General features: G+C 43.1%; 1 protein-coding gene across 12 annotated transcripts; it reads left to right on the top strand.

The window, feature by feature from the left end:
• Nucleotides 1-395: 395 nt before the first annotated feature.
• Nucleotides 396-87548, top strand: LOC140716774 (ATP-sensitive inward rectifier potassium channel 1-like). 12 transcript variants are annotated; one of them, XM_073029638.1, is made up of 7 exons: nt 400-476; nt 16042-16189; nt 64733-64853; nt 68261-68390; nt 73008-73092; nt 76458-76507; nt 85201-87548. In XM_073029638.1, exons 6-7 carry the CDS (start codon nt 76459-76461, stop codon nt 86322-86324), a joined length of 1173 nt encoding a protein of 390 aa, XP_072885739.1. In that variant the 5' UTR covers nt 400-476; nt 16042-16189; nt 64733-64853; nt 68261-68390; nt 73008-73092; nt 76458; the 3' UTR covers nt 86325-87548. The 12 variants fall into 12 exon arrangements, with proteins under 12 accessions (XP_072885737.1, XP_072885746.1, XP_072885745.1 ...); XM_073029636.1 differs by lacking the exon at nt 16042-16189 and having other exon boundaries at nt 396-476; XM_073029643.1 differs by lacking the exons at nt 16042-16189; nt 64733-64853 and adding an exon at nt 64470-64690 and having other exon boundaries at nt 427-476.
• The last annotated feature ends 56631 nt before the right edge of the window (nt 87549-144179 follow it).

The following is a 144179-nucleotide window of genomic DNA, read 5'->3' on the forward strand; positions in this document are numbered from 1 at the left end:
TTCACATCCTTCAAAATGCAAATATCATCATTATGAGATTGATTTGGTTGTTTCCACCTCCCAGTTCCGCACGTTCTGGTTGCAAGTAGAGCAATTGAATTAAATTAAGTTCCATTAACCTTCACCCCTGAGGGGGCTAACAACCATTCCAAGCATGATTCAGGAACAAATGTGTGGAATAAACTTCATTTTCATAACAGGTACTGTTTATAATGTACTACAATGGCTTGATAAGGAGATACTTGCTAACTAAAATGATTAATAATATGCTAATGTACAAATTCTTGTTTTGCATTGAATAGCATTATTTTTCAATGCAAAGTTGAATTTGAAATTAGCCAGTCAGGGCAAACCCTAGTTATATATAAAGGTGAAGAATGAGATTAATTCTGGGTATTCCCAGCAGGTCAGCACTGAAGGTATTTGGCTGGAGAATTGGTACTGAAGGGGTGCGATTACATTACTTCCATTTTCAGGTAAGAAGATTTTACCAAGGAGGATGGATTTCTGTTAAGGATTTAACTAAACTCAAGTGTTGGATTGATTTTTTTAAAGAGAGGATCAAAGCTTATAAAATCAACATGGATAAGGACATTTGTTTGCAACTTATGCACATACTTATCACAAATGAGTAGGATTCAGCAAAGGAAAATGTTCCCTAGAAATCTGATGGCACAGTGGCACATTCTCCCTCCTACAATACTATTTCAATGAAAACTAACACTTCAGGAAAATTTAGGGATATTCTATGAATTACACCAAGTCACATTTTTTGTCCTAGCTGCTACGCTTATGCGGGAGGATCTGGACAGGCAGAGTGTCAGCCAACTGTGCTTGTGAGGCCTGGCATCCTTCCAGAATGGATCCCAGCCAGTGGACTCCAGTGCTGGGAGCCACATCAAATGAGTCCCCTCTCAGTGAAGCAATTTCCTTCCACCCCCGGGACAGTGAGCTCGCTATGCTTACCACCCCATTCTCTGTGTCGATCCTTCGACTTTTCTGTTGAGCATGAGCTGAGAGGCCGTCCGCTCAGCTGCTAACCTGAAAAATAAGTCTGCCAAAACTGTGGGCAAGGAGTGCCCAGTCACATCCACCAGCTTGAACTGGCTGTTGGGATTTCTTGGGACAGGATTGGGGCATCTCTCACTGCCACTGAGTCATACAGCATCGAAGTAGGCCCATCAGCCCACTGTGCCCATACTACCTACACAAAGAGCATTTACCATTCTGAGTATTGACTGTGCACAGGCTGGAATGAGTCAGCGCTGAGTCTGGTTGTTCTTTACCTCAGTCGCCGTCCGCACGACAGATCTTGTAGAGCACCAGGTGTATGTGCTACTCACCCTAATTCCTGTTCTGCTGCACTTGGTGAAACTATGATCAAGCTTGGAAGTTCATGGGAGGTGCTCTTCTAGAACAGGCTTAATCTGACATGTGATTGCCACTCAGGGAGCGAGACACATTTGGGCATTCTCCAGTCCCAACCACGTACCCGACAGCTGACCTTTCAGAGATGACTCACCTGCTCGACATGTTGAGTCTATGTTTGAGCAGCCTGAGATCTTCTGACCACGGTCACAGGGCTGAACTGCAATTCATCTTTGTATCAGGTGAACCTCCCTGCTGGGAAACACAACATTAGAATGCTGATAGGTAAAGCCTCCAGGTGTGTTTGGCACTTACAAGGGGGCTGCATTGAACTCTTTGCCTCTTTGCATGGGGAATACAAATCAAATGTCGTAGCTGGGTCCCCTGCTTCCAGTTATTTTCCCTCGTTTATTGACAATGAGCTCCTTTGCATGGGTGTGGACAGCTCAGTCTCAGGGCTTGTTGCTGGAGAACAGACTCTAAGTGAGATGTCAGCACCACAGGAGTGGCACCCTGTATTGGCCGGTATACGTACCAACACCCAGCCTGGACAATACCATTGTGTGTTAATGAGCAATGTAACTCAGTGGGGAGGACCTGACCCCATTTCTTGGGCTGGTGTTGACATGTGAATCACGAAAGAAAGAGCCTAGGTTTCCTTATTACCTTTCATGACATCAGCATTATTCAAAATGACCATATGCATAGGGGCCGAATTAGGACACTTGGCCCATCAAGTCACTGCAAGGAGGATACCGTTGTGTATTTAATATTTGAGTAATCTTATATATATTGTTTGAATAAATGGTCTTGTTCATTACAGGTTATGAATTATAACCTGTAATTCATTACAGATTATATATAAAAATACGTGAATTGCATACATTATTAATGTGAGTGTGTCAGGGAACAGAAGTGAGTGTAGTTGTTATTACTAAGGAGAAGGTACTTTGGAAATTGAAAGGTCTGAAGGAAGATAAATTGTCTGGACCAGGTGGGCTACACACCAGGGTTCTGAAAGAGGCGGCTGAAGAGATTGTGGAGGCATTGGTCATGATCTTAAAAGAATCACTAGCTTCTGGAATGGTTCTGGAGGACTGGAAATTGCAAATGTCACTCCACTCCTTAAGAAGGAAGGAAAAAAAAAGAAGGAAGGGAAGCAGAGAAAGGAAGTTAGCCTGACTTCAGTGGTTGGGAAGATGTTGGAATCCATTATTAAAGGGCATGTGGAGGCACATGATAAAGTAGGCCAAAGTCAGCATGGTTTCTGTAATGGGAAATCTTGCCTGACAGATCTGTTGGAATTCTGTGAGGAAATAACAGGCAAGGTAGACAAAGGAGAGTCAGTAGATGTTGTTGACTTGGATTTTCAGAAGGCCTTTGACAAGGCACTGCACATGAGGCTGCTTAGCAAGATTCTGCCGCAGTTGGTGTTGGGACTGCTTTTTTTCATGTTATTTGTCAATGATTTAGATGACGGAATTGATAGCTTTGTGACCAAGTTTTCCAGATGATAAGAAGATAAGTGGAGGGGCAAGTAGTGTTGAGGAAGTAGGGAGTTCTGCACCCCTTATGGATGTGCGGGCATTGGAGAGAGCCCAGAGGCGGTTCATGAGACTGATTCCATGAATTAAAGGGTTAATGTATGAGGTGTGTTTAAAGGCTCTGGGCCTGGAGTTGCTGGAGTTTAAAAGAATAAGGGGTCTCGGTGAAGCCTATCAAGTTGATAGGTTGAGTGGGCAAAGAGAGGATGTTTCCTGTGGTTTCCTAGGACTAGAGGCCTCAGCCTCAGAATAGAAGGATGTCCCTTTAGAACAGAGACGAGAAGAATTTTTTTTGAGCCAGAGGGTGGTGAATCTGTGGAATTCATTGCCACAGACGGCTGTGGAGGCCAAATCATTTGATATATTCAAAGTGGGGTTTGATAGGTTCCTGATTAGTCAGGGTTTCAAAGATTGTGGGGGGAAGACAGAGGGATGGGGTTGAAAGGGATAATAAATCAGCCATGATTTAATTGCAGAGCAGATTTGTGGGCCACACGTACCTCTAAAAAGAAAGCATATCCTTGCCTGTAAAAACTTAGCAAAACATCACTTAAAAGATACCGTAAAGATGTGGAAGAAGGTCTTGTGGTCAGATGAGACTAAAGTGGAACATTTTGGCCTCAACACTAAGCAGTCTGTGTGGTGTAAATCTGATACTGCTCACCAGCCAGGTAACACCATCCCTACTGTATAGGTAGCATCATGCTATGGGGATGCTTTTCAGCTGCAGGGACTGGAAATCTGGTCAGGGTTGATGGGAAGATGAATGCTGCTAAATACAGAGAGATCCTGGATAAAAACCTGCTAGCCTCTGCCAGAAAGCTTAAACTGGAGAGGAGATTTGCAAAGATTTGGAATGACATTGTAAAAACCTAGGCAAACTTCTTTAGATGTGTGGTGGAGAGTATACTGACTGGCTGCACTACAGCCTGGTATGGAAATACCAATGCCTTTGAAGGGAAAATCCTACAAGAAGTAGTGGATATGGACCAGGCAATCACAGGTAAAGCTCTCCCTACCATTGAGCACATCTACACAAAGCGTTGTTGCAGGAAAGCAGCATCCATCATCAAGGACCGTCATCACCCAGAACATGCTTTTTTCTTGCTGCTGCCATCAGGAAGAAGGTACGGGAGCCTCAGGACTCCCGCCACCAGTTTCAGGCACAGTTGTTACCCCTCAACCATCAGGCTCTTGAACCAAAGGGGATAACTTCACTCAACTTCACTCGCCCCATCACTGAAATGTTCCCCCCACCTATGGTCTCACATTAAAGGACTTTTCATCTCATGTTCTCAATATTTATTGCTTATTTATTATTAATATTTCTTTCTTTTAATTATTATTAATTATTGTTTATTTCTTTTTGTATTTCCACAGTCTGTTGTCTTTTGCACACTGGTTGAGCACCCATGCTGGTGCGGCCTTTCATTGATTCCATTATGGTTACTATTCTATTATGGATTTATTGAGTATGCCTGCAAGAAAATAAATGTCAGGGATGTATATGGTGACATATATGTACATTGATAATAAATTTACTTTGAACTTATTAATTATCAGTCCATGTTTGAACTATCAAGGTCTTGTGGAATGCAAAAGGATTGCTTTACTTTTTGAGGAGCTGTGGAAGGAATTGTTGCTGTGAGGCTTTCAGCGAAGAGCCTCACTTCTGGGGAAGCAGCTGAAGATGGTCGGGACTGGGACTCAGAACTGAGGGTTGCCTGCTGTGATGTCCTGTTGTTGGGATGATTCATCTCGAGAAACAGCAACTGCCTTACTTTTCAGGACTGAAAAGAAAGAGGGCAGACAGGGAATAAAAGAATAGACGAGAGGGAGTATTACAAGCTGGTGGATGATAGGTGAATCCAGGTGAGGGGGGAGGGAAGGTAGGTGGGGGGATGGGAAAAACAGGAGAAGTCGCTAGGTGAAAGGCAAAAGAGGCAAAGATCTAAACATAATGGAATCTGACAGCAGACCATGGAATGAAGGGAAGGAGATGGGGAACAAGAGGGAGGAAAGTGTGGGTGATGGGCAGGTGTGACGGCTGGGAGAGAAAAGCAAAAGGGAGAAGGAGTCAGAGAAATAAGGGAAAGCAAAAAGGGTGGGGTCGAGCAGTGTGGCTACCAGAAGCTAGAAAAAATAATGTTCGAGGGATATATGCGGGTAGATTGAATGATAGAAGATAAACCCAGCAATGGAGTTTAATGTATCATACATTTAGGTAAGAAGAATCAAAAGATGGATTGTAATCTAAATGGAAAGAGAATAGAAATGTTCAGAGAGGTCTAACATTTTCCTTTATGTGAGATGGAACTCCAGCCACTAAGGTGTTATTCCTTTAATTCAGATTGGCTTCAGTTTACCAGGATACCTTGAAGCCACACTGGGTCATATGTTGCTTTAATGACCAGAGTGGTTACTCTCAGCTCAGCTTGCCTCTGGAATTTGGTCCAAGTTGCAGCTTCTCAGGATCAACTTTCAATGAAATCTCTTTCTTTCTTTAATCTATTTCTTAAAGCCTAGCTCTTTTTCTGAGTGTTGGCCAGCACCCCTAATATCTCCGTTTATGGATTAGTATCGATTTTTGTTACTGACAGTCTATCAAATCACCTTGAGATATTTAGCTGCATAAAGATGCTAAGAAGACTGAAGTTAGCTTTTTCTGCATTGCCAATATAAGGGATATGGGCTTTCTATGTTCTACTCAATTCTGATAAGAAATTGAGCACCTTTCACCTTGGCTTCAAGGTTGTTTAACACCCAGTGAAAGATTTTATGAATATAGCCTCATATAACTATTCAAATATTTCCATTTCTCCACCTGCTTATATTGCGCACGTAGGCTGAGGGTATGGCAACTGCTTAGCCCATGACCACCAGAAACTGCAGAGAGGTCTGTGCAGTTAATAAAGACATTTTAATGCGATTGAACAATCTATCACTGCTTAAAACTGGCAGAAATAATGCCTATTGTGACCGCATTTCTCCTCAGACTCCTCGAAGGAAACGTGATTGCTGGTTCGGGCTACAAGCGCGTTCAAGTAAAAAAGAGGGGTTCAACTCTTAGTGCCGACTATATTGCTGGCAAACGTACGGTCTCCAGTAAATAAAATTGATGATCTCAGAGCTAGGGTGCTGTATCAGAGGGACGTTAGAACAGCGTGCGACCTCTGCTTCACAGAATCCTGGTTAACCCCTTCCATACCAGAAGCAGCAATTCAGATTGGTGGGTTCACTATACACTGGCAGGACAGGACTGTCGAGCTTCTCAAAGCAGAGGTGGAGGTACACATCTCATGATCCTCTTGGTGCACAAATGTGTTAGCGATGTCCCTATTCCGCTCACCAGACCTGGAACATCTCATAATGAAGTGTCAGCTATTTTACCTGCGGCAGGAGATCTCAGTGATTATTTAGGTAGCGGTGTACATTCCACCTCAGGCCAATGTCAAACAGGCTCTAGATTATCTGAACAATGGAATCAACATGCACGAAACAGCACATCCTGACGCCTTCCCCATCATTTTGGGGAATTTTAACCAGGCCAGCCTGAAAAAGTCACTAAATAATTACCATTTACAAATCACTTGCAGTACCAGAGGAAACAACACACTGGATCACAGTTACACCAAGATCAAGAGTACTAACTGTGCTATTCCACGCCCACACTTTGGAAAATCAGATCACTCGGCTGTATTTCTACTCCCTGAGTATAGACAGGGACTGGAGACTACAGCACCAGCAGTGAGGACCAAGAAATGTATGGACAAGGGAAGCACAGGAGCACTTACAGGACTGCTTTGAATCGGTGGACTGGGCTGTATTCAGGGATTTATCTTCGAATCTGGATGAATATGCCACGGTTGGTACCAACTCATTAAAACCTGTGTGGATGAGTGTGTGCCTACAAAGACTTACTGCACATTCCCAAACCAGAAGCCGTGGATGAACCAGGAGGTACATTGCCTGCTGAAAGCTAGGTCTGTGACATACAAGTCTGGTGACCCAGGTCTGTACAAGAAAATCAGGTATGACTTGCAGAAGGTTATTTCAAGAGCTAAGGAACAATTCCAAGCAAGGTTGGAGGTGACATCTGATACATGTCAACTCTGGCAGCGTTTGCAGGACATTACTTCCTACAAAGTGAAACCCAGTTGCATTAATGGCAGCGATGCTTCACTACCAGATGAATTCAACACCTTCTATGCCCACTTTGAAATGGAGAATATAGCTACAGCTGTGAAGATCCCTGCTGCACCCAGTGAACCTGCAATCTCTCTCCCGGAGGCCAATATGAGGCAGTCTTTCAGCAGGGTGAACCCTCACAAGGTGGCAGGGCTGATGGAGTACCTGGTAAGACTCTGAAAACTTGTGCCAACCAACTGGCAGGAGTGTTCAAGGACATTTTGTAATGACGCAGATAAGTCGGAGCACAATTGCAGAGACAATGACTTCAGACTTTACTTCAACAGTCAGAAGTGCTCAGTACAACTATCTTGCCACACTCACTTATTCAGATTCAAACTATAATACACAGGCAAAGAGTTCACAGAGGATATAACGAAAAGGCTTCAGATAAGCTGTCTCACAAGATCCAAGGCTTTAGGAGAAAATTGGAAAAGTCAATCCACAAAGCAAAAGGGGACTTTCCAAAGGCTAGATCCCATGTAAGCTTTTTCTCAGTGCCAACACAGAGAATGATAACTCTAGCTGTTGATTCTTACAAACAGAGTGAGTATCAATACTGCGCAACTGGTAGATGCAGCCACCAGCCTTAAACACCTCTCAGTCAGTCTCAAGTGTGTCTCATAATCCAATTGAGATCCCTCCCAGTGATTAGGGGTGAGGATCTCCACCCAGACAGATGACATCATCGCTCTTGGAGGAGTCAGCATCGCCTGCTGGGCGCTTCAGGTGTTGCACATTTTCGACCTCTCACCACTGTGGTCGGAAGTTCCCACCTGCTTCAAAGCTTCAATACCAGTGTCCAAAAAGAGTAGTGTGAGCTGCCTCAATGACTATTGCCCGGTAGCACTCACACCTACAGTGATGAAATGCTTTGAGAGGTTGCTCATGGCGAGACTGAACTCCTGCCTCAGCAAAGATCTGGACCCACTGAAATTTGTCGATCGCCACAATAGGTCTATGGCAGATACGATCTCAATGGCTCTTCACACAGCCTTAGATCACCTGGACATACAAACACCTATGTCAGGATGCCGTTTGCTGGTTATAGCTCAGATTTAACAACATTATTCCTACATCTTGACTGATAAGTGACAGAACCTGGGCCTTCGTACCTCCCACTGCAAATGGAACCTCGGGTTCCTAACTGGAAGACCACAATCTGTACGGATTGGTAATAATTGATCGTGTGGACAGTCAGAAGCTATTTCCCAGGGCTGAAATGGCTAACACAAGAGGGCACAGTTTTAAGGTGCTTGGAAGTAGGTACAGATGGCCATCTTTGACTCACATAAGCTGTTATTTGAGCCTCCTTATGGGTTTGTAGATGGTATTAATCTGATATTTCTTCAGGATCCTGGCAATCCTTCCAGAAACTGTGGAAATATAGGGAAGACAGGAGGTAGCTACAAGTTCCTCCTCGTTGTTAGGTTTCCTGGTTTTTCCATTGATTTTCTTCACCTTGTACCAATTCTGTAGGAAAGCTGTGCGTAATCATTTTATCTCCTTGGGGAGACACTCCAGGTCTGAAATAGTTTTTGCACAGTTAATCAATGTAGAAAGAACCACTCTACATTGGGAGGCATGATAGTGACTGTTATTGTTGAGGTACAAGTCCATATGAGTGGGTCCCCGATAGATGCCATGTTCAAGGCTACCATCCGGTTTCCATCATATTAGAATGTCCAGGAATGGGAGGCAACCATTTTTCTCCATCTTCACAGTAAATTGAATGTTTGGATGTATGTTGTTAGGATGTTCGTGGAACTGTTGGGAGTGCCTGGAGTCCACGAGGCCACATTATGACGGTGCCATCGATGTATCTGAAGAAGCACTTGGGACATAAGATAGACCTCAGTATGTGCGGTTGGGAGACTGTAGGTCTGACACAGTGGTCAGCAGCACAGGAGCGCCACAGGGAACCGTACTCTCTCCGGTCCTGTTCACCCTGTACACATCTGACTTCCAATATAACTCGGAGTCCTGCCATGTGCAGAAGTTCGCTGATGACACGGCCATAGTGGGGTGTGTCAGGAATGGACAGGAGGAGGAGTATAGGAAACTGATACAGGACTTTGTGATATGGTGCAACTCAAACTACCTGCGTCTCAATGTCACCAAGACCAAGGAGATGGTGGTGGACTTTAGGAGATCTAGGCCTCATATGGAGCCAGTGATCATTAATGGAGAATGTGTGGAGCAGGTTAAGACCTACAAGTATCTGGGAGTACAGTTGGACGAGAAGCTAGACTGGACTGCCAACACAGATGCCTTGTGCAGGAAGGCACAGAGTCGACTGTACTTCCTTAGAAGGTTAGCGTCATTCAATGTCTGCAGTGAGATGCTGAAGATGTTCTATAGGTCAGTTGTTGAGAGCGCCCTCTTCTTTGTGGTGGCGTGTTGGGGAGGAAGCATTAAGAAGAAGGACGCCTCACGTCTTAATAAGCTGATAAGGAAGGCGGGCTCTGTCGTGGGCAAAGTACTGGAGAGTTTAACATCGGTAGCTGAGCGAAGGGCGCTGAGTAGGCTACGGTCAATTATGGAAAACCCTGAACATCCTCTACATAGCACCATCCAGAGACAGAGAAGCAGTTTCAGCGACAGGTTACTGTCGATGCAATGCTCTTCAGACAGGATGAAGAGGTCAATACTCCCCAATGCCATTAGGCTTTACAATTCAACTGCCAGGACTTAAGAACTTTTTTTAAAGCTATTATTAATGCTTTTTGAGTTAGTGATTTAGATGCATATCATATTATTACTGAGTTAAGTATTGTATGTAATGAGTTTTTGCTACAACAAGTGTATGGGACATTGGAAAAAAATGTTGAATTTCCCCATGGGGATGAATAAAGTATCTATCTATCTATCTATCTATCTATCTATAAGGGAGATGAGCTCAGTGCCCTCTTCTCAAAGTCCTCCATGTAGAAATTAGTAATAGCCGGCAACAAGGGTGATCCCATGGCCACCAAGCCCGTTTGTTCATAGTAGTTCCCATTCAAGAGGAAGTATGTTGATGTAAGGGTATGTTCAAAAAGGACAATGGAACCCTTATCAAACATTGACCGCAGGAGGACCAAGCTGTCCTTAATGGGAACCCTCATGAACAGGGACACCATGTCGAAAATTACCAGTTCTCAATCACTACACTGGCTTCCTGTCCATCAGAGGATTGACTTTAAAATAATACTACTGGTTTATAAAGCACTGAATGGTCTCGGGCCAAAATACATCTCCGATCTCTTGCTGCATTATGAACCTTCCTGAGCTCTCAGGTTGTCTGGGGCAGTTCTGCTTACCGTCCCCAGGGTCAAAGCTAAACATGGTGAAGCAGCTTTTAGTTCCTATGCTCTATATATCTGGAATAGCCTTCCAGAGGATCTGAAGTCTGCTCCAACTTTAAGCTCTTTTAAATCAAGGCTTAAAACTTTTCTTTTCGCTGTAGCTTTTAATTAGGATCTCCTACACTGTAACTTCTATTTCTTTATTTTTATGTGTGATTTTATTCCCTTTATATTGTCTGAAATTTGATGTATGATTTTTATATCTTGTTTTATATAGAGCATTTTGAACTTCCTTGTATTTGAAAAGTGCTATACAAATAAACTTGCCTTGCCTTGTTTCTGTGCTATAGTGTTCTTTGACTATAATTCTGAGAGCATTTTATCCTGTTTCTCGGATGGAATTTAATGCAGTAATCTACCATCCACTGTCATTAAACTAACTGGCTTGTAGTTACCTAGCTTATTGCTGCTGCCCTCCGGTCTTCTGGCACTTCATCAATTGCCAGTGAAGATTTAAAAACCTCTGATAGAACCCCAGCTGTCTTCCCTTGCTTCTCATGTCAGCCTGAGATGCATTTCCGCCCTGACAATTTATCCACTTTTACGTCTGTTTTCTCCATTTCAATAGCAATTTGTTGTAGAATTCAGCCATCACCCTTCATCTGTTCTTGTCCATAATGAATGCATGGACACCTACATCATCTGCCTTCATGCACATTTTGGTTCTTAATTGTCAAGGTCTAATTTCTTTCCTGATTATTTTATTCCATTACTATACTTATAAAAGGCTTTAAAATATTTATTCATCTTGTTTGTCAATGATATTTGTGTTTCCTCATGACCCTCTGAATTACCCACTGCACATTCCATTGTCCTGGAGGACCTATCGTACTTTCAGATCTGTATCAGCCATAAGCTAATTTTACTTTCCTTTATCCAACTCTTAATAGTCTTTGAAAACCTTGGACTGATTCATCCTAAGAAGAATGCATTATCCTGGAGCCATCACTATCTCACTTTTGAATGACTCTCACTGGTCACCTGTAGATTTACCTGTAAGGTGTTGCTGCCACGACACAGTTGCCAGCTCCTGTCTTATCATTTTGTAACAGATATGCACTATTTGGAACTTAATTTCTGGTTTGTATTTATCTTCTTCCCAATGTCCTTAAAACTTACCGTGTTATAATCATCTCTGCAATGCTCTCCCACTGAAATTCCTTCCACTCCTATGTTCCAAGAAATGATGTCCTGTATTCTCCCTCCATCAGGACTATCTGTGTAATGATGCAAAATAACTTCCTTGGCATATTTTAAAATGTCCCTCCCTTCTAAGCCTTCCAAATTATCCCTGTTAATGTTGGGAAGTTTACATCCTCTTCCAATTAGTACTCCTTTATTCTTCCACCTCGCTTTAATTTACCTACATATCTGCTGCCCTATCTGCTACTGACTAGGTGTAGGCCCACAGCAAAGTGATTGCCGCTTGTCATTTCCAGTTTTCATCCTCATTCGAAGAACCTTCCAAGGTATCCTCCCTCATTACTGCAGTGAAGGACTCCTCATTATTTTTGCAATGCCCCCTCAATTTTTACAGATACCCCACCAACACTGAAGAGTTTTACTCTGGAATGATGAGTTGCTAGTCAACCACATCTCTATGATGGCACCAGTATCATCTTCCCATGTCTTAACATTCTCCATTCATCTGTTTTACTTGTCAGACTTCTTGCCAGAAAATAATGCAGTACATCGTTGTATTCCTCCCAAGTGCTTTATCCTGTCAATGCTCCTTCTACAGGTTTTCCGTCATCCTGACATTGAAGACTGGAACAAAATGTTCACAAGGAAATCATAAATTAAGCATAAATTGTACTCAATTTTTACTAGAAAGAACACAATTAGGGAAAAAAAACAAATATGAAGCCCATTTTAGTGTAATGTGATCAAAGTGACCATAGTGTTCTATACTGAGGTAGTGATTAGGGTTGTGCTGGTTGGTTGAAGAATTAACTCGTTAAAGGGAAGCAGCTGTCCTTGAAGCTAGTGATGTGGGACTTCAAGCAGATGTACCTCCTGCTCAATGGTAGCTGTGAGAAGAAAGCATGGCCCAGATGGTGGAGACCTTTGATGATAGACGTTGCCTTCTTGAGGTAACATCTCATGAAGATACTGCAGATGGTGGGGAGTGATGTGTCCATGATTTTTTGGACAAAGTCGACTGTATTTTCTGCAACCTCTTACATTCCTGTGTATTTGAATTTCCATACCAGACCATGATGCAACTGATCAGGATACTTTCAACAATACATCTGTAGAAGTTTGTTAGGGTATTTTTTTTTCATTCCAAATATCCTTAACCTCTTAAGAAAGTACAGTACAGAGACTGGCATGCCTTCCTAGCGCTTGCATCCATGTGCTCGGCTCAGAACAGATCATCTGATGTTTTAACGCCCAGGATTGTAAAGCTGCTGTCTCTTTCCACCAATGATTCCCCCAATGTAAACTTGCATGCATTTGCCCTCCTTCCCTTTTCTAAAGTCAACAATCGGTTCTTTGGTTTTATTGATAATTTTCTTATCTTGGGTACAGCTTCTCCAGTAGCACACATTCAAAGATTCAAAATGCATTTATTATTGAAGTATGTATACAGTATGCGACCCTGAGATTCGTCTTCCCACAGGCAGGCATGAAACAAAGAAACACCATGGAACCCACTCAAAGAAAACATCAAATATACAAAAAAAGAACATATTGGGCAAACAGCAAAAAATGAGCAAATAACACACAGAATGTTAAGCATCAAACCGCAGAGTCCTTGAAGCAGTCTAGGAATGTTCAGTTTAGTTCAGTTCAATGTAGCCCCATCAGATTTGGAGTTATTGGAAGAACCTGGATGCTACATAACCCTTACTGCTCTCAGACAAGTTCAACAGAATCAATAATCAGGTTTCAATAATTTCAGCAGATAAAAGTGATGCTTAGTTTTGAATATTTTATTTGTTTTTTATTGATTTGAATTTTTGGGTTGTACAGAATTGGGGCTGAGGAGGTAGACAATTTATCAACGGTAATACAGTACTATAAACTTTTTATAATCCTCTGTCATAATGCAGAGTATTTGTACTGTACATAATCTCACCCACAATAAATCATGGAGCTGAATTGGTCAGGATTCAGCTTTGTGTCTCCTACCCATCTTCACCCCGTACTTTCCTAGACTAGATACAGTGGGTGACCACATTGGCTCCCCACTCTTGCTGTGTGTATGTGCAGCCATGACTCATTCTCAGGTGAGGAGCATTGAGCTACTTTGCCAGAACACTTGGCAAACTTTGACAGAAGCGTGGCTTAGTGCCCAGCCCATTAAAATGTAAGAAGACTTGGAACAGTTTATTAACATTGCCTGATATTCAAGAGTTGTAAGACTGTTAAATTTGCTTTAAAAATTGAAATAAGTATTAAAATAAATATCATTCCAGAGTGGATGAACTCACATTTCTTTACAGCGAACTCCCTCTCACAGTGTGTACTCAATGCATGGCCTATCAAAACAGTAAAACCAACATAGAAATTAAAGATTTAATTCAAAATATTAAAACGTCCAACCATCTTTCTCCATCCTGCTCTCCAGGTGGAGAACCTGCATTGAAGAGAAGGCGCTGTGGATGAAGGACCTAGATTCCTAGCATGGCCACTGTAGGCTTAGAGAGAGAGAACTGGGCTCTTAGTACAATGCAGAGGATTCCCAGAACACAGGGAGTTCACTGGTGGTCTCCATGGGAAATCCATTACAGCAGATCGATAGGCACACTGGCCTTAAGTGTGCCTGCAGAATCTTGGGTCTACCTTCTCTGAGAGAAGGTGAACAGCAGCAGCTCCCTACAGAGTCCAGCAACCCAGCCGGCTGGCAGCCAAGTCACATTCATCAGAAAGAAATGCTGAATGATGCAAGTGTGATCTACTGGTCTCTCTGTTTAAAGGTTTGTCCAATGGGTGATGTGTTAATGAAGTCTCATTATTGACAATATATGTTCTCATCAGATTAAGAACATGATGGAGCAGTTGGTATACAAGTTGATACAGTGTGTAGTGGGTTTGTAGGGTGGACAGGGAGATGATGAGGTAAAATTGAAGTCAGTGAGATAAGTTGAGTGTAACATTGAGGCAAAATTGAAAAGGGTGATGAATACAGGACTGAAGATCTTACATTTGAATGCACGCAGTACATGGAATAAGATGGATGATCTTATACAGCAGTTGGAGATTGGCTGGTATGACATGGAAATCAATGAGACATGGCTGAAAGAAGATCATAGTTGGAAGCTTTAGACCATAAGATAGAGGAACAGAATTAGGCCACTTGGCCCATCGAGTCTGCTCTGCCATTTCATCATGGCTGATCCAATTTTCCTCCCAGCCCCAATCTCCTGCCTTCTCCTGTATCCCTTCATGCCCTGACCAATCAAGAATCTATCAACCTCTGCCTTAAATATACATAAAGGCTTGTCCTTAACAGCTTAACATCCAAGAATACACCTTGTATTGAAAGGACAGGCAGATAGGCAGAGGGGGCAGAAGATGCAGAGGGGATAGGGTGGCTCTGTTGGGAAAAAATGAAATCAAATTTTAAGAAAGAGTTGACATAGGATCAGAAGATGTAGAATCCCTGTGGGTGGAGTTAAGAAACTCCAAGGGTAACAAGATCCTGATGGGAGGTATACACAGGCCCCTGAACAGTAGCCAGGATGTGGGATACAAATTTCAACAGGAAATAGAAAAGGGCAATATTATGATAGCCATCGAGAATTTCAATATGCAGGTAGATTGGGAAATTTAGCTTGGTGCTGGATCCCAAGAGAGGGAATTTGTAGAATGCCTACAAGATGGCTTTTTGAGACAGGTTGTAGTTGAGCCCACTAGGGGAAAGCAATTTTGGTTTGTGTGTTGTGTAATGAACCAGATTTGATAGGGAGCTTAAAATTAAAAATAAACCTTGCAAGTCAGCAATATGATAGAATTCACTCTGCAGTTTGAGAGGGAGAAGATAAAGACAGATGTACTTGTTGTGCCTATACAACTATATCAATGAAAATAAAAGCACGCAAGCAGGAGATGATTTAACTGGTGTATTCACATTGCAGGGAGAGAGCACAGATCAATGCACATGCGTAGACAGCAGAACTATGCACATTGGTAAATTATCAGTCCATACTTAGTTCTAAGAGGAGTCCTTGCTCTAAAAGAAATAGATCCATACATTACACTTCCTTCCTCTTTAGATTAATGTAACATAAAACTGTATATGTAACAAAACATTCAATTTCCCTTTAATAAACCATATTCAAGGAAACATGCTTTCACAATAACAGTCCATAACTAACTTCACTCTACTAAAGATCTAGTATTTTGGGTGGCACTCTGTTTCTTTCAGGATAGCACCTTTGGAGCTGTTGAGTGGCATCAGGTTTGGCAGATGTCAAAGAGCGTTCTTTGGTGCAGGGGTCATGTTGTTGATCATCACTGAGAGGTAGGTCCAGTGGCTGTAGTATGTGTCCATCTCGTTGGATTCAGTCAATGCAGGTGCATTCTTCAGCTGAACATCCAGTACTTGGCAACTGGTTGAATTGTTTATTCTGCACTTTCCTCCGTAGATCTGGTTTCAGGAGGTCCATGCGAGATCTCAGATTCCTGTTCGTGAACAACATTGCAGATGTTTGATTTGTCATCGCATGAACAGAGTTCCGATACAGAAAAAGGGAATTGTCCTCCTTGTCCATTGCTTTAATGGACATCTTGAAGGTTTGGATAAATCTTTCAGCTAACCAATTTGTTGCTGGGTGGTGAGGAGCTGACTTGAAATGCCTGATGCCATTCTTTTCATGAACAGTTGGAATTCATCTGATGTGTACTGTGGTCCATTGTCACTCACAATTTGTTCTGGGAAGCCATTTCTGGTGAAGGTAGTCCTCAGAGTGGAGACAGTCTTTGCTGAGGTGGTTGACTTAATTGGTAGAACCTCCGGCCACTACGAATGAACATCCATTGTAAGGAGTCTATAAATGTCCCAGCAAAGTCAATATATACTCTTTGCCATGGTGAGCAGTGGGTGTAACGGTGCCCTTGGGGATGCATTTTGAACTTTTTGACATCACAAACAGCTTTTGGTCAAGTTTTCAATCTGTTTATCTATTCCCGGCCATCACATGTAGCTCCGGGTGAGACTCTTCATCTTGACTGTACCCGGGTGTCCTTTGTGCAGATTCTCTAACACTCTGGTGCACAGTTTAGAGGGAACCACAACACGAGATCCACACATCAGCGTTCTTTGACATACCGACAGTCGGTCTCATCTCGCTGAGAGCTCTGAAAACATGGGGTTACCATGAGCTGGGCATCCTTGCATGGTGATTTCACAGACTTTTGACAATGTTGGGTCATTCCTTGCTTCTCTTTGTATTTCAGAATTTGTTACTGGCAACTGGTCCACCAATGTGGTGTGGAACACTTCTGCTGAGTCATAGAATGAAGATTATTTTTCAGTTGCCAACAGTGGAAGATGTGACAAGCCATCAGCATTGCTGTGCTGTTTAATACTCTTGAACTCTATGTCTTAAGAGTGGGCTCCTAGAAAAAGCGTCCAATGTTGGAACCAGATAGCAGTCATCACTGGGATTTCCTTCCTGGGATTGAAAATAGACACAAGGGGCTGGTGATCTGTCGCTAGCATAAACTTTTATCCATAGAGGTAATGGTAGAACTTCTTTATTCCCCATGCTAGATTAAGGGCCTTTTGGTTGATCTGTATATAGTTGTGTTGTGCTCATCAGTGATCTTGAAGCAAACGCAAGCAGGCTTTCTGATCCATCTTTCATAACGTGCTGCAAAACAGCTCCAACGCCATAAGGAGATGCATTGCATGCCAATCTGATGGACAGGGATGGCTCATAATGGTTGAGCAGTTTATTGGATGTTATTCGTCTCTTTGTTTCTTTGAATGCTCTTTCACATCTTTCTCCCGTCTGCAACAAAGCATTCAATGGGTGCAGCACTGCAGCAATGTTTGGGAGAAACCGGTGTAGTGATTTACAAGGCCCAAATATGACCCAAACTGTGACACATTTTCCTGTTTGGGTCCCTGTAGCATTGCTTCAGTCTTCTCATGTGATTTATGTGAGCCAAGCTTGTCAATAACTTGTTCACAACATGAGGTTACATTCTTGAAAAACTCACATTTCTCTCTTACTCACTCAGCCTGGTAAGCACTTTACCAAGTTTCGAAGATGCTTTTCATCACTTTTGCCAGTCATGATGATGTCATCAAAGTAACATTGTGTTCCTGGGATATCCTGGAGCACTTGGTCCATTGCTCTTTGCCAAATTGCTGGAGCTGATGTGATGCCAAAGGTGAGATGATTATACTGGAACGGTCCCTTGTGAGTGTTGATTGTGAGGAACTTCCTGCTTGACTCCTCCATCTCCATTTGCAGATAGGCTTCTGACAAGTTAGTCTTTCAAAACCTCTCCCCGCCTGGAAAGATGCAGAAGTGTCTTCTATTCATGGCAGGGGATACTGCACAGTACACAACACCCGGCTGATGCTCACCTTGAAACCCCCACATATGCAAATAGCTCCAGTCTTCCCTTCTTGATCATCGGGACAATAGGTGTGGCCCAACCTTGCAGTGAATTCCAGACACCTCCAAGTTCTGAAGTCCAGCATCCACCTAAGGACATAGTGCGTAAGGTATTGGACACGCTTTACGAAATCTTGGTGTTGCTGTTTCATCCAGTTGATTTCTGGCCTTCACACCTCTGAGCTTACCAATCCCCTTCTCAAACACCTCCTTATTAGTATTAAGCAACTGTGCCAGTCTCTGGTTACTGCTACCATTTGGGCTGCCGTTGCCTGTTGATTTCACACTGTGAGCTTTGATTGTGTGCCAGTCTAGTTGGATTTTTCTCAACCATTCATGTACGAAAAGCGTTGGCCCTCCACTTCTCTATACGTATAGCTCTAACTGCTTCACTTGGCCTCAATATAGCACATTCACTTTCAGTTTGCCTTTGGGAGAAACTTTCTCACCTGTGCTCATCACTGAGGTCTTTTCTAATAGTAGCTTAGAAAAAATTCTGTTATAGTCAGCCTCTGAAATCATAGAGGAAGCTGACCCTGTATCCAGCTTCATTTTCAGTTTTACACCAGATACGTCTGTTGTGATCCATATGATTTTGTGATCTGCTTTAGTAATGCTTCGCAGTTCTAGGCATGACAGCTCACCTTTGTCAGACTCTGTGTTGTCTGATCCTGTTTCACATTCGGTAACTTAGTGCATTTTGTCTTTGATACTTCTCACTCTGTGTGGTTGTTCCTCTTTGGTTGTGCTTTTTGTCTGACTTGTGCACTCTCTGTGTGGCATTCTTTGTGACACTTTGCAAACTTTTTCTTTGAACCAACAGTCACTTACATCATCGGAGGATTTGCCACATCGATAACATTTTTGGCTTTTTGCACCATTCAGGGACATTTTGTATTCTAAACTCTTTTTCTGTAGTTCTGACGCATTATTGGCTACAGTCTCTAATGATAGAGACTGTTCAATGCCCGATTTAAGGCTTGGTCTCTTTTTGACAGTAACCTCTTTTGAGTGCGTTGACTATGCATGCTACATACAAGCCTGTCCCTTAATGCACCAGAAAGTCTATCTCTAAAGTCACAGCATTGGGAAAGTTTGCACAGTTCTGCAACATTTTCAGCAAAACTTTCATCCTTTGTTTGGTTCCTTTTGTTAAATCTAAAGCTCTCAGCTATTGCCAGCTGTTTAGGCCTCAAGTGATTTTGTAAAGTTGTAACAATTTCAATGAATGTCTTGCTTGCCGGCTTTTCAGGAGTTGCTAAGTTGTGCAAAAGCCTGGACGTTTTAGCACCTATTAAGCTGAGAAATGTGGATACTTTCTTCTCCTCATCTACATCGTTCGCATTACAATACAGTTCAACCTTCTTGATATATAATTCCCAGTCCTCATTAGCACTATCAAATTTCCTGACTTAGGCCATCGTCACGTTATTTTCACTTTAACTTTGCTGGTTGCGCATCCTTCACTGCGTACTATGCAGTTACTCACGCGTCCTTTGAGAGTGGCTGTGACTACTTTCTCTGTACTGATGAACTCTTTCCTCTCGCTGTCTCCCCATAACTGTTGGTGCAGCTGGTGATATTCGCCAACTTTCAATTTTGTACTCGTCACCAATTTGTTGTGTCTGTACACCTGCATATCAATTAAAATAAAAGCACTGCACATGGGAGATGGCTTTAACTGGTGTATTCACATTGCAGGGAGAAAGGGAGCAATGCTCATGCATAGACAACAGATCAGTGCACATAGGTAAGTTATCAGCCCATATGTAGACATTGCTCATAAAGAAATAGATCCATACATTGCAATACGAGTATTACAGTGGAATTACAGAGGCATGAGAGGTGCCAATTTGGTAAGCGCAGTTATATCCCAAAGATAAAGTATTCTAAAGGGAGGATGAGGCAAACACGGGTGACAAGGGAATAAAAGTCAGCATAAAATCAAAAGAGAGAGGATATAATACAGCAATAATTAGTGGGAAGATAGAGAATTGGGAAGCTTTTAAAAACTAACAGAAGGTAACAAAAACCATTAGGAGTAAAAAGATGGAATATGAAAGGTAAGGTAGCCAAAAAATATCAAAGAAGATACCAATTATTTTTCAGATATTCAGTATAAAGAGGATTCCTTTACCTTAAGCTCCTTCATAAAATCTAGTTGTTGACAACAGCTCATCCACCTTGCATTAATTAGTCCAAGCTCTGCCAAGAGTTCTGCTGTACTCTGACTAAGACATTCTTTTATGCTTTCATGAAAGCAACTTCTCCTTCTGTTAGTTTTTGACACCATCTCCCAATACGCCCTCTAAATGATGCTTCTTCAGCTTAGTCAAGAGTGCAAGTCTCCTGTTTAACAGAGACGCAGACAAACATGGTGCATGCAATAGTCCAGTTACATAGAAAGAAAACACAGAAACATAGAAAACCTACAGCACAATACAGGTCCTTCAGCCCACAATGCTGTGCCGAACATGTACCTACCTTAGAAATTACTTCAGGTTACCCATAGCCCTCTATTTCTCTAAGCTCCATGTACCTATCCAGGGGTCTCTTAAATGACCCTATTGTATCTGCCTCCACCACCGTTGCCAGCAGCCCATTCCGTGCACTCGCCACTCTCTGCAGAAAACACTTACCCCAACATCTCCTCTGTACTTCCAAAAGTTCCAGCACATCCTTTTTCTTAATGTCTACATGCTCAAGCTTTTCAGTCTGCTGTAAGTCATCCCTACAATCGCCAAGATCCTTTTCCGTTGTGAATACTGAAGCAAAGTATTCATTAAGTACCTCCGCTACCTCCTCCGGTTCCATACACACTTTTCCACTGTCACACTTGACAAGTCCTATTCTCTCATGTCTTATTCTCTTGCTTTTCACATACGTAGAATACCTTGGGGTTTTCCTAATCCTGCTCGCCAAGGCCTTCTCATGGCCCCTTCTGGCTCTACTAATTTCATTCTTAAGCTCCTTCCTGCTCGCCTTATAATCTTATAGATCTCTATCATTACCAAGTTTTTTTGAATCTTTTGTAAGCTTTTCTTTTCTTCTTGACTAGATTTACAACAGCTTTTGTACACCATGGTTCTTGTACCCAACCATCCTTTCCCTGTCTCATTGGAACATCCCTGTGCAGAACACCACACAAATATCCCCTGAACATTTGCCACATTTCTGCCATATATTTCCCTGAGAACAATTTATGCATCTGTTCCCAATTTTTGCTTCCATGTTCCTGCCTGATAGCTTCATATTTCTCCTTACTCCAATTAAACGCTTTCCTATCTTGTCTGCTCCTATCCCTCTCCAATGCTATGACAAAGGAGATAGAACTGTGATCACTGTCTCCAAAATGCATTCCCACTGAGAGACCTGACACCTGACCGGGTTGATTTCTCAACACCCGATCAATTACAGCCTCTCCTCTTGTAGGCTTATCTACATACTGTGTCAAGAAACCTTCCTGAACACACCTAACAAACTTCACCCCATCTTAACCCCTCATTCTAGGGAGATGTCAATCGATAGTTGGGAAATTAAAATCCCCCATCATGACAACCCTGTTATTACTGCACCGTTCCAGAATCTGTTTCTCTATCTGCTCCTCGATCTCCCTATTACTATTGAGTGGGTGGTCTATGAAAACACCGAATAGAGTCATTGACCTCTTCCTGTTTCTAACTTCCACCCACAGAGACTCAGTAGACAATCTCTCCATGACTTAATCCTTTTCTGCAGTCGTGACATTATCTCTGATCAGCAGTGCCACACCCCCACCTCTTTTGCCTCCCTCCCTGTCCTTTCTGAAACATCTAAAGTCTGGCACTTGAAGTAACCATTCCTGCCCCTGAGCCATCCAAGTCTCCGTAAAGGCCACAACATCATAGCTCCATGTACTGATCCACACTCTAAGCTCATCCACTTTGTTCATAATAATCCTTGCATTAAAATAGACACCTCTCAAACCATTAGTCTGAGTGCATCCCTTCCCTATCACCTGCCTATCCTCCCTCTCATACTGCCTACAAGCTTTCTGTCTTCCTCCGTCTCTTCAATTCTTCCCACCCCCCAGCAATTCTAGTTTAAATTCTCCCCAATAGCTTTTGCAAACCTCCCTGTCAGGATATTGGTCCCCCTCGGATTCAAGTGCAACCCGTCCTTTTTGTACAGGTCACACCTGCCCTAAGAGGTCCCAATGATCCAGAAATCTGAGTCCCTGCCCCCTGCTCCAATCCCTCAGCCACACATTTATCCTCCAACTCACTCTATTCCTATACTCACTGTCACGTGGCACAGGCAGTAATCCCAACATTACTACTGGTCAGTATTACTGTTCCTTGCCACTGTGACTTGTTCTATCATGTTTTCTCATAGGTTCACCGGGCAACCAGAAGCAGGGGAGGGATAAATTCTTATCATGGACTGAGAGGCAGGATGAGAATGTTAACTTAGGCTGGATATCAGAGACTAAGACGAGAATGAAGGATATAAGAGACTGCAGGTGCTAGAGCCAAACAGAAAATTGTGGGAAAACTCAAAATGGGATGGCCAATATTTCAAGTTGAGATCCTGCATCAGGACTGGGAGTGTGGAGACAACATACAGTACTGTGCAAAAGTATTAGGCACATGTTAAAAAAATCTGTAAAGCAAAGATGCTTTCAAAAATAATGAAAAGTTACTAAATATCAAAAATTTTACTATATAGAACAGTGAACAGTAAAAAAAAAGTAAATCAAATCAATATTTGGTGTGATCACACCTTGCCTTTAAAATTGCATTAATTCTCTTAGACACATTGTCGTGCAGTTTTAGAAGAAAATAAAACTGGTATGCTGTTCCAAGCATCTTAGTGAACTTGCCACAGTTCTTCTGCAGACTTTGGCCATCTCTCCAGGTAACCTCAGACAGCATCCAAAATGTAGAGAAAAGGGCTCTGTGGAGGCCATACCATCTGTTGCAGAACTCCCTGCTCTTTTCACATCATTCTTTGACCTTGGCCATGTGTGTTGGGGTTATCGTTTTGTTGCAGAATGAAGTTGGGATTGATCAGACACATCCACCTTGGTATTGTGTGATGAATGAGAATCTGCTTTACTTCTCAACATTGAGGATTCCATTAATTCTGAACAGATCACCAACTCCATTTGTAGAAATGTAGCCTCAAACCTGTAGGGAACCTCTGCCGTGCTTCACTGTTGGCTGCAGACACTCACCCTTGTGGCACTCTCCAGCTCTTCTATAGCCAAACTGCCTCCTGTTTGAGACAAAAATTTTAAATTTTGACTCATCAGTCCAGAGTACTTGCTGCCTTTGTTCAGCACCCCAGTCCTTGTGTTTTTGTGCGTAGGTGAGTCCCTTGGTTTTGTTTCAACTTCGAAGGAATTTTTTTTGGCAGTAACTCTTCCATGTAGATCACTTCTAACAAGACTTCTCTGGACTGTAAAAGGGTGTACTTGGGTTCCAGTGGTTTCTGTGAGGTGAAGGTGATAGCAGTGCTAGACTTCTTCCAATTTAGAAGGGACATCAGTGTGATGCATCTCTCATCTGATGTACTCAGTTTCTGTGGCCGACCATAGTGTTTCTGGTCCTCAGCCTTTCCCATTTCTTTGTGCTTCTTCAGTTCTTCAGAAGAGCTTGGACAGCACATCTTGAAACTCCTGTCTGTCATAAAAATTTCTGCTTGGGAAAGATTTTGCTAATGCAGAATAACCACCTTGTGTCTTGTTGCTTTGCTCACTTTTGCCATGGTGATGACTTAAAGTTAAACTATCACATCTGCCACACCCTCACCTTTTAGTTTGATTGTCCTTTGCCGACTTTGATTCCTTCCACACCTGTTTCTGTTTCAGTTAATCGGTTTCGTTCATCAGCTTATTATGTTATTTATCATTCATTGTTATCTTTGTTCAATTATGCACTGAGCTGTGTACCCCCAAGGTGATCCAGTTTATATTTGAAAAGTTGTTTATTACTTAATACGTTACTTTCTTTAACAAAATATACATTTTTCTCTGTAATATTTAATTTTTTTGGGAAATGAATCTTTGGAAATCTAGAATTTGTTATTTTCTACTGACACACTAATGCAGAATAAATATTTAAAACAAAAGTTATACTAAAAAAAACTAGGGTGCCTAAGACTTTTGCACAGTACTGTAGCTGGTAAAAAGAGGAGAGTATTCTCATTAACTGAGGAAAGCATCAATAAAGTGTCAATAAATACCTCAGAATTGGGGTGAGGCAGGGAGAAGGTTCTAAGTACTTTCAGGAACAACAGAAGCCCAAAGTATTTCTGCACTCAGGTGTTGACTGCTAGCAGTGTGAAAAGACTTGATCAATCGGCTTTCACAACAGGTACAATGTGTCCCCGCAAAAGCTAGACGCTCTTTGCTCAGCACGTCCTGCCCTTCTTCCAGCCATTATACAGCTATGGTGTCTAGCTGCCCTCAGTTCAGCCTACACAGACTAGCACTCTTGAAAATTTGGAACAGGAGGAGGTTGAACAGCTCTTTCAACAATGCCATTCATTTACTTTGCTAGCAATGCCACATTATTATAACTGGTCCCTAATCACCGCTGAAACTGAGGAAGAAGTTAAAGGTCAACCACATTGGTCTGCAGTCACGCGAAGGACAGATCAGGTAAAGACAGTAGATTTTCCCCCATTAAGGGCACTAGCAAATAGAAGAGTCTGTACAACAAAATGTAGGTAGGTTCATGATTACCAAAACTGAAATGAGCATATTTTTAGAATTTTCCATTACTATTTCTAATAGCTTTGTCCACCCATTTTAGGATTATTTGTAGTTTTGGATATACAATTCACTATTTCTTCATTTTTCTCCTTTATATGGAAAATGTGACTTAGCACAACCAAATTTGGAAAACCATAAGATATTGGAGCAGAATTAGGCCATTTGGCCTGTTGAGTCTGCTCCACCGTTTCATCATGGCTGATTTATTATCCTTCTCAACCCCATTCTCCTGTATTCTCCCCTTAACCTTTGACACCCTGACTAAACAAGAACATATCAACCTCTGCTTTAAATATACCCAATGACTTGGCCTCCACAGCTGTCTCTGGCAATGTTTTCCACAGATTCACTGCCATCTGATTGTAGAAATTCCTCCTCATCTCTGTCCTAAATGGATGTCCCTCTATTCGGAGATTATGCCCTCTGGTCCTAGACTCACCCACTATAGGAAACATCCTCTCCACATCCACTTTATCTTGGTCTTTCAATATTTGATAGGTTTCAATGAGATCCACTTTCATACTTCTAAAACTTCAACAAGTACAAGCTCAAAGCCTTCCTCATACATAAATCCTTTCACTCCCAGAATCATTCTTGTGAACCTCCTCTGGACCCTCTCCAATGCCAGCACATCTTTTCTTAGATAAGGGGCGCAAAACTGCTCACAATACTTCAGGAGAGGTCTGATGAATGCCTTATAGACCCTCAGCATCACTTTTATATTCTAGCCCTCTCGATATGAATGCTGACATTCCATTTGCCTTCCTCACCACTGACTCAACCTGCAAATTAAACTAGGGAATCCAGCAAAAGACTCCCAAGTCCCTTTGCACCTTTGATTTATGAATTTGCTCCCTGATTAGAAAGTAGTCAATGCCTTTATCCCTTCTACCAAAGTGCATGACCATATAATTTCCTACTTTATATTTCATCTGCTCATTCTTCTAATCTGCCTAAGTCCTTCCTCAGACTCCCTGTTTCCTCAACATTACCTGCCCCTTCCCCCCATATGTCTTTGTATTGTCTGCAAACTTGGCAATAAAGCCATCAAGTCCATCATCCAAATCATTGACGTTTAACATAAAAAGAAGCAGTCCTAACAATGACCTCTGCAGAACACCATTATTCACTGGCAGCCAACCAGAAAAGGTCCCTTTTATACCCACTCTGTGCCACCTGCCGGTCAGCCAATCTTCTGTCCAGGTTGATATCTTTCCTGTAATACCATGGGCTCTTATCCTGTTTAGCAGCTTCATGTGTGGCACCTAGTCATAGGCCTTTTGAAAATCCAAATAAACAACATCCACTGACTCTCCTTTGTCAATACTGCCTGTTACTTCCTCAAAGAATTGCACCAGATTTGCCAGGCAAAATTCCTTCTTAAAGAAACCATGCTGATTTGGCCTATTTTATCATGTCCCTCTAAGTACTCCAAAACCTCAGCCTTAATAATGGGCTCTAGCATCTTCCCAACCACTGAGGTCAGACTAAATAGGCATCCGTTAGTCTCGAGAGACCATGGATTTGCGCCTTGGAAGGTTTCCAGAGTGCTGGCCTAGGCAGGGTTGTATGGGAGACTGACAGTTGCCCATGCTGCAAGTCTCCCCTCTCCACGCCACCGATGTTGTCCAAGGGAAGGGCAAGGGCCGATACAGCTTGGCACCGGTGTCATCGCAGAGCAGTGTGTGGTTAAGTACTTTGCTCAAGGACACAAACACGCTGTCTTAGCTGAGGCTCAAACTAGTGACCTTCAGATCACTAGACCAATGCATTAACCACTTGGCCACACGCCAACACTAACTGGTTTATAATTTCCTTTCTTCTGCCTCACTCCCTTTTTATTGAGTGGAGTGACATTTGGAATTTTCCAGAGCTCCAGAACCATTCCAGAATCTAGTGATTCTTGAAAGATCATTACTAAAGCTTCCACAATCTCTTCAGCTACCTCTTTCAGAACCCCGGGGGTATAGTCCATCTGGTCCAGGTGACTTATCAACCTCCAGACATTCTTTTCTCCATACTGTCTTCCAGATCAAACCCATGGCACATGATTTTTTTTTCAATCCAGTCATTGTAATTCTTGTTTGTAAACACTTGAGGACCTTCATCAAATTCATATATCTCTGGAAGTCTTTTTAAAGATCATTCATGGAATCCTTGTGTTACCATTTTCAACACTTACTCAAAATTATCAATGAGATTAGTCAGGCTTGGCCTGCCCTTCATAAATCCACACTGCCTCTCCCTCATCAGAGAATATCTCGTCCATTTCTTCAGCAACTCTGGCTCAGATGACGGATCTGTCTAATTTCTCTCAGTTTTGTCTGCCTTGCTCATCTGAAGAATGGACTGACATTGTCCATTAATAATGGAAAACTGCAATGAGCTGCAATTTACTCTTTCAAAGGAAACTTGAGAGCTTTGGAAAGTTACAATAAATATACCAACAATTCTCCACTGCCATTTCCTTTAATGGTTCCTTTATTCTGTATGTTACTTTTTTTTCCTCTTTCAATATTTTTATTAATGTATACAAGAATATATAACAAATACAGAGTGTATATATATATAAAAAATTACTAACAGAATACAGACAATAGAAAAATTGAACTGTATAGGACTGAGTAACATATGTGTATATAGTACTCCGGTAATGATTACTAATACTGCAAATTTATAAAGACTATACATTAGGAATTTTATATATATATATATATATATCTAAAAAAAATCTAGCCCCTACCAAGAAAGCCAATGGGTAAGAACAAGGAAAAAAATATTTTTTAAAAAAGTGTCGCTAAATTGTTAACAAAGAATAACATAATTAATAACATCTACATAGAAAATAAACCTTTCACTAGTTAGAGTAGTAGTTCATAAAAGGACCCCATGTCGTATAAAAGTACTGTACTGAATTAGAAATAGAACACCGAATCTTCTCCAAACTAAGATGAGTCGTAATGTCTTCGAACCACTGCATATGAGTAGGGGAGGCTGCTTCTTTCCATTTAAGCAAAATCCGTCTTCTCGCCATAAGTGAGATAAAAGCTAGAACATACAAGTCTGAGGGAGTTAAAGTTATATCTTGAGTTCCAAGAATACCAAAGAGAGCAGTAAGAGGATTAGGTTCAAAGTTAGTGTTAAAAACTTGAAAAAAAGTAGAAAATACATCTTTCCAAAATGTTTCTAAGCTGGGACATAACCAAAACATATGAATTAATGAAGCATGGCTGAATTACATTTGTCACAAGTTGGAGAGATATCAGAATAAAAACGGGATAATTTCTCTTTAGACAAATAGGCTCTATGTACCACTTTAAATTGTACCAAAGAATGACGAGCGCAAAAAGATGACTTATTCACTAATTTCAAAATGGCATTCCAATCTTCATCAGAGATTTGCATATTCAGATCATGCTCCCAAGCTTGCCTAATATTATGTAAAGAAAGCTGCTTAAACATAAGCAGTTTATTATATATATTAGAGATTGATCCATTAAAAAAAAGGTTTCAAATTCAAAATATCATCTAAGAGACTCTTATCTGAACTTGAAGGAAAGGTAGCCAATTGAGAATGCAGAAAATCTCTAATTTGAAGGTAACCATAAAAATAAGTTTGGGGTAAACCAAATTTGATGAACAACTGCTCAAATGACGTTAAGTTCCCATCAACAAATAAATCCAAAAATTGTCGAATACCCAATCTATTCCATTCTATAAAAACTTTATCAGTAGCAGAGGGTAGAAAAAAAGTAATTACAAAGAATGGGACTAGAAAGGGAAAAATGAGACAAACCAAAAAACTTCCTAAATTACGAACAGATTCTCAAAGTATGTTTAAGAACTGGGTTATCAGTAATTTTACTGAAGGGTAAAGGAAGAGAAGATCCAAGAAGAGAAATAATTGAGGCATTTTTAACCGATTGAGCTTCTAGTAAAGTCCATGGTAGACAGTCGTCCCTCTTGATATAATATGACCAGAATGTGATATTCCTTATATTAGTTGCTCAGTAATAGAATCTGAAATTAGGTAAAGCTAGACTACCATCTTTATTTTTCCTTTGAAGAAAGACTTTGTTCAGCCGGGGTTGTTTATTATTCCATATGTAAGAAGAGAGAATTGAGTCCAAAGAGTAAAAAAAAAACTCTTCAAAATAAAAATAGGCAATGCTTGGAAAAGATATAAGAATTTAGGTAACACATTTATTTTAATAGAATTAATACGGCCTAACAAGGATAAAGAAAGAGGAGACCATTTACTAAATAGCCTTTTAAGGTAACTCAGTAGTGGAATAAAATTAGCTTTATACAAATGTTTAAAATTTTTAGTAATAGTTATTCCAAGATAAGTAAACTGATTAGTCATAATTTTAAATGGAAGACTGGTGTTTATTGGTATCAGGTTGTTTAAAGGAAATAATTCGCTTTTATATAAATTCACCTTATAACCTGAGAATCGACTAAATTGAGAGAATAAAGAAAGAGTGGAAGCTAAGGAGTCATTCACATTGGAAATAAAAAGTAAAATATCGTCTGCGTATAAAGAAATTTTATGAACAGTATTACCTCGGGTGATACCTGTAATATCCTTGGAATTACGGAGTGCTATGACCAGAGGTTCTATAGCCAAAGCAAACAACAGAGGACTAAGGGGACAGCCTTGTCTAGTACCTCGATATAGGTTAAATGGTTTAGAGAGTTGAGAATTAGTAAGAACCTGAGCTGTAGGTGAGAGTTTAACCCAACGAATAAAATTCTGAAAATTTTGAAATTCTTAGTTTTAATGTAAAAGGTCTCAATACTCATTTGAAATGTAATAAGATCTTTGCCTATATAAAAAAACTTAAAGCTCGAATTTTCTTCCTCCAAGAGACTCATCTTCAACATGAAGACACTTTATGTTTCTTTACTAAATGGAAGGGAATGCAATTTCATTCCTCATTTCAAGTCAAATCACGAGGGGTCTCTATTTTTATAGATGATAAGATCCCTTTTGCTGTACATGACGTAATTTCTGATAAAAATGGTCGCTCAGGAAGTCTAGAGAATAAACCAATTGTATTTGCCAATTTATATGCCCCTAATATAGACGATCCTATTTTTTTCAACATTTTATCTCCCTTCTTCCTGATTTAAATCGTTATTCCTTAATTATGGGGGGAGATTTTAACTTTTGTTTAGATTCATTATTAGACCATTCTCACCATAAAAACTCTGCTCTTAATAAATCAGTTTCGCTTTTTTAATTCTTTTTTGAAAGAGTGTAATATTGTGGATGTTTGGCATTTTCTTTACCCACAGAGAAAGGAATACTCGTTCTTCTTGCATGTCCATCATACTTACTCTGGAATTGATTACTTTTTTATTGATAGACACATGATGTCTTCAGTTAAATCCTGTGAATATAAAGAGATCGCATTGTCTGATCATGCTCCTGTTCTTCTTGTGTTAGCTTTACCTGTTAGATCTACAATAAATAGAACCTGGCGCTTTAACCCAACCTTATTATCAGATAAAGATTTTTTAGACTTTTTGGAGAAGCAAATTAATTATTTTTATTTCAGGAGAATATCCAGGAAGAGACTTCTATCTTGATTGTTTGGGAGGCCTTCAAAGCCTATATTCGAGGACAAATTATCTCTTATTCCTCTAGTGTTAAGAAAAAAAGCTGATGGAGAAAGAGATGCATTAGCACAGAAATTGAAAGCTTTGGATTTAAAGTATGCTACCTCCCATGACCCACATATATGTTGAAACTAAGGCTAAATATGACTGTCTTTTGACATATCCAGTTGAAAAAATCCTGCTAAGTAATAAAAGTCAATTTTATATAAATGGAGACAGATCAAGTAAATTATTAGCCAATCAATTAAAGTCTTCAATAGTTATCAGGCAAATTACAGAGATTGTTAAGATTGATGGCTTCAAGACTTTGGATCTCTCTGAAATTAATGATACTTTTAGAGAATTTTATTCAAGGCTTTATAGTTCTGATTCCTTTCTGGATGACACAGAAATGCACAGTTTCTTTAGTAAAATTGATATTCTAGTTCTTTCTAATCCTACCTTGTCCCAACTTGATCAACCCATTTCATGTGCCGAAATTGCCGAAGCTATTGCGGCTCTTCACTCTGGTAAAACTCCAGGACCAGACGGTTTTCCTTGTGAATTTTATAAAACCTTTTCTAAACTACTTATACCTCAATTATCCGCTGTTTTTTCTGAATCTTTTAAATTAGGTAAACTTCCGCAATCCTTTTATCAAGCAACTATTTCGCTTATTTTGAAGAAAGATAAAAATCCTGCTGAATGTTCCTCCTATAGACCAATCTCCTTACTTAATGTAGATACTAAAATTCTGTCTAAAATTTTAGCCCACAGGCTTGAAAATATTTTACCGTTCATTATACGAGAGGATCAGACTGGATTTATTAAAAACCACTATTCATATTTGAACATTCAGTTTTTATTAAATGTGATGTATTCCCCCTCTAACAAGGTTTCAGAATGTATATTATCTTTAGACGCAGAGAAAGCCTTCGATAGAATGGAATGGAATTATCTATTCAAGACTTCAGAAAAATTTAAATGTTACTTTTTTTCATTATGATAAATTAAATTTGTTCCCTTTTTTTGATTTATATTTTGGTTCTCTTTGGGAGGTAATGTTAAGGGGAGGTGAAGAGTTAGAAATAGAGAAAAGGCAGACAGAAAGTCTGGATTGATTTCTTTTGCTGAGGTGAAGCTTCCTGATAAAGTTAGTTTAGGGTACATTAGTTATAATGTATGAGCTTATATTTCACTCTTCGTGAGGGATCCAGACTTGGGGACAGGGGTAATGTTTGAGAGCGACCACTGTTCTGGTTTGTCGCCTTTCAAAGTGCCATATTACATATGTCCAGCAAGATGTCATCCAGGTCACAGTTCTTCAGGACATCTGATGGTATCCCATCTGGTCCAGCGCTCCTGCCCTGTTTGAGTGCATATTTGGCCGCCTTCAGTTCCTCAATAGTAAATGGGCCGTCATAGAAGCCTACTTGCGTTAGTATCGTGGATATGTCCTCTTCTTCCTCCGTGATCGTTGGAGGGCTTCCCAGCAGGTTCTTGAAGTGGGTAAACCATGTTTGGACATGGTCCTCCGGACATTATCCTTATCCCCAAGTCTGGATCCCTCACGAAGACAGATAACTTCCACGGTATCAGCTTGACCTGCATCTTAGCAAAGCTATACAATCGGATGATCTTGAACAGGATTCATACTGCCATTGACCCTAAACTAAGATTCAATCAGAATGGTTTTCAGCAGAAGCGCACAACAGTAATACAAATACTTGCTCTCCGTAGAATCATCGAGGAAGTCAAGCAGAACAACCTCCCAGCCGTGCTTACTTTCATCGATTTTTGCAAAGATTTTGACTCCATTCACCGAGGTAAAATGTTGAAGATCCTGAAAGCTTACGGAGTTCCAGACCATCTACTGAGAGCAACAGAGTCCAGCTATACCAAGACCATGGTGAAAGTTATATCACCAGATGGAGAAACAGCAGCGTTCGAGCTCCTAGCTGGTGTGCTGCAAGGAGACACCCTGGTACCCTACACCTTTATAATCGTCCTTGATTACGCTCTACGTCAAGCTACCAAAGATCATGACAAGCTTGGTTTTACCATAAAACCAGGACAAACCAAAAGGGTCAGACCAGTTATGCTCACAGATCTCGATTTTGCAGATGACATAGTCCTGCTCTCTGACCAGATGGAGGAAGCACAGCAGCTACTGACAAAAGTGGAAATTGAGTGCAATAAAGTTGGACTTCACCTAAATGCTAAAAAGACAGATTACATGGCATTCAACTGCAACGAAGGTACTCTCAAGACCATAAAGAATGATATCATTAAGAAAGTCTTAGACTTCAAGTACCTTGGGTCAAGAGTGATGAGTTCAGAGAAGGACTTAAAGATACAGAAGGCGCTGGCGTGGAGGGCTATGACCGACATGAAGGAAATCTGGAGGTTGAACCTGACCAGAGGGCTCAAAAAGAGGATCTTCATAGCAGTCATAGAGTCCATTCTCATGTACGGATGTGAGGCGTGGACACTCACCAGGACCATGAGAAACACTAGATGGTTGCTATACATGAATGCTCCAGATGGCTCTTGACGTGAGTTGGCAACAGCACGTGACGGAAGTTGAGCTCTATGACAACCTACTGATGCTCACCACTAAAATCCAGGCAAGAAGACTGCAACTAGCAGGGCACTGTCTACGCCACCCTGAGCTACTTGCCAGCCTAGTCATCACATGGGAGCCCAAGCATGGGAGGGTGAACCCTGGGCGCCCTCCCAAGACTATGGTCAACACACTCCTAGAAGACAGCAGTGCGGCTAATGTAGATGAACTGAACACACTGATGAGGGAGAGAGAGGAGTGGAGAGTCCGTCATCGTGCCCGACGCCGGCCCCCTAGGCCTGAGTCGACGTAGTAGTAGTAGTTATATTTCACCTCTGCTTAGATGTTATGAATATCAGAAATTTGGGCATGTTGTGTCAGTATGTCGGGGGGAACTAAGGTGTAATAGGTGTGGTAGGGAGCATAAATATGAAGATTGTGAAGGTGTAAAGTTAAATTGTTGCAATTGTTGAAGAGAACATAGTGCAGCTTATAGAGGATGCGAAGTGCTTAAGAAAGCAGCTGCAGTTCAACAGATTAAAGTACAGTTGGGTGTATCTTATGCAGAGGCTGTGCAAAAAGTTAAACAGAATGTTGATAAAGTATTACCAGTCAGCGAACAGACTGTGAAATCAGTGGATATATGTCAGCATCACTGTTCTCTTAGTAAAGATACTTGTGGATAAAATGAAGTTTGTGATGTTTATAAAAGATGTGGTGAATTGTACTGCTCAGACATCTAGTTGTACTGAGAAAATTAAAGTTATTGTGAAAGCTGCAGAGAAGTATCTTGGTATAACTAGTGTTATGTGGTAAGCTGTAAATGAAGCTCTGATGGATGGGGTATCTTGTATCCCAGTCTACTTGTGAAAGTACATAATGGGTACTGTATAAGAATATTGCAGTGGAATGTGAGAAGCCTGATTTCTAATGGTCAAGATGTTAAGAAGTTTATTTCTGATTTGTCAAATCATCCCAATGTTACATGTATTCAGGAAACCCAGCTGTTAGCACATTTAAATTTTTTTTGCATGATTATGTTGTTATTAGGTGTGATAGGTTATTTGGTAAAGGGGGTGGTGTTACCAGTTTTATAAGGAAAGGGGTAGGTTATAGAGCTGTGAATGTGAATGAAACATATGAGGCACTTGTGAGAGTGTTTGATTCAACAGGTAGGGGTATTAAAGTGGTTAATTTTTACAGTCCTTGTGGAAAACTTTCTATTGATTTTTTTTGATAGCACATGTAGCTCTAGCTCACTAAGAGTTTTATGGTGCGGGGGTTTTAATGCACGTAGTTCTCTGCGGGGTCGTTCGTGAACTGATGGTAATGGTTTGATTGTGGAAGAATTTTTAGATATTTCTCTTCATGTGTGACTTAATGATGAGAGGGGTACGAGATTTAATGTTCATAATAGTTCTGAAATGGCTAAGATTTAACTTTAGTTTCGAACATACTGGTTGGAGTGGGTATGTGGAGTGTTATAAGTGATGAAACATTGGGGAGTGATTATTTTCCTCTATTTATAAGCTTTGTTTGCATTTATATAGGGGACAGGAGGCTACTTCTAAAAGGTGAAAGTTTGGTAAAGCAAATTGGGAGAAGTTTAAGGTTTTATGTGATGAATGTCTGTCTGGGCTGAATGTTGAGGATTTCTGCAATGAAAGGTTATGTCACATTATTCATTAAACTGCATTGGAAGTGATTCTTATTAAAAGGGACATTAATAAGAGAAAAGCTGTACTATGGTGGACTGAGGTGTGTGCAGAGGCAATTGGGGAGAGAAATGAGGCGTTTAGGAAAGTTAAGAAGTATCACAGTCCAAGTGAACTTATTAAGTATAAAAGGGCATAGGCCATGGTCAGAAAGTGCTGATGATTGCGACAAAGCTGTACTGGAGGTCATAGTGTTATAATATTGGAAAGGATATTAAACTTGCAGATGTTTGAGAAGATGGGGTGGGGAATTCATAGGGATAATAATATTCCAATATTGATTGCGGGAGGTAAAACTATTGCTACTGAAATAGAGAAGGTTGAGTTACTGGCTCGATCATTTACTGCAATTCATAATCAAGATAATGTAAGTGAAGATTAAACAATGGAGGGTTTGAAGTGAATACCCTGATGGGTTGGAAGTCAGCTGTAGCAGTGATGGTATCACTGATGTAGAGTTTTCTTTGTGTGAATTTAAAGAGGTTATTATTAATGCAGGCCAGACATCTCCAGGAAAGGATGATATATGTTATTGTATGATTAGACATATGATTGACAACTATCTTGAGATAATATTAAAAAATTTTAATTATATTTGGAGGTTAGGCCATCTTGCTTCCTCATGGAAAATCACCGAAGTAGTGCCTATTTTAAAACCTGGAAACCCCTCGTATCCTTCTAGATATAGACCAACATCATTAATGTCTTCTTTATGTAAACTTATGGTAATAGAGTGTTTGAATTAGATTTTGGAAAAGAGAGGTGATAAAGCATTTTATCAGAGTGGATTTTGGAAGGGTTGAACGATATTGGATTCAGTTTTATGATTGAAAGATATTAGGAAAGCACAGGTAAATAAAGAGGTTGTAATAGCGTATTTTTTGATATAGAAAAAGCATATGATATGTTATGAAGGGAAGGACTTTTGATTAAACTATGGAAATTAGGAGTGAGGGGAAGATCGTACACTTTTTTTGTTTTTTTTATTTGGATGGTCTATGCAAGTAAGGGTGGGCAAGATGTATTCGGATTTTTATGAGACAGAGAATGGGACCCCACAAGGCAGTATTTGTATCTCTTTATTATTTAATATTATGGCTAATGATTTTTTTTCTGAGATAGGTACTGGGGTGGGTAAATTACTATATGCAGATGAAGGAGCTTTTGGATCAGAGGTAGAAATTTCTATTACACTGTATATAGGACACAATTAGCAATAAATGTTGAACAAAAGGCAAATAGATGAGGATTTAAGCTTTCAGTAGCTAAAATACAAGTTATGTGATTTACAAATAGGATTAATAAACCTGCACTTGATTTGAAATTCTATGGACAAACTCTTGAAGTGTTGGTAAGATTTCTAGGTATGTGGATGGATAATAAGCTGTGATGGAAGTACCATATCAGTAAAATAATTGATAAATATAATGGAGCATTAAATATTCTCAATTATTTTACTTTTGTGGGCATTCTCGGGGTACTGCACGAAAATCTCTCTTGACCATTTATATTTGTTTAATTAGATCTGTTCTTGATTATGGCTGTGTGGCTTATGGATCAGCTTCATCTTCAACTTTAAAGTGTTTGGATGTGATACAAGCTCAGGCTTTGAGATTGTGTTGTGGTGCATTAAGGTTGGCTTTACTGGTTGAAATGGGAAATCACCTTTACAGTTGTGGAGGTTGAAGTTGATATTAACATACTGGAATAATTTGAGGGGGCAAAGAAATTATCATCCTGTTTAAGGTGTGTTGGAACACCATTGGGAACATGACAAAAAGAAGTCTAAAGCTTTGGGTAGCTGGGTTCTTATCATGCTGGGAATATGGGTTTGTCGGATCATGCAGTATGTCCCACTGTAGGTTTCTCAGTAACCCCACCTAGTTTTTTCCAATGACTTCAGTTGATTTTAGGTTACATGATTTAATAAAGTCTAAGGATTCTGTTATGCCCAAGAGTCTGTTGGTTCATCAATATATGTAGTAATGAAAATTATTATGGTACGTTAACCAGTTTTACAAATCAGAAGATAATTTAACTGGGAATGTTGGTGTGGCTGTTTTGTGCCTGAATTACAGGTAACAATAAAGTATCAGTATATGCAGCAGAATTGGTTGCCGTGATTTTTAGGCTGAGAGTGGGTGGAGGAAATTTGTCCATGTAAAGTTGTAATTTGTTCAGATTCCTTTTGAGTTTAAAATAGGTCATTCTAGCAGTAGGTAGATTTACTGTTTGAAGCTTATTAAACATTATTTTGTATACAAAGTATCGGTTTACATGTTTTCTTCTTATGGGTCCCTGCATAAGAGGTGTTGAGGCGCTGAGAAAGCTGTTAGAAGTTCAACAGTGGATATAGACCTTCCACTTAACAAATCAGAAGCTAAGTTCTTTAGTATGGTTAAGAATGAGGGGCTTATGGAAAGACCTGTGGGATAATGGGCATAAGGGGTGACACCTTTACAGAATACATAAAACTGTTGGATTGATGTGAGAAGGGGATAAAACAAGAAGGGAAGGAATTATATTGACACGACTTAGAGTTGGGCATACTATGCTTAATTATTCCTTATACGGCATCTTGTTGGAAAACATCATTCACGGATGTGTAGATTTTGTCATCATTATGAAACACTTGAACACATTCTTTTACAATGTGAAGCAGGTGAGGTTGGAAGAAAGCAAATGCAGGCTGCACTACTATCTTTGGGGGTTGACAGTTTTCAATTAAAAATTTTACGAAGTTATGGAAGTGATTTTAATTTAATTCACAATATTGTCTTTCATTATTTAAAATCTATAGGGCTTTTTGGGGTAATTTAGTTGATAAAGAACTAGTTGGGATTTTATTTCCCAACTCTCTACACCACACTCCAGTCCAGTTGGTGGTGGTAATGTACCTTTAAGTTGGATCTTTTAATGTACCATTAAAAGTTAGAGGAACAAGAGGTTCAGTTGTGACAGAAGTGGCGGTTTGGCATAATCTGACTGGGTTGGGATGGCAGGTAGTCATGGTGGAATGGATGTAAAGGACTATGAGGAGTGGAATAAAGTGCAGACAGGGAAAATAAAATGAGAAATAAATGAGAAAATTATAAATGTAGAGAACAACCTTCAACTTGAAGGAAGGTGATAAGAGGAGTTTTTTCGTAATGTTTAAGTTTAAACAAGGGTGTGACTTAAATGTATTGAGTCCAATAGTACTGACTAGCAATCTAAACAACATCATCGGATTTAAAATGGCCTGATGATGCCCCGTGACTACTTCTCGGCAGCAAAATATAAAACAAAAAGAGGCAAGTGGAGATGGGAGTGAGGAAAGTCCCAATAGTTGACTGATTTTAAGTGCCAGGCCAAATTGGGAAGGTTGGGTACAGGCCGAATTGTGGCAGCGGGATCCAGGCCCCAGAGCGGTCTGGAACGACCCAATGTTGGGACAATTTAAGTGCTGGGCCAGATTGAAAAGATTAGGGTGTTGGTGTAACAAGGGCTGATTCTGCCTGGTTCTGCTTGCTGTTCTGAAACTTCTACTCAGCTCTGTGCTGAACTGAGGCTGTGGCCTGCTCCAGCTGTAGTGATGTCTGGCTTTGTGTCTTTCGTGAGACTTCAATTCTGAATGTTATTTGCTTACTTTTATTGTTTGCACGTTTTCCCTCTCTGTATTTTCCCTCTCTGTGTTTGACTTTTTTTTAATGGTTTCATTTGGTGTTTCTTTGTTTTGTGACTGCCTGTAAAGAGGCAAATCTCAAGGTTGTATGATGTATACATACTTTGACAATAAATGTACTTTGAACTTTTAACTTTGAGAAACAAGTATGGCAAAGACTGTGCGTGATGGATCACTGTTGGTTGTTTGTAAAAATTTGGAACAGATGGACAAAGCAATGAAGGTACTAATTGGCAAAAAAAGGTGATAGAAAAGAGAATGTCAGGGGAAAAATAGTGTTAAAAGGGTGATAATGGGAAGACCAATTGGAGAAAACTTAGGCTATGTCCACACTACACCGGATAAATCCGTAACTGAAGCTTTCTCTCTTCGTTTTTACCCTCCGTGCACAGTAAAGTAGTGTTTTCATCCCACAAATCCAGAGCTTTTCAGAAACGCTCTCCAGGGTGTGTAATTTTGAAAACACCGCTTGGGCAGATCAGTGTGGACGGGGTAACTGGAGAAATCTGAAAACACTGTCAGACGGCAGCGCGCCATTTCATTGTTTTCTTGAACGCAACCTAACAATTTCAGAACAGACAGCAACGAGACTGAAGCCAGAAGAGTTAGAAATGTACTCACCAAATACTTTGATCCATAACTTACTGAATAAATAAGTATACTCACTTTGCCCTGTTTTCTGTCCTTGCTTGTATGAAGGTGGTTTACCTATTTATGCAAGTACTTCTCTGACAATAGATGTGTAACAGCCTAATGTAACATCGTATGGAAATACAAGATAATACTGATGCAGACATGTTTTATACATTTAACAAGGTGCTTTATTAATGCAACAGAGTTAGTCAGTTTTTCAATGCTCGTCGTCAGCCAGGTCATACTGTCCGTGAACTCCCTGTCGGTTGCCTCCATACGCTCCAGTATTCGTTTTTTTTTACTTTTTAGTCCTCCTGCACGAGAGCCAACAGCTGCCCGTCGTTTAAATTTTTCTAGTCTGTAACTGAACGAACATGCACCGTCTTTCACAGCGAGATTCGACACCAAACATGTCGCTTGTTTTCGGTAGATGTGTCCTGCGCGTGTGCAGTAGGAGGAGATTCGCCAAAATATCCATTTCAATGTGGACAGAGATATTTTTAAAACCGCCTAGTGTGGACACCTATCGTTTTTACGCAAAACCGGCGTTTTCAAAATTATCCGGTCTAGTGTGGACGTAGCCTTAGAGGAGCTAAAGAAAAATATTTAAGGAGGATTGGTGACCGAAATAAAAAGATTGAAAGCAGTGAGGAATGGAGAAGTTTGACAGCACATTTATTATGTTAATATTTCAGGGTTCAATCTTACCAGAAAAAATAGCAATTGGATTCATGAACCTTAGTGTCAGAGCCTATGTTCCACCACCACTTAGGTGGTATAAATGTCAGAAATACGGGCTTGTAGCGGAGGTGTGTAAAGGAAGGCAGAAGTACAGTGGATGTGGAGGAGAACATCTGTATGAACAGTGTAGGTATGATGAATCAGTAAACTGTTGGGGCCCAGACAGTAACGTAAGGGGGATGTGAAATTTTTTTTAAAAGCAATGGAAATCCAACAAATGAGGGAACAGCATAATGTGACAGATATGGAGGCAGTTAGGATAGTAAACAATGAGAGAAGAGTTAAGGAAGGAAATGATTCACGTGCAAATGCAAGACAAGGTCAGTCAGAAAATTCAACATCATTGATTAATACAGATAAATTACTTTTATTCATGGCAAATGTTATTAATTGTTCCAGGCAGGCAAAAACTAAAATGGAAAAGTTATAAATGATAGTGAAGGCAGCAGTGAGGTTTTAGTATACGAGAGAGCTATCATGTGAGAAGGTGCAGGAAAAATGAATTGGAATGATCCAAGTCTTGAGGTTTATTTACAAGGTAACATACTAATCCTGTTAATTATTCAGTGGAATGCCAGAAGTTTAATAGCTAATAGACAGGAATTTATGAGTTATGTGAGGGATTTTGCTGAGAAATCAGATGTGACATGTGTACAAGAAACATGACTTAATCCAACACTAGATTTTGTAATGCATCACTGGGAGGGGTAGCACCTCTGGTGGTGGGCTTGTTGTGCTCTGCCCAGGGCGGCTGATCCACTTTTGGTTGCCACTTACCACCTGGGTCTCACTTGTGGCTCCAAGTAACTGATTGCATGCAACAGTGGCCACACCCAGGTACACCGCTTTGACAGGTGGGCTAAATCAGGTGAGGGTAGCCAGGACCCTCTAGCCCTAGTGAGACGGGGATATACCTACTCCAGCATATAAAGCCAGTTCTAGTGGACTGGGTGGATGAGATCAACTACAAGATCTAACAGCCAAGAAGGCGGTGCTGCAACGCTTCATGGAGATCGAAGGGCCTGACAAGGCACAGAAGGCATCATGGCTATCCACTACAGCCAAGGGAGCATCCAGTCAGGACGATTTTTCATACCACTGGCCCAAGATTTTTGAGGCTGAGAGAGTGAAACTGCCCCAGTGAAGTGGCTTTTTCACTATAAAACTCCTTCCGCACAGGTTATGCCATCGTCGAAAATGATGGACAACCAACACTAGATTTTGTAATTAATGGTTATGATAGTGCACAAAATAGGAGAGGGGGTGGGTGTGCAACTTTTGTTAAAAGGGGTTTACAATATAGAGAACAAAAGAAAGAAGAACTGGAGCACCTAGTAACCAAAGAATGGACAAAGGAAGGTACAGTTAAAATCATTAATATCTCTAATCCTTGTTTAAAAATAGAAATAGGTTTACTGGAGCAAATTGGTACCCAGAGAAATGCAGTTTGGTGTGGGGGTTTTAATGCACACAGCACATTGTGGAGGAGCATGATGACATTAATGAAGCAGTGATAGAGGAACTCGTGGAAAAGGAAAATCTGGTGTGTACAGTATAAATGTTGGAAGTGAGACAAGAGTAAATTTTAACGCTTGTTCTGAATCAGCTATTGATTTAACATTAGTTATGGACCTTTAGCAGGAAAGTGTTGATGGGAGGTTTTGAAGGAAACTGCAATAGGTAGTGATCATTATGTAGACAAGGAACAGAAATAGTGATAGATCAGGAAGTATACTGGAACACCAGCTATGTGAAAAGGAGGAAAGTTTAAAGAAATAAGTGATTAGCAATGACAGAATATTGAAGTCAATCAGGATGTGGATCTTTTATGTGACAAGATTGTAGAACGGATAATGACAACGGCAACAATAAGTATACCAAGGAAATGGAATAGGGCCTAAAAGAAAATGGTACCATTGTGGGGAAGCAATAAGACATTGTAATAGAGCATTTAGAAAGTTAAAGGGGATACACAAAGACCTGGGTTACAAGGAAACATTATGAGAGAACTTGGAAACATTAGAAACAGATGGAAATTTTGAGGGTGCATTAAATGTGACGTTCACCATGACAGTTCTTGGGAAAAGTAAAGAAAACATCCCCTGAGAAGGATCAGGTAAGTTTTGTTATCTAATTTGAGTGAGGAAGTCATTTTAACGTTATTTAACAAGTTCTGGGGAAAAGGAAAAGTACGTAAAGCATGGAAAGAAGCAATCACAGTTCTGATATGTAAACCAGGCAAAAATCCTAATAATCCAGCAAATTATAGACCTCACATTTATGTAAAACCACCGAAAATTGATTAATAAGAGATTGACATTTTACATTGAAACAAAATGGGGTATTTTGAAATATCAGAGTGGGTTTAGGAGAGGAAGGGGACAGTTTTATGTCCAGAACATGGGGTGAGGAGGGCTCAATTGGACAGAGAAAGCAGTCTTTTCTGATGTAGAGAAAGCATATGATATGATGTGGAAAGAATGTTTGGTCATCAAATTGTATAAATTGGGAATTAGAGATTGAATGTTAAACTGGATAAAAGATGTTTTAATTGGTAGATCTATCATGGTGCAAGTAAGGAAATCTATGTCAAACAGATTGTGGAAAATGGAACCCTGCAGGGAAGTGTTGTTAGTCCATTATTATTTGCTATAATGATAAATGATATATTTTCTAAATATAATGAAAAGTAAGAAAGTGATACAAACTTGAGAAAATCTACAGATGTTGGAAATCCAAAGCAACACATGCAAAATGCTGGAGGAACTCAGCAGGCCCATCAGCATCTATGGAAAAGGGTAAAAAGTTGAAATTTTGGGCCGAGACCCTTCAGCAGGACTGGAAAGACAGAAGTCAGAGTAATGAGGTGGGGGGGGGGAGGGGAGGACAAAGTGATAGGTGAAACTAGGAGGGGTGAGGTAAAGAGCTGGGGAGTTGATCAGTGAAAGAAGTAAAGATAAAGGGGGAAATTTGACAGGAGAGGGGAGAAGACCATTCCCATGTCAGTCCATGGCCTCCTCCACTGCTATGATGAGGCCACACTCAGGGTGAAGGAGCAACACCTTGTATACTGTCTGGGTAACCTCCAACCTGATGGCATGAACATCGATTTCTCAAACTTCCAGTAATGCCTCCATTTCCTTCACCATTTCCACTCCCATTTCCCTCTCTTATTTTATCTCTTTACTTGCCCATCATCTCCCTCTGGTGCTCCTCCCCCTTCCCTTTCTTCCATGGTCTTCAGTCCTCTCCTATCAGATTCCCCCTTCTCCAGACCTTTATCTCTTTCACCAATCAACTTACCAGCTCTCTACTTCACCCCTTCCCCTCTCCCTGTTTCACCTATCACCTACCACCTTGTACTTCTTTCTCCCCTCCCCCCACCTTCTTACTATGACTTATAATCTTTTTTTCCAGTCCTAATGAAGGGTCTCGGCATGAAGCATTGACTGTTTACTCTTTTCCATAGATGCTGTCTGGCCTGCTGAGTTCCTCCAGCATTTTTGTGTGTGTTGCCAAGGAAGTGCTAAGTGTTCTGAAGTGTTTAACAGGAAAGGAATTGAGAGTTGATCAGAAATCCTTACAGCAATATATAAGATTAATAAGATCAATACTTGACTATGGAAGTATACTATATGGATCAGTATCACACAGTATGCTCAAGAAACTGGATACAATTCAAAGTCAAGCACTAAGGTTAATCAGTGGGACAGTAAGGGTAATACCAGTGGTGGCAATGCAGGTGGAGTTGGGAGAGACACCTCTGGAACTGAGAAGGACACAGCTTGTGTTAACATACTGGGTAAACCTCCAAGAGCATGGAGAAGATCATCCAATGAAACAGCTTTTAGATCCACGCTGGGAAAAGGAAAGAAAGAAAATCAGAAGTTTTCATGGACTATGGAAGGAAAAGCGGAAATGACAGGAATTAGTGAGTGCTACAGTGCCTTTTCCTGGGCCACCTCCATGACTGTGTGATGCACCAGAGATGGATCTTCAATTATTCAAAAGGAGGCAGAAAAATAGAGAAATGATTTTAAATCAAGATATAGTTGAATCTTGGGTAAATAATAATAATTATGGATATTTACAAATATACACAGATGGTTCAAAAATGGTAGTAGGAGATGAGGGGTAGGATTGGTAGCGCCTGGTTTTAACATGAACAAGCAGGTGAGGATAAATGATGATTTCTCAGTGTATACAGGGGAAATCTCAGCTGGATATTAGCTTTGCAGTGGGTGGAGAAAGTGAGACCGATGCGAGTTGTAATATTGTCTGATTCAGGCACAACAATCAGGAATCTAAAAAATTTGCATTCAGAGGCAAGACCAGACATTACGTGTGAGATAAAACAAACCTTATTTAGACTTAAAATGATGTGACTCTGGATGCGTTTTCTGTGGATTTCAGCACATGTTGGTATTTGTGGGAATGAGCAAGTTAGCAAAGGCGGCAACTAGATGAGTAGAAGTGGGCATTCAAATAAATTACAGTAAAGGAGAAATGAAAAACATTATTAAAATAAAATCAAAAAGCATGTGGGGAGTACAGTGGGGTGAAGGGAGAACAGGAAGACATCTTTGATATTTAGAAAGAAGTGGGATGGTCGAGGAATGCAGGAGGGAGGAGGTGATAATATTTGAGATTGAGGTTTGGACACACAGGGTTAAATAGTACATTGTTTTTAATGAAGAAATGCAATAATGGGAGGTGTGAGTGTTGTAATCAACAAGAAACTGTCGAGCATATACTAGTGAGGAGTCCCAAGATATAATCGAGAGAGGGGATGGTTGATTTTAAAGTTATCACGGAATAAAATGCAATTTAACATTAACAATATTTTGCAGAAAGGATCACAGGATTATTACTTTAAATGAATAGTGCAGTTCCTTAAGAATACAGGTCTTTTTCATACAAATATAAATATATAGGATTTAGATATCTTGACCCACGCTCCAGTTCAGAAGGTGGCGGTAGCGTGCCTTAAAACTGTTTTGCCAACCACCATAAAACCTCAGAAGAAGAGGTTCAGTTGTTGTTCAGACCAAACATCAGAATGGGGAAGGAATGTGATCTAAGTGACTTTGACCGTGGAATGATTGTTGGTGCCAGACAGGGTGGTTTGAGTATCTCAGAAACTGCTGGTCTCCTTGGATTTTCATGTACAATATTCTCTCGAGTTTACAGAGAATGGCACGAGGAACAAAAAAATACATCCAGTGAGCGGCTGTTATGTGAGTGAGAATGCCATGTCAATGAGAGAGATCAGAGGAGGATGGCCAGACTTGTTCAAGCTGGCAGTAAATCAGATGACTACACATTACAACAGTGGTGTGCAGAAGAACATGTTGAACCCTAAAGCAGATGGGTTACAGCAGCAGAAGACCATGAACATATGTTCAGTTCCGCCTGTACCTAATAAAGTGGCCACCGAGTGTACGCAGATTTGTATCTACCTTTTTATGCAATCTTAGCAATCCATTGCAAGTTTTATTTCACTTTTATGCTCCTTTATCCACCTTTAATTACTTTTTCACATCCCTTTATTGATTGTTGTAACTGATCAGTTCACTGGATTTCACTTCTTTGTTTTTGGCTTGAAATCCACCTCGTAATTTGTGATGCCTTTGCCTTTGGGCTTATGAAGCAACAGGGCAACACTTGGAGGTCTGTGAACACATCAACCAATCACCAGTACAGGAGTCTCGATAAGTTATCAAGGCATGAACAGTCTTTCATTACTTACTTTTTGAAAACTGACCATAAATTCAAAAATCTACATTTTTTTCTGCTTGGAATAAATCCTGTTCCACCCCTCTAATTTATGTATCCTTCTATTGATAACCTCATTGCACAGGCCCAGGTCATAACCAAAAATGTCCTTGAAATGAAGAGGTTGTCAGAAATGCCAGTGATCTTTAAACTGGGTCTAACGAACACTTTATAGAACATAGCGCAGCAGAGGAGCTGTCAGAATTTTGTAATTTGAACAATTCACCTCCATCTGCAGTTTCCCCATCACTTTCACAACCACATTAAAACATTCAGAGACATTACCTGAATGCTGATTCTAAATTTAATAGAATAATAACAAGCATAGAATTGGACCTGAGGTTTACCATTCTACCACGTGCAATAAAAAGTACTCTGGAGTTTGTGCCAGATCTATAGTCAAAGTCAAAGTGGTGTTTAATGTCACACGCACAAGTACACGCAATGAAAAACTTACTTGCAGCAGCATCACAGGCACATAATAGCAGATAAACAGCATTCTGAAGAAAAACATAAATTAAACACAATTACTTTTACAAAAAGAACATTATTAAAACCAAAAATAAACAGCCTATTTTAATGCAAAGTGATCAAAATGCTCAGTGTTGTTAAAACTTTAGTAATTAGGGCTGTGTCTAATTCAGCCTAAAACTAATTGTTTATTTTCAATTGAACAGGCAAAAGGGACACTGTCCTTAAATGTAAAGCCGTGGGAGCTGGTGGTTAGAAGCACTGTGGATGTAGGGGCAGCAGAACTGGAGCACGGTATATGAGGCGATGATCACTCCAGGTCAGACCAGTAGGCTTTGGGGTGGTTTCAGATGGGTCATTGCTCCCAGTGTCTTTTCATTACTTAAATCTGTTTTTAGTCACACATTGCAGGGCCTGATTTAATCTTAACCCCCAGGGCACTAAACAATGATGGTTGCTCTGGAAATCCATGCAATATGTTGGAGCTGACACTTCCTCCCTTATAACAGGGCTCTCTGTATTCTGTGCTTCTTAAACCGTGGCATGTGCCCAGGATTAGAAACAACGTAACAGATTAAACACACAGCTTCCATCCAGCAAAGCACCTTGCACACTGGCAATGCCCAGGGACAGGGTCAGCCCCACAGACGGGACTAACTACAATAGGTAGGAATGAACTCTTTCACTTTCTCTGTGTTCCTTTCCGTAGTTTCCTCTCGCTGTTGCTTACCTATCCTGAATAAGAAATCTTGGAGACAGGAGTGGGGGTGCGGGGGCAGGGAGGAAAAGAGAGAGACACACACATGCCATCAGTTGGTTCTGCAAATCAAATAGTGGATAGCTCGGAGTCAGTGTGTAATTGCTCGCCTGTGAAGAGCTTGTCACTTTTATGGTAGAATTTGTTAGTCAGTGTGGTTCTCTTACTCGTGTGTGCTCAGGTGCAAAAGTGTCAGAGCCTCACTATTTTCAGACCAGATTCCCTTTGTGTTATACTTTAGGATTTTGGCTAGGGGTGTAGTGGTTGGGCCTGGGGGCACCTGGCATTTCAAGTGAGGCAGGGAGGTTCCTCCTAATGTATCCACCTAACACCATATAACCATATAACAATTACAGCACGGAAACAGGCCATCTCGGCCCTTCTAATCCGTGCCGCACACTTACTCTCACCTAATCCCACCGACCTGCACTCAGCCCATAACCCTCCATTCCTTTCCTGTCCATATACCTATCCAATTTTTTTTAAATGACAAGATCAAACCTGCCTCTAACACTTCTACTGGAAGCTCGTTCCACACAGCTACCACTCTCTGAGTAAAGAAGTTCCCCCTCGTGTTAACCCTAAACTTTTGCCCCCTAACTCTCAACTCATGTCCTCTTGTTTGAATCTCCCCTACTCTCAATGGAAAAAGCCTATCCACGTCAACTCTATCTATCCCCCTCATAATTTTAAATACCTCTATCAAGTCCCCCCTCAACCTTCCACGCTCCAAAGAATAAAGACCTAACTTGTTCAACCTTTCTCTGTAACTTAGGTGCTGAAACCCAGGAAACATTCTAGTAAATCTTCTCTGTACTCTCCCTATTTTGTTGATATCTTTCCTATAATTCGGTGACCAGAACTGTACACAATACTCCAAATTCGGCCTCACCAATGCTTTGTACAATTTCAACATTACATCCCAACTCCTATACTCAATGCTCTGATTTATAAAGGCCAGCAAACCAAAAGCTTTCTTCACCACCCGGAGCAACAAATCCTCTAAATGCTAGTCACAGCAATCTCGAATGGTCAAACAGCGCCATGCTGGATGCAGAGAATGGTTCATTTCCTTCCATAGCAGAAGGACAAAGGTGCAGGCAGGGCCATTTCGCCCATCAAGCCTGCTCCACCATTCATTGTGATCATGGCTGATCTTGGACCTCAGCACCATTTTCCTGCACTATCCCATATCACATAATTTTATGAATATCAAGAAAGTGATCGACCTCAGGTTCGAATGAACATAGTGACTGAGCTTCCACTGTCCCTGGGATCAAGGATTCCAAAGACTCAGCACCTCCCTGTGAAAACAGTTCTCATTTCAGTCCTAAAAGGCTGGCCCCTTACTCTGGTCCTGGACTTCTCATCAGAGAAACATCTTCACTGAATCCAGCCTGTTGAACACTGTCAGTTTGAGTGCAATCTCCTCTCGTTGTTTCCAAACTACAGTAAATACCAATGTAGTCTACTCAACCTCTCCTCAGATGCCAGCAACCAGTCTTATGAATCTTTGCTGCACTCCCCCTGTAGCATTTTCGTCTTTTCTTGTGGAAGGAGGAGAAAGTGTGCACAATACCCCTAGGTATTCTTTGTTTTCTGTCCAGTGAACACCACCCATCTGACTAGAGTCTTCCTGTAGTATTTGTGAAGAGCAGCCAATAGGCCTGAGCCAGAGCTACTTGTATCTGTGGCAGAAAAGGCCCCAGCCAGGGAGTGCGTGTGTGCTAGAGCAATGCACCCAACCACCTCAACCCAAAAGCCCGTGAGGATTCAGCTCCTGCAGGGAGGTGGGGGTGTTGGTAAATGTTAGCTACATCAGGACAATGTAAATGGAAGATGTGTGAGACTGGTTTAAGATGGCACTGGTGGACCTCTGCGACTCCAGGCTGGTGCCTAACGAAACAAGGATAGCAACTAAATACTTTGTTAACCACACTTGCTCTGGCAAACGATCATCGTAGGCAATAGTCTGTAACTTCCCTTTGGACTTGGAGGCAATTCGATGTGGCAGAACCGAGGCAAGGTGAGGCGGCCGATTGGTCACCGATTGTGTAGAAGAGAATGAAAGATCGGGCACAGGGTCCAGGCGTCAGGCATCAGAGCATATCGACGGAACTTAACACTATGTTCGGACAGAGATTTACAGGCCAAATCGAGGCGGCGAAGTCCAGTGTATCTAAGTAGCAGAACCCATTGTTCAGACGGAGATTTTAGCGCCGGGCCAGATTGAAGAGGTCAAGGTGGTGAGGAGCGAGCCACTTCAGATCGCTGCATGAAGCGGCAGAACCTGATGTTCAGGTGGAGAGTTAAGCGCCGGGCCAGATTGAAACGGTCATGGTGTTGGGTACCGAGGCAAGGTTCGGGCCGATTAAGATCGGTGCTCCACGACGTTTACTCGGCTTTGGCTGAACGATGGGTCTCGGCCTCGGACTTCGGTTCAGAAACACTATTTGCTTGTGGTTACTGTTTGCATGGTGCTTTTTTCCCATTGCACATTGGGTGTTCGAAAGCCTTTCTATGGGGTATTTTATTCTATAGTGGGCATGATGTGGTCTTTATTCTCTGCACATCGGGAGTCAGACAGTCGTTTTTATATATCTGGGGTTTTATTTTTGGGTTTCTTTGTTTCGTCGCTGCCTGCTAGGAGACTAATCTTAAGGTTATATAATTTATACATACTTTGATAATAAATGTACTAATCTGCTGAACATGTGGGGGAAGGTTTTCCTTTGGCAGAAGACTGCTGCCCTCGGCTTCACTCTGTGTTCCAGCGTGTCCACTCTCACACCTCAGCACGGTATCGGGACTGCACAAGCACAAAACTGTGCAGGGGCAATGCCAGCACAATACAGGGGTGCCCCAGTAGAGTATAGCGACTCTCAGCACAGGCAGGTAACTACACTCACATGATGGCTTTGGCAGTCAGTGAGGATCAGCCTCCATTTGTTCTCTATCATCAGTATGGTTACAACCACTTAGGTATCTTTGGCAAGCATTCAGGGCAATTGATAATTTAAACAGATAAAAAACATATATTATTTTTCTTTATATTTAACAAAGCCTTACAACACAACCATGCACTAACTGCCAATTTGTGGATTGTAATCGGAGGCGGTGTCTTTGCATCTGTAACCCAATCTAGTCTCTGTGCTGGACTGGGTCCTCCTTGCTGTCCTGATCTTCAGATTTACTGGACATTGTGTAGTTTGTTAGCATTTTGACACATTCTCTGCTTTGCCATTTAGTAATGCTTAATAGCCACAGAACTGAAGTCCTCCACCAACACTCACAGTCCAAAGCTGTCCCACGTTAATAATGTTCAAGTCTAGATCCTGGAAATGGTGAGCAAACTCGCTTCACATGAGTCTATCTCAGTGAAAGCAGACATCAGTGATCAGAATCAGAATCAGAGTCAGGTTTATTATCACGTGAAATTTGTTAACTTAGCAGCAGCAGGTCAATGCAATGCATAATCTAGCAGAGAGAGAAAAAAAGTAATAAATAAAATAAAACATAATAATAAATAAACAAGTAAATGAATTTTGAATATTGAATAGATTATTAAGAGATGCGCAAAACAGAAATACTGTATATTAAAAAAGTGAGGTAGTGTCCAAAGCTTCAATGTCCATTTAGGAATTGGATGGCAGAGGGGAAGAAGCTGTTCCTGAATCACTGAGTGTGTGCCTTCAGGCTTCTGTATCTCCTACCTGATGGTAACAGTGAGAAGAGGGCATGCCCAGGGTGCTGGATGTCTTTAATAATGGACGCTGCCTTTCTGAGACACCGTTCCTTAAAGATGTCCTGGGTACTTTGTAGGCTAGTGCCCAAGATGGAGCTGACTAGATTTACAACCTTCTGCAGCTTCTTTCAGTCCTGTGCAGTAGCCCCTCCATACCAGACAGTGATGCAGCCTGTCAGAATGCTCTCCACGGTACAACTATAGAAGTTTTTGAGTGTATTTGTTGACATGACGAATCGTTTCAAACTCCTAATAAAGTATAGCTGCTGCCTTGCCTTCTTTATGACTACATCAATATGTTGACACTAGGTTAGATCCTCAGAGATCTTGACACCCAGGAACTTGAAGCTGCTCACTCTCTTCACTTCTGATCCTGTTATAGTCCGGTCTGTAGCCGGCATTCCGGGTCTTGATCTGGTCTGCGGACTCCGGACTCCAGGTCTTGTAGCCGTCCCTCCTTTTGCCCTTAAGCTCAAATAGGATCATCTTGGCTTAAGGAGGTGCACCTGAGACCTATCGGCTGACAGGTAAGGGGCTCTGGGACTGATTGGGGTTGGGGTGTGGGTGCTGTTTGCCTGGCTAGGAGTACCCACTGTTAATCATCTAGTTCTGTAAGTCTGTTCTTGTAGTCACCCTGGACCGAGCTCCCTTGCCTCTGTTGGATAAGCAGGCTGGACTGCTGTTGCCTGGTGGGGGGGACTCTGACCCTTTTCTACCCCTCTCTTCTGATGGGTTGTGCCCTGTGACCTGCCCAGGCCCCTGTGTTCCTGTCTGGGAGGCTGGGCCCTGCCCAGAAGTAATGTGGCCTGCCCAGGGGTCTATCCTTGCAGCATTCCTTGTCCCATAGACCCATCCTTTAGCCTAGCCAGGGTCCGGCCTTCGCCAAGAACTCTCTGCACCCCTGGATCACCATTGCATGCCACGGTCTCCCCATCTTGTTCTATCCTTTAGTTGTTCCTGTCCTGCCCCTGGTACTTCAGTGCCTGTGTCCTGCATTTGGGTCCAGTCTCCATGTCCCCTTGTGACAGTTCCCTCTATGAGGTTTGGTATGTGTTCCTTTGTCTTACCCTTTCTGAAGTCCACAATCAGCTCTTTTGTCTTACTGACGTTGAGTGCCAGGTTGTTGCTGTGGCACCACTCCACTAGTTGGCATATCTCACTCCTGTATGCCCTCTTGTCACCACCTGAGATTCTACCAACAATGGTTGTCTTGTCAGCAAATTTATAGATGGTATTTGAGCTCTGCCTAGCCACACAGTAATGGGTATACAGAGAGTAGAGCAGTGGGCTAAGCACACACCCCTGAGGTGCACCAGTGTTGATCATCAGCGAAGAGGTTATGTTATCACCAATCTGCACAGTAATGAAGTTCACCATCCCCTTAAAAGCAACAGCTCAGATTTTGTTTAGCTGTGGAATAGGGTGCTTGAAGATCAAGGCCTCAAACCTGTACAAACCTTATAGTTTGGCAAAGGGAGGCAGCCTCTATCCTTCTACCTGTGCCTGACACCTTGATGACCTAAAGCAGTTATCCTGAAGCATTGGAATAATAACACCAACGCTGTTGCTGTAAATTCCTGGAAATATGTTAAATCTGACATGGGATGATGTGAACGTAGGAATAGAGGAAAAGATGAATCCCAAGCCAACATGAAAAGATGCAACATCCATACTGACCCCTTGGAATTTCTGGTCCATGAGCCCTCAATGAGGAGAGGGGCTTTAGGAATCTTATTGATAACCTTAAATCCTTGCATTGGGAGCACACAGAACCCAGGTGTAAATGCCAGAAAAAGAGCATGAGCTCATAAACTATCCACCTACCCATCTGTGGGGCAGGAGATGCCTGATGGTCTACGCTTCCTGCTTTGGCCTCGGCAGTCATCTCAACACCCATAGAACAGGAGTGGAAGCAAAGTATCCTTGATCCTGTGGGACTGCCGAAGATAAAGGTAATAATACCAACAGTCAGAAAATGTCCATCTTGGCAAATGCTGCATTGTTGTGATGTAGATTTTGGTGCGAATGTAGTTTTTGTAGGTAGTAGGGTTGCAGATGACACCAAAATTGGTGATATGGTGGACAATGAAAAAATTTGTATAAGGTTACAACAGGATGTAGATCAACCAAGAAAGAGGGCCAAAGAAAGATAGATGGAATTTAATTCGTTGCATTTTGGTAAGTTAAGTAAATTTGGTAAGCAGGACTTGCAGATTAAGTGGTAGGGGATGTCATATTACAAATGTACAAGTTATTGATGAAACCACATTTAGAATATAGTGTGCAGTTCTGGTTGCCCAGCTATAGGAAAGATATGATTAAGCTAGCAAAAGGGTGCAGAAAAGATTCTCAAAGATGTTAACAAGGCTGGAGGGCTTGAGCTATAAGAAGATGCTGACATTGTTTTCCTCGAAGTGAAGGAGGCTGAGTGGTGACCTTATAGAGGCTTATAAACTCATGAGAGGCATAGATAAAGTAATTGGTCGGTCTATGTACATCAGTTGGCAGGGGTATTTGCAAACACTTTTAAGAGATCCCTATTTCAGGCTTTGGTTCCCTCCTGCTTTAAGAAGATCCAAGCATCTCATCACAGTACCCAAGTAAAACAGGATAACATGCCTTAATGACTGCCTCCCAGTGGCTTTAACATATACCATCATGAAGTGCTTTGAGAAGCTGGCCATGGCACACCAGCTCCAGCTTTCCAGACAACTGTCTGTGGCTGGCACCATCTCCCTGGCTCTACACTCGTCACTGGAGCATCTGGCCAGTGAAGAACCCATGTTAGACAATTGTCTATGGACTACAGTTCTGCCTTCAATATTGTTATTTCAAGCAAGCTCATTACCAAACTCCAGAAACTGGGAGCTAATGCTTCTTTCTGCAGCTAGATTCTTGACTTCCTGACCAACGGACCACAATCAATAAGGATAGGCGGCAGCACCTCTACCACAATTATTCCAAGCACTGGTACTCCACAAGGTTGCATCCTACTCCCTGGATGTCCAGATTCTGCTTGAACTCTGCCTACAAGTTTTCAGATGATACCATTGTAGTGAACCACAGCACAAAGAACGAGTCAGAGTACAGGAAGGAGATGGGGAGCTAAGTAACATGGTGTCATGACAACAACCTTTCTCTCACGTCAACAAAAGACTTGGCCATTGACTTAAGCAAAGAGGTCGGTGCACATGCCCCTGTCTACATCAATGCCACTGAGATTGAGGTGTTGAGAGCTTCAAGTTCCTAATCGGTGCTGGTCCAATCATGTTTATATCATGGCCAAGAAAGCTCACCAATACCTCTACTTCCTCAGAAGGTTGAAGAAATTCAGCATGTCCCCATAGACTCTTACCAATTTTTATTGATGCACCACAGAAAGCAACTATCCAGGTACATAATGGCTTGTTATGGGAACTGCAGAGTTGTTCAGTATCCTGTGCTGTCCTGTGTTGTTCAGTGCATCACAGGAACGAGCCTTCCCTCTATGGACTCTGTCTATATTCTGTGTTGCCTCTGTAGGTCTATGCAAATATAAACAGCAGAGGCATTTTATGTTTAAGAAAAACCGTAGCAATTCATTTATTGTACTTCAAACACTGAACACAAAGCACGGTTTTTAAAAAAAACACTTTACATAATTATGTTGTCACATCAGACCAGCCTCTTAAAGTGAACTCAAACAATGTTGGTGGTTGTGAGTTATGTATATTTCCACCAATTTCATTACCCTACACAGGACCTTGCAACCCCCCCACCCCCAAGAATTCACTAAAACCAATATTATGAGCTTATCCGGAGCCTGGATAAGCTGCCCGGCTCGGGTCCTGTGTTCCATGGGTGGAGGAACAGCAGGTGCCTCTGGCTCATCCAGAGGTGTGTTGACACACTCATGGTCACGTCGTGATGCCAGGGTAGTGGAATGCCCCAAATCTCGGTGGGCTGGCTTAAAGTGATCTGCCAAAATACATTCAGGTTTATCCTCTCATCTATGATAAAAGTATTTTCTCTCTGTTCCAAAATGCAGAACAGGCCATCGTAAAGGGGTCTAAGGGGATGTTGGTGTGCATCATGGCAGACAAAGGCAAAGGTTGAATTTAGACAACAAGAACCCAAGAGTGTTGTATACCATTATGGGAGGTAGGAATTGGTGAAAGGAATTGAATTTGCTGAGAGGGTGGAATGCTGTTGAGAGGCCAACCTGGTGGGTTGTGGTGTCAGGAATAAAATCACCTGGCATTTGTAATGGCTGCCTGTATACCAACTCAGCCATGGACAACTGCAGGTCCTCTTGGAGCTGCTCTGAGCCCCAGCAGGACCCATGGGAGGTGATCATGCCAACACTCATCCATCAGGGAAGCCCTCAGAGCAGCCTTTAAGGAGTGGTGAAACCGCTCGCATAGGCCACTGGACTGTGGGTGATGTAGCCTAACGCCGAGGTTCTGGGCCATCACAGTAGGCCATTGGACTGTGGGTGATATAGCCTAACACTGAGGTTCTGGGCCATCGGAGTAGGCCATTGGACTGTGGGTGATTCGCTGTGGTGTGATGTAGCCTAACGCTGAGGTTCTGGGCCATCGCAGTAGGCCATTGGACTGTGGGTGATTCGCTGTGGTGTGATACAGCCTAACGCTGAGGTTCTGGGCCATCGCAGTAGGCCATTGGACTGTGGATGATTCGCTGTGGTGTGATACAGCCTAACGCTGAGGTTCTGGGCCATCGCAGTAGGCCATTGGACTGTGGGTGATACGCCGTGGTGTGATACAGCCTAACGCTGAGGTTCTGGGCCATCGCAGTAGGCCATTGGACTGTGGGTGATTTGCTGTGGTGTGATACAGCCTAACGCTGAGGTTCTGAACCATCGCAGTAGGCCATTGGACTGTGGGTGATTCGCTGTGGTGTGATGTAGCCTAACGCTGAGGTTCTGGGCCATCGCAGTAGGCCATTGGACTGTGGGTGATTCGCTGTGGTGTGATACAACCTAACGCTGAGGTTCTGGGCCATCACAGTAGGCCATTGGACTGTGGGTGATTCGCTGTGGTGTGATGTAGCCTAACGCCGAGGTTCTGGGCCATCGCAGTAGGCCATTGGACTGTGGGTGATTCGCTGTGGTGTGATACAACCTAACGCTGAGGTTCTGGGCCATCGCAGTAGGCCATTGGACTGTGGGTGATACGCCGTTGTGTGATATAGCCTAACGCCGAGGTTCTGGGCCATCGCAGTAGACCATTGGACTGTGGGTGATACGCTGTTGTGTGATACAGCCTAACGCTGAGGTTCTGAACCATCGCAGTAGACCATTGGACTGTGGGTGATTCGCTGTGGTGTGATGTAGCCTAACGCTGAGGTTCTGGGCCATCGCAGTAGGCCATTGGACTGTGGGTGATATGCCGTGGTGTGATGTAGCCTAACGCTGAGGTTCTGGGCCATCGCAGTAGGCCATTGGACTGTGGGTGATATGCCGTGGTGTGATGTAGCCTAACGCTGAGGTTCTGGGCCATCGCAGTAGGCCATTGGACTGTGGGTGATTCGCTGTGGTGTGATACAGCCTAACGCTGAGGTTCTGGGCCATCGCAGTAGGCCATTGGACTGTGGGTGATTCGCTGTGGTGTGATGTAGCCTAACACTGAGGTTCTGGGCCATCGCAGTAGGCCATTGGACTGTGGGTGATTCGCTGTGGTGTGATGTAGCCTAACGCTGAGGTTCTGGGCCATCGCAGCCCAAAGGTCTGATGTGAATATGGTCAGAGGAAACATCAGATAGGGTGCCAAACCAAGCAACCCAGGTACTGATGAACACCCGAGCCACGTCTGCGGTCGTCGTCGATGCTAGAGGGATGACCTTTGGTCACCTGGTGGTACAGTCCACCATGGTAAGGAGATGCGAGAAACTGCGGGAGAGGGGAAGAGACTCCCTCTTCCACAAGGTCCACATTGACATGGTCAAACTGTTGCTCAGGGACCTCAAAAGGTACCAGTGGCACTTGAACATGACGGTTAATTTTTACCTACTGGCACTCCACACAGACTGCAGTCCAATCACACACGCCCTCTCTCAGGCTGTGCCACACAAACCTTAGTGCAACCAGTTTCTGTGAGGCCTTCCGGCCCGGATGAGAGAGACCATGAATGCAGTCAAGAACAGTCCACCTCCAGTGTGTGGGCACTCTGGAGAGAGAGAGCGACCTGTTGGGATACTGCATAGGAGGGAAACCCCAGCTTCCCTGAAATTAATATCAGCCAAACACGGGCCCATGAACTGCTGTTCGGTAAGCCTGGACCTCTGGGTCAGTAACTTGGTTGGCTGTCATGATGGCATCGTCACCTCCAACCCCTATGTGTAGAGCCTCAAAGAGGCGATCAGCCATGTCATTATTTTTCCCCTTGATATGTTGTATAACAGTTACGAACTCTGATATGTAGGCCAGTTGGCATTGTTGCCATGCAGACCAAGGGTCTGATATTTTGCCCGTTGCGTGCATGAGGTCAACGAATGCTGTGAAATGGCAACCATCGAGAAAAAAACAAAAATGGTGGATAACATGGTACTTGTAATGGCTGCCCATATAGCAACTCAGCCGTGAATGACTACAGGTCCTCTTTTGGAGCTGCTCTGAGCCCCAGCAGGACCCATGGGAGGTGATCATGCCAACACTCATCCATCAGGGAAGCCCTCAGAGCAGCCTTTAAGGAGCGGTGAAACCGCTTCCATAGGCCATTGAACTACAGGTGATACGCCGTGGTGTGATGTAGCCTGATGCTGAGGTTTTGGGCCATCGCAGACACCAAGAAGCTCACGATCAAAAATGCAGTACTTCCTTTCGGAGAGGGGGGGAGGGCGGAGCTGTCAGCCAAAGTAGGTTCATGCACAGCACCCACAGCGTAGTCTGAAGTGTCAATAGTAATGGTTATATGTGCATTGGATGCACCAGTAGGGTCGCATTGGAAAAACCTTGTTTGCATCATCAAGTTCCCTGGTCATGTCCACTTCGCATCCAGCACATAATTCTCTGAAACTTCCATTGTCTCCAACAGGATCCCACCATCAAGCACATCTTCCCTACACCACCCCCCCCCCCTAATTTTCTGTTTCCTGCAGGGATCGCTCCATATGCGACTGACTCTCTGGTCCATTTGTCCCTCACCACCGATCTCCCTCCTGGTACTTATCCTTGCAAATGGAACAAGTGCTACACCTGCCCCTACACCTCCTCCCTCACTACCATTCAGGGCCTCAAACAGTCCTTCCAGGTGAGGTGATACTTCACCTGTGAGTCTGTTGGGGTCATATGCTATGTCTGGTGCTCCCAAAGTGGCCTCCTGTCTACCAGTGAGACCCGATGTAGATTGGGAGACCGCTTTGCCGAGCATTTATGCTCCATCTAACTGGAAAAAGTGGGATCACCCAGTGGCCACCTATTTTAATTCTACTTCCCATTCCCATCTGACATGTCAGTCCATGGCCGCCTCTACTGCTGTGATGAAGCCACACTCAGGTTGGAGGAGCAACACCTTATATTTCATCTGGGTAGCCTCCAACCTGATGATATGAACATTGATTTCTCAAACTTCCAGTAATGTTCCCCCTTCACCATTTCCCATCCCCATTTCCCTCTCTCACCTTGTCTCCTTTCCTGCCCATCACCTCCCTCTGGTGCTCCTCCCCCTTCCTTTTCTTCCAAGGCCTTCTGTCCTCTCCTATCAGATTCCCCCTTCTCCTTTATCTCTTTCACCAATCAACTTCCCAGCTTTTAACTTCAACCCTCCCCCCTTCTATTTTCGCCTAACCTATCACCTGCTACCTTGTATTTCTTCCTCGCCCCTCTCCTTTTTACCCTGACTTCTCATCTTTTTTCTCCAGTCCTGATGAAGGGTCTCAGCCTGAAATGTCGATTGTTTACTCTGGCCTGCTGCGTTCCTCCTGCATTTTACGTATGTTGCTCTGTGGTTGCCAGCTTTTCTGGATCCAGTGTACACACGCGGGCATGGACTGGTGTGCCAGTTGTAGAAATGTGATGCTTGACCCCATGTTTTGTGACTGTTGTGCAGAATGTGGGCTTGGTGAGGTTTGGGAATTCACCCAGCAGTCGAGTAAACTCACACGTGGTGGTGCATGCGCTTGACGAGTCGATGTGGGGAATTTACTGGGGGGGTGGGCAGGGTAATGACCCAAAGTCCTCGACATCCACAAGCCAGTAGTTCTTAAAATCGACTGATAGCCGTTGAACACGAAGGAAATTTGCATTGAGCAGAGGTCTAGCCACTTTAACCAGGTTGAAGCCCCCCCCACCCCCACGTAATGTCGTCCAACAACAAAGCAGAGCATCACCCATCGTGTCCTATAAGTCAGAATCATGCTGCCTTTGCTGGCCTCCAGTGAGGTTTCATTGTGCTTTGCCTTCTCATCAATGGGTGATGCTGGCAGCACACTCACCTGAGCACCCTTGTTACACAGGAAGTGTCACCCTGAAAGGGTGTTTCAGAACAGTAGACAACCCTGGAAGCTGGAACCCATGGTGTTCACAGACTTCTGATGTCCTGATATGCTGGCAATGTCGAAGCTGCAATGGAGGTGGCATTTCTTAGCGTTCATACCAAAGCGAGCATGGTAAAAACATAGACCCAGCGCCATCTGTTTCGCAGATGCGGGCATACCTCCTCTTTTCCCTACCTCAGTAAGCCCAGTCGGTGGCTGGGACTTACGTATATTTCCACCAATTATATTGCCCTACACTTCAATAAAGCTGCCAGCATAATCCACCCAACAAAGATACAAAAGCCTGAATTCACGTACTACCAGGCTTAAGGATAGCTTCCATCCTGCTGTTATCAGACCCTTGAATGGACCTCTTGTAAGATAAGATGGACTCTTGACCTCACAATCTACCTCATTATGATCTTTCACTTTATCAATTACCTGTACTCCCCTTTTTTGGTAGCTTTTATACTTTTTTCTGTATTATTATTGTTGTACCTTATTCCAGTTCAATCCACTATGTAATGATTTGAGCTGTGTGAACAATATGCAAGGCAAGTTTTTCACTGCATCTTGGTACAATAATAATACCAATATTTCAATACCAATAACCATACCAAAGTAGGGAGGATCAAAGACTGAAGGGTATAAGTTAAGGAAAGAATTACAAGGGTCCTGAGGGGCAGGTTTTTCCACACAGAAAGTGGTGGGCAAGTGGAATGAGGTTCTAGAGGAAGTACTAGGAACAGGTACTATTACAATGTTTAAAAGTTATTTAGACAGCGACATGGACAGGAAGGATTGAGAGGGACAGGGGCCAAATGAAGGGAAATGTGACTACTTCAGATTGGCAACTTAACTGGCATCGATGAGTTGGGCTGACAGGCCTGTTTCTGTGCTGTATAATGCCATCAGACTTTTACAATGATATAAAAAGAAGACGATAAAGCTGTAGCACAAAGACTTGGCTATTTATGGAAAGGTATCTTTATCACTGAAGATTGTTTGGAGAAGGTTGACAAAAATGATCTTGGATAGAGAGCAATTGTTTTATGATAAAAGGTAGAAGCAGTTGATTCTGTACTATTGAAGAATGATTGAGGATGTTTCCAATAGTGGGAGAGTCTAGGATCAGAAGGCACAGCATCAGAATAGAAGGACGTTCCTTTAGGACAGAGATGAGGAGTGATTTCTTTAACCAGACAATGGTGAATCTGCAGAATTCATTGCCACGGATGGCCATGAAGGCCATGTCATTGAGTTTATTTAAAGCGGAGGTTGATGGGTTCTTGATTAGTAGGGAGATCCAAGGTTACGTGAAGAAGGCAGGAGAATGATGTTGAGAGGGAAATAAATCAGCCATGATCAAATGGCAGAGCAGACTATTTGAGCCCAATTTCCTAATTCTGCTCTTATGTCTTATGGTCTTTATCAAGGCTGAGGTTAGTTAGTGAATGAAGAAAAATTCAAGGAAGAAAGTTGGGTCAGATATGAAATATGAACAAGCTTGAAGGGCTGAATGGCCTACTCCTCCTCCTTTCTCATATGGTCTCATGAAACAATAGAAGCATGGAAGTTGGTGACCAGTGGTGTGCCTCAGGGATCTGTTCTGGGACCCCTCCTCTTCATGATTTTTATAAATGACCTGGATGAGGAAGTGGAGGGATGGGTTAGTAAATTTGCTGATGACACAAAGGCTGGAGGTGTTGTGGAAAGTGTGGAGGGCTGTCAGAGGTTACAGCGGGACATTGATAGGATGCAAAACTACGCTGAGAAGTGGCAGATGGAGTTTAACCCAGATAAGTGTGAAGTGGTTCATTTTGGTAGGTCAAATATGATGGCAGAATATAGTTTTAATGGTAAGACTCTTGGCAGTGTGGAGGATCAGAGGGATCTTTGGGTCCGAGTCCATAGGACACTCAAAGCTGCTGCGCAGGTTGACTCTGTGGTTAAGAAAGCAAATGGTGCATTGGTCTTCATCAATTGTGGGATTGAGTTTAGGAGCTGAGAGGTAATGCTGCAGCTATATAGGACCCTGGTCAGACCCCACTTGGAGTACTGTGCTCAGTTCTGGTCACCTCACTACAGGAAGGATGTGGAAGCCATAGAAAGGGTGCAGAAGAGATTTACAAGGATGTTGCCTGGATTGGGGAGCATGTCTTATGAGAATAGGTTGAGTGAACTCGGCCTTTTTTCCTTGGAGTGACGGAGGATGAGAGGTGACCTGATAGAGGTATACAAGATAATGAGAGGCATTGATCATGTGGATAGTCGGAGGCTTTTCCCAGGGTGAAATGGCTAGTACGAGAGGGCATAGTTTTAAGGTGCTTGGAAGTAGGTACAGAGGAGATGTCAGGGGTAAGTTTTTTACACAGAGAGAGGTGAGTGCGTGGAATGGGCTGGTGGTGATGGTGGTGGAGGTGGAAACGATAGCATCTTTTAAGAGACTCCTGGACAGGTACATGGAGGTCAGAAAAATAGAGGGCTATGGATAAGCCTAGGTAATTTCTAAGGTAAGGACATGTTCAGCACAGCTTTGTGGGCCGAAGGGCCTGTATTGTGCTGTAGGTTTTCTATGTCTATGTTCTAATAACTGATGTTACCTGCTCACAATACAGGTTTGACTGCCTGACTCTGTATTAAAATATTCGTTTTTCTTATATTGTTACTTCATCTTGACAGTTAAGGGGAGGATGGAGTCATCAACTGCCTCTGACCTAACTGTAGACTGTCGTCATTGAATAAAGTTCACAATTCCTTCTGAACTGGATCATTCACAGCTGTGTGATTAACCTGCATCCAACTTCCTATGTTTCACAGACACAGACTCATACTGCTTAGAGACAGACCCTCCACACTAAATGAATAGAATTGGAATTGAATTAAATTAAATTGGTTTATTATTGTTACGTACATGCACCGGGGTACGATGAAAAGTTGTTTTGCATACTGGTTATGCAGGTTAAGTCATTGCATAGTGCTTTGAGGGAGTATAAGGTAACACAATACCAGAATGAAACTTGCACAGAAAATACTAATCTCCGAAATGTCTCCCTGCACAAACTATCTGACAATACTATCTTTTCATCTTTTTTGTACACAACATTCAGTGTGTGTTGAAAACATAACAACTTTCTGTGATGTCTTTTGGGAATATTATTCACTGGCTTGAAAGCAATTGTTTGCAATGGACAGTAATTTGTTTCAGTTTTCTTCATAAATGGTCCATGAATATATGGCAGTGGAATATAAGCCAATCATTTTTACCCTAACACCCCCCCCCCAAAGTACTGTCATACTTGCCAGCACCCCTCTTAGGCACAATATACTTTCCAACACCCCCAAGTGTAAAAGCATATCTTATGCTACCATGAGAAAAATGATTCTGCTTTAAATTTTCTATTTGTCTTTAAACCTAGCTTACACAGTACCTGTACACTGCACAGCAGCTTCAGTATCAATGTGATCCTTGAGCTTGATGGCTTTTAGCAAGAGTTCAAATATCTGGTTCAAGTTGTGACAGCAAAAGTCTGAAGTGCCAATGTCCAAATAGTTTCTGGGGTTTTTTTTCGTGTGAGTATGTGGTTCACTGCACTGAAGCCTCTTTCAACAAGGTAGGAGGATGGAAATGCAATGAAGAGCAGTTTGGCTCTTCTCCAAAGACCAAGAAACTCCATATGACAGTGTAGCCACGTACCACAAAAACTGACATTTTTGAAAAGCACTTTTGCTGCTTCATCATTCTTCAGAATTTCAGTAATTTCTTCCTGCAAGCTCTCTTCTTGTTCTTCCACCTTGCAAAGAAATCTGGAATTTCCAGATAGTTCAAATCCTTGAATTGATTCTGAAAATCCTTCTTCAGTGACTGCAGGTGTAAGCAGTACTCTTGCCAATCACCTACTGTGAAAGAGAGTGCCACACTTTCCATGCAAGGTAACTGTGAGAACATACATCTCCCAATGTTTTATTTACATATTTCCAATTTTCCAAGAAAAGTGGACACTGCACCTCTTGCCTGGATTAAATTGAAATTCTCATCCTGCAGTTTCATAATTAGAAAGTTCATTTTGTCATACAGATTGGCTAGGTATGCCACATCTCCATGTAAAAGTTCAATCTTGTTTCCCAAGCTCTTGTTGACTTTGAGCAAAAATTCAACCACAGTGGCAAAAAGGTCAAAGAAATGTTTTAAGCAGCAGCCTTTTGACAGCCAATGCACTTCAGTGTGAAGAAGCAAGCATTCAAACTCTTCATCGTTATCTTGGCATAACTGGTGAAATATTCTGCTATTTAATGGATGAGTTTTAATTTTGCTGATCGCAGATATTACAAGAATCATGCTTGAGAAAAGTCATTGGCTGAGTTTTTTTGGCTGCGAGATGTTAACGATGAATTACACAATGAATTGCAAACAGACTTGGAATTTCTTTTTTCATAAATACCACTAAATCTGTCATATATGGTGCTCCATCTGTTGTACAAGAAATCATGTTCCTAATCAAAATATTTTTATCCTCAATATACATTTTGAGCTCATTCTAGATTGATTCTTTGTTGATATTTGTTTTTAACTTTTTTACGAATGAAAATCTCTTCATAAACTTTTCAATTTTTGATAAAATGCCATTAGCAATGCTTTGTTGCCTCGCATAGTTAACTCATCCAGTTTTATCCCAAATTCTGTTATTTGTAGCTCCATGTATAGTTGCTACTCAATGTCTTCACTCATTTTGTCAATATGTCGAGCTACAGAGTAATTACTCAGAGGAATTGATTTGTAAATACTGGTCTCCATTTTGAGAACAGTGGTGAGCACTTCTGATACAGCAGGGTTTATTCATCTTTCACCAATTGCATGAGATTTTCCACACTTTGCTATCATTTTGGAAAAGTTATAAGCAGTAATGAGACCACTATCAAGGTCATTTTTAGCTTTCTTGGCAAATGACTCGAGAGTGCAACAGTTTTCAAATGGTTCTTTTATCTTCTGGAACTGAGTAATACCATAAGTAGCCTTTTCAGGGAGTCTTTTATAGAAGTTCTCCTGCAATCTTGATGGTTTCATGGCTTCATTAGACAGTACAGTATTACAAATGAGATACATGTGGTGTTGTTGATCTGATGGGAATGGAATAAAACCATACTCCAGGCACATAACATGGCATTGACGCACTTTCTGTAGTTTCTGTTTCTTAGCAGGATTAGAGTTCAAGGCTTCATCGCCTTCAGTCTCATAGATATTATGCTGCATGTATTTGTCCATCATTAACAGGGCTAAATTGAAATTTAAAATTAACACAAACTGGGAATGCCTATCGGATGTTGACAATGGTAGTGAGTTGCCAGGGATGGAATGATGGTAGTGGCATGCAAAGGAACAGCGAGGTGAAGATGAAGATGATCACAACAGCTAAAATTACGTTGACAAGGATTCAGATTGGAATCTGAATGTTAGTGGGGATAGAGCTGGATTTTGGCAAGCTGCCTTTATACTATTCCAGTTAGCACAACTGACCAATCATGTAAGGTCTCATATTCCCCATAGATGGTTCTTGATCCCACATATACAGCTGAGGCCGCTTTGAACATCTAAAGAAGAATCCTCGGGGTTGGCATGTTCACTATTGGCTCCAGCCAGCGCTGTGTGACCTGCTTTTCGTAGATCTGCAGAGAAAGTTGAGAGGGTGTACTTCACTTATCAGCTGTTAAATTGCTTGAACTCGTTCCGTGCCGTGAGACAAGGGGAACTGTTGGGAACCCTGGTTGGTAAGTTATGCATCTCCAATAAAGTCTGTTTGTTTTTGTAAGGTCGGATGAGATTGCCGAGTTTCAGACACGTGACGACGTATACTCGCTGCCTCCAGAGCTGTGGTCCTTCCTGTGTTCCAGTACCTCATCCTTTTTTTTGGAAGTGCCTGCTCTACTAATGGTCAGTCAGGTCTCGTGCCTCAAGTTAGGATGCCGCCTATCGTCCCCCCAATGAATCTTGAACGCCCCCCGATGACTTCATGGGGATGGTGGGAGGGTGGAGATGGGGAGGGTGGGAGATGGGGAGGGTGGGAGATGGTACCAACCCTTTGGGAATCACTGACATGTGGTCGTTGACAGGCAACATTTGTGCATCTGCTCTTCAGTTGGTGCATGCATGTAATATCTACAAACTGGTGTGCTCATAACCAATCCTCAAAGGAGTTTCCAGTTTTTCTTTGTTAGACCCACATCTGCCCATCCACTGTTAAACCTCTGAGCCCCTTCACCAAGATTGAGAGAAAATTTTACTGAGGTATTTAGCATGCATATATATCATATCTCCAGTTCAATGATCAAATCTGTGTTCAAACATGTCATGCTGTTCAATAGTGGTCACATACTCATGACAGTCTAAACCTCATAGTCCTCTTGTGCCACAATGAGGCCACCCTCAAGAGTGGAGGAGCAATACCTTATCTTCTGTCTAGGTAGCCTCCAACCTGATGGCATGAATATGGGTTTCTCCTTCCAGTAAAAAAAATCACTCCTGTCCCCTCTTCTTCCATTCCCCAGTCTGCCCCTGACCTCTTCTCACCTGCTTATCACTTCCCTGGGTCCCCTCCTCCTTCCCTTTCTCCTATGCTCCACTCTCCTCTCCTGTCTGATTCCTTCCTCTCCTGCCCTTTACCTTTCCTACCCACCTGGCTTCACCTATCACCTTCCAGCTCTCTTCCCTTCCCTCCCCCCACCATTTCATTCTGGCATCTTTCCCCTTCCTCTTCATTCCCAAAATGCCGGCTGTTTATTTCCATGGATGCTGCCTGACCTGCTGAGTTCTTCTTGCCTTTTGTGCGTTTTGCTTTGGATTTCCAGCATCTGCAGATTTTCTCATGTTTATGTCCAGCATATGTTTATTGTTTCCAAACAGAGCCAGCTTCCTTCCTGGTCTTCACCACGAGGGACTTCCAGTTACAATTAGAAGCTCCACCTTTGCAATAATTGTGCTTTCCCTTTCCATGAGGATAAAACAGAATCACAAGCTTCAACTTGAGTTCTCATGCTTATTTGAGATCTCAAGTTCTTGCCTACTGTTAAATGTAACACACCCATCATTCACAAATAGGTGTACTGACCTTATTCACAACAAAAATAACAACATTCCTGGGTCCTCATTAACCTTTCAGGTGGTTTCATTCCGTAGGGTCCCCTCTTTTACCCAAAGCAGGACATAAATTAGCAGGCCAGTTAGCCTGACTTCAGTGGTTGGAAAAATATTGGAGTCCAGTATTAAAGATGAGGTTTCAGGGTACTTGGAGGCTTATCATAGAACAGGCCAAAGTCAGCATGGTGTCCTCAGGGGAAAATCTTGCCTAACAAATCAGTTGGAATTCTTTGGCGAAATAACAAGCAGGATAGATAAAAAGAGTTTGTGGATGTTGTTAACTTGGACTTTCAGGAGGCCTTTGACAAGGTGCCACACATGAGGCTGCTTAGCAAGATAAGAGCACTTCATATTACAGGAAAGTTATTAACATGGGTAAAAGTTTAGTTGAATGGCAAAAGGCAAAGAGTAGGAATAAAGGGAGCCTTTTCTAGTTGGCTGTTGAGGACTAGTAGTGTTCCACAGGGATTGTGTTGGGACTGCTTCTTTTCACATTATATGTCAATGATATAGATAACAAAATTGATGGCTTTGTCACCGTGCTTGTGGATGATACAAGGAGGCAGCTGGACAGGTAGTGTTGAGGAAGCAGGGAATCTGCAGATGGACTTAGACAGTTTAGGAGAATGGGGAAGGAAGAGGCAGTTGGAACATAATGTAGGGAAGTGTATGGTCATGCAATTTGGTAGAAGTAATAAAGGCATAGACTATTTTCTAAATGTGGAGAAAATTCAGAAATCAGAGGTGCAAAGGGACTTGGATGCCTTTGTGCAAGTTTCCCTAACAATAACTTGCAGGTTGAGTCAGTGGTGAGGAAGGCAAATGCAATATTAGCGTTCATTTTTAGAGGACTAGAATATTAAAGCAAGGATATATTTTTTGTGTGACTGTATCTTACTCATATCTTTTAAGTGCCCTATGCTGTGTGTGACTGTTGGTACTGTGATTACACCTTGGCCCTGGAAGATCACTGTTTCTTTTGGCTGTATTCGTGTATGGTTGAATGACAATTAAACTTGAATCCACTCATGCTGAGGCTTTATAAGGCATTCATCAGACCACACTTAGAGTATTGTGAACAGTTTTCAGCCCCTCATCTAAGAAAGGTTGTGCTGGCATTGGAGAGAATCCAGAGGAGGTTCACGAGAATGATCCCAGGAATGGGGGTTTAATGACTGAGTAATGTTTGATGGCTCTAGGCCTGTACTTGCTGGACTTTAGAAGAATGAGGGATATCTCATTAAGACCTATCGAATATTGAAAGGCCTAGATAGCTTGGGCTTGAGAGGATGTTTCCTATAGTGGGGGAGTCCAGAGGACACAGCCTCAAAATACATGGACATCCTTTTAGAACAGAGGTGAGGAGGAATTTCTTTAGCCACAGGTTGATGAATCTGTGGAATTTATTGTGAAAGATTTCTGTAGAAGTGAAGTCATTGAGTATATTTAAAGAGGGGGGTTGATAGGTTCTTGATTGGTAAAGGCATCAAAGTCTACAGGGAGATGGCAGGAAAATGAGGTTGAGAGAGATAATAAATCAACCATGATGGAATGGCAGAGTAGACTTGATGGGCCAAATGGCCTAATTCTGCTCTAATGTCTTGTGGACCTCCTGTGGAACTTGCCTCTTCTCATATATCTATCACTCTCGTGTCCTTGCAATTTGCTTTGCCTTTATATACAGCTGGTTTTCCTTGTCCTTATGAATTGCATACTCATTCTGTGCTTTTAGCTCACAAACGACTTCATATTCACGACGCATGTCAAATCTCATTTGCTTTTTCAGAGGCTGTGCTGGTCTCTTGACTCTCAAATGCTCAATTCTGGAATGCCACCAAGATGTTGTCTGTATTGGAGTACATTAGTTATAATGGGAGGTGGGACAACTTGAATTGTTTTCTCCTCCGTGTCAGAGGCTGAGGGGCAACCTGATATGTTGCTGGAAACTATGAACACACACAAAATGTTGGCAGAACTCAGCAGGCAGTATCAATGGAAGGAAATAGACAGTCAGCCAGAAAAGTCAACTGTTCATTTGTCCTCCATAGATGCTGCCTGACTGGCTGAGCTCATCCAGCATTTGTGTGTGTTGCTCTTCAATTGCTAGTGTGATTGCAATTTGTTACAAAGGAAACTTGACTTTCATTTGAGGTAAATTAATGTAATCACATTTTATAGAGGTTTTGCTTGCTACTTTGTTACAGAGACACACCCAAGAGCTAATATATGTAAAGAAAGGCCCTTATTGATCATTGATATCAGGTACCAAGTGGAAGATGCCAACACTGAATTAGACCAGAGCCTTCACTGGACATTGGAACTTTGGCTGAGTAGGTAAGTCATGGTAGATCTGCCGTAATGTAGTCTTCATTAGCGGAAAGTGTTGTCATGATTTCTAATTTTGTACCTTGATCAAATCTTCCCTTATGCAGCGTTAGAGGAGAGACTGTTGATTTCTTTCTATCTCAATCTTAGGACCACACTTTGTAGAGTCTTATGTTTCTGATTAATGAAGCAGTCATTTATTCCACTAATTTAGCCATTGGGAAAATAGAGGACAAAATAATGTTAAGCTTTTAACTTTCTTGCATCTACATTGTAACTGCATAGACTATTACTGTAGTTCCAATCATTATTAATGCAGGACAATGTTATTATCATTTTTTTATTTTACTGTACCATTTAAACAGGAATGGCAGTTCTCTGGTTCTGTAATATCAAAACACACCTTACGTGAAATAATTTATGAGTCTATCTGGCTTTTCTCTGAGAAAACAGAAGGATATTTGCTTTATCTGTTGGTTGATTGAATATTTTCCTAATAAACTACCGATAAAGTCCCGATGAAGGGTCTCAGCCCAAAACATTGACTGTTTACTCCTCTCCATAGATGCTGCCTGTACCCTACTGAATTCCTCCAGCATTTTGAGCATGTTTTCCAGCATCTGTGGAATCTCTGGTGTCTCTGATTTATAATTAGTTTCTTTTAGAAATGGAAAATGATTGGGATGAGAAAGTTGTGAGCTAGGAATTAAAAGCCTAGTTGTTGCTTTCCTTTACTTAGTCTCTGCAAATATCAAACATAGAACAGTACAGTTGCCTGTGTTGAGCATCATGCCATCCTAACTAATCCCATCTCCCTGCATATAGTCCCTGCCTATTCTGGTGTCTGCCAAAATGACTCTTAAAAATTGCTATTGTATCTAATGAGTAGCTATTGTAACTTTGACTCTCTCCACTGCAATTAATGCAGATTTAAATCCCACTATATGTCCCCAGAGGTAAATCTGTTGGCTGAGAGCCAGTGTGAGCTAGAGATCCCCTCATGCTTCGGTAGTACGGTAATGCTGAAGTCTTTGTGAAGTAGATCTAGCCAGCTGATGTGAAGGTCTGAAACTGTGAGCATCCACCCACGTGCTGAAGGGCTGGTTGTTCTGAAAGCTGGCGGCTCAGTGATCTGTGTGGGTCACTGCTGCTGTATCCACTCTCTGACCTGCAGCACGGGCACACCTATGCCTCCCCGTCAGTGACTGGCTCATTGTCTACATCGGTCAAGTGGTTTCCACCACATGGGAGGCCTCTTTGTTCCCTCTATTTCTCCTCTAACTCCAAAACTTCTTGTTGATACATCAGCTGGTAGAATCTTACCCTCCTAAGAGTATTGACAGAAAAGAGCAGAAAGATTGGAAGTCTTGCATTTAAAACATAGAATATAGAACAGTACAGCCCATGATGTTGTGCCAAACTATATAAACCCGCTCCATGATTAATCTATCCCTTCCATCCTACATAGTCCATAATACTCTACTTTTCTTAAATCCACGTGCCCATCTAAAAGTCTCTTAAATGTCTCTATTGCACCAGACTCTACACCAACCTCGGCAGTGCATTCCTGGTATCCGTCACTCTCAGTGTGAAAAAAATAATTCCTCTGATGTCTCCCCTAAACCTTCCTCCACTCACCTTAAATAGGTGTCCTCTGGTTTTGGCTATTGGAGTCCTGGGAAAAAGGTGCTGGATGTCCACACTATCTATGCCTCTCAGAATTTTACACACCTCTGTCAAGTTGCCTCTCATTCTCTGTCTCAACAAAGAGAAAAGCCCTAGTTCACTCTACTTTTCCTCATAAGATATGCCCTCCAATCCAGGCAGCATCCAAGTAAATCACCTCTGCATCCTCTCTAAAACTTCCATGACGTTCCTATAATGAGATGACCAGAACTGAACACAATACTCCAAGTGTGGACTAATCAGAGTTTTATAGAGCTGCGATATTATCTTGTGTGTCTTGAACTCAGTCCCTCAACTAAGGAAGGCCAACACACCATACACCTTCTTAGCCAGCCTATCAGCCTATATGGTAACTTTGAGGGATCTATGATCATGGATCCTTCGATCCCTCGATTCTTCCACACTGCCAAAAATCCTGCCATTAACTCTGTACTCAGCCTTCATATTTGATCTTCAAAGTGTATCACTTCACATTTATCTGGACTAAACTACATCGCCATCCACCCAGCTCTGCATCCAGTCTGTATCATGTTGTAACCTACAATATGACAACTTTTTAAACAATCTGCAACACCCACAACCTTCATGTCATCTGAAAACTTACTAACTCACCATTACACTTCTTCATCCAAATCATTTATAAAAACACAAAGAGAATGGGTCCCAGAACAGATCCTCGTGGAAGACCATTGATCAACAATGACCAGGCAGAATATGTTGCACTACCACCATTCTCTGTATTCTGTGGGCAAGGCAAATCTGAATCTACACAACCAAGTTTCCATGGATCCTGTGCTTCATGACTTTCTGGAAGATCCTATCACTGGGAACTGTGTCAAATGCCAACTGCTTCCAGAGATTGTAAAATTACCAGTTTGTTTTAGATGGTTTGAAAGTACTTTTCTTAAAGGGAAATTTCTAGCTTTGGATTGCAGAGATCATAGTTCAGAAGAAATAGATCTAATTGAATTGTGGTAGTTTAGTGAGCTTTCCGCAAAATGTTGCTGTATATCACCAGCACCATCTTGGTCACAATACTTATAACCTTTAAGAAATCCTGCCAGAGGACTCTTAAGTTTCTTTGCATCTCTGATTTCTGAATTTGCTCCCTACTTCGAAAATAGTCTATGCTTTTATTCCTTCTATCAAAGTGCATGACCATACACCTCCCTATGACATATTCCATCTGCCACTTTTTCGCCCATTCTCCTAATTTGTCTATCTGCAGACTTCCTACTTCCACAACACTACCTGCTCCTCTACCTATCTTTGTATCATCTGCAAGCTTGCCCACAAACCATTAATTTTGTCATCAAATCATTGACATATAGCATGGAAAGAAGCAGTCCTAACACAGAGCCCTGCAGCACACCACTAGTCACCAGCATCCAAGCAAAAAAGACCCCCATCATCCCCACTCTTTGCCTCCTGTCAATCAGCTAATCTTCTATCGATGCTAGTATCTTTCCTGTAATAACCTAGCATCTGATCTTGTCAAGCAGCCTCATGTGCAACACTTTGCCAAAGGTCTTCTGAAAATCCAAGTAAACAATATTCACAGATTCTCCTTTGTCTAACTTACTTTCATATTTCATCTTTTTCCTTATTGCTTTTTTAGTTGCCTTCTGTTGGTTTCTAACAGTTTCCTAATCCCCTGGTTTCCTAATAATTTTACTATATTTTATGCCTCTCTTTTCCTTTTATGCTGTCTTTGACTTACCTTGTCGTCCATGGATGCCTCATCCTCCTTTTATAATACTTCTTTAGTATGAATCTACCCTGTACTTCCTGAACTTCTTTCAGAAACTAGTGTCCCTTTCCAATCAACTTTGGCGAGCTCCTCTCTCATGCCACTGTATTTCCTTTTACTCCTCTGCAATACTGATGCATCTGATTTTTGCTTCTCACTCTCAAACTGCGGGATGAATTCCATCATAATTTGATCACTGCCTCCTAAGGGTTTATTCACCTTAAACTCCCTAATTAAATCTGGTTCATTACACAACACCAAATCCAAAATTCTGTTTTCCTTAGTGAGCTCAACTATGAGCTGCTCTAAAAAGCCATCTCATAGGCATTCTACAAATTCTTTCTCTTGGGATCCAACACCAAACTGATTTTCCCAATCTACCTGCATATTGAAGTCCTCCCATGGCTATTGTAACATTGTCATTTTTACATGTCTTTTCTAGCTCCTGTTTTAATTTGTACCATACATCTCGGCTACAGTTTGGAGGCCTGTATATAACTCCAATCAGTGTTTTTTTAACTCTTCCTGTTTCTTAACTCTACTCACAAGTATTCTACATATTCTGATCCTATGTCACATCTTTCTGAGGATTTGATTTAATTTTTTTTATCAAAAGAGCCACCCCCCCCCCACCCCCCCGCTTACCTGTCTGCCCTTTCAATACAATATGTATCCTTGGACGTTAAGTTCCCAACTTTATTCTTCTTTCAGCCACGATTCGGTGATGCCCATGATAGTCATAACTATCAATCTCTAACTATGCTGCAAGGTCATCTACCTTATTCCATATACATCCTTCAGTCTTGTATTCATCACCCTTTTCAATTTGGCCCCCACTCCAAGACAGCTGTTATGTTTTGTACCTCCAAAACATAAAGTTAATTGAAAGGACAACATGGGAGCCCAGAATAATGTGCATACTCTTCGTTGTACTTTTAGTGAGGTGCGCACTTATGATGTGGTTGCGTAACAACATACACCATTCACACACTTCGTACATACAGTATAACCCGTAATGAGTTACAGTATTTAAACAGCAAAGGATGCTTAATCAAATAATATGTTTACTATATTACTCAAATATTACTGGAATATTAAATAAACAACACTCCTCCCTGCTCAGTTGTAAACTCCAACTCAATATAGAATGCATCTCAACTCAAATATATAATGTATTGCTTTCTAAACAGGCCTAAAGATTTAATCACTGTGGAGGATTTCTTACTCTCGTGGAATAACAGCTTTCCTGACAAGGGGGGTCACTCTGCTCAGCAGGTGAGACTTGTGGCTGTGAAACAATTTCAGGTTCTGGTCTCCGTGGTGATTGTAGACATTGCCTCTGGGACTGCAGGAAAAGGTTCTGATAGCTGTGAACATCTTTCTTCTCTAACAATTGACTTTGCTTTCCTTAACTGATTGATGTGTCATCTCCAGATGACATTAGGCACAATCTCCACTATGTAGAAGAATGGTCCAGTTCGGTCCTTAATCTTTCCAAGTGCCCACTTTTAATCACCTCTGTCATACCTCACCAGGACTGCTTGTCCATGAGTGAAACATCGAACCTCCTTGTTTGAGGAGCCCTCAATTTGACTCAGCTGTTTGTCCTGCATACTCCTTCTAAGACTGGGTTTGAAAAGATCTGAGCAAGGGACGACCCAGGAACAGCATAGCTGGTGAGTTGTTGGCTGTGAAGTGTGCTGCATTACAATGTGCAAGGCAGAAATAGGTCAGATTCTGATTCAGTGTCAGTCTAGTGTGTTCTGCTGATGTTGCTCACAGTACATTCTTTCAACTCTGGACAAACCTTCCCACCAAGCCATTTGTAGCTGGGTGGTACGGTGCAGATGTTATATGTCTTATTCCATTCATTTTCAGGAATGACTGAAACTGTTCCTCAACAAACTCTGGTCTGTTGTCACCGACTAAATGTTCAGAAACACCAGTCCTTGTGAAGAGGCTTCCCAATACATCAACAATGTGTGAGGCTGTTGTGGAGGCTATTGGGAACTGTTCTGGCCACTTTGTAGCTGCATCCACTATTACCAAGAAATTTGTGCCCATGAACGGTCCAGCAAAACCCACATGAATCCTCTGCCAGGGCAATGCAGGCCATTCCCTGGAAGGGGAGGCACTACTCTTGGAATCTTCTGAACCTGTTGGCATCCCAAATAATGCATGGCAAACTGCTTGATCTGCTGATCTATCCCAGGCCACCAGCCAAAGCTTCAAACCAACACTTTCATTTTGACCATGCCTAGATGACCAGCATATACGTAGCCCCTCCAACACTTTAGCTCTTAGCTTGGATGGTACAACAACTCTCAAATCTGACATAAGCAACCTCTGTCAAGGGCTACTTCATCGTGGCACTGATAAAAATGGGGGAATCTAGAATTTCTGCAGCACATTCCAGCCATTTTGGGTAGTCATGTATATCTGAGACACTTTGGGGTCTTTTCTGGTTTTCCTTTGGATTATGTCTGTTATAATAGTTAGACTTTCAATTTTCATTAGGGAGAAAACTGTGACACATTCTACTACAGCCTGAATTTTCTCAGCGTACTTGTGTAATACTTGTGCGTCAATGGTGCAACCAGAGTAAATGATTTCTGGTTTAAAGAATTCACCCTTGTTGCATCGTGCTCTAGGCCAATAATCTTCTAATCTTTTTAACACTCATCTTGAGAATTTAGAGATGTTCCTTGTCATCCTTACCAGTAACACATATGCCGTCCAGGTAACACTGTGCCTGGACAACCTTGCAGCACCTGGTCTATAGCTTTCAACCAGAGTGCAGGTACAGATGCTACTCTAAAACTAAATTTATTCTGCTGACAAACACTTTGGACTCTTCCTCCATCCTCATATGTAGGTAGGCCTCAGCTAAGGCTACTTCACTGAAATGTTTCTTTCCAGATAAATTTACAAAGATATCCTCTATCCTGGGCAGAGGGTATTGATCTACTTTCAGAACTGGGTTGATGGTGACCTTAAAGTCACCACAAATTCTGACAGACCATTCTTCTTGGCTGCTGGGACCACTGGTGTTGCTTATGGGCTCCACTCAACCTTGAATGGAGGTTCACTTCACTTCAGCCTTCATGTGATCTAGCTCACTGGCTACTTATCACGGATGGTATAAGGAACCGAACGCGCTTTGTAAAACATGGTGTGGCATTTTCATTTAACACTATTTTACCCTTGATATGTTTGAGTTTTCCAATGCCATCCTTGAACACTGCTGTGGCATCATCCAGTACCTTTCTTAATTCACTTTCAGTTGACTCTATTGTGGGAGATGTGGCATGCAAATGGTGGATGGATCTTCAATCAAGTTGTAGTCTCAGCCAATCACGGCCACACAATGCTGACCCTCTTATTATTACCATATACAAGCCCAATGTGGCTTGTTGATTATTGTACTTTACTATGACAAATGTCATTCCCACCAGTTATCTTTTCTCCAGTATAAGTTCTTAGTTCGATATCTGCAAGCTTCAGTTAAGTATCTTTGAAATACCTTTCAAACTCATTTGTGGAATGACTGAAACAGCTGAGCCAGTGTCCAATTCCATTTTAATTAATTTCCTGTTCACTTCTGGTATAAGCCATATTGCTGGTCTGTTGTTACCTTTCACATTGTAAATCTCAAGGCTACCCAGTCCTGTATCACTCTCATCATTTTCAGATTTTTCATCAACAGCGAGCAGATTAGTGCTGTTTTTGAGACTGCAACTTGATTTTTAATCTTTATCTCTTCTCTGAGCAGTCTATTTATTTTTGTCTGTCCAAAGTGCTCTTTGTATGTATCATTCTTTGTGGCATTTTCGGCAATGTTTTACCTTTAAATCTGCATTGGTCTGCTGTATGTGAGACCCTGCCACAGCAGTGATACAATTTGTTTGGACAGGCAGGTTTCTGTTTAGACCTCGCATTGTTGTTCACACCCACTTTCATTCCTGGCTGCAACTTGGTTGTGTTTCTGTCTGCTGTTTCCATTGATAGAGCAATTTCAATGGATCTTTTAAATGTGAGTTGTGCTTCAGTTCAAAAGCTGGTTTTGAATGCTTTCTTGAAAGATTTCACAAACTAGATGACCTTTCAGTGGATCATGAAGCCCATCACTGAACTGACAATGCTCAGGCAAGGTCTTCAATTCAGCCATATAAACTGAAATAAACTGAAATAAACCCCTTTTTGATTCTGATTATGAAACCTAAAGCGTTCTTCAATCAAAAGTGGTTTCAGTTTAAATATACCTGCATTACTTTCACAATATCAGCAAATATCATTTTGGCTCATCTGGATGGAGCAGTCAAAATTCTAAGCAAACTATGCTTTCCACCTATTGCACTCAGCAAAACTAGCACTCACTTTGCATTGGCTATTTTATTTGCTTTAAAATACTGCTCAATTCATTCAGTGTACAATATCCAGTTATCTGTTGTGCTATCAAACGCGTCTATCTTTCTGATGTAGCCAGACATTTCTGTTTTTTAAATTTATAATAATTATCACCCAGTACTTAATGGTTATGAACCTGTGAATTTCGTCCATTTTCTACCTTTTTTTAAAACTCGAACATCTCACTGCGCTTCCGAAGAGAAAAAAACATGCTGTGCTTTGTTTTTACCTAGAATGTCACTCTCTCCCTCTTGTGAAGAAAAAATGTACTGCACTTCAATAGGTAGGTAATCGTCTTGGGTTTGTTTTAAAACTACCTTGTTGCCACTGTTATGTTTTGTAACTCCAAAACATAAAACTAATCGAAAGAAAAACACGTAAGCCTTGAATAACGTGTCTACTCACAGTTTTACTTTTAATGAGGTGTGCACTTGTGATGTAGTGGCGTAATGATGTATACCATTCACACACTTGTATATAGCCCATAATTAATTATGTAAAGAAACAAAGAATGCTTAATCAAGCAATATATTTACAATATTACTCAAATATTACTGAAATATTAAATACACTATAACTGTCTCTTTTGTAATCTCAACATGCTCCAGCATATTACCCTGTACTACACTGACCTCACATTTATCAAGGTCGCTTTCAACGGTGAATACTGAAGCAAAGTATTCATTAAGGACCTCTCCTATCTCCTCCAACCCTAGGCACGTGATTCCTCTTTTATCCCTGAGCAATTCTGCCCTCACTCCAGTCTTGTTCAAGTTCAAGTTTAATTGTTATTCAACCATACATGAATACCCATGAATACAGCCAAACAAAAAAGTGTTACTCCGGGGCAAGGGGCAAAACTGAGCAGCAGCAGTCACACACAATAGAAGACACATATACTATAGTACATGTATAAGTACTATATCAGTAAAATGCAGTCACACCAAAAAAAATGTATTCCGAGACCCTGAGACCATGAATGTTGCTGAAATCTGCAGTCTACCGCAATACAACTTGTCTTCTGCCGAGCGAACCCTGGGGGGAGTACTGACTCCAGGTTGGATGCTGTGCCACTGTCTCTCTTGTGGAGCGCACCAACTCCAACACTTTTCTCCTGGGTGGCTGTATTCAACCTTCTGTTCTTCACATATGAGTAAAGTGCCTTGGGGTTTTCCTTAAACCTACTTGCTAAGTACTTCTCATTTCCTTTTCTAGCTCTCCTAAGTTCCTTCTTAAGCTCCATCCAGGCTATCTTATAGTTCTCAAGAACCCTGTCTGATTTTTGCTTCTGAAACCTTAAGTATACTTCCTTCTTCCCCTGATTAAATGTTTCCTCTCTTGTCAGCCTTGTTCCTTCTCTGTACCATCTTTTCCCTGTCTCAGTGGGAGAAACCTATCCGGATCCCTAAACAACCACCACATTTCTACTGTACATCTGTTCCCTAATGCCATCATAATTAACCCTCTTCCAATTAAATACTTTGCCGTTTCTTCTGATCCTATCATCGTCCATGGCTGTACTAAAGATCAGGCAGTTGTGGTTACTACCCTTGTGATGCTCTCCCACTGTCACCTGACTAGGTTCATTACCTGGTACTGGATCCAGCAAGATTCCTATCTACGTATTATGCCAGGAATCCTTCCTGGATATAACTAACAAGTTCCACCCATTTTAAACCTTTTGCACGACAGAGGTGCCCTGGCTCAGTAGGCAATCCCTCGAGAATGTACTTCCTTTCTGAGGCTGTGATGCTATCCCTAATTAACAAAACCATTCCCCCACATTTCTTACCCCTCTGTCTCTTTTGAAACACCTGAACCTGGAACATAAAGGAGCCAACCCTGGTCTTGTGACAGCTAAATCTCTAACGGTCACCACATAGTAATTCCACGTACTGATTCATGATTTGAAAGGCAGCCATTATTTTGTAACTTCAAAATGTTAAACTAATTTGAAGGAAGACACAGAGTCTGTGAATGCAGGTCTAACTTCGTTCTTTACTTTAAACGAGGTGCGCTCATATCACCTGGTAGTGTGATGACGTATGCAATTCATGTATTTATACATATAACTCATAATGCATTATTTAATGAACAGGAATGCTTAACCAATTAATATATATGTACAACATCACTCAAATCTTACTGAAATATTAAATACACAACACAATACATCACTGGGATGAATTACTGCTAAGAGCAAAAGCAGAATGTTGGAAAGAGTCATTGGGTCAATGAGCATCTGACAGTCTGCTCCGTTTTATCCATGCATCAGTCTCCATGTGGTTCTAGCCATCACCAATCAGCCTCTCTCCCACCCTTTCTGTTCTGCCATACACAGGTAACCTTTCCTGTTCCTGCTCGGAGATGATGCAAGGGTTCCATCTGAAATGTGAGATCTTTGCCTCCACAGATGCTGCTTGATTGGCTGGGTTCTTCCAGTGTTCCAGTTTGTTTCCGGATTCCAGCATCGGCAGCCTCTTTGTCTTCCATGTTAGAGTTTTTGAAGGGTTTAGCTGTTCCTGTTGCAGGGGTTAATGCAACGGTTAACTTGCATACAGCAGCTTCACACAGGCAAGAATGAAATAACGACTAGCTAATTTGTCTTTGGTGGTATTGAAAAAAGTTGGTAAAAGCACTGAGAGGATTCGTTGATGGGAACTTCAAGCCCAAAGTGGGTCACAAAAGAGGACCCAAATGACCTACCCAAATGGGTAGGTCATGGCAGCTGAGATTGGCCCCGCGGTTTGTTCATCCTGCAGCATGTGGGAAATCAGGGATAATTCCAGTGTCCCTGACGACTATGTGTGCAGGAAGTGTGTACAACTGCAGCTTCTGGCAGACTGCACTGAGCATCTGGAGCTGCGATTGGATTCATACTGGAGCATCCGTGATGCTGAGAAAGTCGTGAATAGCACGTTTAGTGAGTTGGCCACACCGCAGGTAAAGGCTACACAGGCAGAAAGGGAAGGGGTGGCCACTAGACAGCATAGCAGTAGGCAGGTAGTGCAGGAGTCCCCTGAGGTCATCTCCCTCCTAAACAGATATACTGTTTTGGATACTGTTGGGGGAGATGTCTCATCTGGGGAAGGCAACAGCAGATGAATTCATTGCACCATGGGTGGCTCTGCGGCACAGGAGGGAAGGAAAAGGAGTGGGAGAGCTATAGTGATAGGGGATTCGATTGTAAGGGGAATAGATAGGCGTTTCTGCGGCCGCAAACGAGACTCCAGGATGTTATGTTGCCTCCCTGGTGCAAGGGTCAAGGATGTCTCTGAGCGGCTGCAGGACATTCTGGAATGGGAGGGTGAACAGCCAGTGGTCGTGGTGCACATAGGTACCAACGATATAGGTAAAAAACAGGATGAGGTCCTACAAGGTGAATTTAGGGAGTTAGGAGATAAACTAAAAAGTAGGACCACAAAGGTAATAATCTCTGGATGACTACCAGTGCCACGTGCTAGTCAGAGTAGAAATAGGAGGATATTTCAGATGAATACGTGGCTTGAAAAATGGTGCAAGGGGGAGGGATTCAAATTTCTGGGGCATTGGAACCAGTTCTGGGGGAGGTGGGACCGGTATAAACAGGACGGTCTGCACCTGGGCTGGACTGGAACCAATGTCCTAGGGAGAGCGTTTGCTACTGCTGTTCAGGAGGCTTTAAACTAATGTGGCAGGGGGATGGGAACAAGTGCAGAGAGACAGAGGGGTGTAAAATGAGGGTAGAAGCAAAAAGTAGTAAGGTGAAAAGTAAAAGTGGCAGGCAGGCAAATCCAGGGCAAAAAGCAAAAAGAGCCACTTTTCAACATAATTGTATAAGGGCTAAGAGTGTTGTAAAAACAAGCCTGAAGGCTTTGTGTGTCAATGCGAGGAGCATTCGTAACAAGGTGGATGAATTGAATGTGCAGATAGTTATTAATGAATATGATATAGTTGGGATCACAGAGACATGGCTCCAGGGTGACCAAGGATGGGAGCTCAACATCCAGGGATATTCAATATTCAGGAGGGATAGACAGGAAAGAAAGGAGGTGGGGTAGCATTGCTGGTTAGAGAGGAGATTAACGCAATAGAAAGGAAGGACATTAGCCTGGAGGATGTGGAATCGATATGGGTAGAGCTGCATAACACTAAGGGGCAGAAAACGCTGGTGGGAGTTGTGTACAGGCCACCTAACAGTAGTAGTGAGGTTGGGGATGGCATTAAACAGGAAATTAGAAACGCGTGCAATAAAGGAACAGTAGTTATAATGGGTGACTTCAATCTACATATAGATTGGGTGAACCAAATTGGTAAGGGTGATGAGGAAGAGGATTTCTTGGAATGTATGCGGGATGGTTTTCTGAAGCAACATGTCGAGGAACCAACTAGAGAGCAGGCCATTCTAGATTGGGTATTGAGCAATGAGGAAGGGTTAGTTAGCAATCTTGTTGTGCGAGGCCCCTTGGGTAAGAGTGACCATAATATGGTGGAATTCTTCATTAAGATGGAGAGTGACATAGTTAATTCAGAAACAAAGGTTCTGAACTTAAAGAAGGGTAACTTTGAAGGTATGAGACGTGAATTAGCTAAGATAGACTGGCAAATGATACTTAAAGGGTTGACAGTGGATATGCAATGGCAAGCATTTAAATATTGCATGGATGAACTACAACAATTGGCAAAAGAATAAACCAGGGAAGGTAGTGCACCCGTGGCTGACAAGGGAAATTAGGGATAGTATCAAGTCCAAAGAAGAAACATGTAAATTAGCAAAAAAAAGCGGCACACCTGAGGACTGGGAGAAATTCAGAGACCAGCAGAGGAGGACAAAGGGCTTAATTAGGAAAGGGAAAAAAGATTATGAGAGAAAGCTGGCAGGGAACATAAAAACAGACTGTAAAAGCTTTTATAGATACGTGAAAAGAAAAAGATTGGTCAAGACAAATGTAGGTCCTTTACAGTCAGAAATAGGTGAATTGATCATAGGGAACAAAGACCAATTGAATAACTACTTTGGTTCTGTCTTCACTAAGGAGGACATAAATAATCTTCCGGAAATAATAAGGGACCGAGGGTCTAGTGAGATGGAGGAACTGAGGGAAATACATGTTAATAGGGAAGTGGTGTTAGGTAAATTGAAGGGAATAAAGGCAGATAAATCCCCAGGGCCAGATGGGCTGCATCCCAGAGCGCTTAAGGAAGTAGCCCAAGAAATTGTGGATGCATTAGTGATAATTTTTCAAAACTCCTTAGATTCTGGATTAGTTCCTGAGGATTGGAGGGTGGCTAATGTAACCCCACTTTTTAAAAAAGGAGGGAGAGAGAAACCGGGGAATTATAGACCGGTTAGTCTGACATCGGTGGTGGGGAAAATGCTAGAGTCAGTTATCAAAGATGTGATAACAGCACATTTGGAAAGAGGTGAAATCATCGGACAAAGTCAGCATGGATTTGTGAAAGGAAAATCATGTCTGACGAATCTTATAGAATTTTTTGAAGATGTAACTAGTAGAGTGGATAGGGGAGAGCCAGTGGATGTGGTATATTTAGATTTTCAAAAGGCTTTTGACAAGGTCCCACACAGGAGATTAGTGTGCAAACTTAAAGCACACGGTATTGGGGGTATGGTATTGATGTGGATAGAGAATTGGTTGGCAGACAGGAAGCAAAGAGTGGGAGTAAACGGGACCTTTTCAGAATGGCAGGCAGTGACTAGTGGGGTACTGCAAGGCTCAGTGCTGGGACCCCAGTTGTTTGCAATATATATTAATGATTTAGACGAGAGAATTAAATGCAGCGTCTCCAGGTTTGCAGATGACACGAAGCTGGGCGGCGGTGTTAGCCATGTGGAGGATGCCAAGAGGATGCAGGGTGACTTGGATAGGTTAGGTGAGTGGGCAAATTCATGGCAGATGCAATTTAATGTGGATAAATGTGAGGTTATCCACTTTGGTTGCAAGAACAGAAAAACGGATTATTATCTGTCATTGTACACCAGTCATTGAAGGTGGGCATGCAGGTACTGCAGATGGTGAAAAAGGCAAATGGTATGTTGGCATTCATAGCAAAAGGATTTGAGTACAGGAGCAGGGAGCTTCTACTGCAGTTGTACAAGGCCTTGGTGAGACCGCACCTAGAATATTGTGTGCAGTTTTGGTCCCCTAATCTGAGGAAAGACATTCTTGCCATAGAGGGAGTACAGAGAAGGTTCACCAGATTGATTCCTGGGATGGCAGGACTTTCATATGAAGAAAGACTGGATCAACTATGCTTATACTCACTGGAATTTAGAAGATTGAGGGGGGATCTAATTGAAATGTATAAAATTCGAAAGGGATTGGACAGGCTAGATGCAGGAAGATTGTTTCCAATGTTGGGGAAGTCCAGAACGAGGGGTCACAATTTAAGGATAAAGGGGAAGCCTTTTAGGACCGAGATGAGGAAAAACTTCACACAGAGAGTGGTGATTCTGTGGAATTCTCCGCCACAGGAAACAGTTGAGGCCGGTTCATTGACTATATTTAAGAGGAAGTTAAATATGGCCCTTGTGGCTAAAGGGATCAGAGAGTATGGAGAGAAAGCAGGTACAGGGTTCTGAGTTGGATGATCAGCCGTGATCATACTGAATGGTGGTGCAGGCTCGAAGGGCCAAATGGCCTACTCCTGCACCTATTTTCTATGTTTCTATGCCATCACAACACCAAAAGGTGATGTACCAGGCTTAATTGCATATAAACAAATTCATTGATCTCAGGACCTCAAACTAGAGGAGAAGATGTTACCAATTTGCCAAGTTGACATCCATAAGTGGTATATGGATGAATTATAATTAAGTTTACAATATCCCAGGGTTTGGATTAGTTCCGGTACAGTGAATAATAAGTGAAAACAAATGCTCAAGGGAAGATGGCTTATTTCTGAGGCCAATGACACCAGTCTGTCCTACCCAATCTCAACACTAACTTGAGTCAGAAATTTTACAGCTCATCATAACCAAAAAATCAGCAGGTGCCTGGTGTCCCTGGGTCTAATTTCAACACCATACCCTGCCTCACTCCTCAGACTGAAATTGTATAAATTTTTCACCCTAGCTCTGTTGCCAAGACAGCTCCAACATCTGCGATATGATTGTCTTCCATCTTCTGCTGCCTTTAGTATCAGGATTAGGTTAATATCATTGGCGTAAGTCATTTTGCGGCAGCAGTACATTGCAATACACATATAGAAGAAGAGAGCAAAACAAAAAGAAAAAATATAGATAGTGAGGTAGTGTACATAGGTTCATTGTCCATTCAGAAGTCTGATGGCAGAGGGGAAGAAGCTGTTCCTGACATGTTGAGTGTGTGTCTTCAGGTACCCGTACCACCTCCTTCATGGTAGCAATGAGAAGAGGATAGGTGATGGGGCACCTTAAAGGCAGGTGCCACTTTTTGAAGATGTCTTCAATGTTGAGGAGGCGAGTGACCATGATGGAAGTGGCTGAGTTAGCAACTTTCTGCAGCTTTTGCCGATTCTGTGCAGTGGCCCCTGCATACCAGACAATGGTGCAACCAGTCAGAATGCTTAAATATATTTAAGACACAGTTGGATATAGCAGGGGAATTAAGGGTTCTGGGTGAAAGGAGGAGCTGAGATCACGGCTTGAGCAACCATGATCTTATTGAATGGCAGAGCAGACTTGATGGGCCAGTTGGCCTACTTCGGCTCCTGTTTCTTATGTTAATTGTCATCTCAAGGCTTATTTCCAGAGCAGAGTCACGAGCCTCCTCTTTACTTTTTCTTCTTGGTGTCAGTCTTGTTCTTTTTAGAAGGACCATCAAAGTAGTGTTCTGAGTGGGGGCTGCTGTATAACGGGGAGCTAAGGCTGTAATAACTAGAATCACTGCTGTTCCCGTAATTTTTCCTTATCTCAAGCCTGAGTCTTTCCCTGATGCAATCAGTGACTGAGTACCAGAAATATCTTGCGTCAACATTAACACCAACTCCTACTGTTCAAAGCCATAACTCATCATTAGATATTATTCTCTTTAAAAAATCTATTCATTACCTCTACTTAGCTATTGTTTGAATTCAGCATTAACTGAAGGCTGTATACATCTAGTGGATGTATAAGATCCATTGTAAAGAAGAAGTTTAGTTAACTTCAGTGTCTTAAACAATGTTAACTATCCCTGAACATCACACAGAAACCGGCCAATATGCTGATTATCAGACTGTGGTAAACTGTGTATACCTGTCTGGACACGCCCCTCTGCTGACTGCTCCTGTGGCTCCTCCCACAGACCCCTGTATAAAGGCACTGCTCCTCCCTCAGTCTCCGAGATGTCGTGCTCCCTTTTTGCTGCTAATAAAAGCCTATCGTTCACTTCCAGTCTCCGAGAGCTATTGATGGTGCATCACAGACAAATGCCTATAATATTTGCAAATTGGCTGCCATGTTTCTTGCATAGCTAAAATATTTTTTTTGTTAAAATTTGATGCTACCATAGCTCAAAATAAATGCAAGTCCTTCTCTCTTTCTGTCCTTGCTGAGATAAAAAAATACAGAACATTACTCAGCGGTACATGAAGAGTGTAGATCCAATTGGAAGGTCATTACTTGGTGGTGTAAACGTCCTCCCCTGGATCTATAACCTTCACGCTTAGCTTGAAGGATGAAAAATGTCCAGGGGAAATTTTCCCTCTTTATCTTCCTCATTTTTCAGGTTGGTGTTAACTTTTAGTTGAACATTAGCTGGAATTTGTCTGATTTGTCCCAATACATAACTAGTTATTGTTTAAAACAGAAACAGGCTCTTTGTGCTGACCTCATAACTAGCCATATTTCTAGATGTCAGGCACTTAATAAAAGTACTGCTGTCGTCGTAATTTCAGGAGACGTGATAAAATCTTGTTTGCTTTTCAGTTTTATGATCCTAGTGTGTTTGGAGTGTACTCTGAGATCACTGGAGTGTAAATAATGGGATTAATGTTTTTTTGGTATTGTCTTCACAGATTTACAGATACTTTTCTACATAATGTTCAAATCCCTCCGCCAGAGATTAACCAGAAACCGAGCAGGACCCAGTCGCCGGAGAGCTCGCCTGGTGTCCAAAGATGGGAGGTGTAACATAGAATTTGGAAATGTTAGAGAACATTCAAAGATTGGCTTCCTTGTGGATATTTGGACAACTGTCCTTGACCTCAAGTGGAGGTACCAGATGGCTATCTTTATCTCAGCGTTTCTGGGAAGCTGGTTTCTCTTTGGTTTGCTGTGGTACGCTGTTGCTTACATGCATAGGGATCTTCCTGAATTTTCACCTTCCCACAGCCACATACCTTGTGTGCAGAACCTCAATGGATTGACTAGTGCCTTTCTGTTCTCGCTTGAGACTCAGGTTACCATTGGTTATGGCTTCAGATGTGTGACAGAACAATGCGGTGAAGCTATCTTCCTCTTGGTGACTCAATCCATCCTTGGTGTTATCATTAACTCCTTCATGTGTGGAGCCATTCTAGCCAAGATCTCCAGGCCAAAGAAACGAGCCAAAACCATTACCTTCAGCAAGACTGCTGTGATCAGCAAACGTGGGGGCAAACTCTGCCTCCTGATCCGAGTTGCCAACCTCAGGAAAAGCCTTCTCATTGGCAGCCATATTTATGGCAAACTTTTGAAAACCACTGTGACACTAGAGGGGGAAACCATCATAATGGACCAGGTCAACATCGACTTTGTTGTTGATGCAGGGAATGAGAATCTATTTTTCATATCACCTTTGACAATCTACCACATCATTGACAAAACCAGCCCCTTTTATGAGATGTCAGCTGAGACCATCAAGCAACAAGACTTTGAGCTGGTGGTCTTCCTGGATGGCACTATAGAAGCCACCAGTGCCACCTGCCAGGTACGAACCTCATATATACCAGAAGAAGTGTTCTGGGGCTATCGGTTCGCACCCATTGTCTCCAAATCGAAGGAAGGGAAATATAGAGTAGATTTCTCTAACTTTGGAAAAACAGTGCAGGTGGACACCCCACATTGTGCACATTGCCATCAGATTGAGAAGGAGGCCAAGATCAATAACAATGACAACGTGATAGCCCAGGTCAATGAAGTAAATGAGACCAAAATGTGAAGGCATTTTTCAAACTTTGTTCAGTATTCCTTTGGTACTTCTTGTCTAACTCTACTGTAAAGGCCATGTCTACTTCATGTGTGATGATCATACCCTATATATTAAGGGTAAGCCTTAGGGTAGCTGTGATACAGGGCAGGGTTGTTTTAGCCAGATGTGGTACAGTGAGGGAAAAACGTCTCAGGCCAGATGTGATGCAGGATACATCTGTCAAAGGCCAAGTGTGATAAATGGAAGGGACGGATGTAGGCTAGTTGTGATGTGTCATGGGGGTGGAGTCTCTCATGACAGATGTGACAATAGGAGGGCAGTTTCCTACTGTCACAAACATGAGAAAATCTGCAGAAGCTGGAAATCCAAACCAACACGCACAAAATGCTGAAGGAACTTAGGTAGCATCTATGGAAATGAATAAATAGTCAATTTCCTACTGTGATGCTTTGGCACTCAGACCAGGTGGGATATGGGGGGGGGGGGGGGAATGTAAGCACAGAGCCAGTTGCAGGCCAGACCTAGCACAAGCGGGAGGCCTTTGCCCAGGTGTGATATTGAACAGTCTCACACGAGGAACTGTGTGGAGAGGGGAAAGCTAAAGCTGGCTTTGGGAGTGGAAGGGCAGTCCATAGCATTTTAGTGCCAAATGTGAAACACTAAAATCCATTTCTCTGCTTTGTTGTGCTTCTAGTGATTTGGAAAATAAGGTGATTAGACAATGAACTGCCCTCCCACCTCCCTTCAGCTGAAGGTGTCACAATCTGTTCACTTTATCGCAATGCTTCTCCCGCTCTGGAACTGATCAACACTCTATTAGTCGATGCTTGCCTGAGCCTCTTGTACCTCCTCCCATTCACCCTCACTGTGACGATCTCCAGACTCATTCCCTGTTTCCCACTCCGTCCCTGTCTCTGCTCTGGCCCAGGGGGAGTGCTGCCATACTGTTCCACATCCTGCTGAAACTGTCCCCATGTTGAGTTCTCTGCCTGTTGGGTTTAGTGTGGCTTCTCCTAGTGAGACCAGCTTACTATGTCATCTACATTCAGAATGGTTGATGGAAATGACTGGTAGATTTCAGAGGTTCTTTTAAAATGCAGTAAAAATCAGAATATTTTTAAAATCAAATGTTATTTTTAAAAAATCTTAGCAGTTTGAATTAAAAATGGAGATACCAGATTATTTTTGAGAATTGTAATCTATAATAAACGAAGTTTAAATTCTGAAGTAAAATTCCAGGGTCTGTTTTTTTTTAAGGAATCTAACCATTACGAGTTAAATTCAGTGAAAAGGTGAATCCAGTGGAAGCCTGTTTCTGACAACACTGAACCGTACATCACTGTATTCCCTTCCCTACAGCCATCCAGACTGTGTTCACACTAATATGAAAATCTTGCTAGTTATTAATAAGCTCTTGTTCTTGCATTGTCACTGAGATTAAGGAATTATATGAAGGAGGAGGTAAGTGTGAACTATTTATGTCCCAGGTAGGGAAAGCATTACCAAATTAACAGAGGTCAGAAACAGACTGAGGGGAAAATCATGAAAATTTCCCTTTTCACATAGTGGAAAGATTGTCACAGAATTTAGAATGGGCTGCTTAACCTGCTGGTTGGTTTGCGAAAAGCTTGAGATAATTCAGGTGAAAGTGATAGTGGATCTGGAACCAATCCTAAGTTTGTAAATTGTGCATTGAACCCCAGCAAGTATGGCTGCATGTGGGAAAGTCATTAGGAGGACATCATTGCTGATCAAAAACAGTGTGTGCACACATTTGGGATTGAATTCTGTATAATCAGGTCTCCTCACCTCCTGCGACTTGCCAGTGAAATGACTATGACGGCATGTGGCTTCGGACTGAGGACACGTTTTATTTATTCATTTTTGGGTGCCAGGCCAGCAGTTATTGTCCCTCTCCAATTGCCCCTGAGAAGGTGCTGGTGAGCTCCCTTGCAGTGCTGTAGAACTGGTGAAGAATCTTCCACAGTGGTGCTGGGGAAAGAGTTCCAGGATTTAGACTGTGTGTCAAGGAATGAACAGACTATAGGTTTTTAAGTTACACTGGGTGTGATTTTGATGGGAACCTGTAGATGGTTGTGTCCTCCTGTGCCTCTTGCCCTTGTATATCATGTGCCCCTGTACCTCCTGACCTTGTGTGTGGTGTCGCTCTGTACCTCCTGTCCGTGTACGTGGTGGGTTTAGGAGTGCTGTTGGAGTAGCCTCGGCAAAGTAAATGCAGTATATTTTGTAGCTGGTACACACAGCACCTTTTTGAAGGAATTGCAGTGGATATCATGAACTAGAGAATTGTTATGCCACAGAAAAGATACTAGCAGCCATGGTGCATGTCCAAGCTCCATTAGAGCAATCCAATCTATCCCATCTCCCACACCTTCTCCATGCCCCAGGAAGTTCTTTTCTCTATGGTACTGCCTAATTCTTTTGTGAGTGTGCTGGCTGAATCTGCGTAAAGAAGACCTCCTTGTCTTCAGCTAATAATTACATCCTGCACCCTCACAGTGCCTGCAGGTGGCTTTTTGGTGGACTTCTGTTGACAGAAGAGATTGTGAAGTTGATGAAGTTGAACGATGTTCTGGGATAATTTACAGTAACCTTGCAGGCCAGTCAGCTCTATGGCCCTGTGCTTTATTAGGCCTCTCTCGCCAGCTTCCAATGGGATCTTCCTGTGCTGTAATCCTGTGAGGCCCACGGGAACTGTTGGTGAACAACAGCAGCAGGTAGTCCTTTACATGTCCACAGTGGTACAGAGAGAGCACCTAAGGGTCACCTCATCTAACACACAGTAACAGTTGTCTGCATTCTGTCCTCACCAGCACAACCTGACTGAAAACATTTAATACAAAATCATCAATGAAAGCACAGGGGCTGGACATCTGAAATAAAAACAGCAAATTCTGGAGACACTGGTCAGGCAGCATTTGTGGAGAGGGAATCTGTTAACATTTCAAGTCGAAGATAATTGATGGTTCTTGATGAAGGGTCTTTGACTTTATCCCCAAGAAAGAGCCTCCCTCTCCCTTCCAAGCACTGTCTTTGTATCCATCAAATGCCCCCTTCCACTCCCCCCAATTGAAAAGCCTTTTCCGCACCAAGAAAATTCCTCCTCTCCAGCGAAGGATCTTCCCATTCCCAGGAAACATCCTTACTGTCTCCACTGACAGACCTGCAATCTTCACTTCTGGGACAAACTGAACTCTTGGAGAGCCTTTTCAGAATCTCCTGAAATTCCTAGTCAATGAAATCACTCTGCAATGCAATCAGTCCTAGAAATGATGGAGCTGAAGGGAGTTGGGAGTTTGGGACTCGGGTTGGTGTTAAGATCAGGATCAAGATGCATATTGGGATTGGGTGTGGAGTTAGGATCAGCATTGGGATTGTAAAACCCCACAACACCAACATATTTTGCTTGCATAGCATCTTCACTTCCTCTGAATACTGTTGAGTGTATGGAACTGCCTTTACTCCTCTGTCTGGGACCAATTATTCTCTGCAGGCACATGGGGCCAGTTCAAAATCCCAGTTTGTAGCAGCACATACAGAAGATTAACCTGTAACTGGTTAAATAATACATGAGGTAGAGGTTGATATTGTATTCATCAAGATGCAAGCTTGAAGTAGGCCATGTCAGAGCCTATGTCGGTGAGTACTGATCTGCACCAGTATTTGCCTGCTGTTATTTCCTCACAGATTGCTCAAAGTAGTCTTAGCATCAGGATGACTTTAATTTTTGTCCATCACCGGGTACAATAATGGGCAGTTAAACATGCCTACAATAGCAACCTCATTGTCATTGGCACTAGTAGAGCATTTGGGCAGCTTAGACCCTGTTCATGGGTCCTTTATAACAGCAACATCAAAATCCAATCCCAGCTTAAATTGATTGGCATGCGAAGGGGAAGTGGGCACCGGAAGAGACACGAGGGTCAAGGAAAGGGATGAAAAATCCTCCAGGAGCCACATTTTGAACTGGTCTGTTCTCTTTAAGGAACAGGAGATCCAAGGTGTGCTGGTAAACTGGGTCCAAACCTGGTTTGGCGGTAGGACACAAAGAGATGGATGGGAGCTTTTCTGACTAGAGATCTGTAACAAGTGATATGCAAGGGTGTTAGGACCTTTAGATATACACCCAAAGAAATGATCTGTCAAGTGTGGATTAAGATAGGTTGTTTTCTGGCAAAGGTGTGCCTGGTACATGGGAGGCCTTCAAAAGTGAAATTTTGATAGTACAGGGTTTGTATGTTCCTGTCAGAGTAAAAGGCAAAGCTGAAAGGGATAGGCTTTGTGCATGGTTGGTCGTGTCTAAACAGTCTTATGGAGTTTTCAAAGTGGTTACCAGGAAAGTTGATGAAGGAAAAACGGTGGATGTTGGCTACAAAGACTTTAGCAAGGCTTGTTTGAAAAAGAAAGTCTTGTTGGGAGTGAGTCAAAATTTGAAGGACTGAGTGAAAAAGAGACATTCTTTTGCAAGGCAGAAGCCATTTGAAAAGAAGAAGTCTCATCAGAAGTGAGTTTTATTTGAGCCAGTAAAAAAAAGGGAGTCATAAGCCAAGTAGCTATTGCTGGAGTGGACCAGTGTTTGGAGTAGAGAGGTCTGGCTCAACAAGTTTGGGTGAGAGCAGGCTTGGGCAAGCAAAGGCAGAAATTCTAAGTTTCTAGTAAGTTTTTTCCCCTCCTTTTTTTGCCTGTTACTTCAGAGCTAGTGCGCTAAGAATAGGTCCAGAGTTAGTGGTATTTTCTTTGTGTGAGATATGGCAACTCTGAGAGACCTCCAGTCTCCCTGATAGCCACATCTGCACCAAGGTCATCGAGCTGCAGCTCCTTAGAGACGGTATTAAGGAAATGGAGCTGCAGCTCGATGACCTTCGGCTCATACAGGAGAAGGAGGAGGTGATAGACAGGAGCTACAGGGAGGTAGTAACCCTTAAGTCTCAGGAGGCTGGTACCTGGGTGGCTGTTAGGAGAGGGAAAGGGAATAGGAAGCCAGTTCAGAGTACCTCTTTGGAAGCCCCCCCTCAATAATAGATTTGCTGCTTTGGATATTGTTGGTGGGGGAACAAGCTATCGGGGGAGGCAGCAACAACTCAGTCTCTGGCACTGAGTCTGGCTCTGTGACTCAGAAGAGGGGGAAAGAGGAGTGCGGTAGTGATAGGGATTCCATAATTAGAGGAGAAGACAGCAGATTCTGTGGATGTGAAAAAGACATCTGGATGGTTTGTAGCCAGGGTTAGGGACGTTTCAGATCAGGTCCATGGTATTCTAAAGGGCGAGGGGTGGGGTGGGTGAAAGAGGGTGGTGAGCAGTCGGAGTTTGCAGTACATATTGGTACCAATACCATAGGTAGGAAAAGGGATGAGGTCCTGAAGAGAGAATATAGGGATTTAGGTAGAAAGCTGGAAAGCAGGACCTCCAGGGTAGTAATGTCTGGATTGCTGCCTGTGTCACGTGCCAGTGATGGTAAGAATAGGATGATTTGGCAGATGAATCTGTAGCTAAGGAATTGGTGCATGGTGAGTATCTGGTAAGTTTCTTCTTCATCATTCTCCATTCCTCGTCTGTTAGTGCAGTGAGAATCGCTCCAGCAGCTAGGTTGTGTTCATTGTGTGAGATGTAGGAATTCTGGAAATCCTCGCGGATAACCACGTCTACACCAGGTGCACTGAGCTGCAGCTCCTCAGAGAGCGTGTTAAGGAACTGGAGCTGCAACTGGATGATCTTCAGCTCATACGGGAAACTGAGGAGGGGATAGATGGGAGCTACAGGGACGTCGTCACCCCTAGGTCGCAGGAGGCTGGTAACTGTCAAGAGACGGAAAGGAAATAGGCATCCTGTACAGAGAACTTCTGTGATCATTCCGCTCAATCATAGGTATACCAACCTGGATACTATTGTGGGGAGCTGCAGCCATGCAATACTCTGGCACTGAGTCTGGTGCTGTGGCTCAGAAGAGAATTGAGGTGAAGAAGACGGCAGCGGTGAGAGGCCATTTCATAGTCAGAGGAACAGAGATGAGATTCTGTGGGCAGTGATGATGGCAGAGCAGCAATGGCTGGAATTTCTGGGAGCAATTCGGAAGGTGCAGGATAGATAAATCCCAAAGATGAAGAAGTATTCTAAAGGTAGGATGATGCAACCATGGCTGACAAGAGAAGGCAAAGCCAACATTAAAGCTAATGAGAGGGAATATAATAGAGCAAAGATTAGTGGGAAGTTAGAGGATTGGGAAGCTTTTAAAAACCAATAGAAAGCAATGAAAAAAGTTATTAAGAAGGAAAAGATGGAATATGAAAGTAAGCTCTCCAATAATATTAAAGAGGCTACCAAAAGGTTCTTCAGATACATAAAGTGTAAAAGAGAGGCAAGAGTAGATATTGGACTGCTGGAAAATGATGCTGAAGCAGTAGTAATGAGGGACAAGGAAATGGCAGATAAACTGATTAAGAATTTTTCATCAGTCTTCACTGTGGAAAACACTAGCAGATTGCAGGATTTTCAAGAGCGTTAGTGGTCAGAAGTGAGTGAAGTTACCATTAATAGAGAAAAGGCTCTTGGGCAACTGAACGGTCTGAAGGTAGATATGTCACCTGGACCAGATGATGTACACCCCAGGGTCCTGAATGAGGTGGCTGAAGTGATTGTGGAGATATTAGTAATGATCTTTCAGGAATCAATTGATTCTGGCATAGTTCTGGAGGATTGGAAATTTGCAAGTGTCACTCCACTCTTCAAGAAGGGAGAGAGGCAGAAGAAAGGAAATGATAGGCCAGTTAGTCTGACCTCAGTGGTTAGGAAGATGTTGGAGTCGATTGTTAAGGATGTGGTTTCGTGGTACCTGGAGGCACATGATAAAATAGGCCGTAGTCAGCATTGTTTCTTCAGGGGAAAATCTTGCCTGATAAATCTGTTTGAATTCGCGCTAAGAATAGGTCCAGAATAGGTCCAGAGTTAGTGGTATTTTCTTTGTGTGAGATATGGCAACTCTGAGAGACCTCCAGTCTCCCTGATAGCCACATCTGCACCAAGGTCATCGAGCTGCAGCTCCTTAGAGACGGTATTAAGGAAATGGAGCTGCAGCTCGATGACCTTCGGCTCATACAGGAGAAGGAGGAGGTGATAGACAGGAGTAACCCTTAAGTCTCAGGAGGCTGGTACCTGGGTAACTGTTAGGAGAGGGAAAGGGAATAGGCAGCCAGTGCAGAGTATCCCAGATCCCATTCCCCTCAATAATAGGTATACCATTTTGGTTTGCAGGCAGGTTTGCTAGAGCTGTTGGGGAGGGTTTAAACAAATTTGGCAGAAGGATGGGAGCTGGAGTTGTATGGCTGATGACGGGGCAGTTGGTATAAATGTAGATAGACTGTGAGGAAGTGCAGGGAGATAATGTGCAAAATTGCCATCAGTGGGATGAGGTGAAGTGTAACATGGGGGCAAAGTTGAACATGTTATAATTGAAGGCAGGTAGTATACGGAACAAGGTAGATGATCTTGTAGCACAGTTAGAAATTGGCGGGTATGAAGTTGTGGGCATCACTGAGTCGTGGCTGAAAGAAGATCATAGTTAGGAACTTAACATCTCAGGATATCAAAAGGACAGGCAGGCAGACAGAGGGGTGGGGTGGCTCTGTTGGTAAAAAATGAAAGCAAATCCTTAGAAAAAGGTGACACGGGTGCAGAAGATGGAGAATCTTCTGAGTAGAGTTAAGAACTGCAAGGGTAAAAAGACTCTGATGGGAGTTATATACAGGGTTTTGAACAGTAGCCAGGACATGGGATAGAAATTACAATGTGAGGTAGAAAAGACATGTAAAAAGGGCATTGATATGATAGTCATGGGGATTTCAATATGCAGGTACATTGGGAAAATCAGGCTGGTGATGGATTCTAAGAGAGGGAATTTGTGGATTGCCTACGAGGTGACTTTTTAGAGCAGCTCGTGGTTGAGCCCACTCAGGGGAAGGCAATTCTGGATTAGGCATTGTGTAATGAACCAAATTTGATTAGGGAGCTAAAGGTAAAGGAACCCTTAGGTGACAGAGTTCATAATATGATAGAATTTACCCTGCAATTTGAGAGGAAGAAGCTAAAATCAGATATATCAGTATAAAGTGAAGTAAAAAGTATAAAGAAGCATGAGAGAGGAGTTGGCCAAAGTTGATTGGAAGGGGACACTAGCAGGGATAACAGCAGAACTGCAATGGCTGGAGCTTCTGAGGGCAATTCAGAAGGTGCAAGATAGATGCATCCCAAGGATGATGGTGTATTCTAAAGGGAGGATGAGGCAACTGTGGCTGACAAAGGAAGTCAAAGACAGCATAAAAGCAAAAGTGAGGGCATATAATATAGCAAAAAAAGATTGGTTTGTAAACCAACCAATTGCAACTAAAAAAGCCACAAGGAGATAAGAGATGAAAGATGAATGTAAACTGGCCAACAATGTCAAAAAGGATACCAAAAGTTTTTGACAGATAAATAAAGTGTAAAGAGAGGTGAAAGTGGATATTGGACCGCTGGAAAATTATACTGGAGAGTTAATAATGGGACAAAGGAATAGCAGATGAAATTAATATGTATTTTGCTTCAGTCTTCACTGTAGAAGACACTAGAAACTCAAGAGTGTCAAGGGTCAGAGGTGAGTGTAGTTGCTATTAGTAAAGAGAAGGTGCTTGGGAAGCTGAAAAGTCTGAAGGTAGATAGGGCACCTGGATCATATGGACTATACCCCAGGGTTCTGAAAGAGGTATCTGAAGAGATTGCGGAGGCATTAGTAATGATCTTTCAAGAATCAATGGTTCTGGAGGACTGGAAAATTCCAAATGTCACTCCACTCTTCAAGAAGGAGGGAGGCAGAAGAAAGGTAATCATACTTAGTCAATTAACCTGACCTCAGTGGTTAGGAAGATGTTGGAGTCCATTATTAATGGTGAGTTTCAGAATACTTGTTGGTGCATCATAAAATAGGCCAAAGTCAACATGGTTTCCTTATGGGAAATCTTACTTAACAAATCTATTGGAATTCTTTGAGGAAATAACAGACAGGATAGACAAAAGAGAGTCAGTGGATATTGTGTACTTGGATTTTCTGAAGGCTTTTGACAAGGTGCCGCACATGAGGCTGCTTAACAGGATAAGAACACATGGTATTACAGGAAAGATACAAAGATCGATAGAAGATTGGCTGACTGGCAGGAGGCAAACAGTGGGAATAAAGGGGGCCTATTCTGGTTGGCTGCCTGTGTTCAGCGGTGTTCCACAGGGATCAGAGTTGGGAATGATTTGGACAATGGAATTTATGGCTTTTTGGCCAAGTTTGCAGATGATACAAAGATGGATAGAGGGGCAGGTAGTTTTGAGGAAACAGGGAGTCTGCAGAATAACTAAGACAGATTGGGACAACGGTCAAAGAAGTGGCAAATGGAATATAGTGTATAGTCGTGCAATCTGGTAGAAGGAATAAAGGTGTGGACTATTTTCTAAATGGGGAGAAAATTTAAAAATCACAGGTGCAGAGATTTGGGTGTTCATGTGCAGGATTCCCTAAAGGCTAACTTGCAGGTTGAGTCAGTGGTAAGGAAGGCAAATGCAATTTTAGCAATCATTTTGAGAAGGACTAGAATACAAAAACAAGGATGTTATGCTGAAGCTTTGTAAGGCATTGGCCTGACCACACTTGGAGTATTGTGAGCAGTTTTGGGCCCCTTATCTAACAAAAGATGTGCTGGCATTGGAGGGGGTCCAGAGGAGGTTCACGAGAATGATTCTGGAAATGAAAGGGTTAACATACAAAGAATATTTGATGGCTCTGGGCCTGTACTCACTGGAGTTTAGAAGGCTGAGGGGGGAATCTCCTTGAAACCTATTGAGTATTGAAAGGTCGAGAAAGAGTGGATGTGGAGAAGACGTTTCCAATAGTGGGTGAGTCTAGAACCAGAGAGCTTAGTCTCAGAATTGAGGGACGTCCATTTAGAACAGAAATGTGGAAGAATTTCTTTAGACAGAAGGTAATGAAACTGTGGAATTCATTGCTGTCGACATTTGTGGAGGCCAAGTCTTTGAGTGTATTTAAAGTGGTGGTTGATATGTTCCTGACTAGTCAGTTTATCAAAGGTTACGAGGAGAAGGCAGGTGAATGGGGTTGAGACAGATAATAAGTTGCCCGATGGAATGGTGGAGAAGGCGCGATGGACCAAATTGTCCTATGTTATATGATTTTATGGTTTTAAGGCCTCATTTGGAGCATTGTGTGTAGTTTTGGTCACCTACCTACAGTAAAGTTATCAATAAGACTGAAAGAGTACAGAGAAAATTTACAAGGAAGTTGCTGGGACTGGAGGACCTGGGTTGTAGGGAAAGGTTTATTAGGTTAGGAATTTATTCCCTGGAGCATGGGAGAATGAGGGGACATTTGATAGAGATATACAAAATTATGAGGGGTATAGATAGGGTAAGTGCAAGCAAGCTTTTGCCATTGAGGTTGAATGAGACTAGAACTAGAGGTCATAGGTTAAGGGTAAAAGGTGAAGTGCTAAAGGGGGAACTTCTTCACCCAGAGCGTAGTGAGAGTGTGGAACAAGCTGCCAACAGAAGTGGCAGATGGGAGTTCAATTTGAACATTTAAGAGAAATTTGGATATGTACATGGATGAGAGAGTTACATGGATGGTCCAGGTGTGGGTCAATAAGATTAGGCAGAATCATAGTCTGGCATGGATTATTTGGACTGATGGGTTTGTTTCTATGCTTTAGTGCTCTATGACTCTATTGCTCTATTATTTATATCTGAAATGATTTGAATGGGAATGTAGATGGTTTGATTAAGTTTGCAGACTATGCATCTTGGTGGAGTTGTAGGGATATAGATCAGCTGAAAAATGGGGGAGAGCAGTGACAGATGGAATTTAACCCAGGGAAGTGTGAGAAAATGTATTTTGGGAAGTCAAATTATGGTGAAGAATGAATGACAGGGACCTTAAGGGGAATGATACACAGAGAGACTTTGGTTCCTTGAAAATGGAGATCAGGTGGATGCAGTGGTGAAGAAGCCATGAAGCATGCTCGCTTTCATAGGTTGACTGCAAGGATTGGGATGGCATCTTGCTGCTGCGTAAAACATTGATTAGATTGCATTTGGCGTATTGTGTACAATTCTGGTGCTATGCTACAGGAAGGATGAGGTAACGGTATAGAGAATGAAGTGATTCACCAGGATGCTGCCTGTAATGGAGGGCTACAGTTATAACGAGAGATGAGATAGGCTGGCTTTGTTCTCACTCAAATGTAGGAGACTGAGGGATGATGTTGTGGAAGTTCATAAAATGATGAGGGAGACAGATAAGAGAGATAGTCTTTTACTGAGGACAGAGGAGTTTAGAACTAGAGAGCACTGGTTTGAGTTGAGAGGGCAGAAACTTAAGAAAGATCTGAGGAGTAGTTTTTCACACAGAGGGTGGTGGTTATTATGAGCGAGCTTCCAGAAGAAGTGGTAGAAGGAGATACAACTGCTACGTTTAAAAGGCATTTGCACAGGTACTTACATATGAAAGCAGAGAGTGGTAGATGGGATTGGTGTGGACAGGTATCATGATCAGTGTGGACAAGCTGGACCCACTGTATGCTTCTTGTTCCATGATTCTAACACCTTTGTGCCAATATCTGAAGCTTCTCAGCCAGGGGCCCTCCATTTTAGGCTCATACCCATATCGATTCAATCCATGCCTCTGTATCTGTGAATTAATTTGAGCCACACAATATCCCGTCATTCCGCAGTTTCAACAAGTAACAGGTTACCTCACTTGATTTAAGGACAACCAGGGTGATGATTTGATCTCCATTTTCTTGGGTGGGTTTCTCCCTCACTCCAAACCCCCTGCTGAAAAATGCCTCAAAGTTAAATCAGGCCAGGGAGTTGCAGTGCCAGAGTCTGGGTGATGAACCCCAAACCACTGGTTCACATCTAACCATTCCTGATGGAAGCAAATCTGCAAATGAGAATGGAACAGGAACGGGAATGCAGAAGGCACAGAAAGCACGTGCCAGCAAACCACGATTAAAGCGTTAAATGAAAAATAATCATTGTTACATCCCCAAGCCCTGGGCCAAGGGGTCTGTGAGTCCACTAGAGGCAGAAAGCCCGGAGATGGCCTGTCCTGGGGTCAGAGAAATCTAGGTTAACAGTCAGCACAACCTGAGAGGCGCATTTCTTGTATGTTCAAGTCAAGTCACTTTTATTGTCATTTCGACCATAACTGCTGGCACAGTGCATAGTAAAAATGAGACAACGTTTTTCAGGACCATGGTGTTATATGACACAGTACAAAAACTAGACTGAACTACGTAAAAAACAACACAGAGAGAAAAAAAAAACAACTACACTAGACTACAGACCTACCCAGGACTGCATAAAGTGCACAAAACAGTGCAGGCATTACAATAAATAACAAACAGGACAATAGGGTAGTAAGGCGTCAGTCCGGGATGGATAAGGTTATGATGTACATGCGATAAATAAATGAATATGAATTGAAGTGTCGGAAATCTGGTGCAATGGCAGCATAACGGTTAGCACGACACTATTACAGCTCGGAGGGGAGTGGGGACAGGGTTTGAAGTTCAGTTCCAGCATCCTCTGTAAAGAGTTTGCACGTTCTTCCCGTGTGCATGTGGGTTTCCTCCGGGTGCTCCGGTTTCTTCCCACATTCCAAAGACATACCAGTTGGTAGGTTAATTGGTATTGTAACTTGTCCCATGATTAGGCTAGGGTTAAATCAGTGTTCACTGGTCACCGTGGCACGGGGGGCTGGGCAGGCCTACTCCATGCTGTATCTCAATATTAAAATTTTTTTTAAAGTTTTTATTGGACCAATATTTATAATGACTATTTCAAAACTAACTATAGCCCCTAAAATATGGTAAAATATTTGTAAGATAGGTCTAGTACTTCAAGTTGACAGCAGGTTTCTAGAATCCCATTTTGCCATGAAGAATGATGAAAGAGCTGTTGTAACCCACTTGGTGGGGACCTGCGATGTCATTCTGCAGGTGCCCAGTAGATGGGGATATCGAGCTGCTGATGTCCCCTTGTGAGTGATTCAGCAGCAGAGTGGTCACTGCTGCCTGAGGTTTTCTCCAGCCGCTAGACCCTCAACCACTGTTGGTGGGTTGCAGGCGTTCTCTTAATTGTTCATACTTCAGTGTGTGAGCATCAGTAGCAAGGCCCACATTTAATCACCACATTCCAGACCATCAGAGCTGCCAGACCAGAAATAAGGTCAATTCAATTCAGTTTATCATTTCCTTCCCTTCCTCCACACCATCAGTGCATTTGGTATGGGCCCCCAAATCCTAAGCACTTTCTACAGGGGCACAACTGAGAGCTGAAAGTCTGCATCACTGCCTGGTGTGGGAACTGTACCTCCCTCAATCCCAGGACTCTGCAGAGAGTGGTGCGGACAGCCCAGCACATCTGTAGTTGTGAACTTCCCATGACGCAGGACATTTACAAGGACAGCTGTCTAAATAAGACCATTGGGGACCTGAGTCACCCCATCCACAATCTATTCCAGCTGCTACCATCCAGGAAACGATACCACAGCATTAAAGCCAGGACCAACAGTAACATTGACTGTTCTATTTATTATAAGTTATTATAAATTACTGTGATTACACATTGCACATTTAGATGGAGACGTAACATAAAGATTTTTACTCCTCAGGAATGTGAAGGATGTAAGAAATAAAGTCAATTCAATCAGAGGTCCTCAGTATCACCATGAGCCTGGAGTTACATACAGGCTGCAGGGTGAAAGTCAGCTGATTTCTTCCTCTGATGGACAACAAGGAGCTTGGTAGGTTTTCACCAGGAGTGAGGATGCAGCTTCAAATCAGAGGGCAGCGCCGAGAGCTCACTATTGCACTGGGGTGTGCTATTTGGATGCTGGTTTTGCCACAGTTCCAGTGGCCAATCTCAGTTGTTTCACATGAAGAAGTATTGTGTGTTTCTGAAGAAGGAAAAGGCAGTGGTAGTCTGCCAAACAAGCAACCAGCGGCGAGCCAGCCATGTACAAGTAGGATAGATAAAGGGGATGTAATGGATGTTGTATATTTGGACTTTCAGAAGGCCTTTGACAAGGTGCCACACATGAGGCTGGCCCGTGGCATTACAGGAAAGTTACGAGCATGGTTAGGGCATTGGCTGATTGGTAGGAGGCAGTGAGTGGGAATAAAAGGATCCTTTTTTGGTTGGCTGCCAGTGACTAGCGGTGTTCTGCAGGGGTCGGGGTTGGGACGATTCAATGATTCAGATGATGGAATAGATGGCTTTGTTTCCAAATCTGCAGAGGATAGGAAGATTGGTGGAGGGGCAGGTAGTGTTGAGGAAACAGATAGGCTGCAGAAAGATTTAGATTAGGAGAATGGGCAAGAAAGTGGCAAATGAAATACAATGTTGGAAAATGCATCGTCATGCACTTTGGTAGTAGAAATAAATGTATGGATTATTTTCTAAATGGGGAGAAAATCCAAAAATCTGAGATACGAAAGAACATGGGAGTCCTTGTGCAGAACAGTCTAAAGGTTACCTTGCAGGTAGAGTCGGTGGTGGGGAAGGCAAAGACAATGTTAGCATTCATTTCAAGAGGTCTAGAATACAAGAGCAAAGATGTGATGCTGAGGCTTTATAAGGCATCGGTAAAGTCTCACCTTGAGTACTGTGAACATTTTTGGGCTCCTCATCTAAGAAAAGCTGTGCTGACATTGGAGAGGATCCAGAGGAGGTTCACAAGGATGATTCCAGGAATGAAAGAGTTATCATACAAGGAACATTTGTTAGCTCTGGGTCTGTACTCGCTGGAATTTAGAATCCTTTTGAATGTTGAATAGTCAAGACAGGGTAGATATGGAAAGGTTGTTTCCCATGGTGGGGGAGTCTAGGGCAAGAGGGCACAGCCTCAGGATAGAGGGGTGTCCGTTTAAAACAGATGCAGAGAAATTTCTTTAGCCAGAGGGTGGTAAATTTGTGGGATTTGTTACCACAGGCAGCTGTGGAGTCCAGGTTGTTGGGTGTATTTAAAGCAGAGATTGACAGGTGAGTGGATATGGCATCAAAGGTTGTGGGGAGAAGGCCGGGAAGTGGGGCTGAGGAGGGAAAATAATGGATCAGCCATGATTGAATGGTGGAGCAGACTCAATGGGCCAAATGGCCTAATTCTGCTCCTATGTGTTTTGATCTTATGTATTCTAGCACAGAGAAGGAAATGATTTGAGAGGTTGTTCGTGGCTAGAGTCAACTCCTGTCTTAGTAAGGACCTGGGCCCTCTGCAAGTTACCTATCGCCACAATAGGTATATGGTAGACGCAATCTCAATGGCTCTCCATGGAGTCGTGGATCACCTGGGCAATACAAACACCTATGTCAGGATGCTGTTTATTGACTATAGCTCCATGTTTAACACCATCATTCCTACAGTCCTGATCAAAAAGCTACAGAACCTGAGCCTCTGTACCTCCCTCTGCAATTGGATCCTTGACTTCCTAACCGGAAGACGACAGCCTGTGCGGATTGGTGATAACATATCCTCTTCGCTGACAATCAACACTGGCAAAGCTCAGGGATGTGTGCTTAGCCCACTGCTCTACTCTCTCTACACCCATGACTGTGTGGTTAGGCATAGCGTAAGTACCATCTCTAAATTTGCTGATGATATAACCCTTGTTGGCAGAGTCTCAAATGGAGATGTGAGGGTGCACAGGAGAGAGATATACCAGCTAGTTGAGTGGTGTCACATTAACAACCTTGCACTCGATGTTAGTAAGACCAAAGAACTGATTGCGGACTTCAGGAAGGGTAAGGAAAGGGAACACAAATCAGTCCTCATAGAGAGTTCAGAAGTGGAGAGGGTGAGCAATTTCACGTTCCTGGATGTCAATATGTCTGAGGACCAAAGCTGGTCTCAACATATCAATACAGCTATAAAGAAGGCAAGACAGCATCTATATTTCATTAGGAGTTTGAGGAGATTTAATTTGTCTCCTAAAACACTCAAACTTCTACAGATGTACCATGGAGAGCACTCTGACTGGCTGTATCACCATTTGGTATACAGGCAGAGTGGGGGTGCTACCACACAGGATTGAAGTAAGCTGCAGAAAAGTTGTAAAATTAGTCAGCTCCATCATGAGTACTAGTCTCAGTAATATCCAAGACATCTTCAAGGAGTGGTGCCTCAGGGTGTCCATCACTAAGGACCCCCGCCACCCAGGACATGCGCTCTTCACACTGTTACCATCGGGAAGGAGGTACAGAAGTCTGAAGACACACACTCAGCAATTCAGAAATAGTTTCTTCTCCTCTGCCATCCGATTGCTAAATTGACATTGAACTCATGTACACTACCTCACTACCATTTTTATTTCTGTTTTTGTGCTACTTATTTTAGCTTAACTATTTAATATACATACTGTATATATACTTACTGTGATTCAGGTTTTTTCCTCTATATTTATCGTGCATTACATTGTACTGCTGCCACAAAGTTAACAAATTTCACAACATATTAAACCTGATTCTGATTCTGATGACTTCACAAGCCTGCATGACCCCGGAGCCGATTTGCATTCTGCAGAACTTAGCTTGTCCAATGTTTCCTCTACAAATACAACCTGTGAAAAGCGGCAAAGTTTACAGATAATCAACTCGCAGGGATCAACATAAACAGCAGCAGCATGGCTAATCGGAGGTGGAGGCACCTCCTGCAGGAAATTCCACCATCCATTCTTGACAATCGCAACAGCCAGTCCTGTTGTAAGTTGATTCACAATGAAGATCCTGGGTCTTCATCCCAGTCCATTCTGTGTTAGAACGAACAATGAATATAATTGCCCACCGTGAAAGCTAATGAAGCAATGGGTCGACAAAATTAACTTCTGGAGGAACTCAACAGATCAGACAGCATCATTGAAGGTAAAGGGATGAGTTGAGACCATTCACATGAATTGAAAGTGTGGAGGGGAGAAAGCTGGTAAAAAGAGGGAAGGGAAGTGATAGGTAGGTGTTGGCAGGTGATAGGAGGAGCCAGATGAGGAATGGCATGATAGGCAGATGGAGCCAGGTATGACAAAGGGTGGATGGAGCAAAGACAGAGGTTACTGAGGATGGGAAGTGTTAAGTGGAGGGACAAGAGGCTGCAGGCAAGGCACAGAAGGAAACAGTTCTAATATGGTCAAATGGGATTAGTGTAGCATGGGAATAGTGGGCTGAAGGGCCTTTTTCTGTGATGTATCACTCTATGACTCTTTAACACGAACTACACCATGACAACCGGAAGGTGACGGAAAAGTTGAAGGGCTTGGTGAGCTGCAGATCAGTGAGTGGTCCTGTTCTGGAAGTATTAATGGAAAGTTGAACCAGACATTTGAAAGGAAGCTCTTGCAGGTCTTTGAGAATGAGGCGGGGTGCAGTACATTGGAAAGACAGCACAGCACAAGGGGCTGAATGGTCTCCATCAGCAAACTGTTTTTCAGTAATCCAGTAATAATTCAGTGATCTTCAATCCTGAGCTTCAGTGGTTACAGAAATGCAACATAAAGCTGTGGAACTTGAGGTATCACAGATCCAGGGGTCTTTCACAGGGGTCTAGTGCCAATCACCACACTGTGAATGACCTGACTGGATGAATGATTGTTATAACCGCCTCTAAACTAAAGCTAAAAGTTCACAAATCCTCTAACTGATGGAAGCTCTTTGACCAGAAATGTTAATGCTGTTTCTCTCTCCACAGAAGCTGCCTGACCTGTTGAGTGTTTCCAGTATTCTCTAGTCTTATTCCTGGTGTGCACCTGTCCTTCTTCAGCCTTTTACCTCTTCTATTTGTTTCTTCCTGACTTCTCCACCCACCTACTTTCCCTTCACCTGAACTCACCTATTTCCTGCTTGCTCCTGCTCCTGATCTTTTCCCCACCTTCTTATTCTGGCTTCCGCCCCCTTCCTTTCCAGTCTTGATGAAGACTCTCATCCCAAAATGTTGATTGTTCATTTCCCTCCATTAATGCTACCTGATCTGCTGAGTTCCTCCAGCATTTTGCGTGTTGTTGTGTGTTGTCCAGATTTCCATTATCTGCAGAATTTCTTGTATCTTTGTTACACCTAGTCCCAAATGGATTGTGGAAAGAAATCATTTGTGGATCATTAAATTAAGGGGCTTCAACCGTGGTTACCACAGAGGTCACTCAAAGTGGAGTTACAGGTCATTAATTGCTACCTCACTCTATCCATTAGATCATTGAACAGCATCTGAAATCAGCTCAGCACCAATCAGACTGGGCGTCCTGCGCCAATTGGAGAAATTGTTACAGAACTTGGCTGGACAGGCAGTTATTGCAACATCAAAACTGTAGTGTCGAGTCACATCAAGGTGAGTTCTCAAACTCAGTCAGTCCAGCTGCAGGTCCCATTACACTACACAGCGTTGAAAAGCTCAATTTTCTCATGTATTTCTTCATTGAACGAGGCTATTCAACATATCGTCTGACTCCTATTCTCACCCCCCCATTCTGTTTCATGCACCCATCAATTCCTGCTACCGAGCTGCCTTTCCACGTGGAGTAGTGGGTTCTCAAGGTGACCTGATTTTAAGGAAGAAGACTCAATGCTTCCAAGCTGTGATCATTAAAACCCATCCTGGCACTGAAATGCTACCTTGCCAGTGAAAGGATACACTGACCAGATGTGAGCAGGAAGATATGGGACCATGTACAGCAACGTGAGGCCTGGAGATATCTGGAAGGGGAGCAAAGGAAATGCTTCACACTCAGCAGTGGTGGGTTAGGAGCAGGAGTGGCCACCTGGCCCATTGTGCATGCTCTGCCATTCAATAAGATCTGGTGATTTGGTGGTGGACTCAATTCCATCTACCTGACTTTTCCCCATAACCCTTAATTCCCCTGTTATGCAAAACAAAATCTAGGTGTGCCTTAAGTACACTTAGTGGCCACTTTATTAGGTACACGTGTACACCAGTTTGTTAATGCAAATATCTAATCAGCCAATCATGTGGCAGCAACTCAATGCACAAAAGCATGCAGACATGGTCAAGAGATTCAGTTGTTATTCAGACCAAACATCGTAATGGGGAAGAAATGTGTTAATTAAGTGACTTTGACTGTGGAATGATTGTTGGTGCCAGATGGGGTAGTTTGAGTATCTCAGAAACTGCTCATCTCCTGGGATTTTTGTGCACAACAATCTCTAGAGTTTATAGATAATGGTGTGAAACAAAAATTATCTGGTGAGTGGCAGTTCTGTGGGTGAAAATGCCTTGTTAATGAAAGAGGACAGAGGAGAGTGGTCAGATTGGTTCAAGATGACAGGAAGGTGACAGTAACTCAAATAATCACATGTTACAACAGTGGTGCACAGAAGAGCATCTCCAAATGCACAACATGTTGAATCTAGACATGAATGGCCTACAGCAGCAGAAGACTACAAACATACACTCAGTGGCTACTTTACTCGGCATAAAAGGTACCTCATAAAGTAGCCATTGAGTGTATATTTGTTTATTTATTGAGATACAGTGCAAAAGAGGCCCTTCTGGTCCTTTGAACTGCACCACCCAGGAACCCTAGCCTAATCACGGGACAATTTACAATAACCAATTCACGTACCAACCAGTATGTCTTTGGACTGTGGGAGAAACCCATGCGATCGCAGGGAGAATATACAAATTCCTTAAAGACAGTGATACTATAAAGCCTTGTGTTGACCACTATGCTACTGTGCTGCTATTTAATGATGGAGCCTTTACTGCTTCCCTGGACAAAGAATTTGGCCGATACACTACTCGCTGCGAAAACCATTTTCTTTGCATCTCCATCCTAAATCTACTCCCACTGCTTTTGAAGCTATATCCCTTCGTTCTAGCTCACTTGCCAATGGAAACAACTTTTCTGCCTCCGTCTTAACTATCCTTTTCGTAATTTTATACACTTCTATATGATTCCCACTGATTCTTCTGAATTCCAGTGAATTTAATTCCAGGCAACTTAATTCTTCCTCATAGGCTAACGCCTCATCTCTGAATCAATCTGGTGAACCTCTTCTGCACCACCACCAAGCCAGTACACAGTATCTTTCCTGAAGTAAAGAGACCCAGACTGCAGGCAGAGCTCCAGGTGTGGCTTTGCCAGTACCTATAGAGTTGCAGCATAATCTCCCTGATCTTAAATTCATCCACTCTAGCAATGAAAGGCTTCATCCAGTCAAGAAGGTACTGAGATGCGGTCTCAGAAGAGGCACAGAGATGGAGGTGAATGAAGAAGAGCTCAGTGTCATGTGAGGCGTGGATGGACGGGTCAATGGTGAGGCCCTTACTGAGGATAGAACGTTCCACCTCAGAGACAGGAAGGTTGGAGGGAATGGTAAAGGATTTGAACTGGGATCTGGAGTGGGGGGTGCGCAGGATGAGAGTTGGTGGTGCCAGAGGAGAGGGGAGGGTTGGGCTGTTCAAAGGAGGTGGAGTGAGAAGAAGATGGAGGCCCCAAGGACTCAAAATGTGATGGTGGAGCCTGAGTGACCCAGGGTTGGAGAGACTTGGTGGTAGAAGGAGAGCCCGGGACCCCATGGGCCCAGCAACAGGTGAAAGTGAAGGATAGATGCATGTTTCTTTGGTTGGCAGTCAGTAGTGAACAGAGTGTCGCATTGGTCTTTGCTGGCCCGTAGCTCTTCTCGATGTACATTAATGTTTTGATGGAGGGGACCAAGTTAGTGTGTCTAAGTTTGCTGATGACACTAAATTGAGTGGAAAAGTAAATTGTGCAGAGGATGCGGAGAATCTGCAGAGAGATATAGATAGGTTAAGTGAGTGGACAAGGGTCTGTCAGATGGAGTACTTCATTGGTAAATACAAGGTCATCTATTTTAGATAGAAAAATTCAAGATCATATTATTTAAAGGTGAAAGATTTCAGCAAGCTGCTGTGCAGAGGGACTTTGGAGTGCTTCTGCATGAATCACAAAAGATTGGTTTGTAGGTGCACCAGGCTATCAAGAAGGGAAATGGAATGTTAATTCAGATTTATTTATCACATGTACATCAAAACGTACAGTGAAATTCATAACCAACACACTTAAGGATGTGCTGGGGGCAGCTCATAATTGTCGTCATCACATATTCAGGCACCAACCGGGCATGCCCCTAATTCTCAGCAGCAAAACTCAGAACACAGCAAGGAACTAAACAAGCTCTTTTCCTCCCTCCCGTCCACACACACAGACAGGACTCCAATTCTAGTGCAAACCTCCAGGCCTCCAGTCTCTAGGCTTCAACTTCCGGTCTTCCAATTGACCTTTGATCTCTGATCTTTATTATCGACCCCTGGACTAGCTGATAATGGAACCCTAATTTCCAGACTCAAAATCCGAGTGTGGTGACTCACTGGCCCTCGTGTCTTCTGCTCACACAGACATCTAATCCTGGGACCCACTAACCCAGGACAACTCCACATCCGCTGATATTGAGCCTCAGACCCCAGTTGTCTTTTAAGTTTGCAGGAGTTGTTTTGGGGAATTAGGGGCCACATTAGGGTTAAGGGACAGGGATATGGAGGAGTTGGAGGTTTGGCTCCACTCCATATTGGGATTAGAAGCCCAATGGCATGGATGAGTGATGAGGACTTCTAGAGACAAGCCTCTGGTCTGGACTCGAAGGCCAGTGATATGGACAAAGGGTATCAGTGGACTCTAACTCTTCCATATCCTTGTCCCTAAACCTGAATATGGCCCTTAACTCTCTAAAACCATCACTGAAAGCTTAAAAGACAACAGCGGATGTGGAGTTGTCCTGGGTTAGTGGGTCCCAGGATTAGATGTCTGTGTGAGCAGAAGACACGAGGGCCAGTGAGTCACCACACTCGGATTTCGAGTCTGGAAATTAGGGTTCCATTATCAGCTAGTCCAGGGGTCGATAATAAAGATCAGAGATCAAAGGTCAATTGGAAGACCGGAAGTTGAAGCCTAGAGACTGGAGGCCTGGAGGTTTGCACTAGAATTGGAGTCCTGTCTGTGTGTGTGGACGGGAGGGAGGAAAAGAGCTTGTTTAGTTCCTTGCTGTGTTCTGAGTTTTGCTGCTGAGAATTAGGGGCATGCCCGGTTGGTGCCTGAATATGTGATTACGACAATTATGAGCTGCCCCCAGCACATCCTTAAGTGTGTTGGTTATGAATTTCACTGTACGTTTTGATGTACATGTGATAAATAAATCTGAATTAACATTCCATTTCCCTTCTTGATAGCCTGGTGCACCTACAAACCAATCTTTTGTGATTCATGCATAAGCACTCCAAAGTCCCTCTGCACAAAAGCATGCTGAAATCTTTCACTTTAAAATAATAATTTTATCTTTAATTTTTCCATCTAAAATAGATGACCTCACATTTACCAATGAAGTACTCCATCTGCCCACTCACTTAACCTATCTATATCTCTCTGCAGATTCTCCGCATCCTTTGCACAATTTGCTTTTCCACTCAATTTAGTGTCATCAGCAAACTTAGACACACTAACTTGGTCCCCTCCACCAAATTATTAATGTATATCGAGAAGAGTTGCAGGCCAGCAAAGACCAATGCGACACACCGTTCACCACTGGCTGCCAACCAAAGAAACACACATTTATCCTTCACTTTCCTTGCCATTGCTGGGCCCCTGGGTTCTCCTCTCCCCACCAACACTCTCCAACCCCGCATTTCTCAGGTTCTACCATCACATCCTGAGTCTTTCCTCCCACCCCACCTTTCCTGAACACCCCAACCCTTCCTTCTCCTGTGGTGCCAACAACTCTCATCCCCCCTCTGATCCCAGCTCAAATCTTTGTGGTGTCTTTACCATTCCCTCCGACATTCCCCTCTCTGAGGTGGAATGTTCTGTCCTCAGCAGGGTCTTACCATTGCCCCCCTCTGCCCATGCCTCCATGACACTGAGCTCTTCTGTCACCTGTGTCTCTGAACTCACTTCTTTGGCGAGAATTCCACATGACACAATGATGTCCCCTCCTTCTCTTCTTAGACTCTGCCTGCTCTGGATCTTTCCATCTTGAATTGCTGATGAGACATCAACTGTCTCAACTTCAGCACTCCTCTCTTCTCCTTGAACATTACTCCCTCTGATCACACTGCCCTCCACACTCTCTGTACCAATCCCAACCTTACCATCAAACCCGCAGACAAAAGGGTTGCTGTTGTAGTGTGGCCCACTGACCTCTACCTTGCTGAGGCCAGGTAGCAGCTCTCAAATACCTCCTCATAGCGACACCACGAGGAGGACCCCACTCCACACCATTAGAAAACTGTCTCTGATATTGTCACTGACCACATCAACTCTGGAGAATTCCCATCTACTGCCACCAAACTCATAGTTCCCTTACTTCACACTGCTCGCTCCCACCTCCTTCCCAAGATCCACAACCTGACTGTTGGGTAGCCCCATTTTCTTTTTCTGCTCCTGTTCCACTGAAACTCGTGTCCTCATGCCTCGGTTCCATTCTATCCCCCTTGATTCAGTCCCTTCCCATCTACATCCACGATGCTCCCGATCTCCTCAATAACTTTCAATTCCGTGGCCCTGACCACTTCATTTTCATTATGGATGTCCAGTCTCTATACACTTCTATCCCCATCAAGAAGGTCTTTAAAGCTCTCTGGTTCCTTATCAATAAATGATCCAACTTGTTCCCTTCCATTGCCACCCTCCTCTGTTTGCCAGAACTAGTCTTCACCCTCAACAATTTCTCCTTTAACTCTTCCCATTTTCTCTAGACTTGAGAGGTAGCCATGGGCACTCACATGGGCCTGAGCTATGCCTGGCTTTTTGTTGGCTATGTAGAGCAGTCCATGTTCCAAACCTTCCCCAGTTATACTCCCCAACTCTTCCTCCGCTGCATTGATGACTGCATTGGTGCTGCATCATGCACCCATGCTGAGTTCATTATTTTCATCAACTTTGCCTTGAACTTCCACCCTGCTCTTAAATTCACTTGGTCCATTTCTGACACCTCTCTCCCCTTTCTCAATCACTCTGTCCCCATCTCTGGAGACAAACTATTGACCGTCATCTTTTATAAACCTACTGATGTCCATGGTTATCTTGACTATACCTCTCCCCATCCTGTCTTCTGTAAAAATGCTGTTCCTTTTTCTCAGTTCCTTCATATCCACCACATCTGTTCCCAGGATGAGGCCTTCCTTTTCAAGACATCAGAGATGTCTTCCTTTTTCAAAGAATGGGGTTGCTGCACTCACTTGCATCTCCTCCATTTCCAAAACACTTGCGCTCACCCCATCTTCCTGTTGCCTTAACGGTAATAGAGTTCTTCTTGTCCTTATCTACCACCCCATCAGCCTCCTCATCCAACACATCATTCTCCATAACTTCCAAAGGGATCCTACCACTAAACATATCTTTACCTTTTCCCCTTCCCCCTTCTGCAGGGATCTCTCCCTCCATGGTTCCCTTGTTCATTCTTTTCTCCCCACTAATCTCCCCCCCGGCACTTATCCCTACAAGTGGCCTAAGTACTACACCTGTCCATTCACCTCCTCCCTCATCTCCAATTCGGGCCCCAAACAGTCCTTGCAGATGAGGCAGCACTCCACCTGCAAATCTGCTGGGGTCGTCTATTGCGGCCTCCTCTACATTGCTGAGACCCGTTGAGCATCTCCGCTCCATCCACCAAAAGCAGAACTTCCTGGTGGCCAAACATTTTAATTCCGATTTTCATTCTCATTCCGACATGTCGATCTGTGGCCTCACCTTATGCTACGATAAGGCCTCCTTCGGGGTGGAGGAGCAACACCTTATATTTCGTCTGGGTAGCCTCCAACCTGATGGGATGAATATCAATTTCTCCTTCCGGTGAAAATAATTCCCTACCCCTCCCTTCTTCTATTCCCCACTTTGGCTCCTTACCTCTTACCTCCCACTGGCTCGTCTCCTCCTTCACTTTCTACTATTGTCCACTCTCCTCTCCTATTCCTTCTTCTCCAGCTCTTTACTTTTCCTACCCACCTGGCTTCATCTATCACCTGCTAGCTATCCTCCTTCCCCTCTCCTTCCCTCCATCTTTTTATTCTTATCCTGAAGAAGTATCTTGGCCTGAATCATTTCCACAGATGCTGCCTGACCTGCTGAATTCCTCCAGCATTTTGTGTGTGTTGCTCTGGATTTCCAGCATCTGCAGAATTTCACCATGTTTATTCTTCACTGCCTTCTATTGGTTAATCAATCCTCTGACCATACTTATACATTACCCCGAACTCCATGCATCCCTATTTTATTGATAAGTTTATTATGTGGCATCTTATCAACTGCCTTCCAGAAATCCAAGTATACATCATCCACTTCTTCCCCTCTATCCACTTAGCTCATTATATCCTCAAATGAATCCAGTAAGTCTTTAACTCCAGATGTTCACCAGTTGTTGGTTAGAAGTGTTCCCCAGAATCAGAATCAGAATCAGGTTTATTATCACCGGCCTGTGTTGTGAAATTTGTTAACTCTGCAGCAGCAGGTCAATGCAATACATAATACTGAAGAAAGAAAAATCAATCAATCAATCAATTACAGTATACGTATATTGAATAGATTAAAATCGTGCAAAAACAGAAATGATATATATTTTAGAAAGTGAGGTAGCATTCAAGGGTTTAATGCCTATTTAGGAATCGGATGGCAGAGGGGAAGAAGCTGTTCCTGAATTGCTGAGTGTGTGCCTTCAGGCTTCTGTATCTCCTACCTGATGGTAACAGTGAGAAAAGGGCATGCCCTGGGTGCTGGAGGTCCTTAATAATGGACGCTGCCTTTCTGAGACACTGCTCCCTTGAAGATATCCTTACTGCTTTGTAGGTTAGTACCCAAGATGGAGCTGCCTAAATTTACAACCCTCTGGAGCTTCTCCTGGTCCTGTGCAGTAGCCCCCCCTCCCCATACCAGACAGTGATGCAGCCTGTCAGAATACTCTCCATGGTACATCTACAGAAATCTTTGAGTGTATTTGTTGACATGCCACATCTCTTCAAACTCATAATGAAGTATAGTTGCTGTCTTGCCTTCTTTATAACTACATCAATATGTTGGGACCAGGTTAGGTCCTCAGAGATCTTGACACCCAGGAACTTGAAACTGCTCACTCTCTCCACTTCTGATCCCTCTATGAGGATTGGTATGTGCTCCTTCGTCTTACCCTTCCTGAAGTCCACAATCAGCTCTTTCGTCTTACTGACGTTGAGTGCCAGGTTGTTGCTGTGACACCACTCCACTAGTTGGCATATCTCATTCCTGTACGTCCTCTCGACACCATATGAGATTCTACCAACAATGGTTGTATCATCAACAAATTTATAGATGATATTTGAGCTATGCCTAGCCGTACAGTCATGGGTGTGTGGTTGTACCAGTGGTTGTAAGAGATGTTTGGAAATTCTGTTTCTACCCTGGTCACAGTCACAGATGTTGGACAGAAAATGTGAGTTGTTAATTGGAAATGCCCTGAGTATCTTCTCTTTGGCAGATGACGTTGATCCTCACTTCTTTAAAAACTCTTTTGCCCGCAAAATAACAAGCAATTCCATTCACACAAGGAGTTGTTCCCAGCAAAACACCAGATGGGCTGTGTATTACAGATGCGTCAAGTGACTGTGGGAATGAGCCATCTCTCACTCAGTATGTTAATGTTAAAATATTAGATTAGAATATGAAAGTGCTGTGAATTCAGCTACATACAAAATAGATTGTTAATCTCTGCTTTACCTTGTTTACTAATTAAAGCCAAGTCCTTACAGTGTTACACTCACCATGTTCAGTAAACAGTTACTCTGTGACAGTACCACAGTGAGTGGCCCATACCTTAAATAAACCCACTCATTATCTGCCCTGTAAATTGCATTTTATACGGTATATGTGAGGCTGTGAGTAATTAGGAAGAAAAACTAAGGTATAACGGATGAGTATTTAAAGGGAACTCTTGTGCTCTTTTAGTCTGTTACAGATCCTGACTCAGCTTGAAAACAGTGTACTATCTGAACAAATGGGCTGGGGACAGAGTGTATATATCCTGCCAGGTGCATGAACACAAGGTTGTGAGCAGTGGTGCTGGGCTGAAGTGCTTCTCCTCGAAGAAATTTCCCAGCAGTGTCCAGCAGGGGGAACCAAGATGCCACTAGTGATAGAGAACGCTTTGTTTATACCCTCACACTGCCGGTCATATCCCATATCTCAGAAGCCACCTTTCAGTTAATGCAGAACTCCATTATTAAATTTATCTGCCTTTAAGTGCCTACAGTTTCCTGGGAACCTGACAGAGGGGACATTCAGGGTTGTATGAAAGCCTTGGGTCTGTGAGTCAGAAGCATACAGAAGCACTTTGTAAGTGGTGGCTTGCATACACCACCTCACAAACCATCATCTATCCACTGAGCTAGCCATCTCCTGTCTATGGTTCCCATCCTGGCCTCACCGGTCACCGCAGAACCCACAAAACTGGAGTGGAAGCAAATCATCTGTGATCAGCAAGTACTATCTCAGGAGAAGAGGCAAAGGAGACACACGCACACACACACCCCTACCTGCCTTATTCTGGTCTCTGCCCCCTTCTTTTCCAGTTCTGATGAGGAGTCCCAGCCCAAACCGTTGACTATTTATTTCAATACATGGAGCTGCCAGACTAGCTGAGTTCCTCCAGCATGTTGTGGGTGTTGCTCAAGATTTGCAGCATCTGCAGAATCTTTGATGAATATAAAGGTTGGGACGCTAGGTTGCAACTTTACAAACACTGGTTAGACTGTATTTAGAGCACTGTGTAAAGTTCTGGTCACTATGCTGTAGGAAGGATGTGATTGTACTGGAGAGGGTGCAGAAGACGCTCATCAGGATCGGAAGGTTATGGGGAGAGATTGGCTTGTTTCCCAGTCGTGAAGGAGACTGAAGAGTGGCCTGAAAGAGGTATATAAACTTATGGGAGCATAGATAAGGTAGATCATTTTTCCCATGGTAAGCATAGCAAAACAAAGGGGACATAGATTTTGAATGAGAGGAAGGATATTTAATGGGATCTGAGGGATAAGGTTTTTTTTAAACAGAGAATGTCTGATATCTGGTAGGTGCTGTCAGAAGTGATAGTATAATCAGATATAATGGCTACATTTAAAAGAGATTTAGACAGGCATTTAAATGGGCAAGGCTTAGAAAGATACAGGAGAATGGGATTATTGTAGAGGGGCAAAAAGGTCATCATGGGCATAATGGGTTGAGGGGTCTGTTTTTGTGCTGTAGGGCTCTCTGGCTGATAATGTCCCATGATTGACTTCCGAAAGGCAATGCGTGAAGATTAAAACCACTTTACTGAATTGAGACCTGCTCCGTGTCAAAGTGCATAGTATACACGCACGCATGCGCACACACACGCACGCAGGCACACATTCAGATTACAGAGACACTCATAAACACTTCTCTATGTGTATGTATACTTCAGTATACATATACACATAGACACAACACACACATTAGGTGTGCACAAATCCTCACACAAAGAAAGTACGCACATACGTTGTACATACACATATTCACACAAAGATGAAGTATACATACAAAATGTATGCAGAAGAGAATACACTCCTCAGACAAGTGCACCAGAGTATACACGTAAATGAGGTGCATATATGTATACAAACACACACACACACGCACACGTGTAAATGCACACAGACACAGACACACTCACACTGAATACAAAGAGCTCCCCAACACAGATTTGGCATAGCTATGCTGTATTTACTGTTAAAAACCATTCTTAAAAATGCCAGAAGCATCTCAGAGTACAGGTATTAAGTTTAAGTATTTCCTCAAGAGACCTTTGGCAAAATTCCCATTAAATACAGGAATGTGCAGTTTACCTTGTGCTCCAACCTACTTGGGAAAAGGGTTATATTTTGCTTCTGCTTTCTTGCAGAAACTTCCTACCAAGACCATGATTAGTCCTGAGCACTGTGAGGGAGTTACAGAGTCCCTGCTGCAAAGGATCCTTCTCTTTGAATAAATGATATAAATGTGGCAGTGTCATTAAACATATTATTATGGTCTAGCAGACAGGATATGGAGAGGGTGCGAAGTGTCAGCAATGTCAAGTTTCACTTCCTTCTCTCTAATAAGTTCAGCATGGGTTTGGAGTCAGAACGAGCAGCTGCCAACAACCAGGGAGTGACCTCTCCAGGCCTCATATTTAAATCACCCAGGGAAACTGGAATAATATTGGGCAATATTCCACCGCCCCAGTCTTCTGGCTCCCTCAGCCATAAATATGAAGGAAATTTGTCACGACTTCTGTGGTGACTGGGGAATTGACTGGATGATTTCATAGTCTGGGTATTAGCAGGCAAAATGTAGAACAGACCTGTAGAACGGAGTGGAGGCAGGCGAGTATCTGAGGGTCACAGAGAAGCAGACGCAAAAAGTTAAGAAGAAGCAAAATTAGCCTCGGGGCATGTGGTCTGTTCCCACTTAAAGGGGCAGAACCTCAACAAGCTTCGTCTAAAATAGAACTCAACTTGACAAACGCACAAACACACACAACGTTCCGGATACAAATTAGATCATGTGACACTACGCTTTCCAGCTTTACTAGACTGTAAAAAGTGAACAATCATTGTGCACCATGTAACCAGATCCCTGCTGGAGCGATCTGCATTTGTGTAGCTGGTGTGGCCCAACACCACTACCACTGACGCACGGCCCATACTTCAGAGCTCCGGGGTTACTTGGTCTTATTTTCCCAAACTCACTCTATCTTTAGCACTCACTAAATAACCCAGCTTTGCAGGCCGGATTTAAAGGGACATGCAAGCTCTCACTTGCAATGTTGGCCCTTGGCTCCACCACACCTCAGTACTGCCTGCTCGTTATAAGCTTACTGGCACACACGCCGGGCTCCCAGTGGGACCTGTCTCTGGTTCACATCTCAGACGCTACATGCAACATGTGCTCCTGTGCCTCAGCTGCAGGCTTTGCAATGGAGCCCATGCATTGGAGCAGCTACAGGTACGGATGGGGTCTTGTGGGGAGGGAGCACTGCTACGCTCATTACCATAGAGCTGATCGCTGCCCACACTGAGGAGCAAACTCTTTGGAGGCTGAGCTTTCCAAGACAGTCCTTGTCAGGCTGGCCGGACTTGCACGCCCTTGGGCCACACCCTCACCTCAGGGTCACTGCTGGCACCCGTGGCTGATCTATGCCACACCTCCCAGTCTGCTGCTCACTGCTTTATCATTGAACTCATTGATGCTCTGGACACTTGAAGAAATTGATAATTGGTTTATTATTGGCTGGCGTACTGAGATTTGGGGAAAAATGGCACTGCATATTATCCATGCAGATCACCTCACGAAATAAGTACATCAGAGCTGGTACAAAGGGAAAACAACCATTTCCCACGAGCAATGGTCATCTTCCCTTGAGGTGTACAGATTGTCTGCCTCTGTGGCCTTCAGGCTGCTCCTCACAACATGGAGCTTTCTGTGAACTAGCTGGAGTTCACACACTCAACCTTCAGCTTGAGGGTGACAATCAGAGGGATATTCTCAACATCAGTACTGGGTAATCTGGGAGCACATGGCTGGCTACCATCACTGAGGCTCACCCTACCATGATGAATGGATATTGAGAGCTAAAGGACACCCCCATCCTGTATATTCTCCTCACATATTCCCTCCAGGTTACACACTATTCTGATCAGGAAGTATATCAACATCGTCACTGGGACCAAGTCCTGCCACAACTGTGGTGAGCCAACTTCACCAAAGGACTTCAGTGATTCACCACCACCTCTCCATGGACTATAATGAATGGTTAATGAATGCTGGTCAAGTCACCAATGCCCAGACCCTAAAATTCAAATCAAAGAAACAAAATGGCTCTGATCATGGAAGAACTGCACCCAGCCTCACTCACTCCTCGTCCCACCTTTCAGCACTGTGTCCCAACCCTACAGCTCATTGTGTTGACAATCACACTGTTACGTGTGCGTAGTGCAACAGCAGCAATAGAGTAGCGTGATTAAACATTCTTATTGAGTCACGTCAATAACAGCACGCAGTGGGCAACTTACAGTGTGGGAGCAACAAATTGGGCCTGCCAAGACAGAAACATGCACTCTCAAAAGCCCACATAGATTAGAGAGTGCCTCCCACTCGCAGGAGTCCCAATTGATTTGCAGCACTGTTGATTGGCTGAATGCGCACTTGCCAATTCTTGCCATTGATAAAATACAGTATGGTTCACCTCCACCTCTCTTTCAAGCAGTGAAGTTCCAGTTCCCTACAGCTCTCTGGGTGGTAAATATTTCCCCATTTCCCCTCTAAGCGCTAAATCAATTATGTTAAATCAATGCTCTTCAACTTTGACCCCTACTAAGGGAAATAAGTTCTTTTTATTTTATCTCAGCCCCTCAGAAATTTTCTCATCAGTGGATTCTCCTTTAGCCTCTTCTTTTCCAAAACATAAAAGCTCATCTTATTCACTCATTCCTCATAGCTACAACCAACATTCTCATAAATCTGCAATTTCCACAGTGCAATCATATCTCTTCTGTATAGTGGCGGTATGCCGCAAGATTAAAGTGGAATCTTGATTACCTGGGCCAGAGGGCTGAGAAATGGCAGATGGAGTTGAATTCAGATAAATGCAAGGTCTAGTGTTTTAGTAAGGCAAACTGTAGCAGGGCTTACACAGTAAACAGTAGGTCCCTGGAGAATGTTTTAGAACAGAAAGAGACCTAGGGGTGCTGTAACATAGTTCTTTAAAAGTGACAGGCAGACAGAAATGGTGAAGAAGGTGTTTGACATGTTTGCCTTCATCGATCAGAATACTGAGAACAGCAGTTCAACATCATGCTACAGCAGTACCAGACGTTGATGAGGTCACATTTGGAGTACTAGTCATTCTGCTATGGGAAAGATGTCACTAAACTGGAGAGGGTGCAAAAAGGGTTTCAGAGGATGTAACTGAAATTTGGGAGCTTGGATTATAAGGAGAGGCTTGATATGCTCTCCTTGCTTGATTTCCTTGGAGATAGAATGCTGAGGGGTGACCTTATAGACATTTATAAAATTATAAAGAGCATATATACTGTAGCATGAAGAGCCGATCTTTTCCCAGATAGAAGAATCCAAAACTAGACGGCATAGGTTTAAAGTGAGAGGGGAAATATTTAAAATGGAACTAAGCAGCAAATACTTCATACAAAGGATGGTGAACATAAGACCATAAGGCATATGAGCAGGATTAGGCCATTTGGACCATTGAGTCTGCGCCACCATTCAATCAAGGCTGATTTATTATCCCTCTCAACCCCATTCTCTTGTCTCCTCCTCAAAACCTTTGATGCCCTTGCTAAAAGACAACCCATAAACCTCTGCTTTAAATATACCCAATGACTTGGTCTCCACAGCCATCTGTGGCAATGAATTCAACACCCTCTGGCTAAAAAAATCCCTCCTCATTGATGTACCATCAATAACTCTCGGAGACGTGAGACGAGAGATAGGCTTTTATTAGCTGGAAGAAAGCACTGTCAGCAGCAAGAGACCATCACACAACATCCTGGAGACTGAGGGAGGAACAGTGCCTCCAATCGCCTTTATACAGGGGTTTGTGGGAGGAGCCACAGGAGCAGTCAGCAGAGGGGCGTGTCCAGACAGGTATATGTAGTTCACCACACTCATCTCTGTTCAAAAAGGGACATTTTTCTATTCTGAGGTTATGTCCTCTGGTCCTTGAATCTCCTACGATAAGAAACTCTCCACGGAATGTGAACCAAGTGCCAGAGGAAGTGGTACAACATTTAAAAGGCATTTATACTTACTGTAGATAAGAGAGGTTTCAAGGGGTATAGGCCAAATGAGAACAAACGGGACCAACTCAGGTTGACATGGATGAGTTTGGTTGAAGGACCTGTTTCCTTGCTCTGTTCTCTGTAACTCTATGACTACAATGTGGGGACAATGTAGTCCAATGTAATGCTATGCACAGTTTTAGCAAAATCTCCCTAATCATCATGTCTTGGAATCAGGTACCAGATTCAACTACAGGAAGAGCGAGGCTATGCTCTCTGACAACTGGCCTGACAAATCCACCATCCCCTTCACCGTCAGGTCTGACTACCTGAAAGTGCTGGAGGTCTGGGTCAGCAGGGCAGAAGTGTGTAACAAGAATTGGCTGGGGCGGATAGGGAAGGTGAAACAAGCACTGTGACCATGGGAACAGTGCACACACTCTCTCTCTTAATAACTGGAAAGAACTTGGTCATCAGTTGCAGGGTGCTTTCGGCACCTGCTGTGCTTGCTCTTCTCGCTTGGAAATCACTCGGGCAAGAACCAGCTGGAGTGCCCTGAGATAAAAGCAGCTAGGGTGATGCTATTAGAGCTTGGGGTGTCTGAGTTTGGAGTGCAATTCTGGCATCCACTGTAAAAAGTTTGTACATCCTTCCTGTGAGTGTGTGGGTTTCCTCCGGGTGCTCTGGTTTTCTCCCACAGTCCAAAGATGTACTGGTTAGTAGGTTAATTGGTCATTGTAAATTGTGATTAGGCTAGTGATGAATAAATGGGTTGCTGGGTGGTGTGGTTCGTTAGGCCAGAAGTGCCTGTTCTAAATGAATGAGTAGGTTTCTAAACCAACAAACCACAGTATAGGGTCCTTCCATAGTTGGACATTGAGGGGCTAAGTTGGGTGAGAATTATATCTTCCTGTCATTCAAAACCTTTCTCCTCACTGTAACTATGTGGCCAATCCTTGTATAATTTGATTTTTTTTTTATTATCAGAGCCCTAAAATTATCAGAGACTCCTTATCAGGTCTTGGCCAGAAACGTCAACTGTTTATTTCCCTCCATAATTGCTGCTGGACTTGCTGAGTTGCCCCAACATTTTGTATGTGTTGCTCAAGATTTCCTGAATATGCAGATTCTCTTGTGTTTATAATTAGGGGGACTGATGGAATGTTGGTTTTCATTGCAGTGAGTGTGGGGAATAAAGGCAGGGAAGTTTTCATCAGCTTTGCAGGTCCAGGTCTGGTGCAGTTCTGTTCTCAGCATTAAAGAAAGGTGAGAAGTTTGAACCTGTCTGTACCCATTGGAGTTTAGAAGAAGGAGGGGCGATCTTATTGAAACATGGGATTAACAGAGTAGATGGTGAGAGGGTTTTCCTATGGGGATATGTAGAACAAGGGGGCATGGTTTTGGTATAAGGAGTTGCCCATGTCACGTAGAGATGAGGAAGAATTTCCCATCTCAGAGGATTGAGAACCACCACCAGAGAGAGCTACAGAGGTGGAGTTATTGAATTTATTCGTGATGGAGATGTAACATAGATAGAGTTGAGGGACTTGGAGAGATCATGAAAGTAGTGTTGAGGCAAGTTTGGGCCGTGATCCATTGGAATGGTAAAGCAAGCCATCCTGCTCCTGGTTCTTATGTTCTTAAGCACACCAAGTATACCATGTTTTGTGGAACCCTATAAGTAACAGCCTTCCAGTCACAAATAAAAACACTAATCTCCCTCTTCCTGCCACTGAACCAGTTTTGGAGCCAATTTGTTGAGCTTCAATGGATTGCCTGAATATTTATTATTTTTACCAGCCTAACAATTAGAAAGGCTTGATACAATTAAAAAGGCTTGATACAATTAGAGAACATTGAAATTAGGGAACAATTGAAAATCACTGTCACAATTGAGAACATTAGAGCCTCTACAATTGCATCCCCTGCTTCTTTTAATGGACTGAGATATATTTCATCTGACCCTGATTCATCAATTTTCAACTTTCAATTATGCCAAAAGCCTTGATAATTTCTCCTCTACCATATTTATCCCATCCAATCACACTTCATACTTGTCCTCCTTAACTGGAACATCAGCCCTGGCCCCTGTGCTTATGAAAACTGAAAATGTGAGTTTGGTTTTTAATGAGCATGTTGGTATCACTCAATGATCTTTCAGCCATCACTCAACGATGGCGACAGCGTCATTCCTGCCAATCTCTACATGTGCTACAAGATCACCTACCTTATTCTGTATACTGGGTGCATTCAAATATAACACCTTCAGTCCTGTATCCATCACCCTTTTCAATTTTGTTCCTATGTTTACACTTCAACTCAATACCACTGACTGCAATTTTGCCCTGTCATCTGCCTGATCTTCCTAACAGTCTCACTGCACACTGCATCTACTTGTGCATCAACTGCCTCAACCTCAGTCCTATCATTCAATTTCCCATCCCCTTGCCAAATTAGTTTAAATCCTCCCCAACAGTTCTAGCAAACCTGCCCACAGGATATTGCCCCCCCCCAATCGGGTGTAACCCATCCCTTTTGTAGAGGTCATAACTTCCCCAGAACAGATCCCAATGATCCAGAAATCTGAAACCTTGTCCCATAATTTCTCTCTTCAGGTCTTCCTCCCTTTTCATACCAATGTCATTGGTACCAATATGTGCCAAGACTTCTGGCTGCTCACCCTCCCCCTTTAGAGTGCTGTGGATCCAACCTGAGACACCCCTGACCCTGGCACCTGGGAGGCAACATACCATCTGGGTGTTTCTATGGCACCCACAGAATCTCTTCTCTGTTCCTCTGACTATGGAATTCCCAATCACTTCTGCAGTCCTCTTCACCCCATTTCCCTTCTGAACTACAGTGCCGGAGATCCGATCGCCGCGGCTTCCCCGGTCGGTCATCTCCTCTAACAGTAACCATAACTTAGTATTGAGGGGGAATGGCCACAGGGGTATTCTGCACATTTCCTTTCCCTCACTTGACACTCACCCAGTTACCTGTCTCCTGCAACTCAGGGGTGACTACCTCCCTGTAGCTCCTGTCTACTATCTCCTCGGTTTCCCAAAGGTCATTGAGCTGCAGCTCCAGTTCCTCGACACGCTCTCTGAGGAGCTGCAGCTCCAGTTCCTTGACACACTCTCTGAGGAGCTGCAGCTCCAGTTCCAGTTCCTTGACACGCTCTCTGAGGAGCTGCAGCTCCAGTTCCAGTTCCTTGACACGCTCTCTGAGGAGCTGCAGCTCCAGCTCCAGTTCCTTGACACGCTCTCTGAGGAGCTGCAGCTCCAGTTCCTTGACACGCTCTCTGAGGAGCTGCAGCTCCAGTTCCTTGACACGCTCTCTGAGGAGCTGCAGCTCCAGTTCCTTGACATGCTCTCTGAGGAGCTGCAGCTCGGTGCACCTGGTGCAGATGCAGTTATCTGGGAGGCTGGAGGTCTCTAACTATGCACTAACAGACGAAGAATGAAAAATGAAGAATAAAGAAGAAACTTACCAGATACTTACCTCACTCAAACCTGTTTTTGCCTAAGCCTGATCAGCCAAAACTACACAATGGCCACTTCAACAATGGCCTCTCTGCTTGTCCCTGTCTTATTCTCTTTTGCCCTCGCTAAAGAACTGCAATTTGATTGAGCTGTCGGAAAACGCCGAATACCTGTGAATGTTCATTTTTAAATCTCACTCGTGGACCTATGAGTTGCCTCCTCTCTCGCTCCCGATTCAACTGGATTGCCGTAAAAACAGCAATAGCCTTCAGGTGCACCTTTTTAAATCTCACTCACTAACCTGCTTCCTCACTCCAGATGAAACTCTTGAACCAAAACATTGACTGTCCATTTACCTCTAAGAAACTGCCGATGTGGAACATTGTGCAATTATCAGCCAACTGTCTTATTCTGGGAGGGTGAGGGGAATCATTGATAAAACAGCTAGAGATGGCTGGTTATAGTTTGTGTCTGTAAGACTCTACTAGACTGTACAATACAGACCATGACAAATGGGAAGGAGGATGGATTGCTGACAGGTAGGGAAATGTGTGGGTGACTGAGACTATGAGATCAGCGTAGTGGTTAGTGTGACTCTATTACAGCTCTGGGCGGTGGAGTCTGGAACTCGATTCCAGCATCCTCTATAAGAAAGTTTCACGTTCCTTCCTGGGTGTGCATGGGTTTCCTCTGAGTGCTTCAGTTTCCTCCCACAGTTCAAAGATGTAATGGTGAGTAAATTGACCCGTGATTAGGCTAGGGTTAAATTGTTGGGTTGTTGGGTGGCGTGGCTCTAAGTGCCAGAAGGACCGGTTCCGCACTGTACTTCTAAATAAAATGAATAAAATAAAAAATAAATTTGTCTCCATACCCTCTAGTGGATTATACTGGTCTATGGTTCTAAGATTTCAAATTATTTTTACCTTGTCCAGGCGAGTTAAGCATAGGCATATGGCCAGCGTTCGATGGGTTAATTCAGAGACAGAGGCCTAGAAAGTCTAGGTTGTGGGACAGCTACACTTTCTGCTCCAACACCTATTTGAAGATCGTCAAGTGACAAAATCCTCAGTGGAAGTAGCTCTGGCCACAGTGGAAGAGACCCCACAGGCCAGCATCAGAATGAGCCCCATCCACGGAAATATTGGAAAACATTGACAGCCGGCTAAGCTTCAACTCCTAGGCTCCTGAATAAATCATTATTCAACTCCTGAATAAATCCATTAACTTGTCTATATATGTAATTATCTCTGAATTTGCAAACATTTTACATCAGTTTTTTAAAAAAATCATAGTACTTTTTAGATAGTTTAAGAATGAAAATAGTTAAAACAAGAACAAAAAAATGAAATTAAATACATTTAGATGCGATCAACCAATTGAAAATGATGTAAACCATTTAGAACTCACCATTCCTCATTTTTAATTCATCTCTTGAGATGTTGTTGTCACTGGCAAGGCCAGTGTTTATTGCTCACTGCTAAATGACCCAGACAAGGACATGATGACCTCCTCCCTCACCACCAGTCAGGGCCCCAAACTGTCCTTCCAGGTGAGGTTTCACTTCACCTTTGAGTCTGATAGCATCATCTATTGTAGCTGGATCTCCCAGAGTGCCCCCCCCCCACATTGGTGAGACCTGACCCAGATCGGGGGACCACTTTGTCAAGCCCTTCACTCCATCCACACAAACGGTGGAAATCAGCAATGAAATGGTGAGTGGCAGTAAACAGGAGATGAGTTGTTGGCAGGTCCCCACTCACCTGTGGTAATGCAGGTGACAGTATATATCAGAAACTTAGAAGCATGCAATTGGGTAATATAATAATCTTGGGGGACTTCAGCCTGCAATTAGACAGGACAAATCAAATTAGCAGTAGTTGTGGAAAGTGACCCAGAGTGTTCGAGAGATTGTTTCCTTTATCAATACATTGGAGAATAACTGAGGAATGACTGTGTTATGTGGAAAGGGGTAATTAGCAATTTAATGGCAAAGTGGCTTTTAAGCAAGCATACACACAATATTCTTGTATTAAGATGGCAAGTTATTTAGTTCAGTCCAAAACCTGGTTTTAAATCTAACCATACAAACTGCAAAGCAATGACGTATGAGTTGGACTAAGTAGATTAGGAATCAACCAGTCTGATTATAATTAAACAGTTGCAAACAGTTAAAGAGAATAGTTTACAACAAAATAGTTCAGCAGATTGACTCCTGGGATGACAGGTTTGCCCTGAGAGGAGAGATGAAGAAGACTGGACCGTACTCTTTAGAGTTGAGAAGAACAAGAAAAGATATTATTGAAACACACAAGATTCACTCAGGACTAGCTGGAAGGATAATTCTTCCTTTGGCTGTGTTCACTAGAATTAGAGTTCATCGTCTTAAAATAATGGGTCAGGAGCGGGATGAGAAGCAATTTCTTCTCTCCGAGGGTGGTGAATCTTTCAAATTCTCTGCCGAAGAGACTCTGGAGCCTCAGTTGTTGAGTATATTCAGGGGAGAGGTCAGTGAAAGAAGGTGGCATTGATTAAAGAATAATCATGATCTTCTTGCATGCTGCATGTGGACAATGGCCAGCTCCCAAATTCTGTTTGGTCTGTGTTGCATATGGTGAATTTTGTGACAAGTAAACACATTATAACAGAGAGAATGAATGTCCATGGAGTGCTGATCAGGGGGAGACAATGTCATTCTGGAAAGCCAGCTCCAGTGGCAAATGAGGTGATCAAGGGTTCATTGATAGCAGTGAGACCTTGTTGTCAGCGGCTGGCAGTCCTGGTGCCAGGGCACTGAGGCTATTTTATCTAAACATTCTTCTGAAACGTGATGCCATAATTATATACTCATAGGGGCAGACTGGGTTTCACAAAACAGATTTCAACAGTTTGCAAACTGCTGACCTCTGAACTTTGCTATGGCCGATCCCCCTGGGTCTCCCTCGCTCTGTGTATCTCAGAAGCCCTGTGGTATTTGGCTGAAGATTTATGTTACAGAAAATAGCTGGTTAAATGTTTTTGCTTGTGCTCACCCCTTTCCTGGGTCTCCCTCAGCCCCGGACTTTGAGCTTAACGAACCAAAACAAGCTGATTCTCTGTGGAAGAATTTGAGCTGTGTTTTTACTGATCTGCGCCTGAAGGAACTGTTTATTGATGGAGGTCACCCAGATCACAGCTTGGTTATATTTTTAGAGCTGAACTTACAATCAACTGATTGGTAAAAAGCCACTTTGCAAACACATTCACTTCACACCGATCCAATAAAAAAGTGGAGCAGATCAGCTGGAGATTCAGCATCTGTCACCCTGCATTGCCCTATGCATCATAAGTACTGCCTACACTCTTAACTCCTCCTGCCTGATAGGAACTAGAAGGGGAGTGTTCAGTTAATGGCAATGTCTTAACCCCTTCTTTTCCTGTTGCCTTTCCACAGCATCCTGATGCCCAGCGACTCCAGAGAGCAGTGGCCCAGGACAATCAGAGGCTGATGCACTTGGCTGTGCCCAAGCTCGGCAATGGGAGGGGCTCATAGATCAGGCAACACTGTCCGTATCAAAACACCTCTGGGCGGATGTCTTAGTCACATGTTGTGTGTCCATCACCCCCCCCCCCCCCACCCCCCCGTGTGTCTGGAAGCGCTAGCATCCGGGGAAGGTGCCACTTCCCACCTCCTGAAGGTCGGAGCCACAGCCTGACCCTGATCTAGTACCTCCAAGGGGCTTTCCAGCTAGCACAGGCATTAGACAATAGACAATAGGTGCAGAAGTAGACCATTCGGCCCGTCGAGCCTGCACCGCCATTTTGAGATCATGGCTGATCACCTAAAATCAATACCCGGTTCCTGCCTTGTCCCCATATCCCTTGATTCCCCTATCCATTAGATACCTATCTAGCTCCTTCTTGAAAGCATCCAGAGAATTGGCCTCCACTACCTTCCGAGGCAGTGCATTCCAGACCCCCACAACTCTCTGGGAGAAGAAGTTTTTCCTTAACTCTGTCCTAAATGACCTACCCCTTATTCTCAAACCATGCCCTCTGGTACTGGACTCTCCCAGCATCTGGAACATATTTCCTGCCTCTATCTTGTCCAATCCCTTAATAATCTTATATGTTTCAATCAGATCCCCTCTCAATCTCCTTAATTCCAGCGTGTACAAGCCCAGTCTCTCTAACCTCTCTGCGTAAGACAGTCCAGACATCCCAGGAATTAACCTCGTGAATCTACGCTGCACTTCCTCTACAGCCAGGATGTCCTTCCTTAACCCTGGAGACCAAAACTGTACACAATACTCCAGGTGTGGTCTCACCAGGGCCCTGTACAAATGCAAGAGGATTTCCTTGCTCTTGTACTCAATTCCCTTTGTAATAAAGGCCAACATTCCATTAGCCTTCTTCACTGCCTGCTGCACTTGCTCATTCACCTTCAGTGACTGATGAACAAGGACTCTGAGATCTCTTTGTATTTCTCCCTTACCCAACTCTACACCATTCAGATAATAATCTGCCTTCCTGTTCTTACTCCCAAAGTGGATAACCTCACACTTATTCACATTAAACGTCATCTGCCAAGTATCTGCCCACTCACCCAGCCTATCCAAGTCACCCTGAATTCTCCTAACATCCTCATCACATGTCACACTGCCACCCAGCTTAGTATCATCAGCAAATTTGCTGATGTTATTCTTAATGCCTTCATCCAAATCATTAATGTAAATGGTAAACAGCTGTGGTTCCAATACCGAGCCCTGTGGCACCCCACTAGTCACCACCTGCCATTCCGAGAAACACCCATTCACCGCTACCCTTTGCTTTCTATCTGCCAACCAGTTTTCTATCCATGTCAATGCCTTCCCCCCGATGCCCTGAGCTTTGATTTTACCCATCAATCTTCTATGTGGGACCTTATCAAATGCCTTCTGAAAATCGAGGTACACTACATCCACTGGATCTCCCCCATCTAACTTCCTGGTTACATCCTCGAAAAAGTCCAACAGATTAGTCAAGCATGATTTACCCTTGGTAAATCCATGCTGGCTCAGCCCAATCCTATCACTGCTATCTAGATATGCCACTATTTCATCCTTGATAATGGACTCTAGCATCTTTCCCACCACCGATGTCAGGCTGACAGGTCAATAGTTCTCTGTTTTCTCCCTCCCTCCTTTCTTAAAAAGTGGGATAACATTAGCCATTCTCCAATCCTCAGGGACTGATCCTGAATCTAAGGAACATTGGAAAATGATTACCAATGCATCCGCAATTTCCAGGGCCACCTCCTTTAGTACCCTAGGGTGCAGACCATCTGGACCTGGGGATTTGTCAGCCTTCAGTCCCATCAGTCTTCTCATCACCGTTTCCTTCCTAATGTCAATCTGTTTCATTTCCTCTGCTACCCTATGTCCTTGGCCCATCCATACATCTGGGAGACTGCTTTTGTCTTCCTTAGTGAAAACAGATCTAAAGTACTCATTAAATTCTTCTGCCATTTCTCTGTTTCCCATAACAATTTCACCCAACTCATTCTTCAAGGGCCCAACGTTGTTCTTAACTATCTTCTTTCTCTTCACATACCTAAAAAAGCTTTTGCTATCTTCCTTTATATTCCTGGCTAGCTTGTGTTCGTACCTCATTTTTTCTCCCCGTATTGTCTTTTTAGTTAAGTTCTGTTGTTCCTTAAACACTTCCCAATCATCTGTCCTCCCACTCACCTTAGCTCTGTCATATTTCCTTTTTTTTAATGCTATGCAATCTCTGACTTCCTTTGTCAACCACTGTGGCCCCTTTCCCCCGTTTGAATCCTTCCTTCTCTGGGGGATGAACTGATTTTGCACCTTGTGCATTATTCCCAAGAATACCTGCCATTCCTGTTCCACTGTCTTTTCTGCTAGGCTATCCGTCCAGTCAACTTTGGCCAGCTCCTCCCTCATGGCTCCATAGTTTCCCCTGTTCATCTGCAACACTGACACCTCCGAGCTGCCCTTATCCTTCTCAAATTGCAGATAAAAGCTTATCATATTGTGATCACTACCTCCTAATGGCTCCTTTACTGCGAGATCGCTTATCAAATCCTGTTCATTACATAACACTAAATCCAGAATAGTCTTGTCCCTGGTCGGCTCTCGTACAAGCTGTTCCAAGAATGCATCCCGTAGGCACTGTACAAACTCCCTATCCTGTGGTCCAGCGCCAACCTGATTCTCCCAGTTCACCTGCATGTTGAAATCCCCCATAACTACTGCGACATTACCTTTGCCACATGCCAATGTTAACTCCCTATTCAACTTGCACCCAATATTCATGCTACTGTTTGGTGGCCTGTAGACAACACCCATTTGGGTCCTTTTGCCCTTACTGTTCCTCAGTTCTATCCACACAGACTCTACTTCTCCTGACCCTATGTCCCCCCTTGCAAAGGACTGAATCTCATTCCTCACCAACAGGGCCACCCCACCCCCTCTGCCCACATTTCTGTCCCTACGATAGCACGTATACCCTTGTACATTCATTTCCCAGGTCTTATCTCCCTGCAGCCATGTCTCCGTTATCCCAACAACATCATAGTTACCCATTCGCACCTGGGCTTCAAGCTCATCCGCCTTATTTCTGACACTTCGTGCATTCAGATATAGAATTTTTAGCCCATTTCTCCTCTCTCTGTTTGAACTGCTGCCTATTGTGCTTAACCCAGCTCCCCGAACTCCCATCGGGCTATACGCCCCTAGAATTTTGTTGTCCTTCCTAAATTTACTTATTCTTTCAACACATTTAACTCCATGTTCCGTCAGACCATCCCTCTGTACATGAGTCCTCCTTATCACTTGTTCCGCCCCACCTTCCTCTACTACACACTTAATATTCCGGAACCGTGTAGTCCCCACCTGTCCCTATTCTTCCTCTCGCTATCCTCTCTCACATTCTGGATCCCCGCCACCTGCAAATTTAGTTTAAACTCCCCCCCAAGAAGCACTAACAAACTTCCCTGCAAGAATGTTAGTACCGCTCCAGTTCAGGTGTAAACCGTCCCTTCGGAACAGATCCCACCTTCCCTGGAACAAAGCCCAATTATCTACAAACCTGAAGCCCTCCCTCCTGCACCATCCTCTCAGCCACGTATTAATCTTTATAATCCTTCTGTTCCTTGCCTCACTCGCACGTGGCACAGGTAGCAATCCTGAGATTGTTACCCTGGAGGTCCTGCTCTTCAGCTTCACACCTAACTCCCTGAACTCCCTATGCAGGACTCCCTCACTCATCCTACCCACGTCATTGGTCCCTACATGGACCACAACATCTGGATTCTTGCCCTCCCTCTCGAGAATAGACCCGATGGTTTGAGGTGGAAGGCAAAGAAACCATTCTGAAGCTTTTAGTTTAATTATTAGATGGACAAACTCAGCCTGAGCAGTGATCTCCAATTCTATTGATTTATTTGTTACCATGTAATTGCCATAACAGCATGGCCCAGTAGTGAACCACTGATACAGAGGTATGAATTTGAAAGTTATTACTGCATTTGAATGAAGTGATAGCTCACGGCTCCAGCCACCCAGGTTCAATACTGACTCTGGTCTCCATGTGACCACAAAGATGTCTTCGGATATGCTCTGATTTCCTTGCACATCCTAAAGATGTGGTGGTAAGTTCATTTCTGCTGTAAATTACCCCTAGCGTAGGCAAGTGGCAAAATATCAAAGGGGAATTTGTGAGCATGTGAGAGAGTAAGTTGCAGGGTTGTGGGGGGATTCCAAGGTGAGGGGAATGGGAATGATGGGATTGCTGTGCTGGGAGCGAACACAGATCTTGTGGGATAAACAATCTGCTCCTGGGTTGTAAAATGTACATCAACAAATGAAACCAGTCTCACACATGGTCAGACTGTCGTATGAACCCTTTGGTTTACTAATGTCATTCAGGGGAGGAGTTCTGCTGCCCCTCCAGACTACAGACCCACCATGTGGTCAACTCCCCAATCCAGGGCAATGAGGGATGGGCAATAAATTACACAATGACAATGAGGTCCATGTGCTGTGACTAAAAATTATTTCTTATTTCAACCAAATGGATTGTGAGGGGTAAGTCTTCTTGTATACTGTATTAGCCAACTAACAAAACTACCATCCCCTAACAAAACTCAGTAAGATAGCTGTAACTCAGTTAGCCAGCCTGTGATTCAGTTATCTAGCTGTAGTTTAGTGAGCCAGTTGTGATTCAGTTATCCAGTTGTGGTTCAGTGAGCCAGCTGTAACTCAGTCAGACGGCTGTCATTTACAACCAGCTGGTGCACAACCAGCTTTCATTCAGTTATCCAGCTGTGGTTCCGTGACTCCACTATGGTTCAGCAAACCAGCTGTGGTGCAATTATACAGCTGTAGGTCAAAAAGATCACAAGACCATAGGATGTAGGCGCAGAACTGGGCCATTCAGCTGCTGCCCCCACAGTTCCAGGAACCAGGTTCAACCCTGACCGTGGGTGATGTCTGTGAAGAATTTTCACATTCTACTTGTGACCAGGTGCTCTGCTTTACTTCCGTATACCAAGTATGTGCAGAGTGATATAGGTATGGAACAACAACACACACAAAATGCTGGTGGAACACAGCAGGCCAGGCAGCATCTATAGGGAGAAGCGCTGTCGACGTTTCAGGCCGAGCCCCTTCATCAGGTATGGAACACCCTTTTTACTGGGCGTCTCTGGACGTGCGACTCGTTAGCCCCTCGCTAACAGTCACTGGATTCCACGGCGAGAAACCCACCTTTCTCAGGCCCCATACACCTAGGATGTTTATGACTTTGGTCCTGCCAAACCCATGAGGTTGGGATGTCTCACCACCCAAACCCCGGTTATGTGAATACTGTGTGATTTACTCCCCCCGCAATCGCTCGTCAGCAAGAAACAACAGATCGTGCACTGCATACAATTAAGAGGAAGTATATTTAAGAATATACTTATATTCTTATCCTTGTATATTAAGAATATACACCCAGCCGAGGCAGCGTGTTTGTGTCCTTGAGCAAGGCACTTAACCACACACTGCTCCAGTCCACCCAGCTGAAAATGGGTACTGGCAAAATGCTGGGGGTTAACCTCGCGATAGACTGGCATCCTATCCCTATCCGGGGGAGGGGGGAGTCTCGTACTCTCAGTCGCTTCACGCCACGGAAACCGGCATAATCACCAGCCTGATGAGCCTATAAGGCTCGGGACAGACTTTAACTTTTAACTTTAATATTTAAGAATGGTAACTTAAGGAAAGAGTTATTAAAAGAACAAAAAACAAAAAGGGCCCATTGTACTTAAACAGTCCATGTGCACGGTGGAGTTCAAATCTTGGAACTTGTCTGTATTCCACACATCACCTTCCAAATGTCACTCAACATCCATCTCGAACAAACAGGTCACTCCCGTGGGAGTACTGGTCCTTCCTCCTGGAAGGCATTCATCAGCAGAAAGCACCTTGTGCAACGTGAACAACATCCTCTGTCATCTTCCCTCCTGTCTCCTCCCAACTTCTGCCAAACAAATCACCTAACAAATTCTAAGAATGGATTCTTAGAACAGCTTGTACTGGAGCCTACCAGGGAGGAGGCAATTCTAGATTTAGTGTTGTGCAATGAACCGGATTTGATCAGGGACCTCGAGGTAAAGGAACCATTAGGAGGTAGTGACCATAATATGATAAGTTTTAACCTACAATTTGAGAAGGAGAAGGGAAAATCGGATGTGTCAGTATTACAGTTGAACAAAGGGAACTATGGAGCTATGAGGGAGGAGCTGGCCAAAGTTCAATGGAACAATACCCTAGCAGGGAAGACAGTGGAACAAAAATGGCAGGTATTTCTGGGAATAATGCAGAAGGTGCAGGATCGGTTCATTCCAAAGAGGAAGAAAGATCCTAAGGGGTGTAAGGGGCGGCCGTGGCTGACGAGGGAAGTAAAGGGCAGTATAAAAATAAAAGAGAAGAAATATAACATAGCAAAGATGAGCGGGAAACCGGAGGACTGGGAAGCTTTTAAAGAGCAACAGAAGATAACAAAAAAGGCAATACGCCAAGAAAAAATGAGGTACGAAGGTAAACTAGCCAAAAATATAAAGGAGGATAGTAAAAGCTTCTTTAGGTATGTGAATAGCAAAAAAATAGTTAAGACCAAAATTGGGCCATTGAAGACAGAAATGGGTGAATTTATTATGGGGAGCAAGGAAATGGCAGATGACTTCAACAGGTACTTTGGATTTGTCTTCACTAGGGAAGACACAAACAATCTCCCAGATGTAATAGTGGCCAAAGGAACTAGGGTAAAGGATGAATTGAAGGAAATTTATATTAGGCAAGAAACAGTGTTGGATAGACTGTTGAGTCTGAAGGCTGATAAGTCCCCGGGACCTGATGGTCTGCATCCCAGGGTACTTAAAGAGGTGGCTCTAGAAATCGTGGATGCATTGGTAATCATTTTCCAATGTTCTATAGATTCAGGAACAGTTCCTGCTGATTGGAGGGTGGCTAATGTTGTCCCACTTTTCAAGAAAGGAGGGAGAGAGAAAACAGGGAATTATAGACCGGTTAGCCTGACGTCAGTGGTGGGAAAGATGCTGGAGTCAATTATAAAAGAGGAAATTACGACACATTTGGATAGTAGTAGAAGGATCAGTCTGAGTCAGCATGGATTTATGAAGGGAAAATCATGCTTGACTAATCTTCTGGAGTTTTTTTGAGGATGTAACTATGAAAATGGACAAGGGAGAGCCAGTGGATGTAGTGTACCTGGACTTCCAGAAAACTTTTGATAAAGTCCCACATAGGAGATTAGTAGGCAAATTAGGGCACATGGTATTGGGGGCAGAGTACTGACATGGATTGAAAATTGGCTGGCTGACAGGAAATAAAGAGTAGCGATTAACGGGTCCCTTTCGGAATGGCAGGCTGTGACCAGTGGGGCACCGCAAGGTTCAGTGCTGGGACCGCAGCTGTTTACAATATACGTTAATGACTTAGATGAAGGGATTAAAAGTAACATTAGCGAATTTGCTGATGACACAAAGCTGGGTGGCAGTGTGAAATGTCAGGAGGATGTTATGAGAATGCAGGGTGACTTGGACAGGTTGGGTGAATGGGCAAATGTATGGCAGATGCAGTTTAATGTGGATAAATGTGAGGTTATCCACTTTGGTGGCAAGAACAGGAAGGCAGATTACTATCTAAATGGAGTCAAGTTAGGAAAAGGGGAAGTACAATGAGATCTAGGTGTTCTTTTACATCAGTCAATGAAAGCAAGCATGCAGGTACAGCAGGCAGTGAAGAAAGCTAATGGCATGCTGGCTTTTATAACAAGAGGAATTGAGTATAGGAGTAAAGAGGTCCTTCTGCAGCTGTACAGGGCCCTGGTGAGACCCCACCTGGAGTATTGTGTGCAGTTTTGGTCTCCAAATTTGAGGAAGGACATTCTTGCTATTGAGGGAGTGCAGCGTAGGTTCACAAGGTTAATTCCCGGAATGGCAGGACTGTCATATGTTGAAAGATTGGAGCGACTAGGCTTGTATACACTAGAATTTAGAAGGATGAGAGGGGATCTGATTGAAACATATAAGATTATTAAGGGATTGGACACACTGGAGGCAGGAAGCATGTTCCCGCTGATGGGTGAGTCCAGAACTAGAGGCCACAGTTTAAGAATAAAGGGTAGGCCATTTAGAACAGAGATGCGGAAAAACGTTTTCACCCAGAGAGTGGTGGATATGTGGAATGCTCTGCCCCAGAAGGCAGTGGAGGCCAAGTCTCTGGATGCATTCAAGAGAGAGTTAGATAGAGCTCTTATAGATAGCGGGGTCAAGGGATAAGGGGAGAAGGCAGGAACGGGGTACTGATTGTGTATGATCAGCCATGATCACAGTGAATGGCAGTGCTGGCTGGAAGGGCCGAATGGCCTACTCCTGCACCTACTGTCTATTGTCTATTGTCTAAAACCTCTCTGCCCAGCGTCCTCTAGAACCTTCTCCCAATTCTGCCATCCTGATTGGCTGACAACATATTCCTAAGGTGAACAACAAAGCCCCTTACAGTATCTCAGTCAAACCCAAACAAGCTGAAAACAGAACTGACTGTTCTTACAGAACTGCTAAAAGGAAATACTTACAGCACAGCAGTAAAAACCTAATCAGGGTGTGTACAGGCACATTGTCCCAAGATTAGGCGAATACTTGGAGAATCGGGAATTATAGGTTGTAGGGAAATAAGTAGGGGATCGGTTCTGATTGCCATCATAGGTTCAATGGCCAAATAGCCCCCTTCTATGTTGCATCAAGATCGATGACAAGATACTGGGCAAGGTGAATCACTTTCCATATCATTGGAAATACATGCCATGCCAGCAATGGCAGACGTCAATGACAAAACTGTCTGCTGAGCGTCAGCATGGCCCTCAACCAGCTGAGCAGAAGAGCAGCACGAGAGCTGTGCCAGCGCTAGCAGACGCCACTCGTTCCTAGTGACGTATACAGATCTTACATCACCACTGGAGTACTCTTACATTGCGGCGCTGTAAATGATTTCTGTAACACGATACATGGAAGTGCATTCAAACATTCATCGTCAGTTGTAACTGTCATGATCTGGTCCGAAGTCCGGACTCCGAGTCCTCCGACTGTCCCTTGTTTCGGTTGGACTCAAGCATTTGCACCTGATGCTCATCTTGTTTGCAGGGAATACAAGTGGCTCAGGGATTGAGTGTGGTTGGGGGGTGTCATCTTGTCAAGATTCCCGTCAGTCCCCACTTGGAGTAACCCACCGGTGGAAGGCTAGTTCATTCAGTGAGTTATGGATTTGGCTGTTCTGTAGCCCGCTGTGGTTACCGGCCTCCTTGAATCTCGGAGCCACCCCAGATCGAGCTCCCTTCCTGTCCCTCACCTCTGTCGAGTAAGCCAGGCCGGTTTGCCGTTACCCTGCGGTTGGTTCTGTCCCTTCCTGTCCCTTGCCTCCATCAGGCTGAGTCCCACATCCTGCCCTGGAGCCTAGCTCCCTAGAACTCCGAGGTCTCCAAGCACTTCGAGGTCTCCAAGCACTCCAGGAACCGAAGTCTCCAAGTCTCCAACTCCTAGAACCTGGCCTTGTCACGTCTTCGCCTGGTTTGGGCATCCAAGCCCGAGTCAAGGCCCAGGCTCTGGGTCTGTGTCCAGCCTCGAGCTCGGAGTCCACCCCAGGCTCCTTGTTCCCAGTCCCTCGTCCCGGTTGATGAATTTGATAGCGCTAATGAAGACTGGGAGTCGTACATCAAGAGGGTTGAACTGTATTGTAACACGAACAATGTGGAGAAGCAAATGAAAACCCATACACTTCTTAGCTTAATGGGTGCAAGGACATACAGTCCCTTACGCTACCCAGTAACCCCTGAAAGCCAGCAAGCAAGATGTATGATGAAATTGTTACAATTTTACAAAATCACTCGAGCCCTAAAATGTTGGCAATGACTGAGAGATTTAGATTTCACAAAAGGAACCAATGAAAAGATGAAAGCATTTCTGAATACATTGCAGAACAGTGCAAGCTTTCCCAGTACTGTGACTTTAGAGATGGACTTTCTGATGCTCATATGTGACATACGTAGTCAGTGTACTCAAACAAGGCTACTGGCAGAAAGAGACCTAACTTTAGAATGGGCATTGACCATTGCAATGTCAATAGAGACTGCAGCAAAGGATGCAGCAGAACTACAGAAAAAGAGGTTAGAATGTGAAATGCACAAAATATCCCTGAATGGTGCAAAAAGCCAAAACTATTATCAATGTGGCAAATCCTCCCATGATGCAAATGACTGTTGGTTCAAAGAAAGTCTGCAGAAAGTGTCACAGACAAGGTCACATAGAGAAGTGTGCAAGGCAGACAGAAAGCACAACTGAGTGAAAAGTCTCAAACACAAACCTAAGCAAATGCATAAAGTTACCGAATGTAAAACAGAATCAGACAACATAGAGTCTGAGAAAGGTGAACTGTCATGCCTAGAACCGCATAGTATTACTGAAACAGATCACAATATAACATGCATCAGAATAGATGTGTCTGGTGTAAAACTGAAAATGGAGCTGGATACAGGGTCAGCTTTGTCCATAATTCCAGAGGCTGACTACAACAGACTGTTTCCTAAGATACCGTTAGAGAAGACCTCAGTGATGGTAAAGATCTACACAGGTAAAAAGAGTCTCCCAAAGGCAAACTGAAAGTGAGTGTGCTGTATGGAGGCCAAGCACAGCAGTTAGAGCTTTATGTATTGAAAAGTGGAGGGCCAGCACTTTTCAGACATGAATGGTCGAGTAAAATCCAACTAGACTGGCACTCAATCAAAGTTCTAAGTGTGACATCAACAGGCAATAGCAGCCCAAATGGTAATACTAACCAAAGACTGTCACAACTGCTTAATGCTAATGAGAAGGTGTTTGAGAAGGGATTGGTAAACTCAAAGGCATGAAGGCCAGAATTGAACTGGATGAAGCAGCAACACCAAGATTCCATAAAACGTGTCCAGTGCCTTACGCACTATGTCCTAAAGTGGATGCTGAACTGCAGAGCTTGGAGGTGTCTGGAATTCTCTCCAATATTCAGTGGAGCAATTGGGCCACACCTGTTGTCCTGGTGATCAAGAAAGGGAAGGCTGGAGTCATTCACATATGTGGGGATTTCAAGGGGAGCAACAACCTGGTGCTGTGTACTGTGTAGTATCCCCTGCTACAAACAGAAAACATTTTTGCATCTTGGCAGGCAGGGCGAAGTTTTTAAAGATTGACCTGAAACCACAACCAAAGGAGTTGAATGACTTCAGACCTGTTGCCTTGACGTCGCACGTGATGAAGACCATGGAGCGGCTGATAATACAGAATCTGAGGCCACAAACCAGGCACGCCCAGGATCCTCTTCAGTTTGCGTATAAGGAGAAGGTGGGAGTGGAGGATGCTATCACATATTTGCTGCACAAATCACTCTCTCACCTAGAGGGGGTCAGTTGTGCTGTGAGGATTACATTCCTTGACTTCTCTAGTGCCTTTAACACCATCCAGCCCAAGATCTTAAGGCACAAACTAACGGAGATGGGAGTAGACTCTCACATGGTGGATTGGATAGTGGACTACTTGACAGATAGACCTCAGTATGTGCGGTTGGGAGACTGTAGGTCTGACACGGTGGTCAGCAGCACAGGGGCGCCGCAGGGAACCGTACTCTCTCCGGTCCTGTTCACCCTGTACACATCAGACTTCCAATATAACTCGGAGTCCTGCCATGTGCAGAAGTTCGCTGATGACACGGCCATAGTGGGGTGTGTCAGGAATGGACAGGAGGAGGAGTATAGGAAACTGATACAGGACTTTGTGATATGGTGCAACTCAAACTACCTGCGTCTCAATATCACCAAGACCAAGGAGATGGTGGTGGACTTTAGGAGATCTAGGCCTCATATGGAGCCAGTGATCATTAATGGAGAATGTGTGGAGCAGGTTAAGACCTACAAGTATCTGGGAGTACAGTTAGACGAGAAGCTAGACTGGACTGCCAACACAGATGCCTTGTGCAGGAAGGCACAGAGTCGACTGTACTTCCTAAGAAGGTTGGCGTCATTCAATGTCTGTAGTGAGATGCTGAAGATGTTCTATAGGTCAGTTGTGGAGAGCGCCCTCTTCTTTGTGGTGGCGTGTTGGGGAGGAAGCATTAAGAAGAGGGACGCCTCACGTCTTAATAAGCTGGTAAGGAAGGCGGGCTCTGTCGTGGGCAAAGTACTGGAGAGTTTAACATCGGTAGCTGAGCGAAGGGCGCTGAGTAGGCTACGGTCAATTATGGATAACTCTGAACATCCTCTACATAGCACCATCCAGAGACAGAGAAGCAGTTTCAGCGACAGGTTACTATCGGTGCAATGCTCCTCAGACAGGATGAAGAGGTCAATACTCCCCAATGCCATTAGGCTTTACAATTCTACCGCCAGGACTTAAGAACTTTTTAAAAGCTATTATTAATGCTTTTTGAGATAGTGATTTAGATGCATATCATATTTTTTACTGAGTTAAGTATTGTATGTAATTAGTTTTGCTACTACAAGTGTATGGGACATTGGAAAAAAGTTGAATTTCCTCATGGGGATGAATAAAGTATCTATCTATCTATCTATCTATCTATCTGTAACAAGCCTATCTGCAAATGGAGATGGAGGAGTCAAGCAGGAAGTTTCTCACAATCAACACTCACAAGGGACTGCTCCAGTATAATCATCTCATCTTTGGCATCGCATCAGCTCCAGCAATTTGGCAGAGTAATGGACCAAGTGCTCCAGGATATCCCAGGAACTCAGTTCCCCACCATTCACTGTGTAAAACCTACCCTGATTGGTCCTACCTAAGTGCACTTGCGTTTGTCAACATTAAATTCCATCTGCCATTTTTCAGCCCATTTTTGAAGCTGGTTCAGATCCCACTGCAAGCTCTGATAGTCTTCCTTGCTGTCTGCTATGCCCCCAGTCCTGATATGATCTGCAAATTTGCTGATCCGGTTAACCACATTATCATTCAGGTCGTTGATATAGATGACAAACAACAATGGACCCAGTACTAATCGCTGCAGCACACCACTAGTCACAGGCCTCCAGTCAGAGAGGCAACCATCTACTACCACTCTCTGGCTTCTCCCACAAAGCCAATGTCAAATACAATTTATGACCTCATCTTGAATGTCGAGCGACTGAACCAATCTTCTTCAGCAACCTCCATGCATGAACTTGTCAAATGCCTTGCTGAAGTCCATGTAGACAACATCCACTGCCTTACCTTCATCATCTTTCCTGGTAACTTCCTCAAAAAATTCTATAAGATTGGTTAGACATGACCTACCCTGCACAAAGCCATGCTGTCTATCCTTCCTGTCCATTCAAATACTTATATATCCAGTCCCTCAGAGTACCTTCCAACAACTTTCCCACTACTGATGTCAGGCTCACCACACTATAATTCCTGGTTTATTTTTAGAGCCTTTCTTAAACAGCGGAACAACATTGGCTCTGGTACCTCACCTGCAATTAAGGAATATCTCTGCTAGGGGCCCCTGAGGTTTCTGCACTTGCTTCCCGTTAGGCCCTTTGTTAGGCCCTGGGGATTTATTTGCCCTAATTTGCCTCAAGACAGCAAACACTTCCACCTCTGTAACCTGTATAGAGTTCATGAAATTGATGCCACTTTGTTTAGCTTCTATAGACTCTGTATCCATCTTCTCAGTACGTACAGATGCAAAAAATCTATTTAAGGTCTCCCCCATCTCTTTTGGCACCATGCATAGATTACCACTCGGATCTTCCAGAGGACCAATTTTGTCCCTTGCAATCCTTTTGTTCTTAACGTATCTGTAGAATCCCTGAGGATTCTCCCTCAGCTTGTCTGCTAGGGCAACTTCATGTTTTAGACCTCCTGATTTCTTTCTTAAGTGTTCTCTTGCATTTCTTAACCTCCAAAAGCACCTCATTTGTTCCTACCTGCCTGTACCTGCTATGCACCTCCTTTTTTTCCTTAACCTGGGCCTCAGTATCTCTTGAAAGCCAAGGTTTCCTGAACCTGTCATCTTTACCTTTTGTTCTAACAGGCACATACAGTCACAGTTCCGCACTCTCAAAATTTCACTTTTGAAGGCCTCCCACTCACCAAGCACAGCTTTGCCAGAAAACAGCTCGTCCCAATCCACACTTGCCAGATCCTTTCTGATACCATCAAAACTAGCCTATCTCCTATTTAGAATCTCAACCCATGGACTCTTCCTATATTTACTCTGAAGCTAATGGAATTAGGATCACTAGATGCAAAGTGTTCTCCTGCACAAACTCCTATCATCTGCCATGTCTCATCCCAAATAAGAGATCAAGTATCACACAATCTCTTGCTGGGGCTTCTACATCTGATTAAGGAAACCTTCCTGAACACATTTGACAAACTCTAACCCATGTAGTCCTTTTACGGTATAGGGGTCTCAGTCAATATGTAGAATGTTAAAATCACCTTATGTTTCTTGCAATAGTCAGCAATCTCTCTACAAATTTGTTCTTCTCAATTCTGTGAAGTTGAGTGATCGGTAATACAGTCCTATTAACATAGTCTTTACTTTCTCATTTCTCAGTTCCACCCATAATCCATCATTAGACAAGTTCTCTAGTCTGTCCTGACTGAGCACTGCCGTGACATTTCCCTGACTAGTAATGCCATCCCTCCCACTTTAATCCCTCCTGCTCTGTCGTGTCTAAAACAATGGAACCCTGAAATACTGAGCTGCCAGTCCTGCCTCTCCTACAACCAAGTTTCACTAATGGCTACAATATCATAATTCCAGGTGTTTATCCATGCCCTGAGCTCATCTGCCTGTCCTACAATACTTCAGCATTGAATTACATGCAGCTCAGGACATCAGTTGTGCTATGCTCAACCTTTTTTCCCTGACTTTGTCTGAGGTTTCAACAGCATCTGTCTTCACAACCTCTCCATTATCTGTCCTGGCAGTCTGGTTCCCATCCCTTTGCAATTCCATTTTTAACCTCCCTCCCCCCACCCCACCCTGGACCCCAGTGTGGCACTAGCATACTTTCCTGCTCAGATATTAGTCCCCCTCCAGATCAGGTACGAACCGTCTCTTCTGTACAGATGCCACCTTTCCTGGAAGAGAGCCCAGTAATCCATAATCTGATGTCTGCACTCCTACACTAACTCCTTAGCCACATATTAAACTGTATAATCTTCCCATTTTTGGCATCACTAGCACGATACATGGATAGCAATACTAAGATCACAACCCTGGAGGTCCTGCTTTTTAACTTAGCACCTAACTCCCTGAACTCACTTTGCAGAACGTTGTCACTCGTCCTACCCATGTCATTGGTACCTACATGGACCATGATCTCTGGCTGTTCACCCTCCCACTTAAGAAAGCTGAGGACTTGATCTGAGATGTCCTGGACCCTGGCACCTGGGAGATAACATGCCATCCAGAAAACTTGTCCTTGCCCACAGAACCTCCTGTCCGTCCCCCTAACTAACGTATCCCCTATCACCATAGCTCGTCTCCTCTCCTCACTTCTCTTCTGAGTCACAGAGCCATACTCAGTGCCAGAGACCTGACTATTCTGACTTTCCTTTGGTAGGTCATCACCCCCCAACCTCCGCAACAGTATCCAAACCTGTTGTTGTGGGGGATGGCCACAGGGGTTCTCTGCACTGGCTCCTTAACCCCTTTCTCCTTCCTGACTGTCAGCCAGTCTTCTGTGTTCTGTACCTAGGGTGTAACTACTTCTCTATATCTCCTATCTACCACCCCTCAACTTCCCGAATGATCCGGAGTTCATCCAGTTCCAGCTCCAACTCCTTAACACAGTCTGTTAGAAGCTGCAGCTGGAGTTGTCTCACAGTTATCAGGGACATCGGAGGTCTCCCTACCTTCCCACATCCCACAGGAGGAGCATTCCACTATTCCGCCTGTCATCTGTTCTGTCCTAGCTGAGGAGATATAAAGAAGGAAAAAGAAACTGTCTCCCTGCAGCTTTTTGCTTTCTCTCATCCTTGCTGAAACCTCGCATAGCTGGATCCACAAAATCCCCACTCTAACTCTGTCCACTCGCACTATGGCTGCTCCGCAGGCCCCTGCTTGTGATCGCTGATTGGTCACTGCTCAAAACTCCAAGCTGCCGTGATTCGCTGCCTGAAGTACTCAATCAGCGAACCTGAGTGAGCTGCATCTTCTCACGCTTCAGAGCTCCGATTGGCCGTTGGTCAAATGTGTTCAGGGAAGTTGATGAAAGGTGATGAAGTGCAGCATCAGTTATGATCGCACCTGATGGAAGCAGACCTGTGGATGAAGGAGGACAGAAACATAAATGCAGCAGGCAACCAAGAGTGTGCCACAACCCTGATGGTAAGGCAGACTGAGAAAGAGAGAAGACATTGCACATGGCGTCTGAGGGCAGCCACCCCAGCCTTAATGGGCAGTGGACATAAATGAGCTGGGTCCATTCAGTAGCTGGGCCAGCGATCAAAACGACAGTCTGGGTGCCACTGGGGTGAGGTCCTTGCAGCCATTTGAATAGAGATCACCCCAAACCCTCCTGTACATCAACCAAAAAAACAATCAGCGCTCAATGTCAGCAAATCTAAGGAACTCATTGCAGATTTCAGGAAGAGGAAGTTGGGAGAACGCGCACCAGTCCTCACCGAGGGGTCAACAGTGGAAAGGATGAGGGGCTTCAAGTTCCTGGGTGTCAACATCTCAAAGGATTTATCCAGGGCCCAACATTTCAATGCAATTATGAAGACATCCCAATGGTTATACTTCCTTGGGAGTCTGAGAAGATTGGGCATGTATCCAAAGACTTGCAAATTTCCACAGAGATGCAGTGGAGAACATCACCATCTGCTACGGAGGAGCCACGTGCAAGATCAAAAGAGGCAGCAGCTGCGATTTCTTTACCTCTTCATCTGCTCTGCACCATGTGAACAACAGGAACTCATATGCCAGGCTGGTGTTCACTGACTACAGCTTGTCGTTCAACACAATTATCCAATCCAAACTCATCATCAAGATTGAAGACCTGGGCCTCTATACCTCTCTCTGCAACTGGATCCTCAGCTTCTTCATTGGCAGAACTCAGTCAGTGAGGATTCGTAACAGTAACTCCTCCTCATTGAATATCAACACAGGTACAGTACACTTCAATACAGTGTGCTTAGCCCCTTGCTCTACTCTCTATGCACACATGATTGTGTATGTCATCTTCAAATTTGCCGCCGACACTATTGTTGTTGGACGAATCATAGGGGGCGATAAGTCAGTTTACTGGAGCGAGATAGTACACCTGTGTGAGCGGCAACAACAACCTCTTGCTCAACGTCAAGAGCAGATTGTTGTCTTCAAGAAGGGGAATGAGGGTGAACGTGTGCCAAACAATGCTGGGGGATCGATGATGGGGAGAGTCAAGAGTTTTAAGTTCCCAGGGGTTAATATATCAGATGAACTACCCCGAGATCAGCACATAGACAATAGCCAATAGGTGCAAGAGTAGGCCATTCAGCCCTTCGAGCCAACACCGCCATTCACTGTGATCATGGCTGATCATCCACAATCAGTACCCCGTTCCTGCCTTCTCCCCATATCCCTTGACTCCACTATCTTTAAGAGCTCTATCTAACTCTTCCTTGAAAGCATCACAGAGGCAGAGCATACAACAGATCCACAACTCTCTGGGTGAAAAAGTTTTTCCTCAACTCCATTCTAAATGGCCTACCCCTTATTCTTAAACTGTGGCCTCTGGTTCTGGACTCCCCCAACATCGGGAACATGTTTCCTGCCTCTAGCGTGTCCAATCCCTTAATAATCTTATATGTTTCAAGCAGATCCCCTCTCATCCTTCTAAATTCCAGTGTATACAAGCCCAGACGCTCCAATCTTTCAACATATGACAGTCCCGCCATCCCGGGAATTAACCTTGTGAACCTACGCTGCACTCCCTCAA

The sequence above is a fragment of the Hemitrygon akajei genome, chromosome 26 (genome assembly GCF_048418815.1).
Source record: "Hemitrygon akajei chromosome 26, sHemAka1.3, whole genome shotgun sequence".
Classification (NCBI taxonomy): domain Eukaryota; kingdom Metazoa; phylum Chordata; class Chondrichthyes; order Myliobatiformes; family Dasyatidae; genus Hemitrygon; species Hemitrygon akajei.

What these genes read in the sequence shown, in the direction of transcription:
- LOC140716774 (XM_073029635.1), top strand. An exon ending in TTGGAACTTTGGCTGAGTAG is followed by an intron (nt 68,391 to 76,457) that starts GTAAGTCATGGT and finishes GTTTTTACCTAG; the next exon opens with AATGTCACTCTCTCCCTCTT. An exon ending in AATGTACTGCACTTCAATAG is followed by an intron (nt 76,508 to 85,200) that starts GTAGGTAATCGT and finishes TTGTCTTCACAG; the next exon opens with ATTTACAGATACTTTTCTAC.